Source organism: Schistocerca cancellata, chromosome 1 (assembly GCF_023864275.1).
Source record: "Schistocerca cancellata isolate TAMUIC-IGC-003103 chromosome 1, iqSchCanc2.1, whole genome shotgun sequence".
Classification (NCBI taxonomy): domain Eukaryota; kingdom Metazoa; phylum Arthropoda; class Insecta; order Orthoptera; family Acrididae; genus Schistocerca; species Schistocerca cancellata.
The window spans coordinates 19122994-19267172 of NC_064626.1; the positions used below are offsets into that span (position 1 = coordinate 19122994).

The 144179-nt window shown below is 41.7% G+C and overlaps 1 protein-coding gene across 2 annotated transcripts; it reads right to left on the reverse strand.

Moving 5' to 3' along the window:
* Positions 1 to 11636: 11636 nt before the first annotated feature.
* LOC126164622 (uncharacterized) lies at positions 11637 to 97060 on the reverse strand. 2 transcript variants are annotated; one of them, XM_049920257.1, is made up of 3 exons: positions 96955 to 97060; positions 27351 to 27475; positions 11637 to 12095 (listed from the first exon to the last, which is right to left on the reverse strand). In XM_049920257.1, the coding sequence occupies exons 2-3, from the start codon at positions 27462 to 27464 to the stop codon at positions 11883 to 11885; spliced, it is 327 nt and encodes a 108-aa protein (XP_049776214.1). In that variant the 5' UTR covers positions 27465 to 27475; positions 96955 to 97060; the 3' UTR covers positions 11637 to 11882. The 2 variants fall into 2 exon arrangements, with proteins under 2 accessions (XP_049776214.1, XP_049776213.1); XM_049920256.1 differs by having other exon boundaries at positions 96951 to 97019.
* Positions 97061 to 144179: the final 47119 nt, after the last annotated feature.

A 144179-nucleotide genomic window follows, 5' to 3' on the forward strand; every position in this document is an offset into this window, starting at 1 on the left:
AATTCTTTAGGCAGAAAGACAGTAATTTTATTTTAAGTATTCAACATTGTAATACCGAGAACATGTTAGGGCTGTTAGAAGTAGTACAACTCAAAAGTTGTTAACAAGAGTGAGAGAGAGAGGGGAAAGGGAAGGGGGGAGTGTGTTTAGGGGTTGAGGGGGGAGTGAGACAGCATTGTTGCCTTTCCATGATGTTATTCATCTGTACATTGAGCAAGCAGTAAAGGAAGCCAAAGAATTTTTTTGAGTAGGAACTAATGCTCAGGTAGAAGAACTAAAAACTTTGAGGTTTGCTAGTGACATTGTAATTCAGTCAGAGACAGCAATGGATTTGAACATGCTGGCTAATGGAATGGACAGTATTTTCAAAGGAGAATATAAGATTAACTTTAACGAAAGCAAAACAAGGATAATGGAAAGTAGGCAAATTAAATCAGTCGATGCTGATGAAATTAGATTAGGAAATGAGAGAATAAAAGTAGTAGATTAGTTTTGCTGTTTGAGCAGCAAAATAACATGATGGCCGAAGAAGAGAGGATGTAAAATATAGACTGGCAATGGCAAGAAGAGTGTTTCTAAATAAGAGAAATTGATTAACATCAAATATAGATTTAAGTGTTAGGAAGTCTTTTCTGAAGGTATTTGCCTGTGTGGAAGACGTGAGGCCCTAGCAAACAGTCACTAATAATGTCGACTCAAATGCTGATAAAAATTCTTTGTTGATGGTGTAATTATACAATTATATGAGGATTCTTGACAGCCCACAGGTGCATATTGTGAAAGTTTACAGTCTGATCACACAGAAATGAAGCCTCATCATGAACAGAATTTTTGGACTAAAATGAGGGTTTACAAATTGTTGAATAAATTATTTACAGAAATGTACCCATGCAGGAAAATCAATTGGTAGTAGTGCCTGCACACACTGTACATGGTACAGATGCAGCAGGTTTTCATGTAGCACTGTCCAGGCAGTAATGTAGTCAGCATTACTCTTTGCAGCTGTTTGATTTATGACACCAGAGTTGTCATCAACTGTGCAAAGAAATTCCTCCTCCCGTTAAGGATCCCCATCTTTCTAGGTCTCCCACAGCCAGGGGTGGTAAGCTTAAATGTTCCATTCCCCATAAACTGATGATCTATTGTTTCAAGCATCCTCCTGTTCTGTAAGTATCTCCCTATGCAAATGCTGAGCACCACAGCCATTACCATTTTCTAGTACATACAGAAAATGGGCATCTGCGAACTCAGCACTTGCATACACTACCATTGCACTGTACCAAAAACCAGACACTAAACAGCTGTGCTACATGTTTGCCTAGTCCATGATGAACAAACAGTTGAGGCTACATGATTGTTGGTAGTAGAGCAGTGAATTAGTGTCAACACAGGAGTAAAACAAGTCACATGTCAACATTGCCTTCATTCAATAAGAACAACAAACTGGTTGTGAACCTAAGAATTACAACTTACTGTACATTATAATCAGATGCAACCAGATGGGTATTTCGAACACCTCATGTAATGCTGGTATGCTCCATTTCTGTGTGTTTCCCATGATTGATATGATTATGAAGGAAAGTGCAAAATGAGCTTAGCCTTCCCCATAACATTTCTATGTGTTCCTTCCAATTTAAATTGTTCATAATTGTAATTCCTAGGTATTTAGTTGAATTTATGGTCTTTAGATTTGACTGATTTATCATGTAACTGAAGTTTAAGAGATTCCTTTTAGCACTCACATTTTTTTGTTATTAAGGGTCAATACAGATATCTTTTCTAAATAATATTGCAATTTGTTTTGATCTTCATATGACTTTACTAGTTGATAAATGACAGCACCATCTGCAAACAAATGCAAATAACATGCTGTTATTCTTTTCTTGGCTTCCATAGAACAAACACCCACAGTCATCCAAAAGAGAATGAAGGCTGTGTATGGGGCAGCACGTCTAGGGACTCATGTCCATATAACACATTTTATTTCCCTATGTGTGAGAAATGTTTTCTGAAAGTTTGGCCATACCTGTTTGTTACATCCTGTATACAATGTTGGACATCTTCCATATCAGTCAGTGATTTGTTCTGAAAACATCATGAAAAACCGAGCTTGCATTTTTCTTGGAGGATACACAGTACTGAAAGCTATGGATCAGGTAAATGTGGTATTGGCTTCCGAAAACATTTTACTTGGTATCACACCAACACCTATTACAGAAGGTACAATCATATGGGGTATTAAATAAAACTTGTGTCTGGCCTGAGGACTTACTGGTAGTGAGGATGCAGCATGTTATCTTGGATGGAGAATCATTGATGGATGTAGAAGTAACTTAATATGTGCTCCATGGGAGTAATTTGAATCCATGCTGTTAATACTGTATATTAATTATCTAGCAGACAATATTAGTAATAACCTCAGATTTTTGTAATGATGCGGTTATCAGGAATGAAATACTCTCTGAGAAAATCTGCACATATACCCAGTCAGATCTTGATAAAATTTGTAAGTGATTCATAGATCAGCATTTTGTTTTAAATGTTCAGAAATGTGAACATAGTATTCTATGACTACAATACCAGTGAGTCACAAATGGAATCAGTAAAGTCATACAAATACCTGGGTGTACCAATTTAGGCTGATATGTAATGGAATGATCACATAGGCTCAATTGTCAGTAAAGCAGGTGTCAGACTTTGATTCATTGGCAGGATAGAGCACGAAAGATCTACAAAGGAGATTGCTTACAAAACACTCATGTTGTATGTCCTAGAATATTGTTCAAGTGGGGGGGGGGGGGGGGGCACCAGCATTAAATAGAGGTGTCCTGGAATATTGAACATATAGAAATATGGTGTCATGTTTGTTTAATCCAGAAACAGCATCAGGAATATGTGCTGTAGAGCCTGAAGAGGCAGGTGCTAGAAGATAGATGTCAACTATCCTGCAAAAACCTACATATTCCTTTCTGAGAACCAGCATTAAGAGAGGTCTACAGGAATATATGTTGTATAACAATGATCTACACATCACATATGTATAGTAGAAACAATGTCAGGCTACTTACAGTATACACAAAGGCATCAAAGGCATTTGAAGACTTTCTTCCCATGCTGCATCTGCTAATGGAACAGCAAGAAGCCCTAATAAGTAGTACAAACAGAAGCATCACCTCTCATGCACTGTACAGTGGTCAGTGGTTTGAAGGGTATAGATGTAGGTTCATGAGGTATTCTCTCTCTCTCTCTCTCTCTCTCTCTCTCTCTGATATAAGAGGCAATCAGAAAGTTTCCATTTGAGGAAGTTTCTGCAATGAATATGCTGTGTACCATGACTCTGATGACTCTGATATGGTTACATGATCACCGTCATGTAGGCAAGACATTAGTGTGGCATTTGTATCTTTCCAATGTGTGTGTGTTAAATGTAGAAACATGAACTATTGCAATGTTATTACCAAATGCATCCAAACTGGACCATGGATATTCTGCAAATCACATTTAAGGCTTGACAGAGCAATAATTCTCTGTTATTCCATTCTCGAACAGTGCGCAGAAAAAAGGAACACCTATATCTTTCTGTGCAAGCTATGATTTCCCTTATTTTATTATGATGATCATTTCTCCCTCTGTAGGTTGGTGTCAACAATATATTTTCACATTCATAGGAGAAAATTGGTGATTGAAATTTTGGGAGAAGATTCAGCCGCAATGAAAAATGCCTTTGTTTTAATTATGTCCAGCCCAAATACTGTATCATTTCAGTGATACTCTCTCCCCTATTTCCCAATAATACAAACCTGCTGCCCTTCTTTGAACTTTCTCAACATTCTCCATCAATCTGGTAAGGCTCTCACACTGCACAGCAGTATTCTCAAAGAGGATTGACAAGCATAGGTTTGGCATTCTCTTTAGTAGATCTGTTACATTTTCTAGGCGTCCTGCCAATAAAATGCAGTCTTCAGTTAGCCTTCCCCACAGCATTTTCTCTGCGTTCCTTCCAATTTAAATTGTTTGTAAATGATATTCTGAGGTATTTAGTTAAATTTGTGGTCTTTAGATTTGACTGATTTATCATGTAACTGAAGTTTAATGGACTCCTTTTAGCACTCATGTGGATGACCTTACACTGTTTGTTATTTAGGGTCAATTGCCAATTTTTGCACTATGCAGATAGGAAGTTCTGAAATATTTAGTGAGGGGTGGTGGAATGAGTATCGGAAAGACAGATTAGACACCATAGGAGGCGGTGTCTTCATTGCAGTCGACAAAAATATTGTGTCTATGAGGTCAAAGTAGAGTGTGATTCTGAAGTTATCTGGACACATTTAACAGGGCTAGGGGAAATAAAGTTAATTGTGGGGTGTTATTACTGGCCACCAGGTTCCACCGTGACAGTTCTAGAATCATTCGAAGGGAGTCTACATTCTGTATTGCAGAAGTACGTGGATCATGCTATATTAGCCGGAGGCGACTTCAACCTACCTAGTATAGACTGGGATGTGTATGAATTCATTACAGGTGGTACAGACAAGCCATCGTGTGAATTACTTTTGAACACATTATCCCAAAACTGTCTTGAGCAGCTAAATCAACAGCCAAAGCATAATGGAAATATTTTAGATCTGGTAGCCACGAACAGACCAGACCTCATCGACGGTGTCAGTGTTGAGACAGGGACTAGTGATCATGATGTTGTCATTAAGACTATGGTTACGAAAGTTAAAAAGTCAGTCAAGAAGGCTAGGAGAGTATTCTTACTAGAAAGAACAGATAAGCAGTTGTTAGCATCCCACTTAGTAAATGAATCAACTTAATTTACTTCCAGTACGATGGACGTGGAAGAATTATGGGCAAATTTTAAACACATTGTAAATCACGCATTGGACAAGTATGTGCCGAAAAATTGGGTTACGGGCGGAAAAGACCCACTGTGGTTTAACAGCGCAATTCGGAGAATGCTCAGGAAGCAAAGGCAGTTGCACTCGTGGTACAAGAAAGATCGGGAGAATGAGGACAGGCAAAAGTTAGTAGAGATTCATGGTGTTGTAAAAAGAGCAATGCGTGAAGCATTCAACTGCTACCACCATCATACCTTAGCAAAAGATCTTGCTGAAAACCCAAGGAAATTCTGGTCTTATGTAAAATCGGTAAGCGGGTCGAAGGCTTCCACCCAGTCACTCACTGATCAGTCTGGCCTGGCAACGGAAGACAGCAAAACGAAAGCTGAAATTTTAAATTTAGCATTTGAGAAATCTTTCACACAGGAGGATCATACAAACAAACCGCCGTTTGAGTCTCGTACAGATTCCCGTATGGAGGACATATTGATAGACATCCCTGGGGTTGTGAAGCAGCTGAATAGGTTGAAAATAAATAAATCCTGATGGGATTCCAATTTGGTTTTATACAGAGTACTCTACTGCATTGGCTCCTTACTTAGCTTACATTTATCGTGAATCTCTTTCCCAATGTAAAGTCCCGAGCGACTGGAAAAAAGTGCAGGTGACGCCTGTATATAAGAATGGTAGAATGACAGATCCTCAAAATTACAGACCAATATCCTTAACATTGGTTTGTTGCAGGATTCTCGAACATATTCTCAGTTCGAATATAATGAATTTCCTTGAGACAGAGAAGTTGCTGTCCATGCATCAGCACGGCTTTAGAAAACATTGCTCCTGCGAAATGCAACTTGCCCTTTTTTCACATGATATCTTGCGAACCTTGGATGAAGGGTATCAGGCGGATGCCATATTCCTTGACTTCCGGAAAGTGTTTGACTCGGTGCCCCACTGCAGACTCCTAACTAAGGTACGAGCATATGGGATTGGTTCCCAAGTATATGAGTGGCTTGACGACTTCTTAAGTAATAGAACCCAGTATGTTATCCTCGATGGTAAGTGTTCATTGGAGGTGAGGGTATCATCTGGAGTGCCCCAGGGAAATGTGATAGGTCCGCTGTTGTTTTCTATCTACATAAATGATCTTTTGGATATGGTGGATAGCAATGTGTGGCTGTTTGCTGATGATGCTGTGGTGTACGGGAAGGTGTTGTCGTTGAGTGACTGTAGGAGGATACAAGACGACTTGGACAGGATTTGTGATTGGTGTAAAGAATGGCAGCTAACTCTAAATATAGATAAATGGAAATTAATGCAGATGAATAGTAAAAAAAATCCTGTAATGTTTGAATACTCCATTAGTAGTGTAGTGCTTGACACAGTCACATCGATTAAATATTTGGGCGTAACATTGCAGAGCGATATGAAGTTGGACAAGCATGTAATGGCAGTTGTGGGGAAGGTGGATAGTCGTCTTTGGTTCATTGGTAGAATTTTAGGAAGATGTGTTCATCTGTAAAGGAGACCACTTATAAAACACTAATACGACCTATTCTTGAGTACTGCTTGAGCGTTTGGGGTCCCTATCAGGGATTGAGGGATGACATAGAAGCAATTCAGAGGTGGGCTGCTAGATTTGTTACTGGTAGGTTTGATCATCACGTGAGTGTTACGGAAATGCTTCAGGAACTCAGGTGGGACTCTCTAGAGGAAAGGAGGTGTTCTTTTCATGAATTGCTACTGAGGAAATTTAGAGAACCAGCATTTGAGGTTGATTGCAGTACAATTTTACTGCCGCCAACTTACATTCTGCGGAAAGACCACAAAGATAAGATAAGAGAGATTAGGGCTCGTACAGAGGCGTATAGGCAGTCATTTTTCCCTCTTTCTGTTTGGGATTGGAACAGGGAGGGAAGATGCTAGTTGTGGTACGAGGTACCCTCCGCCACGCACCGTATGGTGGATTGCGGTGTATGTATGTACAGGGTTATTACAAATGATTGAAGCAATTTCACAGCTCTACAATAACTTTATTATTTGAGATATTTTCACAATGCTTTGCACACACATACAAAAACTCAAAAAGTTTTTTTTAGGCATTCACAAATGTTCGATATGTGCCCCTTTAGTGATTTGGCAGACATCAAGCCGATAATCAAGTTTCTCCCACACTCGGCACAGCATGTCCCCATCAATGAGTTCGAAAGCATCGTTGATGCGAGCTCGCAGTTCTGGCACGTTTCTTGGTAGAGGAGGTTTAAACACTGAATCTTTCACATAACCCCACAGAAAGAAACCACATGGGGTTAAGTCGGGAGAGCGTGGAGGCCATGACATGAATTGCTGATCATAATCTCCACCACGACCGATCCATTGGTTTTCCAATCTCCTGTTTAAGAAATGCCAAACATCATGATGGAAGTGCGGTGGAGCACCATCCTGTTGAAAGATGAAGTCAGCGCTGTCGGTCTCCAGTTGTGGCATGAGCCAATTTTCCAGCATGTCCAGATACACGTGTCCTGTAACATTTTTTTTGCAGAAGAAAAAGGTGCCGTAAACTTTAAACCATGAGATTGCACAAAACACGTTAACTTCTGGTGAATTGCGAATTTGCTGCACGAATGTGTGAGGATTCTCTACCGCCCAGATTCGCACATTGTGTGTGTTCTCTTCACCATTAAGAAAAAATGTTGCTTCATCACTGAAAACAAGTTTCGCACTGAACGCATCCTCTTCCATGAGCTGTTGCAACCGCGCCGAAAATTCAAAGCGTTTGACTTTGTCATCGGGTGTCAGGGCTTGTAGCAATTGTAAACGGTAAGGCTTCTGCTTTAGCCTTTTCCGTAAGATTTTCCAAACCGTCGGCTGTGGTACATTTAGCTCCCTGCTTGCTTTATTCGTCGACTTCCGCTGGCTACGCGTGAAACTTGACCGCACGCGTTCAACCGTTTCTTCTCTCACTGCAGGCCGACCCGTTGATTTCTCCTTACAGAGGCATCCAGAAGCTTTAAACTGCGCATACCATTGCCGAATGGAGTTAGCAGTTGGTGGATCTTTGTTGAACTTCGTCCTGAAGTGTCGTTGCACTGTTATGACTGACTGATGTGAGTGCATTTCAAGCACGACATACACTTTCTCGGCTCCTGTCGCCATTTTGTCTCACTGCGCTCTCGAGCGCTCTGGCGGCAGAAACTTGAAGTGCGGCTTCAGCCGGACAAAACTTTATGAGTTTTTCTACGTATCTGTAGTGTGTCGTGACCATATGTCAATGAATGGAGCTACAGTGAATTTATGAAATCGCTTCAATCATTTGTAATAGCCCTGTAGATGTAGATCTTTTCTAAATCATTTTGCAATTTGTTTTGATCTTCATATTACTTTACTGGTTGATAAATGACATCATCATCTGCAAACAACTGCAAATAATGTGCTGTTAGTCTTTTATTGGCTGCCGTAGAACAAACACCCGTAGTCATTCAAAAAATGTAGACTGTGTATGGGGCAGCATGTCTGTCAAAAACTACCATTGTGGAATGGTGTGCCGTGTTGCAATGGGTGCCGCTACTTCATGATAACACACACCTCCATATCATAAATGTTATAGTGCTGAAGTTATGCCAAGTCATTTGGAAGACATTCAGCATCCACCATATAATCATCTCTCCCCATGCGATATCGTGCTGTCAGTCCCTTAAAAAAGGTCTTGTCAGGTCAACAATTCATGTCTGATGGCGATGTGCAGCAGGCAGTTATGGACTTCTTCACACAGCAGGACATGGTGTTTTACCAAACAGGTATCTTCAATCCAGTGCATCAGTGGGATAATTGCCTCAATGCTCACGATGATTTTCCCCGATTTGCCTACTGATTCTGGATTGTACATTCTTTGAGCAGAGACTTTTTGATTGCCCCATATATTTTAAAAGGCTTTGTAAGGAGCCTCACACTTGTCTAACCAGGGCTCCAACTGATTACACTACATTAACACAAAGCACTGTTATATTTAGTCTACAAGACACATCATCTGATAATGGATGTTTAAATCATCTATAGAATTTACTGAAGAATATCTCAATGAACTACCAACTATAAGATTTTTGTCCTTAATGCTCCAATGAAATGTGTATCCAGGTAGTGGTATTTGTTTAGATGTGCTCCATCTGCAAGTGGGGGGGGGGGGGGGGGGGCAGGCTTGTGACATTTTCTCCCCCATGGCATCTGGCATACGTATGTTTTATTGTTTTATTCGATACAAAATTCTTACTCATTTCTAGAACTGATTATTTGTGTTTCTGTTTAGCCTCAGTTCTCAGCTTTAACACTCTCAAGAGCAGCAGGAAATACTGTGGCTTTACTAATCCCTTCAGAACTTGTGTTTGTTTGTCTGACAGCTTGTTCATATGAAATTATGCCATTACCTTGAGCTTGTGATGCTTTCCTGCAGTAAAGGTGAATGTGAATCTTCCCAGGGCATCATCCTCAAACAAAATTTACTGAGCTACAGAAAAGGGTTCACCAGTGCCCTGGCGTGCAGGTTCTGGTGCCAATTCCAAGCATGATATAAATACAGCTGCAGTATACCTGCTCAACATTGGACTCCAGTTCACCCAAGGACTCCCTCTCTACCTGCTGCACAACAAAATCACAAAAGTGGTTCACCATTTGTCCTTTGATGAACATCTGCCATGAGCATCTGAGACTACATTCACTTTTCCACAATAGGACAGCTCTGAAAAAAAATGGCCATGCTATACTATAAATGTATTCATCTACACTTCAGCTAGATATGAAAATGCATTAATCATATTAAGAAAATTTTAGGATTGAAAAGATATACTGTTCAAGAGTTCCTATCTTCTCAGCTCCTATGTGGCACAACACAGTGCAACATGCAGTAATAGGATTACAAATTGCAGTCCTGACTATCTTGTTACAATTTTAGACTGTTAAGAGATGGTGTAATATCCAATTTGAAGGTTGTTTTGTAAGGAAATGCAGAAAGACTTGGACAATATTTCCTCTGAGTGTAATGTCTGGAAGCTCACATTAATCTGTATAAGTGTAAGATAATGGTTATAACAAAGAGGAATAACCTGATAGTGTTTGATCACAAGATTATTGGTGGTCATCTTGAGCACGTCACATTAGAGTAATATTACGAGGTGACTTGAAATGGGATGATCATATAAAGGTAGTATTAGGCAGGCTGAATGGGACACTTAAGATTTATTGGAAGAATTATGGGAAAATCTAATGCGCTTGAAAATCAACTTGCACATAAGACACTAGTGTGACCAATTCTACAGTACTGTTCCACTGTTTGAAGTCCTTATCAAGTTAACATGACAACAGACATTGAATGGATTCAGTGTAACCTGTATGAAAGTGTAACAGAAATTCTCAGCGAATAAAATGTGAATCTTTCAAAGAAAGGTGACACATTTTTCACAAATAATCATCTTGTGGTGTTGCAGTTATTCTTGTTATGTCTGTGCTTGGTACATTTCTCACAAAGTTCTCTTGGATAAATTTAGAGAACCTGTATTCTCAATTTTGACATGCTACAAAACCCCTAGAGTCCTATATTTTGTGTGCTATTTCAGCCCAACTTCCACCCAATCCCTCTTAGACAGTCCCAATTTGAATTCTTCTGTGAATTCTGTTGCTGCACAAATGCATCAGGAGAACAAACAGGAATATTAAAAGAGTGTTTATCATGGGATTAATCATCAAGAATGCACAAAAGCAACTGGGTGACAATGGCCAGTCTTTGAGAGTAACGGCGAAGAAGACACTGATTCAGATGTGCTACATTTGTGACATAAACACATTTGCTGATTGTTTAGTGTGATAAATTTTCAAGTTTCACTTCAGGATGGCAAGATAAAATTTTTTTAGGTTGTTTGATTAACATTGTTTTTATGAGTTGACAAGCAGTTGTTAATTTAATCCATTTTAGCCTGTGCTACACACACACACACACACACAGAGGGGGAGAGAGAGAGAGAGAGAGAGAGAGAGAGAGAGAGAAGCAGATAAGGAGAAAGGACAGAGCGAATGCACAGGAGCGATAATAGGCACGTGTGAGGCTGGAGTGGGAGCAGGGGAGGGAATGGAGGCAGGTGGAGAACAGGGACCAGCAAAGACTGAGGCCAAGGGGATTACAGGACACTGTAGAATTTGTATCGCTGGTTGGCTGTATCATTGTCTACTACTCAATGACTCTACGTAGTTCACATTGAGCTATTTACACTGAACATTGGTTGTTATCTCTTGAATACTCTGCAACTTTTGTCACTGTAGGCGTTAAACAGTCATGATAACACCCTTGAGGTTACTGTGGACAAGATTTGGATTTATTCCCAATGACCTGGATATTCTCAAGAACTTCATATTTATGTGTGTACTTTTTTGTATTAATAACCTGTATTTTATACACCTTAAGCAGTATATACCAAAATTTCTACAATATTTTCATAGGAAAATATTAGGAGTCAGTAAGTTTTGTACTGCAACAAACAATCATATTTTTTTCTGAATATAAAATTTTGTTGATAATTAGAATATGGAGAAATGTGTATGAAATCTTTGTGTGAAAGTCTAAAGAACACAGTGGAACTCTAACTTCAAAAATGGTACAGGGTATTTTAACACTGTCACTTCTAACCTGTCTGCTCATGTTAGCTCTCTTGTTATTGAAGAAGGGATCTGTTACTTTGGAGATACGAAATTCAGTGTTATTTATTAGTATTGTATTTCAGCAATGTCACAATAAACAACATTTTTGCAGGAAATTAGCTTTATTATGGTATGACTACATTTTCATGCATTTTTATTGAAGTGCAGGACATACAGTTTTTATTAAAAAAGAAAATAGAAAAACAGCATTATGCCTTAATTTCATCCACAGGTAGATGTCTTTCTGGGTTGAGAATTTTTGTTGTCTTTTTTAGCATTGCATGCCAGATGATAACATCACTCTATGTTGAATGGATGAGGGCTGTCTCATAGTAACCAGTCAGAATTTCCTTGTTCTGTTTATTTTACTCCAAGAGGATTTGCGTTCTGCTCATAGGAGATCTGAATCCTGAAGCCACTATCACCCTCTACATAGTATGTGACTGTCTGCAGTCTCTTGTCAGGCAGCAATACATAATATTTCCCTTCCACTCGCCCTGCTTCATTTCCACTTTCTTGTTGTCCATAGTAATTGTTTGTAGGTGGGTCTTCAACTTTCCATTCAAAATTGTACTGAAATATAAAAAGAGAATTATTTACAGACACAGTATAATTTCTGTATGGGAAAAATGATAATTCAATGTACAATACATTATTTACATTATATATGTATACATATATTTTTAATAATTTTTAAAAAACTCCAGAAAAAATTATCAACTAAAGACATCTGAGCACTGAAATCAATGTTGATGTGCGTTGTAAAATCTTTTAGGTTGGTACACCACATCATTTCCCTCTTCAAACTTCTTCTTTCACAATCAGTGTTGCAACTCTTCAGCTGGAATCTTCTGCTGTCCTGAGTTACCTGAACACTGTTTGAAACATTAACTTTGTAAGAAGAAACTTGAAGAAGAACATGACATGCCCTGACAGCCCATAAGGTTTCACCCTGAATGTCAATGGCCACAAAAGCCTTCAGACTTACATGATACTGATGTTGAAGGTTTACCTACTTTACTCAGAAATATATTTGATCAATGTAGAGGGTGTTTTGTTTCTCCTTACAAACCTAATTGACATTTAGGGGGTGGAGGAGGGGCAGTAATATGAATAAGTATGCATGTCCAGAAAATGTGTAATTTTGTATTGCAGTCACAAACATATGGCACAATGTAATTTGTCTAATGGACAAAGAAGAAAGAGTACTTCAATGTAAATCTTGTAATTATTACATCTATAACTAACTACCTAATTTAATGTAACTTGATAGATAAAAAATCTACTCACCAAGTGGCAGCAGGAAAATACACACTTGTAAAGGTTAAGAAAATTTGCAAGCTTTTGGAGACAGTGGCTGCTTATTCTGACAGAAGATTTGTAAGAGAAGGAAGAGGGATAAAGAAAAAGGACTGGTGAGGTTTAGATCATGCCAAGAGAGAAAGGTATGAAGTATTAGAGATGGTGGGAAGAGCAAAAAACAAGCAGAAGGGGGAAAAGGAGAGAAAAAAGCAAGACAAACAAGGGAAAATTGGAAAAACATAGAAAAATTTGTACAAAAATCTGCTTTATTCTGCCAGAAGAAGGAGCCACTGGCTCTGACAGCTTGCAAGTTTCTTTAACCTTTAAATGTTCATGTTCTTCTATCACTGCTTGGTGAGTGATTTTGTATCATCCAATTACATTGTTTTCAAAAACAAATAACTTTCATTGATATATTAACTACCTAACTTGATGACTATGCCCATATGTAATCATTGTTCTAAAAACAGAGTGGGAAGTGGGCTGTCAATTTTTATTTATTTATTTATTGTTAATGGAAGAAGAGAAGGTGTAATGTTACATGTCAGTACTGCAAAATTCATGTATATACCAGCATTTTACTACATTAGTTACCTGGTTATAAATGTCATAGTTACTAGAGCACAGGAAATTACAAACGCTCTTGCATCCATCAGACACAGGAAATTGGAACACATTATAGTATGTGATAGCATGGAAATGATTCATCTTTGGGCATTGGGTGTTACTGAAATCATTGTTAACCAGCACATCATACACATCCATTGACGTAGAAGGAATAGTCTGAAACATATCCTCATGCTCTGCATGTCTGATTTAGCATATGAGGGTCATCTCAAAAGCTCTGCACACAGTTAGATAGAACCAAAGAAAACTATGGATTTTACAAAATACCTTCACAGACCTTCAACATAATTTCCATTCTCCCTTATGATAGCTTCCCAATGTTTTGGCAACTTCTGTATTCTGGATAGGGCACCTTCATCGTTGAGCTGTCTGATTACTCAGACTACCTCACTGGAAGCTTCACCAATTGTAACAAAACATTTTTCACAGACTTGTTCTTTCAATTTGGAAAACAAATTAGAATCTGTATGTTGGGTGGGGAGGTGCTTCTCATCCACATTTGTCAAGCATTTCTTTCACAGGTAAGGCAATATGCAGTCTTGCATTATCACACAAAATGTGGACACCAGCTGTTAGCATGTCAGGCCTTCTTTGACGAATTTAGGGTGCAAAACATTTTGTAGAAACTGCTTGCAGTATGTGTCTGTTAGTGACATCCATTGGAGTACTCTATATGTAGCTATGACTCCATTCATGTCATATGCAAAAATCATCATCAGTTTCACCTTCAACTGTTTGCAGTGAAATGGAGAGTTGGAGCTTTTCCATTGAGATGACTGAGGTTTCAGTTCTAGCACACAGACGATTCTGCGGAGATCTGGGGTGCAAATTTCTCGACCTCCGCTATTGGGTGGAGAAATGTAGGGTCCCCCTGAATAGGTAAGGTGTGCACAACATGCAGGAAGTGGCTACAAGGGTAGCGGAGTACATGTTGAGTGCATATGTGGGCTTTTTAGGTTAGAGAATTCCCTTCCTAAGCCTGACAAGACACCTCCTGACACGCGACAAAGTAGTAGTAGGCAAAACATAACAGGAAATAACAATATTAATATGGCAATAGTAAACTGCAGGAGCGTCTATAGAAAGGTCCGAGAACTGCTCTCATTATAAATGGTCACAATGCCCACATAGTACTAGGGACGGAAAGTTGGCTGAAACCAGATGAAATCAGTAATGAAATTATAAACTCGGATTGGAATGTATACCGCAGAGACAGGCTGAAGGGGGAGTCATGTTTATAGCGATAAAAAGTGCAATAGTATCGAAGGAAATTGACGGAGATCCAAAATGTGAAATAATTTGGGCGAAGATCATGGTTGAAGCAGGCTCAAAGATGGTAATTAGATGTCTCTGTAGGCCTCCTGGCTCAGCAGCTGTTGTGGCAGAGCACCTGAAGGAAAATTTGGAAAATATTTCGAGTAGATTTCCCGTCCATGTTATAGTTCTGGGTGGAGCTTTTAATTTACCAGATATAGACTGGGAGACTAAAACGTTTATAATGGGTGGCATGGACAAAGAATCCAGTGAAATTTTTTTTAAGTTCATTATGTGAAAACTACTTTGAGCAGTTGAACAGAGAACCGACTCGTGGCGATAACATATTAGACCTTCTACATCTACATCTACATCCATACTCCGCAAGCGGTGACAAACAGACCTGAACCATTCGTACCATTCGAAACAGTTAATGCAGAACAGGGAAACAGCGATCATAAAGTGGTTACTGCATCGATGATTTCAGCTGTTTTTGAAAAAAATGTTTGCTTGTGCCTGTGTATGTGCAGATGGATATGAGTGTGTGTGCGAGTGTATACCTGTCCTTTTTTCCCCCTAAGGTAAGTCTTCCCGCTCCCGGGATTGGAATGACTCCTTACCCTCTCCCTTAAAACCCACATCCTTTCGTCTGTCCCTCTCCTTCCCTCTTTCCTGATGAAGCAACTGTTGGTTGCGAAAGCTTGAATTTTGTGTGTATGTTTGTGTTTGTTTGTGTGTCTATCGACCTGCCAGTGCTTTCGTTTGGTAAGTCACATCATCTTTGTTTTTAGATATATTTTTCCCATGTGGAATGTTTCTCTCTATTATATTCATATCAGAAATTTTAAAAAACGCAGAAAGATTTTTCTGTTTAGCAAAAGTGACAAAAAGCAGATTTCAGAGTACTTGATGGCTCAACACAAAAGTTTTATCTCAAGTACAGACAGTGTTGAAGATCAGTGGACAAAGTTCATAACCATCGTACAATATGCATTAGGTGAGTATGTGCCAAGCAAGATCGTAAGAGATGGAAAAGAGCCACCGTGGTACAACAATCAAGTTAGAAAACTGCTACGGAAGCAAAGGGAACTTCACAGCAAACACAAACATAGCCAAAACCTTGCAGACAAACAAAAATTACACGAAGCGAAATGTAGTGTGAGGAGGGCTATGCGAAAGGCGTTCAATGAATTCGAAAGTAAAGTTCTATGTACTGACTTGGCAGAAAATCCTAAGAAATTTTGGTCTTATGTCAAAGTGGTAGGTGGATCAAAACAAAATATCCAGACACTCTGTGACCAAAATGGTACTGAAACAGAGGATGACAGACTAAAGGTCGAAATACTAAATGTCTTTTTCCAAAGCTGTTTCACAGAGGAAGACTGCACTGTAGTTCCTTCTCTAGATTGTCACACAGATGACAAAATGGTAGATATAGAAATAGATGACAGAGGGATAGAAAAACAATTAAAATCACTCAAAAGAGGAAAGGCCACTGGACCTGACAGGATACTAGTTCGATTTTACACAGAGTACACGAAGAAACTTGCTCCCCTTCTTGCAGCGGTGTACCGAAGGTCTCTAGTAGAGTGTAGCATTCCAAAAGATTGGAAAAGGGCACAGGTCATCCCCGTTTTCAAGAAGGGACGTTGAACAGATGTGCAGAACTATAGACCTATATCTCTAACATCGATCAGTTGTAGAATTTTGGAACACATATCATGTTTGACTATAATGACTTTTCTGGAGACTAGAAATCTACTCTGTAGGAATCAGCATGGGTTCTGAAAAAGAAGATTGTGTGAAACCCAGCTCACGCTATTCGTCCACGAGGCTCAGGGGGCCATAAACTCGGGTTCCCAGGTAGATGCCGTGTTTCTTGATTTCCGCAAGGCGTTTGATACAGTTCCCCATAGTCGTTAAATGAACAAAGTAAGAGCATATGGACTATCAGACCAATTGTGTGATTGGATTGAAGAGTTCTTAGATAACAGAATGCAGCATGTCATTCTCAATGGAGAGAAGTCTTCCGAAGTAAGAGTGATTTCAGGTGTGCCACAGGGGAGTATTGTAGGACCGTTGCTATTCACAATATATATAAATGACCTTGTAGATAACATCGGAAGTTCACTGAGGCTTTTTGCGGATGATGCTGTAGTATATAGAGAGGTTGTAACAGTGGAAAATTGTACTGAAATGTAGGAGCTGCAACAAATTGACGCATGGTGCAGGGAATGCCAATTGAATCTCAATGTAGACAAGTGTAATGTGCTGTGAATACATAGAAGGGAAGATCCTTTATCATTTAGCTGCAATATAGCAGGTCAGCAACTGGAAGCAGCTAACTCCATAAATTATCTGGGAGTAGGCATTAGGAGTGATTTAAAATGGAATAACCATATAAAGTTAATCATCGGTAAAGCAGATGCCAGACTGAGATTCATTGGAAGAATCCTAAGGAAATGCAGTCCAAAAACAAAGGAAGTAGGTTACAGTACACTTGTTCACCCACTGCTTGAATACTGCTCACCAGTGTGGGACCCATATCAGATATGGTTGATAGAAGAGATAGAGAAGATCCAATGGAGAGCACCACGCTTCGTTACAGGATCATTTAGTAATCGTGAAAGCGTTACGGAGATAATAGACAAACTCCAGTAGAAGGCTCTGCAAGAGAGACACTCAGTAGCTCGGTACAGGCTTTTGTTGGAGTTTCAAGAACATACCTTCACCGAGGAGTCAAGTAGTTTATTGCTCCCTCCTACGTATATCTCGTGAAGAGACCATGAGGATAAAATCAGAGAGATCAGAGCCCACATAGAGGCATACTGACGATCTTTCTTTCCGCAAACAATATGAGACTGGAATAAATGGGAGAACTGCTAGAGGTACCCAAGGTGCCCTCTGCCACACACCGTCGGGTGGCTTACAGAGTATGGATGTAGATGTAGATGTAGATGGCTCAAAACCTCCTATCCAGGATTCGTCAGTGCAACAATCCTTTTCAGATACTGTTCTCCTTTTGTTCGATGATGCAGAAGGAATTCTTTCATGATTCTTCTCTTCACTCAGATCATGCAGAACCAACCTGGCAGCAATTTTTCTCATTTGGAACTTTTTACTTAATATTCTTTAAACTGAAGTGACAGACATTCTGGCCTCATATGCAATTTCCTCATGTGTTCTTTGTGTATCCTCTCTCAAAATGTCATTAACAATAACCTGATAGGTGCAGTCTGTTGCAGCTGATGGCCTTCCACTTCTTACCACTTCCTGTTTTGTCGTTAGTGCTTATATGATCTTTACAGAAACATGCATACTATGATAATACTTTGCTATGCTCCACTACATAATTCCCACATATCTCTCTCAAAGCACTGTAAATTTCCATATGGTTCTTTCCATGTAGGTATTCGATTTGGATATTGGAACACTGGTCACTACAGGAAAGCCAACCTGACTCAGTTTAAACTTCCTTTTTAATACTGAATTACTCATGACACAGCCATGCAAACTAGCAATCACATCTGCGAATGCAACACCTAAGGATTGGGAATTTGTACAGGCACTGATAACTGTACAGTTGAGTGTCCCACAAACCAAATATCATCGTCATCAGCGTCATCATCATCTAAAGTCTCACTCACAACTTACATCACTTTCAGTCTTATTATGCCACCATAACGATTGTGCATGTGTAGTGTGCAGGACTTTTGAAATGACCCTCATATAACAGGACTGTCCTTTGAATAATACTAATGAATTTAAGCCATGAACTGTAGATCACTGCAGCATGTTTGTTAGGTTTTTTACAAAATTAATTGCTAGGTAGCACCACCAGGAACTTACAGGAATACAAAGAAACATGAAATCCCTGTATTTGCTGTCATTAAATTACTGTGCATAACTAACTAAATAATCTGACCACTCTTCTCACCCTCATAAATTTGTATAGACTGAAATGAAATGAAGCAATGAAGCCCTATGGAGAATAAGGATATATGTGTTGTGTGTGTGTATGTTTGCAGGGTGGGGGGATAGAAACTAACAGTTACAGATATACAAAATAGATCAGCTACTGTAATTTAGCATTCTACAATTTGACATGCTCTGTGAAAATTACAGCCTTAAAAAGAATGTAGACACCCATCCTGGATGCACAAATGAAAATTCATTCGTTTATTCACACATTGTGCTCCAGAAATCTCATAATGAATGAGTGCCTTCTGATAGATGGATGGAGTGAAGGTATACATTCACAACTGCTACTGCACATTGCTTCTGTAAAGTATACTAACAAGAAATATGACTACTGCTATGTTACTCACATTGACAGTTAAGGACAGTTGGGACACCTGATAAATTATGGAACAGAATGAGTGACAGTATACATTCACAAATAAAAACAGCTACTGCATGTCACTTCTGTTAAGTATACTAATAAGAAATTATGACTACTGCTATGTTAATCACATTGACAGTGAAGGGAATCAGTTGGGACACCTGCTGAATTACGGTACAGAATTGCTATCCAGCACCTGATTTCACAAAATGGATGTGTAGTACTGTCAATAGATGAACTAATAGTTCCTTCCCCAGGGATGACACTGGGATGGGGTTGGGAAGGTTAAAAGACTCAGACTCCTGGGCCATTGTCAGATGTGGTGATGTGAGGCACTTCCTCTATGGCAAAGATTGTAGCTACTGAAGTTGTTGATGACATTTGGGCAACATACGGTAATTTAGAGAGAACCTGTTCAACAAGTAGCCATATATCTCTCTTGAACAAAATGGCTCTTACTTATCAAATTTGTGATTAGAAAACGATAGCAATTTTGACAGAGTGTTTGCATTGGTATGTGAAGTGGTGAGCATGTAGTTGATGAATTTTTCTTAAAGCACCCACTGCTTTAATAATTGCATTCTATTATCTGTTAGGCTTTCCATGGTACTGAATGTGTCAAAATTAGCAACTTGTGGTCTGCAACCAGTTGGAATTTTATACTACATAAAAAAAATGAAATTCCTTTTTACTATTTGGCTATCATTCACACCTGCCACTCTTATGTTGCATGCAGTTGTTTTGTGTCATGAACAGAGTTATATGACAGAACAGTGCCTATCCAGAACTGCTGAGCATCTGTCACAAGGACAAAATGTCTTCCTAGTGCAAATACAGTCAGGCAGGAAGCAGACTTCCAACACTTCCATATCTTCAAGAATGCTGCCTGCCAAGTGATGGACCACAAGAATTTTTCTCCCTTTTTTAATTTGATTGTGAGGGTATGACACTGCTCAGCATTCAGTCTAGATTTAACATGGTAAGTTGCCTTGTACAAGAATGACAAGAGTTCTTTCAAATTTTAGGATGCAGGAAGATTATCAATCATATTGATGAGGGCCTGAGAGGACTTTTACTCAGATCTGGCTTAGGTACTGAATGATCAGTTTGGAAAATGATTATACTTACTTAATATACACTTAAACCTAATAGCTCTCAAGTCTGTAAAATATCCATTATAGGTTTCAGACTCAGGGACTGTAATATCATCAAAACAGTTCACAGTTTGTGATGCCTCTCCATAATCTGCTCTCAGCATTTTTTAAATATTGTAGACGTGCTCACAACACTGAAAGGCAACATATTACACTGATCTTGCTCAGAGGCCAGAGTGGCTGAAGGTAGTGGCCAGGTGTGCTTTCTTGTGTGAATGTGTGTGTGTGTGTGTGTGTGTGTGTGTGTGTGTGTGTGTGTGTGTGTGTATGTGTATGTGTGTGTGTGTGTGTTCCTCTTTACTGAAGAAGGCTTTGTCCAAAAGCTTTATGTAACAGACTTTTCATCGTGCCTGTCTGTAACTCATTGTGTTATCTTTACAGCGAGTAGCAATCTATTCTTTTCATAATATTGTTGATATTCCAGCCTGGACTTTCCATTGTTAGGAAGTAGGCAGGTAGTACACTACATTCCTGTCTTCCAATCTGTCTTATCCAAACACTCCATTCTAGGTCCTTCATTCTAACTTTCCCCTCTTGGTTCTTGTACATATTGTATGCTACCCATCTTTCCCTATACCTTATACCTATTTTCCTGAGAATTTCAAACATTTTGCTTCATTTTCTATTCCAAATGCTTCCCCCCCCCCCCCCCCCCCCCTTCCTCTCCAGTAGAGAAATCCTATGAACATGTTCTTTATTTTATTCAGTCTTTTTTCCATTATCAAGTGCAAAGTCAGAACTGCCTCTCTTGTGACTTTTCTAAAGCCAAACTGATCATCATCTAGCAGACACTCAGTTTTCCTCTCGGTTCTTCTATTATTCTTGGCAGCAGTTCAGATGCATGAGCAGTGATAGTCGATGGTGCAGTAGTCCTCACAATTATCTATGCTGGCTATCTGCAGGACTGCATGGGTACTATTTTGCTGAAAGCCTGGTGATACATCTCCATTCGTAGAGTCTACAAACCATCTAGAATAGTCATTGGTTGCTACTTCCGAAAGTGATACTAGAAACCGTTAAAGAATGTTAGCTATGCTTTATACTTTATGTGATTGCAAATCTTCCAAAGCTCTGTTGAACTCTGACTCTAATACTTGCTCCCCTATGTCTTCCACATTTACTTGCATTTCCTCTTCTATTACACTGTTAGACTGTTTCTTCCTCTTTTAAAAGACTTCAATGTACTCTTTTCACATATCTGCTCTCCCCTCTGCATTTAACAGTGGAATTCCCCTTGCACTCTTAACGTTGGTTTCTTTGCTTTGAATTTTACTGAAGATGGTTTTGACATTTCTGTGTGCTGAATCAGATCATTTGATCACCATCTCTTTTTCAAATTCTTCATTTTTCCCTGCAGCCATTTTCCCTTGGCTCCCCTGTACTCCCTGTCTTTGCCTGGACTTTTTTTATTTTGTTCTTTTGTTGATCAGCTGCAGTTACCTTTCTCATATCTGTATTTGTCTGTCTGCCCAACTTCTGCAATTGCCCTTTTTAGAAATGTCCATTTCTCTTCAACTGAACTGCCTATTGTGGTATTCATTATTGCTGTATACACGACATTATGGAAATTAAAATGCACCCCATCATTCCTCAGAAGTTCAGTATACCGTTGCTTTACACCGCGATTCTTCTCATCAATTCTCTTAAACTCTGGTATACTCTTTATCATTACTAATTTATGATCTGAGCCCATATCTGCTCCTGTGTATGCCTTACAATCCTATGTGTGATTGTACTATCTCTGTTTGACCATGATGTAATTCAGCTGGTATCTTTCCATGTCTCCAGGTTTTTTTTTCAAGTATAGCTATTCCCTGTGATTTTTGAACAGTGTATTTGCTTCTCTTCTCTCATTCCTACTGCTGAGACCATGTTTTCTTGTTAATCTGTCTCCTACTCCTTGCCCTGATTAAGTGTTCCAATGAGACATACTTATTAAATTTTCATTTCCCATTACATATTGAAATACATGTTTAGTATTTTCACATATTTTCTCTACCTCTTCATCTTCTGTTTGTGACGATGGTTACAGGCAGTTTTCTACCCAAGAGAAATAAGACATCATGAATCTCTGCCTGCTCCTGCATCTTCTTTGAGAAGGCTGTTGGAAAAAAAGAGTAATTCCTTATGTCATAAATCTTCAGCCACCACTGATGATTTTTATTCAAAATGTAAGCAGTGGTTGTTACTGAACCCAGATCCAAGCATTCTGATTACTGATCAAAGATGCTACACCTAGACCATGGTGCCCATTAGAAGATACAGGGTGTTTCAAAAATGACCGATATATTTGAAACGGCAATAAAAACTAAACGAGCAGCGATAGAAATACACCGTTTGTTGCAATATGCTTGGGACAACAGTACATTTTCAGGCAGACAAACTTTCGAAATTACAGTAGTTACAATTTTCAACAACAGATGGCGCTGCGGTGTGGGAAACTCTATAGTATGATATTTTCCACATATCCACCATGCGTAGCAATAATATGGCGTACTCTCTGAATGAAATTACCCGAAACCTTTGATAACGTGTCTGGCGGAATGGCTTCACATGCAGATGAGATGTACTGCTTCAGCTGTTCAATTGTTTCTGGATTCTGGCGGTACACCTGGTCTTTCAAGTGTCCCCACAGAAAGAAGTCACAGGGGTTCATGTCTGGCGAATAGGGAGGCCAATCCACGCCACCTCCTGTATGTTTCGGATAGCCCAAAGCAATCACACGATCATCGAAATATTCATTCAGGAAATTAAAGACGTCGGCCGTGCGATGTGGCCGGGCACCATCTTGCATAAACCACGAGGTGTTCGCAGTGTCGTCTAAGGCAATTTGTACCGCCACAAATTCACGAAGAATGTCCAGATAGCGTGATGCAGTAATCGTTTCGGATCTGAAAAATGGGCCAATGATTCCTTTGGAAGAAATGGCGGCCCAGACCAGTACTTTTTGAGGATGCAGGGACGATGGGACTGCAACATGGGGCTTTTCGGTTCCTCATATGCGCCAGTTCTGTTTATTGACGAAGCCGTCCAGGTAAAAATAAGCTTCGTCAGTAAACCAAATGCTGCCCACGTGCATATTGCCGTCATCAATCCTGTGCACTATATCGTTAGCGAATGTCTCTCGTGCAGCAATGGTAGCGGCGCTCAGGGGTTGCCGCGTTTGAATTTTGTATGGACAGAGGTGTAAACTCTGGCGCATGAGACGATACGTGGACGTTGGCGTCATTTGGACCGCAGCTGCAACATGGCGAACGGAAACCCGAGGCCGCTGTCGGATCACCTGCTGCACTAGCTGCGCGTTGCCCTCTGTGGTTGCCGTACACGGTCGCCCTACCTTTCCAGCATGTTCATCCGTCACGTTCCCAGTCCGTTGAAATTTTTCAAACAGATCCTTTATTGTATCGCTTTTCGGTCCTTTGGTTACATTAAACCTCCGTTGAAAACTTCGTCTTGTTGCAACAACACTGTGTTCTAGGCGGTGGAATTCCAACACCAGAAAAGTCCTCTGTTCTAAGGAATAAACCATGTTGTCTACAGCACACTTGCACATTGTGAACAGCACACGCTTACAGCAGAAAGACGACGTACAGAATGGCGCACCCACAGACTGCGTTGTCGTCTATATCTTTCACATCACTTGCAGCGCCATCTGTTGTTGAAAATTGTAACTACTGTAATTTCGAAAGTTTGTCCACCTGAAAATGTACTGTTGTCCCAAGCATATTGCAACAAACGGTGTATTTCTATCGCTGCTCGTTTAGTTTTTATTGCCGTTTCAAATATACCGGTCATTTTTGAAACACCCTGTAATTGCAAAGGAGGCTGAATATGAGTAACAGAAATGTTACTAGCCTTGCAAACTAACAGAAATAATTGAAGATACCTATTACAAATTTCCTCTGAATCATCATATGCCAGCAGCATAGGTGCTAATAATGCTGTTGTACATATCACTGGTGTTTGAGCTGTTGGGGGGAGATAATCCTGTACTGCTGTGCATTTTAGCAACTCATTCTGCTAGCAGTTCCTATAGTATATTCAAATGTGTCGTGTCTGAATTTTCTGTTGTTGTTGCTGTTGTGCAACATCAGCTGCTTCAGGCACAATTCAGTGAAATCTGTGTCCATGGTGCAATATTAATGCACAGGTGTTTGAGGTCTTCATCACAACTTTTGTTTTGTAGTCTGACGCAGCCTTGGTAGGTTGCTGTTATGGAAATCAAGACTGAAGTTAAATAAATAGCCAAAACTGCACTACAGGACACACATTAAAACTGCAAGTAACTTCTACTCCAGTTAGTTCTAGTTAACAGAGCCAGAGTCATCATAAATAGCAATGTACTATTATGTTGAGCTCTAAGTCAAAGTCCAGGCCCACAAAGTAGGGTAACAATTTGTATATGATAACCCGCAAACAGAGGCTTTCGTAATGATATGCACAGTGCTGGTTTATGTGGGTACTTGTGTGGAAGGTCAATGGCCATTTAGTCATAATAGAAAAAATGGACTTGTGAACAGACAAATATTAGTGCCACCACTTTTTGAGCTTGTCTCCATCTCACTGCAGCAGTTAAATATTAGAGACCCTCTTCCTCCACTTGTTTTCACTAAAGTTTGTCATTTTTCAATTGAAAGTTAATGGTGAACTGTAAGAAATATGATAGTTCCAAAGCAATGCAGATAGTTGACCCATCTCTTCTAATAAGTCTATTTCCTGAACAAACCATTCAAATCATATTCCTAGAAGACCTTCCTGAAGCTAATGTTAACTACTATTTACAATATAAATATACAGTGTGATTCTTTGATGGTGTTATGATCTTTGAGGATGATGGAAAAGAGTGAATGTATCAATTTGGGGTAAGGGACCTTGGTCTTGAAGTGACAGAGTCAAAAGTTATAAGCAAATTTTTTCCTGGTAGTTCTGGCAATGGGATACATGCACCAGTACTGTTGTTGCTAAAACTGTAGGGTAGACAACATACAGAGGTGTTAGTATGGCCCAAAACAAGAAAAAATGTACAATAAACATGGGTTCTAAAATGCATACCTTAAGAGCTGTGGACAATTGTTCAATGGAAGATATGTGTTCCACAGCTTTTAATGTATACATTTAAAGCCCTTGTTTATTGGATATTTTTTTCTTATTTTGGTTCATGCTGCCACCTCTGAAAGTTGCCTACTCTACAGTTTTAGCAACAATGCTACCAATACACATATTCCACTTTCAGAGGTATCGGAAAGATTTGCTGATAACTTCTGACTCAGTTGTTTCCAAATCAGGGTCCTCACCCCAAACTGATATCTTTAGCCTTCTACATCAACCCTGAAGGTTTGTAACATCATCACAGAATCACCCTGTCATCTCACTGACAATAAACATTTATTTGACCAGCTTCCTGAGACCCTTCCAGTTTGTGGAGGGAAATTACAGTGGTTTCCTACCAATCACCTAGTCATTTCTATACAGTCAAGTGTACCCAAAATAATGTAGTGAGGTAGAGCACAACCTTTGAGTCAGCCTCTAGATTAAATTAGATATATCGATCATACCATTGACCCATATTGAGCATATGCTCCTTGCTGTGGAACATGTCAGAAAAAATAATACAAAATATATGTTGCAACAGTAATTAATAAGCTTAAATCTGATGTTCACTCCACAGAACCATAATAATGAAGATCTAATTGGTGCGGGACATGTAAAAAAAAGATGAAGATAATTTTAATTTACAAAGTCACAGAATGTATGTGTATGTGTTTTTGTGCTAAGAAACCGAAGCAGTTAGGAGTCAATAAGTTGTTCAAGCTTTTCTTAAATTTTACTTTATTGGTAGCTGAATGTTTTGTGATTGTTGCAGTTTACTGGAAATATGTGTTCTTCTATATTGGGCATCATTTTTCTGAGCCAAAGTAAGTGTCTTTATGTTCTTTAGCAGGTTATCATTTTAGCTTTGAATTTTTGAACTAAGACATTGTTAAAAAAGAGATATACTGTTTTTGTGGTCGTCTTCAGAATGAAGACATTACCAGCATCTGACAGAGTTTGAAAGAGGTCTCATTGTGTGTCTCAATCTGGTTGGCTGACCAAGTTGTACAGTATCCAGATTTGTGGGGCATTCGGATGTGACAGTGGCCTGATGATGGGCTGCACAGAAATGTGAGGGTGTGCACGCTCACTGTAAAGGTGCCAGTCAGTCACATCTGACCTCCACCAAGGACACTGTTACCCCCTCACATCTATGTCTGCCATCTGAGAACAATTAATGGAGCCCCCTGCACCATTCTGTGTCATCCTGCATCATCGGTGCCGGAGACTGCCTGCAGACAGACTGGGGAATTAGCATACCCTAGGCTGCCACCAACACCACAACACAAATGACTGTCCTTGGAGTGATGCCATGATTTGGAAGCTAGAAGTGCTGATGAATAATGTTGCATTGCGTTCAGCAATGAATCATGGTTCTGCACTACCCTGGACGACAGTCATTAGCGAAGATGGTGGCAAACTGGTAAAGGTCCCTTACTTCCTATGCACAGTGGTGTTACCACTGGTGTTATGGTGTGGGGACCCATTTGGTGAGACTTCAGATCACAACTGTACATCATGGACATCCTGGATCCTCATGTGTTATCTCTGATGTGACAGTATTGTGGTACCATATTTCAACAGAACAATAGTCATCCACTCGTGTCTCTACGAACTGTCTGTGTGATGTTGAGGTACTTCTGTGGCCAGCAAGGTCCCCGATCTGATCCCAGCAGAACATGTGTGGGACCAGCCAGACATCAACTCTCTTCCAGAGCCAATATTTAAGATATTAAGGATAAGTTACAACAGTTGCGGGCCACTTGCCTCAAAGCAGGGACAACAGCTTTGTGACACCTTTCACAATTGAATCAGTGCATACATCCAGGCCAGAGAGGGTGCAAAGTCATTCTAATAAGTGCACCCATGGTGCAAAGTTCTTTGTAAATATGACTCAGTTTTGTAATCACTGCAATAACATCACATACCCTTTCAACCCTTGAAGTTTCATTTAATTTTCTTCTCCCCTCATGAGCACTTTACTTTTTCTCTGAGACAATGAGTGTTGAATTTGGTTCTGAGACTATAACGAATTTATCTGCAGTGAATTTTACTCACAGGCATTGGTGGGCCTTCAGTAGTGGCATCAGGTCCTCCTTGAGGCATAGCACTTGCACATAAGATGAGACCGCTGATGAGCAGTGCAATCACATTAACCTGTTTTGCATCCATCTCTAGTCCTCCTGCAATTAATTTTCAGTGGTGTGTATTCAACAGTATAATACACAATTTATTTTTAAAATAGTTACCCTTATTTGACACATTTTAGGTGTATATCTTATAATAATTAAAACATATATAAAACTATTGACAGGAAAGGTACCCACTCACCATATAATTGACAGATTTAGTAGTAGATAGGTACATAAACAAAACTGAACTTGTAGCTAAGCTTTTGTGCAATGTCTTTTCTCAGAATTAACAAATAAAACAAAACAACACACACCCACATACAGAAATGTTGCTCCGATCCCACTGCTCGACTGGGACAAGGGAATGTGTCAGTTAGAGCAAAGGAGAGGAACAAGCAGTGGGGAGATAAGTGGAGAGGTGAAGGGAAGGTAGGCCGAGGCCTATGGGATGGATAGGCAATAATGAAATAGGATAGGAGGACTGCTATATGAGTCAGGTTATCTTGTTACAGGCAAAAGATGTTGCTTATTAGCTCAGTTAATGAAGACCAAAGAAGACTGATCAGGGGAATAGTTGCAAATTTATGTACTGGGTAGGGGGCTGCCATGAACAATGCACTAAATATTGTGAATGGTGGGGTGTGAGCACTGGGTTGGGTGGTATTGAAGGATAACTGTTTTATGTTCTAGAATAACTTAAAAACTGTGGCTTCTAATGAAAATATTTCCCATTACAAAATTAAACTACATTAAATCTATAACCAAAAAAATGCTATTAATTTTTTCTCTAGGGCTAATAGTTTCCATGCTACAGGGGGTGGAAAATCACAGATGACTAAACACAGTGTTTTAATGGTATAAAATAAATGTTTGTTGTCAACTGTCATTCATTCACTTGGACAGCTGATTGCTCATTATGCACGTATAAAAAGTTTTGCAGAAGTTACAGAAAAGTTGGTAAATGACATGACTACTTTCACAGGTGACTGCCTGTCAAATGGGTAGAATACGTGTATGATAGAACTAGACAGGACAGGTCTTGGCACAAGGAATTTGTAGGAGGAATAGCATAACGATGGTCTAGGATGTTCAGTTGATTGTGTAGACAGAAAAATTCCATTTTGAGAGAGATGAGGTGGATATTACTTATTTCAAGGTTGTAGTTGAATAGTAGTAGTATTATTTTCAGGGCTGTGAGAAGTTAGACTCTATGGGAGAGACTTTTTAGTGGGGAGGGATGCCTTTTGTATGAATGGAGATTGTTAAGAGATGAACGACAACATCCAGGAAAGTGATACATGAAGAGGGCCAAGTGAAGGGATGTGAGAAAAGGTATGAAGGCAATTAAGGACTGAGGATATAGCATGTTTTGGTCTAGGGCCCAGAACTATGAGTATATAAGCAGTGTTGGATCTTGTGCGGCAGGAAACTATTCCCCTCGGTGGCCCATAAACAGGTTGGCATATGAGAGTGAAGCTATCAGTCAGTCTAGATGGCAGTCATTAGAATAATACTAGCTGACAAAGACAGATGTTTCGATATGAGTCCTAGTTTGACTCAAAGTTTTACATGCTATATTTTAAATGAATAACATCTTTTGGCACAGAAGAATAAAATTTCACTTCTGTTCTTTTTTTCCACACTGGGGTTGTCTCTGCATTGTGGGCTTGAGGTTGAAATAAGGACTCAGTTTGGAATCAGGATGAAATGTAATGTAGAATTGCATAAAAACCACACCATGATTGACCAGTAAAATAGATTTAAAGATTCACTCCAGATTTTTCTCATCACAGGTTATCACAATTTATTGCTCTTTATGTTTTGTTAAATGAGAAAGTTGTGACACATATATGCCTGATTAAATGCAAGGATTATTGCTGCAAATTCCAGAACTTAAATTGCAAACAATATGTACATGATAGGGGTCCCTAAGTTCAGTAAGTACCTAAAACAAGGATATAAATGACTCACAGAAAAGCCACTAGTGTGATTAACAATGAGGTAGGTGGCATGTCAGTCAGCATGGATGTGATTTTAAGTCAATATTCCTCAGCAACAAATGAGAATTGAACTTATTTCCTTTATCTACTTCAACAGTCATTCCTCAGTCTAAATTATGCTAGAAAGAATTATATAAGCAACATAATTAAATAATGGGAAGAAATCAGACAGCAAAATAGACACATGGACACTCCTATAAAGATAAATGACATTTGTTACATATCACACACATGGAAATCTGACAGTAAGCATTAACACATTGACTGCTGTGTGGCCACCGCCAACCATTCCAGAACTGCACACTTGATGCCATGTGCCCAGCGTTAGTCACAGCTAAGTTGCACATCAATTCCATGTGCCTGGTCTGGCAGTGGAACATCCATCATAATGCATGTGGCAGTCAATGTGTTAAAGAGGAAGATTTGTATGTTAAACTTATCATCCATGGGTAAATGAACCCAGTACCGAATGTACAAAAACTCATTTACATGGGTACACCAACTGTGACAAGTCATGGTATTTTTCTACCAAGTATGAACTGTATTATGCTTGTGAAGTATTTGGTTTGATTTTGTGTGTCTGAATCATCACTTTTACTTGAAAAAAATCCTCTGCAGTGGTAAAACTTCTGGTTATGATACACTAAGTCACTCAAACGAAACATTTTTAATGTGTAGCTTGTCATTATAAATTAGGAAAGGAATAGTATGAAGAATAGTCCAGTCACAGCATATGAGTTGTTATCAGAATGAATCTTTCACTTAGAACAGAATATATGCTGTAAGAAAATTTCCTGAGAAATTAAAATTTTTTGCCAACCAGATGTGGAATGAACTCTGGAGTCCCACTGTTCATGAGAAATGTTCTTATCAACTGAGCTACATTGGCACACTTTATGGCCTACTCTTTAAATGTTACTGACATTATCAGACATGTTTTAATTGTTGTTGTTGTTGTTGTTGTATTCAGTCCAAAGACATGTTTGACGCAGCTCTAAAAGCATCTCTATCTCGTACAACCCTCTTCATCTCCAAATAACTACTGCAACCTACATTCTTTTTAATTTGCTTGCTTTATTCATTTATTTGTCTCCAACAACATTTTTTAACACCTATACTCCCCTCCAATACTGAATTGATGCACCCTCGATGTCTCAGAATATGTCCTATAAACAGATCCCCTCTTTTAGTCAAGCTGTGCCACAGTTTCCTTTTTTCTCCAATTCTATTCAGTACCACCTCTTCAATTACATGCTCTACTATCTAATCTTCAGCATTCATCTGTAGCACAACAATTCAAAATCTTCTATTTCTGTTTATTGTTCATGTTTCATTTAGATACATGGATAGGCTCCAGTCCAGACAAACTCCTTCAGAAAAAAACTTCCTAATGCTTAAATCTATATTTGATGTTAACAAATTTCTCTTCTTCAGAAACCTTTTTTTGCCATAGCCAGTCTACATTTTCTATCCTCTCTACAACTGCCATCATCAGTTATTTTGGTGTCCAAATAGAAAAAGTAATCTAATTCCATTAACATCGTCTGATTTAATATGACTACATTCCATTATTCTTATTATGCTTTTGTTGATGTTCAGCTTCTATCCTCCTTTCAAGATAATATCCATTCCATTCAACTACTCATCCAAGTCCTTTGTTGTCTCTGACAGAATTGCAATGTCACCGGCAAACTTAAAAGTTTTTATTTTCTTCTCCCTGAACTTTAATTTACACTCCAAATTTTTCTTTGGTTTCCTTTACTGTTTGTTCAATGTGCAGGTTGTATAACATTGGGGATAGGCTACAGCTCTGTGTCATCTCCTTCTCGACGAGTGCTTCCCTTTCACGCCCTTCTACCCTTATAACCACCGTCTGGTTTCTGTAAAAGTTGAAATAGCCTTTTGCCCCTGTATTTTACCAATTCTAGCTTCAGAATTTCAATGATTGTATTCCAGTCAATGTTATCAAAATTTATGAAAAAGATAGATTGCTACTCACCAGAAAGACAACACCCTTAGTTGCAGGTGGGCATAAAGAAAAGACTGCTTCACACTAAGCTTTTGGCAAAGGTCTTCTTCAGAAAAGAAATGAAAGCACACCCATTTTCACACAAACAGGGACATCCCAGGCACACCGGATTGGTATATCTGGTGGATTTAGCTCAACTGCCACTGTTACATTGAACAAAAGCAGCAATTGAGAGGCACGGTGGGAAAGGAGGTGGGAGGTGTGACGGCAGAGTACGGATGGATGCGGGGAGGGGCAGGGGGGAAGAAGAGCATTTTGTGGCAGAGCATGTAGGGACTACTGTAGAATGTGACAGGACAAGACTTGGGCAGCATCATGAGGCTGTGGGAAAGGGTGGGGGTGGGGGGGTGGGATAGTGGAAAAGGAGAGGAGCAGAGCAGAGCAGAGAGGAGAGAATACTGGTGGGTGCATTGCCAGAGAGTGAGTGCAATGAGAGTGAGAGGATGTGAATTTGGTGGAAGTTGTAGGACAGAGGGGGCAGAAACTGTTGGGTGGAGGGTCTGGAGACAGTAGGTTATCGTTGGTTGTGGCTGTTCAGGCTGGGATAATGTCAAGAGCGGGGAATGTGTTGTAAGAATAACTCCCATCTGTGCAGGTCAGAAAAGGTGGTGGTGAATGGGAGGATCCAGATGGTCTGGGTTGTGAAACAGCCATTAAAACTGAGTATGATCTGCTCAGCTGCCAGCTGCATGTTGTGCCACAGGTTAGTCCACTTTGCCCTTGGCCAGAGTTTGGCATAGGACATTCATCTTGGTGAACAGCAGAGTGGTAGTTATACCACTATAAAAAGCTGTGCAATGATTGCAGCAGCCTGGTATACAACATGGCTGCCTTCACAGGTGGCCTGGACTGTAATGGGATAGGACAAGCCTGAGACAGGACTGGAATAGGAAGTGCCAGTTGGGTGGATTGGGCAGGTCTTGCACCTACGGATTGGTAGTGGTATGGGGATGGATTCGGATGTTGTGGAGGTTGGGTGGCTGATGGAACACCATTTTAGAAGGGGTGGGACCATGGGTAAAATGTCCCTCCTTTTCTCGGCATGACGACAGATAATCAGTGCCCTAACATAGAACGTGGTTCAGTTGCTCCAATCTGGGGCGGCATTGGGTGATGAAGGGAGAGCTCCTTTCATAATTGTTAATATTCCAACCTGTCATTCCACTGTTTAATATTATCAAAAGCCTTCTCTAAGCCTACAAATGCTATAAACATAGATTTGCCTGTCCTTAACCTATCTTCTATGAGAAGGTATAGGGTTAGTATTGCCTCATATGTTTGTGTATTTCTTCGGATTCCAAACTGATCTTCCCTGAGGTTGGCTTCTACCAGTTTTTCCACTCTTCTGTAAAGAATTCATGTTAGTTTTTTGCAACCATGACATATCAAACTGATAATTCAGTAATATTCACACCTGTCAGCACCTTTTTTTCTTTGGAATTGGAATTATTGCATTCTTCTTGAATTCGGAGCATATTTAGCATCTTTCAAACATCTTGCACAACTGATGGTATAGTTTTGTCATGACTGACTCTCCTAAAGCTATCAGTAGTTTTTACAATATGGTGAAAACTCGAGGGGCTATTATCAACTTAGGTCTTTCAGTGCTCTGTCAGATTTTTCTTATAGTATCATTTCTCCTAGCCCATCTTCATCTACAACCTCTTCCCTTTCTATAACATTGTCTTCATGTTTATCTCCCTTGTATAGACCCTCTATAATGTTCAGTCTTTTTATCTTTGAGGTCTTCCTTCTTTGCTTAGTACTGGATTTCCATATGAGCTCTTCATATTCATACAGCTGCCTCTATTTTCTGCAAACACCTCTTTAATTTTCCTGTAGGTGGTATCTATCTTTTGCCTTGTGAAATGTGCTTCTAAATCCTTACATTTATCCTTGAGACATTCTTGCTTAGCCAACTTGTGCTTCATGCCAATCTCATTTTTTAAACATTTGTATTCCCTTTTGCCTACTTCATTTATTGCATTTTTATATTATCTCCTTTCATCATTCCAATTTAGTATCTTCTGTGATACCCAGGGCTTTCTACTAGGTGTTGTCATTTTACCTAATTGATTCTCTGCTGCCTTCACTACTTCTTCTCTCAAGGCTACACATTCGTCTTCTACTGTATGCCTTTCCTCTGTTCTTGTCAGATGTTGCCTAATGCTCCCTCTGAAACCCTAATCAACCTCCTGTTCTTATAAATTATTCAGGTCCTTTCACCTTTATTTCCTACCTATGCAATTTTAGTCTTCAGATCACAACCAATAAATTGTGGTCAAGAGTCCACATCTGCCTCTGAAAATATCTTACAGTCTAAAAATCCAGTTCCAAAATCTCTGTCTCACAATTATATAATCAATATTAAAGCTTCCAGTGTCTCCAGGTCTCTTCCACATATACAACCTTCTTTCATGATTCTTAAACCAAATGTTAGCAATGCTAAAATTATGCTCTGTGCAAAATTCTATCAGATGGCTTTCTCTTTCATTCTTTTCACTCAGTCCACATTCACTTACTATTTTTCCTTGTCTTCCTTTTACTATTACTGAATTCCAGCCCCCCATCACAGTTAAATTTTTGTATCCCTTAACTATCCAAATAATTTGTTTAACCTCATCATACATTTCTTCAATCTCTTCATCATCTGGGGAGCTAGTGGGCATATAAACTTGTTCTTCTGTGATATGTATGGGATTAGTATCTATCTTTGCTATGATAATGTATTACTATGCTGTTCATAATAGGTTACCCACATTCCTACTTTCTTATTCATTATTCATGCATTAGCCTTGTTTGATTTTTTATTTATAACTCTGTATTCACCCAACTAGAAGATCTCTTCCTCCTTGCACCTGACTTCACCAATTCCCATGATATCTGTGTTAATCCACCTGACTATCATCTAGGCATTGGGCACTGACTGATATCTCCAATGGTGGCTGCTACTAAAAGACATGGTGGCTGAGAAACTGCACATGATGATTGCACAGGAACATTCAGTTCCACCTGCCTCATGCATAAGTGAGTGATGGCCACCTAGCACTCACCCTAACTGCTCTGGCTCCGCATGTAATTCACTTTGTTATTAAACTGTTTGTGACTGTCTAGCCATGTGGCACCCTGAACATTGTACTCATTGTTAAACCTCATATTTGTGATCACAAGCTATACTTGTTCTAGAAGTGATGGTGTTGTGTGTTACAACAATGTCTAATTTCAGCCTATCCATTTCCCTTTTAAAATTTTCTAACCTACCTGCCCAATTAAGAGATCTAACATTTCACACTCCAATCCATAGGACATCAGCTTTGTTTCTCCAGATGATGCTGTTCTCCTGAGTAGGGGACTATCTTACCTTGAGAATATTTTACCCAAGAGGATGTCATAATCATTTAACTAAACCTTTACTTTAAGCTGACTGTTGCACAAGAACAGCAAGTCCATATTGGTTGATGATACATGGTCAGATCATTGAGTCATCCAGACTGTTGATCCTGCAACAACTAAAAAGGCTGTTTCTCCTCTTCAGGAACCACATCTCTATCTAGACTCTCAGCAGATACCCATCCATTGTGGTTGCACCTACAGTATGGCTGCCTGTGTCACTGAGGCATTTAAGCCACCCCACCAATAGCATGGTCCATGAGTAATGGAGAGGGGTTAATTCAGAGTCAAAGATTCATTCTCAACTTTACTAAATGCAATGCAAATAAATCACCTTTAGCAGTTTTTTTTCCTTGTAAATTTTCATGCACTGTTTTTCCCTTGTTCTCAATTGCACTATTAATTTCTTTTCCTCTGTCTTTACTGCTCACTTTATTATCATATCTGGACTGAAGGTGGTACAGTGGTTATCAGTGTGCTATTTTTGACCTATTTCTGATCACATTCCCTCCTCTAACTTTGTCTTCTCTTGCCCTCACTACAGGTGGGTCACTCAAATATCATCATCATTTTGGGTTCTGAGTGAGTTGTCCCTCTCTCCTCCTCAAGGAAGAAAATATTTTTTAAAAAAATCCCAAGAATTTCCTAATCAAGACAATTGTTTTGGTAGACTCCATATTGCGTCAATAATGTCTGTGTCATTCTCCTGAAAGATGGAGGGATTGTTGTGACCAGACCAAAAGTCCAATAAAAACAACTGATTACTTCCTGCAGCTGGTAAGATGTTGAGAACTATTATTTCCCATTTTTCCAGATTTTGATACATCAATTATAACATTATTAATTTTATTTTTAAAAATGTTTGATTTTAATTTGCCTCAGGGGTTTCTGGATTTGTGATTTCCTATCAGGAAGGTTGCAGTTCTTAGTAAGAGACGGCAAATCATCGAGTAAAACTGAAGTGATATGGGGTGTTCCCCAGGGAAGCGTCCTGGGACCTCTGCTGTTCCTGATCTATATAAATGACCTGGGTGACAATCTGAGCAGTTCTCTTAGGTTGTTTGCAGATGATGTTGTAATTTACCATCTAGTAAGGTCATCCGAAGACCAGTATCAGTTGCAAAGTGATTTAGAAAAGATTGCTGTATGGTGTGGCAGGTGGCAGTTGACGCTAAATAACGAAAAGTGTGAGGTGATCCACATGAGTTCCAAAAGAAATCCATTGGAATTTGATTACTCGATAAATAGTACAATTCTCAAGGCTGTCAATTCAACTAAGTACCTGGGTGTTAAAATTACAAACAACTTCAGTTGGAAAGACCACATAGATAATATTGTGGGGAATGTGAGCCAAATGTTGTGTTTCATTGGCAGGACACTTAGAAGATGCAACAAGTCCACTAAAGAGACAGCTTACACTACACTCGTTCGTCCTCTGTTAGAATATTGCTGCGCAGTGTGGGATCCTTACCAGGTGGGATTGACGGAGGACATCGAAAGGGTGCAAAAAAGGGCTGCTCATTTTGTATTATCACATAATAGGGGAGAGAGTGTGGCAGATATGATACGCAAGTTGGGATGTAAGTCATTAAAGCAAAGACGTTTTTTGTCACGGCAAGATCTATTTATGAAATTTCAGTCATCAACTTTCTCTTCCGAATGCGAAAATAATATTCCTACATGGGTAGGAATGATCATCAAAATAAAATAAGAGAAATCAGAGCTCGAACAGAAAGGTTTAGGTGTTTGTTTTTCCCGCACACTGTTGGGAGTGGAATGGTAGAGAGATAGTATGATTGTGGTTCGATGAACCCTCTGCCAAGCACTTAAATGTGAATTGCAGAGTAATCATGCAGATGTAGATGTAGATGTAGATGTATATATAAATATAATAGAGGGAAAAATTCCACGTGGGAAAAATATATCTAAAAAGAAAGATGATGAGACTTACCAAACAAAAGCGCTGGCAGGTCGATAGACACACAAACAAACACAAACATACACACGTGTGTATGTTTGTGTTTGTTTGTGTGTCTATCGACCTGACAGCGCTTTTGTTTGGTAAGTCACATCATCTTTCTTTTTAGATGTATATATAAATATGTGGATATAGTAATCTACTCATACATACTACTGAAAGTGTTGCGTAAAAACATGCCATAACAATCTTCTGTAATGTAAAACTTCCTGGCAGATTAAAACTGTGTGCCCGACCGAGACTCGAACTCGGGACCTTTGCCTTTCACGGGAAAGTGCTCTACCATCTGAGCTACCGAAGCACGACTCACGCCCGGTCCTCACAGCTTTACTTCTGCCAGTATCTCATCTCCTACCTTCCAAACTTTACAGAAGCTCTCCTGCAAACCTTGCAGAACTAGCACTCCTGAAAGAAAGGATATGTATTTTCATAGAGACCAATAATGACGTGATTGCACAACTGACTGTCTTTTATTTTTTCACCATGAAATGATAAAAGGTAGTTGTTTCATAAAACCTGACAGGTCAGCAGTTGCAGGTAAAACAGCAAGTTTCAACTTCATGTCAGCAGCAAATTTCTCTACAGAGTTAAAGATTAAAGGAATCTCATGTACTCCTTTACTTAAAGTTAACTTTGTAACTTCTCAATTTCCTGTTCTATATGATTTCTTGAATCTGCTTAATGAGCACAAAGAAGCTTGGTAACCACAAATGTCCATTTCACTTGTGATTTAAATAGCCAGTCTTATACATCTCCATTGACAACAGCACATTGTCCTTCAAGTGCAGTTCTAAATCTTTCGAATAATTTCTCTTGCATATTTTTCTGAATTTCATTTCAGCACAGATTACTTTCTTTGTGTAATTCTTTCTTCTATTTTTACAATTTGCATTCTGATTTAAAAACATAACTAGATTTGCATGGTGAATATATTTAGGTGTTTCTTCCCCCACACTGCTTAACTAAAAATACAGTCTTTTCCTCATCATTAAAAGTATCTCTGCATGGTTTCATTTTACTAAAAAGGCATTGATGTTCTGAATTCTTATTGGCTCAGTTATCATCCCTCAAACCACAATTTCCAGTACTAGAAAAAACTGAACATCATTTGAAAGAAGATATCTCAAATAGAATTACATCCTCCATGTCAACTAGCATGGATTCTGAAAACATCAGTCATATGAAATTCAGCTCACACTGCTCTCACACACCATGGATCAAGGCAGTCCGGTAGATGCTGTTTTTTGTAATGTCTGAAATGTTTTTGACTCTGCATGCCATCTATTCTTATTATCAAGAGTATGATTGTATCAGCTACAAAGAGAATTTTATGAAAGGATTGAGGATTTCTTGCAAGGGAGGACACAGCATGTTATCTTGGATGAAAAGTCATCAGCAGATGTAAAAGTAATTTCATGTGTGCCTCCAGGGAACTGTACTGGAACCATTTCTGTTCATATTGTCATCAGCAGATGTAAAAGTAACTTGATGTGTGCCCCAAGGAACTGTATTGGAACCATTTCTGTTCATATTGTATATTAATGATGTCACAGACAATATAATAATAACCTCAGACCATTCATTGATGATGCAATTACCTGTAATGAAGAACCATCTGAAAAAAAATGCCAAATATTCAGTTGGATCTTGATATGATTACAAAGTTGTGCAAAGATTGACAACTTGCTTTAAATATTCAGAAATTTAAATTTGTGCTCCTTACAAAACGAAATGATGTATCGTGTGACTTCAGTATCAACAAGTCACAGTTGTAATTGGCAAACTCATACAAATACCTCAACATAACACTTGTGGGGATATGAAATGGAACAATTACATAGATCCTATTGTAAGTAAAGCAAGTGGAAGATTTTTGTTCATTGCTAGAATATTAGGGAAATGCAATCAGTCTACAAAGTAGATAACTTGCAAGTCAAGTGTGTGGCCCATCCTAGAATACTGCTTAAATTTGAGGTGGGAGGGGGTGGGGGATTGACATGACCCATACCAAATAGGTTTTAACAGGTGACGTTGGATGTATACAGAGAAGGGCAGCATGAATGGTCAAAGGTTTGCCTCATGCTGCATGCATCATGGTCACAATGATGCTGAAGAAACTGAACTGGCAGACACTTGAAGATAGACACAAACTATTCCAAGAAAAGCCTGCTTATAAGGTTTCAAGAACCAGTTTTAAATGATGAATCTAGGGATATACTACAACCCTCTATGTGTCACTGCCATAGGGATATGAGAGCAAGATTAGATTAATTACAGCACATGTGGAAGCATTTAAACAGTCATTCCTCCCATGCTCCATACACGAATGGAACAGCAAGAAGCCCTTATAACTGATATAGTGGGAAAATGCCCTCTGCCATGGGGACATCTGCAGAAATATATCTGGGAGGGGGGGGGGGGGGGGCAAAACTCTAAAATTATATATTTTTATACAAATAAGTTGTTCAGGTTTGAGATGTGTCATACCACAAGAACTAAATTTGTTTGATGACACAAAACATGAATTAATCCAAAGAAAAGATGGGTATGCCCTCACTTCTAAAAGTGCATAAGAATTCTGCAGTGAATAACAACTCTGAACTCTAGATACCAGATGAGAGGGCAAATGCTGCCCCCCTCACCACCACTCCGACCCCAACCCCTACTTCTGCAGATGCTTATGATTTGCCATGCACCTCATAGTGCTATATACATGTGGATGTGATACAAATGTAGGAATTACCTAGCAAATGACACAATCACATGTATGTCACCAGGAGAATGAGATGTACACTGTGTTCTTCCTATTTCATATTTGAAGATTTGGAAGGTTAATTGGATCTACATTACTGTGAAACTCAGGACCCAGCGTGAAGACAGATTCCATTAGCAGACATATGTGAAGAAAATATAATTCAGTTTTATCTCCACTGTTAATAGTTAGAGCACCGATACCTCAGAAGAAACTGGTAGCTATTGTTCTTTACTTATACAACACCTATATGATGCAACTACTGTGAAGTGCACGGCCAAGAGTGCTTCCCATTGTACTATATTTTACATTTTCATTCTGTTCTGTTCACATATTAAGTGCGGGAAGAATGACTGCTTAAATGCCTTTGTACATACTGATCTAAGCTTGTCTTCAAGGCCCAAATGGAACTAGATAATGAGTGTGTTGCAAATTCAATTATGTTGAATGATCTGCTTATGGAGGCACCACCAGCCAAAGCTGTGTGCCAATCGTGTTATGTGTGCGCTATCTGTTCCTGCTCTGCTAGGGGTGTACATTTCTTCAGCTGCCTTGTGGGCAATGATAGTGGTAATTTTCAACATGTTTTAAAAATACTTGCAGTGTGCCTTAGCATACAAAAGTTTCACAGTGCATTTTTTTTCTATCTTTGGTATGATGGATCAGTAGAGAAACAAAGAAAGAAATAACACTTGCTATGAAGTGTAGTTGGCTCTTTAATCTAGTCAGATATAGGTTTAGGTCTGTTCTTCTAGAAGTTGAAGAATTTATACTCTGTGGTGTTCTTCTTGGATCAATAGCTGTGGAGACGTGTGCCACCTACTACAGACCTGAATTCTATATATTGTAAGAATGTGCACATTGTAACATGAGCCAGTTCTAGTTTTAAGTCATGTTCCAGCGTCCATTTTCAAGCCTGGCAGTTGATAAAAAATGAGAATGATGCAGGAGGCACTATGAGCCAGTTATTGTGATGATTACAGGTCCCCTTAACAGAGTTATGTGTCAGGATAGTTCTCAAGGTAGGTTTATACTCTTCCTCTGAAACACTCCTGTCAATGTGTCGCAGAAGTCAATGCTCAATGGCATAATATTCAGAATGATTATGTGTTCTTCATAGCACAGAAAGATATGCATCTCTCAAGTTCTGTACATTTACCAGGTCATATGGCTTTAATCACATGATAATTTGGTAAGTATCAAGAAATTATGAATACAAGTAAAAGCAGTTTTTTTGACAATATTCATCAAAATGCTCTGTGATTCAATGTTACAGCTTCTTTTTTGTCATCAGCCTTCTGGCAGATTGATGTGATCAATGATGATTTCATGTTCTGTGCCAATCTCTTCCTTTATTTTTTTTTCTTCTAGTATCATAAAAGCAGTTCCCTGATGTCATAACACATGCTGTGTAATCCAACCGCTTCTTATAGCTTGTGTTTTCCATACATTCATTTCTCCACTGGTTCCATGAAGAACCTCATTCCTTTTCTTACAACTAAGCCCTCCCTCCCCTCGACACATGCACATCCTGTTCTTTAAGTAATCAAATTCCCATGCAAAAAAGCTTCAAATGTCTGGTTACTTTCCCAATACGTTGATGTATTTAATATTTGATGTTAAGCATCTCAATGTTTATGGTGTCATATCTTTTCAACTCTATGTCATAAATGATATAATTTAGTGGATATATTCAGTGGTACATATGGATACTTTCTACAAAATGTGTTGCCAATAGAATTAGTAGTAAAGAAAAGATAATTTAAAATGTCATGCCTGATGCTGAAGTTTTACTGTATAAACAGCAAAAAGTAGTAAGTGATAATTTTTTTTCTTTTCATTATTTTCTGAGGGTAGGGGAGGTATCAGTTTGCTTTGAACAGGTTTGAAATTATGTGTAAAGTTTGCTAGAAGTTGCAAAGTACTCTCATTCGCAAATACTGGATGAATAAAGTCAAGGGCGATTTGCATGCTATGAGGTTCACTGTTACAAGACTTATATGTAGTTTGCAACTTTAATACTTGACTTACTGTTTTAAAATTTTAACATAAGATTATTTCTCCTAATGAGTAGACCATCAAAGCATTTAAAATTACATCAATAATTATATGAAATACTGAGAATCAAATTGTTGTTGCTTTTGGAGGCTGTTAGATAGGCAACCTGCAACTAGGGCTTGGTGGCTGTCCTAGACATTTAATAATACATATCAATCCTCTTACTTTTCAGCAACTTTATGTAACACTACATATCAAAAACTTTATTCTATTCTTTTTCAGTTTTTCCATTTCCATACTTCACTTTCATACAATACTGTGCTTAAAACATACATTCTCAGATATTTATTCCTCATATTGAGGACAATGAGTGATGCATTCACCAAGTTCTGTATCGGTTCTTCACTTTCACAGAGGTCAGCAATGTCATCAGTGAATCTTATCATAGATAATCTATTACCCCAAATTTTAATCCCACTCATGAGCTTTCCTTTTATTTCCTTCATTGCTTTTTTGATATATACATTGAACAGTAGAATAGAAACACCGCATCCCCACTTTAGTCCCCTTTTAGTCAGAGCACTCCTCTCTTGGTCTTCCATTCTTATTGTTCCATCTTGGTTCTTCTACAGTTGTATATTACCCACCATTCCCTGAGGATTCAAACATGTTGCATCACTTCAAATTGTCACATGCTTTTTCTGCATCAAAAAATTCAATGAAATTGTCTTGATTTTCTGAAGTCTTACTTCTATTGTCAGTGATACTATCAGAGCTGCCTCTCTAGTGCCTTTAATTTTCCCTAAAACCAAGCTGAATGTCATCTAACAGATACTCAATTTCCTTTTCCATTCATCTGTATATTTCTCTGGTCATGCATGTGCTGTCAATCTCACTGTGTGATAGTTCTCACATTCATTTGACTTGGCTGCCTTTGGGACTGTGCGGATGATATTCTTCCAAGCATCTGATGTTACGTCTTTTGTAAACCCTTGTCACCAGTTTTGTAAAGGCCTTGTTGCTACTGCTGTTGAGGCTGAGTTGGTGGGTTTGTGAAACAGCTTCTGGTGCAGTACACTGCTAAGACACTTTCTCCCTTCCACTATCACACAGCTGTGCCCCACAGTCAGGAGAACAAAGGTTCTAAGACACTCCAACAAATTAGTAATAAAGTCACACAAATGAGTTAAAAAGGTTTACTTATCTTTGTGACTAGTAGCAATATGAAGTCTGCAACACTGCTTGTAATATAACACAAAAAAGGCCCTTGATGACTAAGTGCAAATAATCGTAGATAAACTTCACAGTACATAGCAAATGTGACTTACAACTGTCTGTTCACTTATAAGAGATCACTAAATGACGTTGGCTGTCTAAGTCAGCCCTGGACAATGATGTGTAAGCAAGTGGGTAAGAGCTGCTGTTCCATCTTCCGGTTAGGCTTCTGTCAGTTGTCGTCCAGTCATTGGTGGATTGTATTTGGCTGGAAATTGGCCAAGGCGAAATCGATATCTCGATCCCCAGCACTGCCCTTGGCCCTGGTGGAATTCACACATGTGGCTAGTCTCTATGGCACTGGCACCAGCTCATGTCTTTGGGCCTGTAGTGCTTTTGATCTGGCTGTGTCTTGTTCGGATGACACACCAATGTCTCTAGGCTGTTAGACTCTACTTTCTATCTTGCTACCTCTTCCCCAAATGGCTTAAGAAATTGAGAAGGGATATTTTCAATCCCTTCTACCTTATTTAGTCAATAGTCTAGCATATCTCTGTCAAACTCTGGTTCTAATAATGTTTCCCATGTGTCCTCCAAATCAATAACTGTTTCTTCTTTTACCATGTTAGCAGTCACTTCTTCCCATTTTAGAGGCCATCAATGGACTATTTTCACCTGTCTGCTCTCTCCTATGTAGAAATACTACTGTACTCTTAAGGTTGACCCTTTGCTTTTAACTTTTATGCCAGATCTGTTTTTCCAATAGCTATTTTTTTTATGATTTCATCAATTTTTCCCATAGCCATTTCATTTCCTCCTGATTTCATCCCCAAGTGACTTAAATTGCTATATCTCTTTCTTGTTCTGAATATTTTTGTATTTTATGTGTGTGCAGGATGGGCGTGTGTTATGAGAAGACTAAAGTTGTGGCCGTCTATCGGAGCTAACAAGTGGTGGCTGCACATGCCTTGGAAGGCATATGTCCAGTTCAAGGAGTAATCAAGGGCTACTCTTTGGCAGTGAAATAGTAGTGACTGTTGGGAAAAAATGAAATATATGTTATCTAGAGACTCATATACTCTGACTTGCTAGGAGCAAGAACTGTTTTGACAAAGGTTATTAAAACAAAAAAAAAAGACTGTAATGGTATATGTTAAGTACTAATGTTTTCTAGACAAGGTTGATTTACGAGACTTCAAAGGGCATGTGAAACTTGTGTAGTTGTATTATTGTGAAGAAGAAAATATAGCAGAGTTGATATAAAAGTATTCTGAGAGTAATGAATCATTTCAAAAGTAGAGAAGTTGTTCAGCATCGTTTCCCTAACCAGCGCAAAATCTTTGGAGAAGAAGCAGTGTGAAGACTGATATAGCCATCTGTCCTGAGAACAATATTGGCTGTACACAATACGTAAATCATCCACGAGAGACGTGTGAGTCTTGCACCCCAGTACCACACAGTCTCTGGTCATCAGGAAAATGCTAGAACATTTGTATGTGGCACCCGAATATGATAAACGATGTATGTCTCTGATAGGCTTTACAATTCAGATCACTGATTGTGCACCAAGACAGAGCCAAAGATGCTGCTTCTGGTCTGAGAGTGCAGTGTTGGAGTAAGAGAGTGTTGGATGCACAGTGGTAGGTAGCTGTCTGTGAGTGAAAGACGATGGAGTAGGCAGTTTTTGTGGTGTGCTGTGTGAAACCACCAAGTGTTAGATTAATGTAGGTATGTCAGTATTGTTGAACATGGAAGCAGAAGTCTCCATGTAAGCAAGGTAAAGATGTTAAATAATTATGATTCTTGTTTTTGCCAGCGCATTAGTATAGATGAGTTGGCTGATAATTTGTAACTGTTGAGTAACACCAGAATGCACATAAACTGAATTTCACTTTTGTAATGTTTATATGATTTGTTAACAAAGCTATATGTAATTTGGTGATTTGCATTTATGCTGGTTTATTGATGGTATATAATAATTGCTGTATAAATCTCATTGTTTGTGGATCAATTAGTAAATATGATATATTATTCTAAACAATGTAACTTCAGTTGTAGTTGTTTTTGAAAAGCCAAACTTAACTTGCAATATAATTTTGCTAAAAAACACTCAGTACCGCCTGCCTGTCCAGGTCATATGATTTTCAATGTCACCAATGTTCTCAATTGATTGATTGTATAAAAACATGTTATGTGACAATAAAGTATCTTATCTTATCAAATAAGTTTGATTTTTCATAAATGTTCTCATTTATCAGCCAAAAGAATTTTATATGCATTTAAAAGTATTACTGCCAGCATTGCACATTGCTGAGCCTGTAGTTAGCATATTTATAATTTTTTTATGAGAGACCAGAATATATTGTGTTCCACCATTGCTGTTTCAGAAGTAAGACAGTTTAATTTATTTGTTATGTGCACAAGGACCAAAGTTATTGATTTTTAACTGGGACAGGGGATTCAATGCCTAAGGAGCTGAATGTGTTTCTGCAGTTACTGAATTTCTTTATTGGCATTGGGAGTTACATTCCCCAATCAATACATATTAAGTTTTTGCTAACAGTAACACAGAGTAAGCACACCACTTGCAGTTACAATATGCTATATGATAACTTGAGTCCTGTATCCATCCTGCAGTTCAGACATTCATTCAGTGTAATCTTCAAGTTTATTTCTTTTAAAGGACATTACAAGTTTGAAAAAGCAATTAAAAACTTGCTTGATACCTTTTTAAGAGACAGTCTCAACTTCCTCTGATCCAAATATGTAAGAATAAACCAAATGTGGTTTGAATTCAAAGAAATAATATCAATAACAATTACGAGATATATAGCAAAAAAAATTAATATATGATGGTTCTGACCTCTGTGGTTCACAAAGCAGGTAAGAATACTGTCGCAGAAGCAATGAAAAAGACCCTACTAAATTAAAAAGAATGCAAAATCCCAAGATTGGTTGAGTTTTATGGAAGCTTGAAATTTAATGCAGACTTCAATGCAAGATGATTTCAATAGTTTCCACAGTAAAACTTTTTCTTGAAATCTTGCAGGAAACCCTAAGAGATTCTGGCCATGCAAAAAGTACTGTACATTGACAGCAAGATGAAATCAGTACCTTCACTGTGTGATAACACTGGTGATGTCACTGATGACAGGGCACTAAGGCAGAGTGAGTGAACACTAAACAAATGCCTTCATCAAGGACAATGAAGGAAATATTCCAGAATTCAAGTCAAATGTAAATGGACAGATAAAAAATCTATTCACCAAGCAGCGGAACACACACAAAAAAGGATTTAACTTTCACAAGCTTTTGGAGCCAGCAGCTCCTTCTGGCAGAAGAACTGAAGAGGGAGGAAGAGGGGTGAAGGAAAAGAACTGGAGGTGTTTAGGGAAAGGGGTACAGTTTAGAAAAATCACACAGAACCCACACACTGCCAGCCCCACAATAAGTGTTTCCTTCTGACCTTTCTAAACTGTGCCCCTTTACCTAAATCTCTCCAGTCTTTTTCCTTCACCCCTGTTCCTTCCTCTTCAGCTCTTCCCCCAGAAGGAGCCACTGCCTCCGAAAGCTAGTTAACATTAAATCTTAGATTTTTTTTATCTGTCCATTTATATTATATTATCAATAATTGATTATTTTCACTGTTATATTAGCCCTTGGGGCCAGAATTCAAATCAAGAACAACTGCCAACATGAGTTACATAGAAGTGGAGCCTTGGAGTAGTGCAGCAGCTTAAACATGGCAAGGCAAGGCACATGGCCCAGATTGTATTCCAGTCAGGCCCCTCTGCGAAATTACAGACCCATATCAATATTGTGTCAATTTGGAGTAGGATTTTGGAACATATACTTTATTGAAACACAGTACAAAAAGTGTCAATTGACTAAATAACGAAAAGTGTGAAGCCATGCACACGAGTACTAAAAGAAATCCACTAAATTTCAGTTACACAATAAATTACACTAATCTGAAGGCTGCAAATTCAACTTAATACTTAGAGATTACAATTACAAATAACTTTAATTACAATGATCAAATAGATAATGTTGTGGGGGAAAGAAAATCAAAGACTGTGATTTTTGGCAGAACACTTAAAAAATGTAGCAGGTCTACTAAAGAGACTGAGGGCTCATTTTGTATTATCGCAAAATAGGAGACATGAGTTGGATGGGCAACCATTAAAACAAAGGCATTTTTCGTCCAGCAGGAATTTTCAATGAAATTATGGTCATCTACTTTCGCCTCTGATTGTCAAAATGTTCTATTGGCGCCCACCTACATAGAGAAATCAGATCTTGCACAATAAAATCAAAGTGCTCATTTTTCCTGTGCAACATTCAAGAGTGGCATGATGAACTCCCTGCCAGGCTCTTAGTTGTGAACTACAGAGTAATCATCTAGATGAAGATGTAGTGATTGCACTTGTTCAATTCCAGCTTTTACCACTGTACATTTGTTGCCATAATTTTTTATGAATTAATGACAACACTGAGTAAATTGGATAATTCGTGATAAATTTCAAGATGGTGCCTGCATGTGTAAATAGGTTATTTCCAATGTAGGTAAACAAAATGGTTCCATGAACTTTTACACTTTATCAGTCAACCACATGTCCTGTAAACCAAATTGCTATTGTAACAAATAGCTCAACCAAATTAACAAAAGTTAACCTACTAATCTTTCAAACCATTACATACTTTGTGAAATTACAATGTGTTCATATGTCAATCTTAATACAGCAACTGCACCCCAAAATCTTCAATTTGCCCTCTGCTCTTAACATAATAGCATCTTCTCACCACACACACTAGTACAACAATCTGTGACCATAAGATCGTGTAGAAGGTCACACAGTACAGTCCTCGTAAGCTGTCACCATGCCCACATCTCTGCAAGAGTTAGTGCCAGATTAGCATACAAGTAATACCTCTGTGAAATGTTGGAGACTGTGATTATCCTGTAGAATATAAAAATTGGTTCTGAATGTGCTCCCAAGTGGTACAAGCAAAATACCGCATAAGGATGTTTGTTGTCATCCCTCATACTCTCAGTGTATCTGTGTGATTCAATTAAAATGTGAACTTCCACCACTGATTAATGCTGTCTCTCATGCACTTCATTTTGAGTCAATTTGTGACTTACTTTGTGTATTTAGACACTGAATATGTGCTCGTACTCAGTGGTTATAATTAAAGTACAGCTATTCACTGAGATCCAATGTTGGCTGTAATTATCGTATGGCATCAAAACTTGGTAGATATTCTAATGTGTTAATGCCAAACTGATTCGTGCTGAAAAAAATTAGTCCCAATATTGGCCACCTGGTGCAGATCTAATGCTGTGAATGCAAGAAATATAAAAATGTTTTCCTATGTACTGGATTAGGAACAGGACATGGTCAGATAAGGTCAAACAAGTGAGAAAAGCATAACATTGGTTTTATTATTAACCACCTCTTACACAATCTGCACAATATGAGCATGTGAGAAGTCAATGTGCGACAGATTTGTACCTGGTGGCCAAAGTTGGAACTAATTTTTTCTCTGCATGTTTCACGGATTATATTCCAATAAGTAAAACACAATGTGAGGACCGGTGTCACTGTTCATGGTAATTCATCAGTTGGGGACATTAAGCCAGGCAACCATCTTGCATGCCTGCACTGGGTTTTTACACTTTCCCTTCTTTCACCATCATATAAAACAAACACATCACACTACATGCACACACATTCCAGTCACCTACACTCAAGAGGCACATTTTAAGAAACAACTGTTATAAACTGCAGAGAAAGAGATCAACGAGTGTAGGTGATGAAAATCTTTTCCTGTTAGGAGGCTGAATAATCCCAGGCCCCCCAACCGACAGTACCATTCCAATCTTTCTTTCTGTTGTGGCGTAGCAAGACAGCCACGCCACTCGGAGGTAGCCGAAAGGCACGCGTACACACACGCCGGCTGGCGTGAGTTCTGGAACAGGATAAGTAATTGAATGCTAATAAGAAAAGTACGTATCTAAGTTAATACTCAACTTTAATGCATCCTTGTGGTACATCGCTATTGACGATACAAATGAGACTATCTCCAGATACGGTTAATTACAATCACTGTAAGGCTAATGGCGCCTTGCTAGGTCGTAGCCATGGACTTAGCTGAAGGCTATTCTAACTATCTGCTCGGCTAATGAGCGATGCTTCGTCAGTGTAGTCACTAGCAAAGTCGTCGTACAACTGGGGCGAGTGCTAGTCCGTCTTTCTAGACCTGCCATGTGGTGGCGCTAGGTCTGCAAGTACTGACAGTGGCAACACGCGGGTCCGACATGTACTAATGGACCGCGGCCGATTTAAGCTACCACCTAGCAAGTGTGGTGTCTGGCGGTGACACCACACTTTCGTTTCATCCCTTAAACTGAAAACTACCAACAATCCAGAGCAAATAACAAAGATGTAGTAGCTGTTTGTCTGTTTCCTACAGTCGTAAAGCAAACAACAGAGTAGCTTAAATTTCTCTAATTACAGATAACACTTAACTAAAAGAAACAGCCTTTGATGCTGCAGTACAAGTAGACGGTCCTACTATCCTTCATCGTCTGCATTGAGAGCCATTGGACGACAGAACAGGAGAGCTGTCATTAGCATACTGATCTGCTCCTTAATGCTTACGAAGGCTGCATTAAGTCTCTTCCAGTCACAGTGGTGGCACAACTGAGTGTTTTCAGCAACCAATTTTTCGTTTAGTCATTTTTTTTTTCAGTCGAATGAATCAATCAAACTACAACTTATATAGGTGAAGTAAGTACCACCGTTTTTTTGAACTGCTAGGTTCGAGTTGATGTGAGACTACTGACTGACATGGATATGTATATCAGTTACATGAAAGTTTTCATTCAGTCTCTGCGTTTGAGACTGCCAGGGAGGTCGTTCGTTCGTTCGCTTTACACACAACTAAGTAGAAAAGTCACAAAATGGTTACTGTAGTAGCACACTTTTCGTATTTGCATTCTGTTTTATTGAAACGGGTGTGAGTGATCACTTCGAGTAATTAAAAACCAAAATACTGCTGCTTGCTTGTCCCGCTCGCTCTACGTCAGCGTCCTGCTGCTGCCAGGGCCAGGGTGGCAGCCGGTGCGAGGAGGTGGCACGGTGACGATCGTCGAAGTGCCACCTCCTCGCGCCGGCTGTCTTCCTGACCCTGGCAGCAGCAGGTGGCGAGCGCGTGGCTCCGCCGCACGTAGCCGCCTCGTGCTGCTTTCGGGCCAGGGTGGCAGCCGGTGCGAGGAGGTGGCACTTCGGCGATCGTCACCGCGCCACCTCTTCGCACCGGCTGCCGCCCTGGCCTTGGCAGCAGCAGGACGCTGACGTAGAGCGAGCGGTATTCTGGTTTTTAATTAGTCGAAGTGATCGATCACTATTTCAGTAAAACGGAATGCAAAGAGTCACAAAATTTTGGCAATATTCTTTTCTAGTTCACATAACCCAAGAGAACTTTTATGCTTGCCCAACTTCGTATTCCCAGTGAAGCTTCTTCCTTTATTACGTGTTAATTGCACCTAAAACTATTTAATGCGCACAAGCTATTTACCAGTTTTAAATGGTAAAAAGAATAGCTAGTCTTTCAGTACGTAATTAAACGAAAATGTATATTGCTTATTTTAACTTTGGTGCACCCACTGAGATGTCTTCATGTGGTGCCTAATGTAAGTATTACAGCTTGTTTTCACTCAGAAGAATAACTGGATGATGACTCAGTCACTTAAAACAGTAAACAGTGCTGAATGAACGAATGATTGATCACATGCTTCAATCGACAGAGAAGCTAAAGTATGATTGGTTTCAAGTGTAAAGAACGAATGAATAACTCTGTCAGTATGCAAAACACCGCAGGATTGTGTCGACTGTTACAAGTCTTTCTTATTTGACACCACTTTGGCGGCTTGTACGTCGATGAAGATGAGATAAGATTGTTAGGACGACTCAAACAGCCTGTGCCTCAGCTAATAAAATCTCCCCCCTGACCTGGAATTGAACCCAGAACTCTGCACTTGAGATACAGTAATGCTAACCACTAGACCATGGGCTTTCAACATGATGTTGAATTTAGATAGGCCTACATAATTGGAATAACCCATTTGTTCGTGTACATTTGAAGTTATAGTACGAAAGTTCGTCGTGAATGAGCCATCGGAGCCTAAGTGGCATGGGAGTTTTAGAAGACAGATTTTTGCGAGTGCTCACTTACTGCAAGTCACAGAGTGTGCGGATACATTATCATTAGACAGTCTCATCCACTGCTACACCGCGTAGGACAAAATACAGTAACAAAATGTAGTGACAAGCAATGACAACAGAGTTTATTAATGACCACAACAGAATTCATACGTTGACACCGTACAGATGAGGTGATCATACGCAGCTTTACACACAAGTAATAATAATAATGAACGTATGACATTGGTGGCCGGGAGACCCCCCGCGGGGCGGTTCGGTCGACGCTCCACTTCTTTAACGACGACTTGTGAGTGAATGAGGATGAAGTGATGATAAAAGATACAGAAGACCCCGTCATCACGAGGTAGAGAAAAAAAATCCCTAACCCCGCCGGGAATCGAACCCGGGACCCTATCGCGAGAAGCGAGAATGCTACCGCAAGACTACGAGTCGCGTACACAGTTGGTTGCAAAAAGTCATAAAACTGTTACTATAGTCACAAAAATAGTAAAACACTTTTCGTTGTCTGTTTATTGTTCATAACTATAAAACATGTTCTCTCAGCCTGAATTAAAAGAGCAGGGGGCAGCATGAACAATTTCCGATGCTGGGATAAAAAAAAGGCTAGCTATACCAGCCAAAGACTAAGAACGAAATGAACAGAATGATAAAAACGTAATTAACAGCAGACTTAGAACAGACTAGGGCAAGACTAAAAGCAGACTGGCTGAAAACGGCGCGAGCTTTTCGCCTTATAAGGATTGTCTCCAAGATATTACTGAACTGGTTCACACATTCTATCGGTCAGAAAGTTCCATTTTTTATTGACTGTTGATTTTGTTCTTATATTTTATTTGTATATTATTTCTCACGAGCAGTATCTATTAAGGGGCTCCGGAAAGGCTCAAAATCATGAAAAGTTCAATTTTTACTTTTTTGCGTTTTCTGAATCTGCAGACTATTACCTTTTAATAGATATATAATTTATTCTCCGAAGACTACAACTATTTTTAAAATTTTTTTGAAATGTGTTCTACATGGGCGTGACCCACTGTGGCGCTGTGCGATATGTTAATTACCTTGGTGACGGTGATTCTAAAAGTTTCAAACATGTTCAAGGACTGAAGCCCTATGATGATGATGTTGTAGTGCAGAAATCTGAGTGTATTGGATACGTACAGAAGCGAATGGGAGCAAGACTTCGGCGACTGAAAGCTTCGTACAAAAAACAAAAACTCAGTGATGGTAAAGGGTTGGATGGGAAGGGAAGGTTAACTGACAGTGTAATTGACAAAATACAGAACTATTATGGAATGGCTATTAGGCAAAATACACAAAGTGTCGACGAAATGAAGAAGGCTGTTTGGGCTCTTTTTTTTCATACTTCTTCAACCGATGAAAATCCCCAACATAGCTTGTGTCCCAAAGAAGAAGACAGTTGGTGTAAATATAACAAAGGATTGCTAACTAGTGAAGTGTACACTCATAAGCATAGTCTGCCTCATGCAATAATGGAGGTGATAAAACCTATTTTCAGAGACTTAGAAGCACCTGAACTGTTGAAAAAGTGTATTCACGGAAAAACTCAAAACCCCAATGATGGTGTAAATAGTGTTATATGGTCGAGAATCCCCAAGACTGTATTTGTTGGAATAGAAACACTTCACTTTGGTGTGTATGATGCTGTTGCGACTTTCAATGATGGCAACATTGTAAGGTGCAAGGTACTTAGAAATATGGGAATGAAGATAGGTTCTAACATGGTACAAGCGATGCTTGCTTTAGACAAGGAACGCCTTCGGGCTGCACACAGGGCTGTAAAGAGTCTAGAAATACAAGCAAGAGTAAACAGGAGGAGGAACAAGAAGAAGCTGGAGGAGGAGTTTGCAGAGGATGAAGATAATCCATCCTATGGACCTGGAATGCACTAAAAAGTTAATCCAATCTTTGGCGCTCGATTCCCAAAACTTTTATTTTCTCATGCTAATTACATGTTTTCTAAGGATCTTCCAAACATATTTGTTTCATACTTTCAGTAAATGTTACACAGTACCTTCTCCATAATTTAACACAGCCTTTTTCCAAAAAACTGTATATTTTTGAATATATAAATAAAAAATTGCAAAAAAATGTTGTGAATTTTCATTACAACTGAAAAAATCATCTTTAATAACTGAACTAAAATTTTGTAAAATCCCTGTGTTAAGTTGTAGCCCATATTCCAATAAATAATCTGTAAAAAGTTCAACTTCCTACCTCAAATACTTTGTGAGGAAAGATGTAATTTATAAGCGTAATTTTAACATTGCAAGTATAGGGCGTTCCGGAGCCCCTTAAACTACTAATTTAGACCTGTGCAGTGGGAATCCCATGTGTATGACCATGGAATTCATCATGTACGTTTTAAATTTAGCTACGTAAAATTTAGCAACTTTTAATTAAGGAGCCTTTCTCATTAGTATGTCTGGGTTCTTGGCAAACTGCATGACAGCTGCAGCATATGCACATTTCCTGACAGAAGACCTACCTGCACTTTTGGAAGATGTGACATTAGAGGAACGACGGCAGATGTGCCTACAACATCATGGATCACCGATTTACTGTACCAGACAAATATCCCAGTATCTGAATAACACATTTCCTCAACGGTGGACCCAGTAAATGGCCTGCCAGATCACCCGACCTAACGCGGTTAGTCTTCTGTTTATGGAGCACGTTAAAGGGGGACGTGTACGCTACGAAGGTGGATACACGTGAAGGACTTGTCGCTCGCATCACCGATGCTGTTGGCCGCATTAAAGTCCACCATGATAATGATCGTTGTCCTGCGCAACACACCCTCCACTGCTTTGACAAGTGCTCTGAGTTAGGCAGGGGACTTTTTGAACACCTCTTGCAGGATGGATCAGTCATCTGCCCCACCATTAGCCTGCCAACCACAGCGCATACACAGCATTTCGATAAGTAATATTCACATTTGTCTTCATAATCATCAGGATTGGGGAGAAGAGGAGTTTGTGGCACAACTTGACAAGAAGAAGGGATCCGTTGGTAGGACATGTTCTGAGGCATCAAGGGATCACAAATTTAGTATTGGAGGGCAACGTGGAGGGTAAAAATCGTAGAGGGAGACCAAGAGATGAATACACTAAACAGACTAAACAGATTCAGAAGGATATAGGCTGCAGTATTGGGAGATGAAGAAGATTGCACAGGATAGAGTAGCATGGAGAGCTGCATCAAACCAGTCACAGGACTGAAGACCACAACAACAACAATCATTCATGGATGTGTGTAGTCTTCAACCCGTTCCAGTTCTGTAGCGATCGGAAATCGGACATAGTCCATAGGACTTTTTCGGTTTATTTTAACATCAGAATCACCACACGAATTATGTGACATGCCATATGAATCACCCCGTACATGAAATGTCTTTACAAGACGTTTATTACCCTGCAGGTTCTGCTGTTGTAGTCTTGTCCAGAGACTGGTTTGATGCAGCTCTCCATGCTACTCTATCCTGTGCAAGCTTCTTCATCTCCCAGTACCTACTGCAACCTACATCCTTCTGAATCTGTTTAGTGCATTTGTCTCTTGGTCTCCCTCTACGATTCTTACCCTCCACGCTGCCCTCCAATACTAAATTGGTGATTCCTTGGTGCCTCAGATTATGTCCCATCAACCGATCCCTTCTTCTAGTCAAGTTGTGCCACAAATTTCTCTTCTTCCCAATTCTATGCAATACCTCATCATTAGTTATATGATCAACCCATCTAATCTTCAGCATTCTTCTGTAGCAACACATTTCGAAAGCTTCAATTTTCTTCTTGTCTAAACTATTTATCGTCCACGTTTCAATTCCATACATGGCTACACTCCATACAAATACTTCCAGAAACGACTTCCTGACACTTAAATCTACATTCGATGTTAACAAATTTCTCTTCTTCAGAAACGCTTTCCTTGCCATTGCCAGTCTACATTTTATATCCTGCAGGTTCTGAGGAATATAAAATAATTGAGTCAATATAAACAATTTACTAAAAAGAAGAAAAATAACTCTTTAATTTGGAAGTGATCTTTCCTTCCGAATTCACCTATTACCTCATCAGATTTTCACTATGGCCAGATGTACGAAATTTTATAATTGAGATAACTTTTGACTGCTATCGTTTCTGACGAAACTGATTAGCTCATTGCAACCAGGACGACAAACTGAATGATCAGAATAATAAAGTTCTCTTGTAGGAATTTGTTTCTACCATTTTGATAACGTTTATTTTGTGCTAAATGTAGCAATTTTAAAATCGAAATTTTGGAAAAAAGAACTAGCGAAAATTTTAGGTTTGGTGGCTGGCGTCAAACTGCTTTGTCACCAAGTGCTCTCCTTGTATTTCGCTGTCTCGACGAAAGTGCAGATTTCACTAAATCTGCCCGTTTAGCTGTGTTGTTCGATATTGTGTTGGAAATGACACCAAACAAGAATTGATGCCAATAATGTCGTTGACAGTAACTACTAAGGGCTGTTAAAAATGCGCTTAATGAAAAAGAAATATATCAAGAAAAATTGTTTCCATAACGACCACAATTCCTGGACGTCTATGCACGGAAATTCCTTTGCGACACCTGGTACTGAACCTAGCTCCTTGGTGTGCCAATCAGGCGTGCTACTCGCTAGTCACGGCGACGGGAGAATGTAGCAACTGATACACAAGACAGAGTTGCAGGATTAGAAAACCTACGGCCTTGTGCAATCAATCATTATTACGGAACATATCAGTAATTTTCTTCTAGTGTAGAGGAGCCCTGTTCAGACGTGTGTGTGCTGTCGATCCTAGTTAGAACCACTTTCCACTACAGTATATGGCGTTTGTTAGCGATGCAGCGCTAGTTGCGCTTCTCTGTTTAATTACAGTGGCGTTCATGGCCACGGAAGTAACTACCAGAAATTACGTATTACACTCATGCCCTTGAAATGATGCATACTCTGCTCGCACGTGTATGCATAACTCCGTCACTGTGTGTTTTTTTCAGTCTCTCTCTCTTCCCCTTACCCCCCTCTCATCATCCTTCCCTCCCTCGTTCCCTCTCACTCTTTCTCTCTCTTTCCTGTGTGTGTGTGTGTGTGTGTGTGTCGCTTCAGTGGTAACTGTCCGTGTTGAAGCTGATATTAATTGGTGCACTTCTGTTTTTTTTTCCACACAGAAAACAGATATATTTTTTGCAAAATTGTTAAGTCTCCTCGTAGAAGACCAACTACAAAGGGGGCCGCGTAGAAGACCGACTACAAATGTGGACGTCGGGGACATGCAAGACCCGGGGGAGTTTTAGCACCGCAAGATATTGTCCTAGGAACAAGATTGTAAAACGAAAATTCACGTTATTTATTGTAAAATGTTTTTTTTTTTTTTTTTTTTGCTAGAGGCACAAACCACTCTTCTCAAAATAGTGATATAAATTGATCCCTGTCTTTTCTTTAGAGATCTATTTCAAAATTATTTTTTTTTCTTCTATAGGCTTTCCTATCTTCTATGTACCGTAGGCTGGGGGTCTAGGCTTAAGAGGTTTTCCAAGGTTTCCCTGCTTAAGAAAGTTCCCGAATGGGTAGACCCTGATAACAGTCTCATGAAAGATCATCTTCCTTGGTTGTGCACAGCAAACATAACACCTAGATGCACATAAAAGCAATACAGCCGCGGTACCTGTTTCTTCATTTTTTTCTGTTTTCAACATTTCTTTTCTTCGTCTGTCTTAAACATAATATTCTCTTTTTCAGTCGGAGGACTGACAATCATCACTTCCGGGTTATCCACACTAATAGATAGCTCGCGAAGTGTGTTCGGTAAATCAAAATTGAGCTCACAAACTTCGCTCGCTGCGAGGGGCATTGTAATCTCCCCACGGAAATTTACCCTCTACCACGCAATAATTAATAATGGTCAACCAAATCATCCACATTTATTCACTTTTGGAAAGTATCTGATCGGATTTCTAGTAATATATGCGCCGACAGCTCGTCGACGCCAAGGTATATTTCTAGTAAGATTATTCTTTGGAATAACAGAGATACATAGATGTATTCTCCATGGTTATTATAGAGGGAGAAGGAGTACAGCTTCGGAAGTATCTGTTGGAAGATTGTCGGGTTGCTAAAAGAGACATATTTGCTCTTCTTCTCGCTAAAGCGAGCTATTAAAGTTTGTGCCACTAGCGGATTATTGGTGGATAGAGAAAAACGGTAAACGAAAATTAAGTAAGACTTGGAATCAACAGAAAACGGAACATGTAATGGAGATGGATTGAATATACTATTTTCCTCAGAAATAAGGTTTGTGACCCTTTTATTCTAGAGTGAATGACGAATGAGTTCTCTGTCTGAATCATTGATGATTGCCTTGGCCCTGTAATTAGTGGGGAAGTTTCAGCTGTGATGAAGAGAGCCTGCAGTCACCGAGTTTTGATAAAATCGTCCAAAAAGGCTTCGTCCACATCTGAAATTCTAAATCTGTCGTAAAAATGAACGAATTGTTCAAACGATCGATTTTTCCCAACTGAATGCAGCGCTTAACAATAATAACAAATGTAAAGATCTTTTCCAGCAAACCAGCCGCTGAATATTAAGACGAAGATTCTATTGGGCTGATTCCACGTAAATGAAATAATATATTTAAAACTGTACACAGATAAAGGACAGAGAGAGAGAGAGAGAGAGAGAGAGAGAGAGAGAGAGAGCGAATGAAATTCGAGAAAATACTCAGAATCCTCCATTAGCATAATTGTTTGCCTGTCTTATCACGGATCAGCCTCAAGATAAAACAGGAGGCCCTAACTGTATTGTACCGATTTGTGTGTGAGAGTGAAGGGGTAATAAAGGCGACAGATACACCTCTGTACAGACAAAACATTACACCAAGTTAGCGGCAAGCTGCATTCACATACTTTCATCAATTACAGTAGAATTCATTATATCCTGACCCCGCTTGCTAAGAGATACAAATGAATAGGCTTAGATCACGCACACGCACGTGGAAACAGTCAAGAATATAACATGAAATGCAAAATTGGCACTAAGAGTTTTTCGCAGACACATGTAGGACGGAATGCTGCTGAACCAGAGATTCTTGTGTTGAAACTATTCTGTTATGCAGATAACTCACATCGACCAAGAGAGAGAAATAGTTTCTCTTTGTGCCCGTGTGATTGTCTTAGCGACTTTTTTCTCTACTTTGGTTACAACTTTACAGACACTTGGTAGATAGATGGAGAGAAAAGACTCATTGTCGATGAGAAATGGCAAAGGAATGGGCCGTGACCTTTCATACATAGGGAATGTAGAAAGTAAGTGAAACTGTCAAAAGAGTGTACACGTTCTGGGATTCCGACAGACACAGTTCTGCCATAGTCGAACAAATACACATTCACTGGTGTGAAAAGTTATTACAGTTTGACAGCTAGAGCAGCACCACCGCTCCAAGCGGTGAGAAAGTAGACAGTAACATGTGTCGAAGGATAATGTATTAATGTATTAAAGATAATGTATTAACAAAAATACTGTTATATTTTTGCGTTCCGTGCATTAATAAATTACCAAGGGACATGAATTATCGTGAAATAAATAAAAAAACAGTCGAATTTCAGTGATTCAGTGACGTAGGCTACAACTTGTTCGTGAAGAAACAACTTTGAATTTGTGAGTAACCACAGCTTACTTCGCTGATAGCAAGAGAATATAAACACATACTTAATGCTCAAGAAGCATATATTTCTGTTGCTGTACGTTCTTTTTTTTATTGTGAAAGGCACTTCCCTTGACGCATAATTTTTTTTTGTAATATGGAGTCCAATTATTCGCTTATTATTAGACTTCATCCGACTTTCTGACATACGAATACTTTTGTAAATATAATTACTTTTGCTTCAAACGCGAATATGTTGAAGATTCTTGCCGTTTGTGTCTCAGATGTAGTAACAATTGTGGAACTGGTTTCTTCCCTGCTTTCTGTAAAAGGTCGGGTCTTCCAGTGTTTAATGGGAATTTTTTGTTATTAAAGGAGAATGGCTTTCTTCAATAAGTATCCATACGTTACAAAAGAATCGTAGAGGAACAGTCCTGTAATCTACAGTTTCATACCTCCCAGGGTCCTTAAGAAACTAAAGAATGAGAAACGTAGTGTCGTTTTTGAGTTACTGTCGATTCTTATGGCACTACATACGCTCTCTACTGTAAAAGCAATGTCACAAATCAATATAAATCATAGTATTCGCACTCACCCGAAATCGTACTCAGAAGTGTCACTTGACAGCCGACAGCAGTGCGAAAAAAATACTATGTTAGACTGTGGTTGTGCTGCAGTACGGACAACAGGTGCATCAGAGTGTGGGCATGAAATGGCGCGACAGCTGGCAACGGACCCCAAGGCTGATTGAAGTATGCGGGGCAGTGCGAGTCTTGTGGGCAAAACGTCTAAACTGACACAGACTCACAATGAAATAGTTCCGATATGTGGACCAAATACAATGTCGTGTCCAGCGGTAGTGAAATGGTGTCAACAATTTGACCATCGTCGCACAGACATGTGTGATGGTGGTCAGGGTGTCCAGATCTTACACCTTGCGATTTCCATCTCTTTGGAAAGCTGAGAGGACATAGGGGGACAAGTAGATTTCCAACCATAAGGACGTTCAAATAGCAGGCTGCTCCGACTGTTGTTCACACAGACTTAGTGACGGTGTTGAAGAGTACTGCCACGTATCTGCGTTGTACAGCGTTCACTAAAACGTACTTGGCCTGCCAATACACCTGGAAGTCCCTTCGTAAGCAAACCAAGCAAGAACAGCCAGAGCGTGAGACTTGAACCTACATCATTTCCAAATCATCATGTCAAAATTAAACAGACTGTGGAGGAGCCTTACAGAATATTTTGAGATCAGGAGACAAAGGTCGCGAAATGAATATTTCTGGTGGTGGCTGCTCTTGTACGATGTTGTCTCTAACAGGAGGCAAGATTCTGAAACTGCCATTTTCGATGTAATTAGCTTAACTCATACGACTAGTCTGAGACCGTGTCGAACACAGAACTAAATCTGACAGAAAGTACACAACGACTGATAATTTAAACTCAGTATTTTTTAAGGTAGATTATTTGGATACCTAAGGGTTAAACGTACTTCATTAGTAGACTTCGGACCTTTAGGTTAAAACTTATTCTTTTTCTGAGTTCCTTGTTGCAAATAAACTTGTACTTACCCCTTTCACCACTAATTAACCTAAAACGTATTGATTTTATAACGCCTGAAACAGGCTATTTCGACGTTAACGCCTATTTTAGCTTTAAAATGCTAAAAGGTACCTATTTCTTCATTGTAACGTAAAATTCTTGTAATTTCAAAAGATTAGAATTGCTCACAAGAATCGAAGGCAGGTGGACTGAAGTCGATATTTGGAAGGGAAAAAAAATCTGTAGCTCATAGAATGCTGGCCAATTGCCTGTTTGCACAAAGATAGTCAGATAGTGATAGGCCTTGAACTGAGTCCTGATTGGCGGGTGGGGGGTGGGATGAGGGGGAGACATCTACTCAAGTTGACAGTTGAAGCTGCCTCGTCACCGAAGTAGAAGAATACCTCACTTGTCTCTTTTGTTATACATGTACCCTCGTTGTAGGTAAGCGAGGCCACTGTCGAATTTTTGCCGCCCACCCGCCAAAATAAACGGGTGCCTAGTGTACCGATGGACGTATAGACTGTAACATGTTCATTGTTCAAAATGTATTTTAGTTTAAGTGCGCGAATCGTTCTGTCGAAGGAAATACCGAAAAAAGAGCTTGCGTGCAGCAGCATGTATACGGAAAATCGATCTTCCCTGAATACAGCAGTCATGTCCAACATCTGCCGTAAGTGAAGTACGCCTCTGTCACACTTGTTGGTATTTGACACAGGTAGTCAATCTTTTTTACCTGTCGCTAGTAAAATTTTCTAAACGCTCACCGTCACCACAGTAATGGTGATTTCTAAGTAGGGCGGTGACATTAGTTTCTAAAAATTACAAAGCAGAGTTACAGGAAGTTAAAGCATGTAGTATTACACTGAAGCGAGACCAGTTACCGCTGCTGCAGTGGTAGGTTATCAAGATTTAAGTGAGTTTGGACATGGTGTTATAGTCGGCGCAAGTGTGATGGGACACAGCAACTCCGAGGTAGCGATGAAGTTAGGATTTTCCCTTACAACCATTTCACGAGTCTACCACGAATATCAGGAATGCGGTAAAACATCAAATCTTCGACATCGATGTGGCTGGAAAACGATCATGCAAGAACGGGACCAACGACGACTGAAGAGAATCGTTGACTGTGACAGAAGTGCAACCCTTCCGCAAGTTGACGCAGAATTCAATGCTGGGCCATCAACAAGTGTTAGCATGCGAACCACTCAATGAAACATCATCGATGTGGGCTTTCGGAGCCGAAGGCCCACTTTTGTACCCTTGATGACAGCACGACACAAAACTTTACGCCTCCCCTGACTGTCAACACCGACATTCGACAGTTGATGACTCGAGACATGTTGCCTGGTCGGACGAGTCTCGTTTCAAATTGAATCGAGCGGATGGACGTGTAGGTTATGGAGACATCCTCATGAATCCATGGACCATATATGTCAGCTGGGGACTGTTCAAGCTGGTGGAGGCTCTATAATGGTGTGGGGCATGCGTAGTTGGAATGATATAGGACCTCTCACACATCTAGATACGACTCTGAGAGGTGACACGTACGTAAGCATCCTGCCTCATGACCTGCATCCATTCATGTCCATTGTGCATTCGGACCGACTTGGGCAATTTCAGGAATACAATGTGACACCCCACACGTCCATGAATATTACTGAGCATATCTGTAATGCCCAGAAACGTACTTTTCAGAAGAGATCTCCACCCTCTCGTGCTCTTACTGATTTATGGACAGCCCTGCAGGATTCATTGTGTCAGTTCCCTCTAGCACTACTTCAGATATTAGTCGAGTCCATGCCACGTCGTGTTACGGCAATTCTGCGTTCTCGCGGTGGGCAAACTACATTAGGGAGGTGGACCAGTTTCCTTGGGTCTTCACTGTAGTTACTTACCAAATACTTTGTCGCATTCTTATGAAAAACTTAGTGAAAATGTTTTTTAAAACCCCTGCCGCCCACCATCAAAGCTGGAACGTCCATTAGTGGGCGGTATGGACCACGTTGACTACTATTGATGTGTAAATCAATACGCACTGACAGGGGCTATATTTTTTCTGTGGAAAACCTACAGAAGGTTTTAGTTATTTACTGTGATGCCAACTATGATCTGAATGTTTGGAACCGCCGCTTTATCCAGCATTTATTAAATTAATATTACACCATTTACACATACGGCTATATGTGTTTTATATTTTTTTATGTAGCAGAAATTAAAAAGATGTGGAATCATTTCGAACATTAAAGTAGTATAAGGTTTTCTGTGTTCTGAAACTGTGCATTGTTCCATATATCATGAATACGATATTTCGTAATGATGGGAAACGTGTCAGTTTAACATAAGATTTCTTTACACGATATAATAATTTTGTTTTTTACAATTACTACTTCATATCTAAAAATTCATGTACTCAGTAGAAGGAATTGTCTTTTAGAAGTTCTCTGGATATTTTTGAAAGTGCTGGTTGGCTATCTGTCAGACTTTTAATGCTATTTGGTGAATGATCGAAGACTTTTGTGGCAGCATAATTCACCACTTTCTCTTCAAAGTCACATTTAACCAAGAATAGAGAAGATCATCCTTTCTTCTAGTGTTGCAGCTATGCACTTTGCTATTATTTGTGATTTGGGATGGGTTATTAATAACAAATTTCAAGCCGGCCGCGGTGGTCTAGCGGTTCTGGCGCTGCAGTCCGGAACCGCGGGACTGCTACGGTCGCAGGTTTGAATCCTGCCTCGGTCATGGGTGTGTGTGATGTCCTTAGGTTAGTTAGGTTTAAGTAGTTCTAAGTTCTAGGGGACTTATGACCTAAGATGTTGAGTCCCATAGTGCTCAGAGCCATTTTTTGAACAAATTTCAAAAGTGAATATATGTGTTGTGAAGGTACTGTGAGTATCCTTAGTTGCTTAAATGTCTGCAAGGCGAGTCCAGCTGTTATAATGATTACACGCTTTTGTGCAATGAATATTATTTCTGTTAATAATGGATTACCCCAAAACATGATGCCATATGAAAGAAGTGCATGAAAACTGGCATAGTGGGCTAAGTTACTTGTATCACCAAAATTTGCAATAACCGTAATAGTGCAAGTATCTGAACTCAAACGTTTCAGCAGATCATCAACGTGTTTCTTCCAATGCAACTTCTCTTTAGTGCATACACACAGAAATTTTAAATTGCCTTAGCAACAGACTTCTGTTGAAAGCCTATATTTATCAATGGTATTACGACATTTACTGTACAAAATCGTATTTATTGTGTTTTCTCAAACTTTAGTGAGAGTCCATTTGCAGAGAACCGCTTGATAATTTTATGAAAGACATTATTTACAATTTTCTCAGCTAATTCCTGTTTCTTGGGTGTGATTACTATACTAGTATTATTAGCAAAAAGAACTAGCTCTGCATATTCACAACTATTGAGTGGCAAGTCATTATTATACACTCCTGTCAGCCCCCGGTAGCTGAATGGTCAGCGTGACGGATTGTCAATCCTCTGGGCCAGGGTTCGATTCCCTGGTGGGTCGGGGAATTTTCTCCGCCCAGGGACTGGGTGTTGTGCTGTTCTCATCATCATCCTATCATCCTCATCGACTGCAGGTCGCTGAAGTGGCGTCAAATTGAAAGACCGGCACCCGGCGAACGGCCTGCCCGACGGGACGGACGATTAAATAATTAAAAATATACACTGCTCAACAAATGTTGGGAATACTGTTGTAAAATGTAGTCTACGATACTAGAGTTCTCTTTGACCTAGGCACTTCATTAATTATCCAGTTAGAGCCCACATACTTGGCGGTGTTTTGGCATGCTTTCTGGCCGATTCCCAGTCATGTAAACATTACGCTACCACAGCGGCACATCGCGAGCAGTCTAGCTTCAACAACAGCTTCTTTCAGTTTGTGTTCAGCACTGCAGCTACATGCCACGTAGAGACATACAACAGTTCGATAAGAGTCAGGACTGTGGATTTACTTTCAGTAGATCATACACAGCAAGATGTTGCCGATCAGTTGCAATCACTCAAAGTGGTGTTCTAAGATGTGGAGAATATACAGAGAGAAGGGAAATGTGAACGAAAGACCTCGCAGTGGTCGTTCTCGTATGACAACACCAATGCAGATCGTTTTCTCCAACTGTCGGCTCGCAGATGCCCAATATCAACTGCCAAAAATATTAGAAATGTTTTCTCCCAGGGAACAAGGGCTTCGTATATCAGACCAAACAGTGCACAGAAAATTGCGTCAGGGCGGTCTTCATTCCAGACGACCAATGAGTAGTTTTGCACTGAAACAACGGAAACGACGCAGTCGAAGGATTTGGACTGTTGCACAACAACATTGGACCATAGCAGACTGGAGCAATGTCATGTTTGATAACGAGACCAGGACTGGTTTGCGACCGGACACTAGACGTGTTAGGGTTCGGAGAAGCGCTAGACGACATCAGGAACGGCGGTAGTCCATCCGTTTGCAGGGTTAAGTGCAGTGTTTGGGCCGAAAATGACGAGGGAACAGCGGACCCATATGATTCCCATCTACGGTAATCTAAGTGGTCCCTGATACCTCTAAACGATTGGAAGACCCTACAGACGCGAAGACGACGACAATTTCGAACCTAATCGATCACAGTGCCAGATTGCACCGTACTCTAGCAATGTCTTGGTATCTTCAGAGATGCTACATCAACCGAATACATTGGCCAGCACAGTCCCCTGACATGTATGCAACTGAGCATGCTTGGGATCTGTTGGAGGTGGCCATTGCACACATGCGAATCTACCTGACAGTCTTCAGGATCTCACTGAAGCTGCCATTGAGGAGTGAGATCTCAGTGAGTAAGTCATTGTAGTAAACATTATGATATTTCAAACTTTTATTGAGGTATGTATATTAAGAACAGTTAGGGACACGAGACTAAACCCTGCGGGACACCCATTATTGATGTCGCTCCAGTTAGAGGACTCTGCTGATTTTCAGAAGCTAACTGTACTATTAATTTCGACTTTCTACAGTCTTTCAGTTAATGTGCTCTTATGTCAATACTGTGTATTTTACAATATGTTTAGTTTTTCTGCATAATACTTTTAGGGCCTATTTTATTTTTTATGTAGTCCAAATGAGGTAATGAATGAGCATATTTTGGGCACCTAAAATGCACTTTTTATGACCTAAAAATCGGCGGTCTGTTCATTAGTAGGGGAGAGTTTTAAATCTTGGAAAACTTTTCAGGCTTTCCTGTAATAGAAGTTTAACATTTTTCTTCTTCGATTTTGAAATGACAGCTTTCACTTTATGTGTGCTGCAACCTTTTTCTGAAATTACCAAAATTAGGCCAGAAAAGTAAGTGTTTTTTTCCAAATGCGAAAAACTGTTTCAAGGTAAAACATGGTCATGAGCCTAGGAACAAACATTCTGTTCAAATTTAAAAGTGTTGCAATCGAAAAGATCTTGTTTAACACTGTGTTACATTTTTACTGTACTACTCATCAATAATCATTAAGTGAAACCAAATTAAGAAGAAATAGTTATATGAAAACACACTTCCAAGTTTAAAATGTTTGGAAACGGATGGTGTCCGGCGGACGAAGTTGGCTTAACTGTCCACACATTATGTAATTTACCCATCATAAAACACTGTAAATAAAGAACTAAGAGTACCCACCAAATTGCTCTAATTTATTATACACTGAGGTGAAAAAAGTGATGGAATACATCGTAATATCGTGTTGGACCTCCTTTTGCCGGCGTAGTGCAACAACTCGACGTCGCATGGACTCAGCAAGTTGTTGGAAGACCCCTGTAGAAATACTAAGCAATTCTGCCGCTGTAGCCGCTTGTAATTGCAAAAATGTTGCTAGTGTAGGATTTTGTGCACGAACTGACTTCTCGATTATGTCCCATAAATGTTCGACAGCGTTTATGTCTGGCGATCTGGATGGCCAAGTCATTCACTCGAGCTGTCCAGAATGTTCTTCAAACCACGAACAGCGGCGGCCAAATGCATGGCGCAGTATCTTCCGTAGATATTTCATCGTTGTTTGGGAGCGTGAAGTCCACGAATAAATATTTCCAGTCAATTATCGGTTCAGCTGGATCAGAGGACACTGTTCCATGCAAATAGAGCCCACACGATTACGAAGCCACCATCAGCTGCACAGTGCCTTGTTGACAATCTGAGTCCACGGTTTCATGGGGTCTGCGCCACACTCGAAACCTACCATCAGCTCTCTCACCAACTGAAATCAAGAATCATCTGACTGGGCCCCAGTTTTCCAGTAGTCTAGGGTCCAAGCGATTTGGTCACAAGCCCAGGAGAGGCGCTGCAAGGTACAGGGTGTTTCAAAAATGACCGGTATATTTGAAACGGCAATAAAAACTAAACGAGCAGCGATAGAAATAAACCGTTTGTTGCAATATGCTTGGGACAACAGTACATTTTCAGGCGGACAAACTTTAGAAATTACAGTAGTTACAATTGTCAACAACAGATGGCGCTGCGGTCTGGGAAACACTATAGTACGATATTTTCCACATATCCACCATGCGTAGCAATAATATGGCGTAGTCTCTGAATGAAATTACCCGAAACCTTTGACAACGTGTCTGGCGGAATGGCTTCACATGCAGATGAGATGTACTGCTTCAGCTGTTCAATTGTTTCTGGATTCTGGCGGTACACCTGGTCTTTCAAGTGTCCCCACAGAAGGAAGTCACAGGGGTTCGTGTCTGGCGAATAGGGAGGCCAATCCACGCCGCCTCCTGTATGTTTCGGATAGCCCAAAGCAATCACACGATCATCGAAATATTCATTCAGGAAATTAAAGACGTCGGCCGTGCGATGTGGCCGGGCACCATCTTGCATAAACCACGAGGTGTTCGCAGTGTCGCCTATGGCAGTTTGTACCGCCACAAATTCACGAAGAATGTCCAGATAGCGTGATGCAGTAATCGTTTCGGATCTGAAAAATGGGCCAATGATTCCTTTGGAAGAAATGGCGGCGCATACCAGTACTTTTTGAGGATGCAGGGACGATGGGACTGCAACATGGGGCTTTTCGGTTCCCCATATGCGCCAGTTCTGTTTATTGACGAAGCCGTCCAGGTAAAAATAAGCTTCGTCAGTAAACCAAATGCTGCCCACATGCATATCGCCGTCATCAATCCTGTGCACTATATCGTTAGCGAATGTCTCTCGTGCAGCAATGGTAGCGGCACTGAGGGGTTGCCGCGTTTGAATTTTGTACGGATAGAGGTGTAAACTCCCTCCCAGGGGACACCGCCTTATAGTAGGCACCTTCAGTGCCGGGCGGGAGGGTTTGCGTGCTTCGGTGAAGTCGAGAGCTATGCCGGCGGTAGCATAGCTACTGGCAGGGTCTCCCAAGCCGGACTGGTCTCGACAGAGGAGCCACACAAAGTGTGTCCCACAACATAGAGCAGGGAGGGCTCTAGAGGCGTAGTGAAGCCAGCTTCCCTAGAGGAGTAAACCTCATACAAATCCTGGTCCTCCAGGTTGGGGGTTGGGCATGGGGCTAATAACCCCATACTGTAAAAAAAAGAATATTACGGAAATTCAACATAAGCCTCGGAAACTGGATGGAAAGCATGTATCACGACCCCGGCAAAGAAAACGGATAAAGGATCTAACACTAGCATCGTGGAATGTGAGGACAATGCTTCAGCCTGGAAAAATGAAAGAAATAGCCAATGAAATTTTAAAATTCAAATATGGTATTGTAGGGCTACAGGAAATAAGATGGCAGGGGAATGGGCAGATAGATAAACCTGAGTACTCATTGGTATATAGTGGACCAGAAGAAAGAACAGGCCAACTTGGAACAGGGTTTATAATAACTAGGGAAATTAGGAAAAGCCTTCTAGAATTTGAACCTATAAATGAAAGGATGTGCAGACTCAGACTAAAAGGTAAATTTAGGAATATATCAATAGTTAATGCACATGCACCAACAGAGGAAAAAGAGGATATAATTAAAGAACAATTCTACGAAGACTTGGAAAAAGTATGTTGTGCAGTACCTAAATATGACCTGATGCTAGTAATAGGAGATTTTAATGCAAAAATAGGGAGGAATGAACATCCGTATGGAGTTTCTGGAAAATATTCACTACATGAAGAAAACAATGAGAATGGAGACTTACTATGCCAATTCGCAGCAAGGAATAATATGATTATTAAAAGTACCTGCTTTCCACATAAAAGGATCCATCTGGGTACTTGGAAGTCTGCAGCCAATGGAGTAGTCAATCAGATTGACCATATTTTAGTGATTGCACGCCACTCCACGTCAGTTACGGATGTACGGAGCTGCAGAGGACCAAACTGTGATTCAGACCACTTTTTGATAAAATCAGTCTCGAGAGAGAAACTGTCACTAACAAAGGGCAACAGAATGGGAAAGATGATGAAATGGAATACAGCCAAACTGAACATCCCTGATGAAGTAAAAAAATACCAAGTAACACTAAGCAGAAAGCTGAGCAATGAAGAGACCACAGTAGGAGTAGATGAAAGGTGGAACAGGTTTGAAAATGCCATTAAGGATTCTGCAGAGGAAATAATAGGCATAAGAAGGAACAGAAGAACCCAGGAGTGGTTTGATGAAGATTGCAGGACAGCAATAGAGGAAAAGAACAGGGCAAGAACAAAAGTGCTACAGAGAGAAACCAGAAATAATGTGGAACAATATAGAGAATTAAGGAGAAGAGCTAACAGACTGTGCAAGAGAAAGAAAAGAGAGTGGAATAAGAAGAAATTTCAAGAACTAGAAGAACTAAAGGAACAGAGAGAAATAAGAAAGTTCTATCATGCCATAGGAAAAATGAAGAATAGATTCCAACCAAAAATAACGGCCTGTTCCAGTAAAGATGGGAAAATGATAAGGGAGGAAGAACAGATAGTGGGAAGATGGGCAGAGTATTTCAAAGATACACTAAGCACCAGCCTAGAAGATGAAGAGACAGGTGCACAGGAGGGAAGAGTGGAGCTGGAAGTAGACAATGAAACCAATGAGGCAAGAAAGCCAACACTACAAGAGGTCTCCCAGGCTGTGCACAAGTCAAAAAACAATCGAGCCCCTGGGGAAGACAGCATAATTGCTGAATTAATAAAAACTGGTGGTGAGGCTGTAATAAAGGAACTGCACACATTAACATCAGATATATGGGAAACAGAAACTATGCCAGATAATTGGAAAATTGGAATAATAGTCCCCATTTATAAGAAAGGGGACAGAACAGCATGTGAAAACTATAGAGGTGTAACACTCCTAAGTACAGCTTATAAGATCTTCACAAGTATATTAAACGAAAGGATACAGAAGTGTGCAGAAGGCATACTAGGGGAATATCAGTGTGGCTTTCGACCAGGCAGAGGAACAACTGATCAAATATTTGTGATAAGGCAAATGATGGAAAAGTTCTATGAATACGATATAGATCTGTATTTCTTATTCATCGATTTCAAACAAGCCTTTGACAGCATAAATCGGCAAGAACTATATAGAGTACTGAAAGAAGTTGGTATATGTGCTAAATTAATGAGACTAATCAGAATGACAATGACAGAGACAAGAGCAAAAGTAAAGGTCCTTAGCAGAACAAGTGATAGCTTTGACTTTAATAAAGGTGTGAAGCAAGGGGATAGTCTCTCCACTGTCCTATTGAACATAGCCCTGCATAGTGCAGTAAATAAAATCAACAAAAGAGGCACCATATTTATGAAAACTAGCCAGATATGTGCATACGCTGATGACATTGCTATAGTAGGAAGAAATACCAATACACTCCTAGAAACATACCGGGCAATGGAAACAGAAGCCTTAAAAATTGGCCTCATAGTAAATGAAAACAAAACAAAATATATGGTAATGTCACAATCTGAGGCCAGAAGAACCCCTAAAAACCTAAACATCAATGGGAAATGCTTCAATGGAGTGTCCTCTTTTAACTACTTGGGAGCCCTAATAACAAATGATAACAGTATTGGAAAGGCTATAAGGGAAAGAGTACAAGCAGGAAACAGAGCTTACTTTGCAAATATGCAGCTCTTCAAAAATAGCCTTGTTACAAGAAAAACTAAACTGCTAATATATAATTCCCTAGTCCGCCCAGTTATCACATACGGCTCAGAGGTATGGACGTTGACAGAACACGATAAAAATGCTCTAAGAAGCATTGAGCGGAAAATACAACGCAAAATCTATGGGCCAATAAGGGAGGAAGAAGGCTGGAGAATACGCTACAATGCCGAATTACAAGAGTTAATACAAGGCAGGGACATAGTAAAATTTGTGAAATCACAGCGAATACGATGGCTAGGACACTCGGAGAGAATGGCAGAGGATAGAATTCCAAAGAAAATTATGAAAGGTATGATCCATTCAGTTAGGCGAAAAGGGAGACCTAGAAGAAGATGGATCGATGAGGTAATAATGGATATCAGCAATATGGGAGTCCGGGGGTGGAAAAGAGCAGCAAATAACCGAGAAGTGTGGAGGAAGATTGTTGAAGAAGCCAAGGCTCACCAAGGGCTGTAGAGCTACTGAAGAAGAAGAAGAAGAAGAGGTGTAAACTCTGGCGCACGAGACGATACGTGGACGTTGGCGTCATTTGGACGGCAGCTGCAACACGGCGAACGGAAACCCGAGGCCACTGTCGGATCACCTGCTGTACTAGCTGCGCGTTGCCCTCTGTGGTTGCCGTACGCGGTCGCCCTACCTTTCCAGCACGTTCATCCGTCTCGTTCCCAGTCCGTTGAAATTTTTCAAACAGATCCTTTATTGTATCGCTTTTCGGTCCTTTGGTTACATTAAACCTCCGTTGAAAACTTTGTCTTGTTGCAACAACACTGTGTCCTAGGCGGTGGAATTCCAATACCAGAAAAATCCTCTGTTCTAAGGAATAAACCATGTTGTCTACAGCACACTTGCACGTTGTGAACAGCACACGCTTACAGCAGAAAGACGACGTACAGAATGGCGCACCCACAGACTGCGTTGTCTTCTATATCTTTCACATCACTTGCAGCGCCATCTGTTGTTGAAAATTGTAACTACTGTAATTTCGAAAGTTTGTCCGCCTGAAAATGTACTGTTGTCCCAAGCATATTGCAACAAACGGTGTATTTCTATCGCTGCTCGTTTAGTTTTTATTGCCGTTTCAAATATACCGGTCATTTTTGAAACACCCTGTATGTCGTGCTGTTAGCAAAGACACTCGCGTGTCTCCTACTGACATCGTCCATTAACGCCAGATTTCGGCGGACTGTGCTGACGGATACGTCCGTCGTAAGTCAGATGTTGATTTCTGCCGTTACTTCACGCAGCGCTGCTCGTCTGTTCGCACTGACAACTCCGTGCAAACGCCACTGCTCTCGGTCGTTAAGTGAGAGCCGTCGGTCACTGCGTCGTCCTCGGTGAAAGGTAATGCCTGAAATTTGGTATTCTCGGGACACCCTTGACACTGTGCATCCCGAAATTTTAAATTCCCTAACGATTTCCGAAATGGAACGTCTCATGCGTGTAGCTCCAACTATCACTCCGCGTCCAAAGGCGTGCGGCCATTGTCACGTCGGTCACGTTTTCATGTGAATCACCTGAGTAGAAATGACAACTCCGCCAATGCACTGCTCTTTTATACCTTTGTCACCTCACTGTGCAGCATTTAAATGTGCTGAACTCGTAACATTTACTAACGGTGCACAAAACACAACCCCATGCCTCACAGTAACAAGAACAGTAGGATACTCCAGAAACTGCTTATGAGGGTGTCTAGCGTGCTTTTCTTCGTGTGATTTTAAAATAAGTCACTTGACTGAAAGACCGACCATCATGTCTTTCTAGATACGCTATCCTTCAGGTACAATTTGTGCAGTGGTACGAACCCTTGGCATGACTTTGTAAATGGGACAGATCAGCTTTCGTCTCTCATTCCGTAAGCCATTAAAAACAGAAGATGACAGTAGTAAGTGCGAAGTACACAGAGTCTTCCCAGCGCTGTGTGCGTGACTAACGCCCGAGTATTACGAACAGCAAGCGGCCTCGACTGACCGCTGCCTCTGAACAAGAATGGCGACTCTGACATTGACCAAGGGGTGTGCAACTCCTTAAGCATCCTCAAGTGACATCATAATGCCATTGATAATATAAGATTTTAACTCAGGATAAAGTTTTGTATTGATATGCATCTTCAATATCTTCCGTAGACATTTTACATTAGCTAAACCAGACGGAGACGGTCTAAATTACATTTTCTCGCTCTCTGCAATTCTGTTTCCTCAGTTTCACTACCAGCTGGATATAATGGTTAATTACAAAAAAAGCAGATAAAATAATGATGAGAGTTACAGCACTGGAAACAATAAATCTGAGATACACTTAAGTTCAGTGGTTCCAGTCTACACAAATGGTTAATTAACGGAAAAAAGATGGAAATGCTTGCCTAAGAATATGCAGCAAAATTTTCTCTTTCTACCAAGCCTTAAGACTGCACCGTTCAAACTTCGAAGGTGAAATTGAAGCCATCAGAACTGCAACAAGTCAGCTAAACAACTGTGTACGCACATTCTACAAAGATTTTGTGATTCCAGATCAGTCATATCGGCAGTTATCAGCACACAAGACCCAAAAAATCATTCACGTTAAAGGAGCCCAATAAGTAATTAAACGTCTACGACAGAAGAACAAGACAACTGTAGTTCAGTGGGTACCACTTCACTGAGGCTTAAATTGTAATAAAAATTCAGATTTTCTGGCCAAAAAAGACAAAAAATTAAACAGATTGGGGAAACTAACGCTTTATTAGTAACACATTTTTAATGCTGGGATGGTTCCTTTGAAAGGGCACGGCCGACTTCCTTTTCTAATCTGATGGGACCGATGACCTCAGTGTGTGGTTGCCTCTCCCCAACCAACCAACCAACAACATGTTTCAACAAGAATTAAAATGATCCAATAAAACTTCACGTGAGGGAAAGATCTGGAAAAAACTAACGGAGAGCCGGTAGTAATCTTTTCGCAGGCTCCTTCTTATGCTTCATCCGCACGGGATCTCGCTTGCTACTTGATAATTTTTCTGAATTTTTTACATTAATGGTACGACTTTCTCGTACGCAATCAAGGTATAATCTGATCTTCACGTTTGTATGGGCCATTTTAAAGCTAATTAATTTTATGAAGAATCAGTCTTAGATTTCTTTGTTTTTTTGGGGCTCCGCAAGATGGGATTTGGATCCTGAAAACTGGGTCATGTGTTCGATTTTTTTAATCCAAATAAAGGATTTGTCAAGTACAACTGGAGCGGATTTATTCATTATGAAAAATTTAGAAACAGTTGAGAATAGCCCACGAAAAGATTACTACCGGCTCTCCGTTAGTTTTTTCCAGATCTTTCCCTCACGTGAAGTTTTATTGGATCATTTTAATTCTTCTTGAAACATGTTGTTGGTTGGTTGGTTGGAGAGAGGCAACCACACACTGAGGTCATCGGTCCCATCAGATTAGAAAAGGAAGTCGGCCGTGCCCTTTCAAAGGAACCATCCCAGCATTAAAAAAGCGTTAGTTTCCCCAATCTGTTTAATTTCTTGTCTTTTTTGGCCAGAAAATCTGAATTTTTATTACAATTTAAGCCTCAGTGAAGTGGTACCCACTGAACTACAGTTGTCTTGTTCTTCTGTCGTAGACGTTTAATTACTTATTGGGCTCCTTTAACGTGAATGATTTTTTGGGTCTTGTGTGCTGATAACTGCCGATATGACTGATCTGGAATCACAAAACCTTCTTATGCCTCACACGCACCTGACTCAGTAGTGCCTGATGGACCGAGAAGAGAAGCTGGAGCCATATTCTGCTTGTGAGGACGGGTCGTGAGTCGTGCTTGGGTATTGTTGTGGCGTAGCAAGAGCCACGCCACTCTGAGGTAGCCGAAAGGCACGCGATGTAATGCAGACGGGCGTGAATTCTGGAACAGGATAACTATTGAATGGTAGCAAGAAAAGTACGTAGCTTATAATATACTTAACTTTAATGTATCCTTTGGTATACAGCAATCTTCATGATACAAGTGAGACTCATTAAGATACATGCAATGTTACAAATGGCGCCTTGCTAAGTCGTAGCCATTAACTGAGCTGAAGGCTATTCTAACTGTCTCTCGGCAAATGAGAGGAAGGCTTCGTACGTCTAGTCGCTAGCAATGTCGTCCATACAACTGGGGCGAGTGCTAGTCCGTCTTTCTAGACCTGCCATGTGGTGGCGCTAGGTCTGCAAGTACTGATGGCGGCGACACGCGGGTCCGACATGTACTAATGGACCGCGGCCGATTTAAGCTACCACCTAGCAAGTGTGGTGTCTGGCGGTGACACCACAGGTATCCCAGTTGGTAGAGCACTTGCCCGCGAAAGGCAAAGGTCCCGAGTTCGAGTGTCGGTCCGGTGCACAGTTTTGATCTGCGAGGAAGTTTCATATTCTGCTTCACTGCTGGACACGGCTCTTTGGCAGCCCACCTGCATATGATCTCCAGACTGCAGTCTCCAGAATTTGTTCTTTGTCATAAGATTGGTTCGACCACGAACAACAAACATTTAAAAGAGTGTAGAAAATTACATGAGTGTAATTCAGATTTGACAAAATTGTATTGGGAATAAAGGCGGCGAATGACAATAAGTCGAGTGCCAGAACATTGAAATAATAATAATAATTTACGTAATACATTCTTTTAATAAAAGTTGCTGGTCTCGAAGTGAGCACTTACGTGCCATGAATATGTTGAGTGAATAAATGCTTTAACTGTAAATGATTTAATGATGTGTAATTACATACTCATATAATTAAGACAAATGTATCGTACGAATTGGGGAACCAAGCTACAAAATATTCACAAAGATATTTTTTTTATCTTTCTAGATCTGCAGATCTTGTCTTTCTTTCGTGTCTGCAGTTTAATTATTGGATATAGCTTCCGGCTTTTATGCGAAAGCACTGTTTTTTCTTGTTACCCAAACATGTTTCGTCACCTCTGTGCCATCATCAGCGAGTTTTTTAAATTGAAAACTGTATGAGTTGCTACCTATAATATGTTCACTTTATACAGTTTTCAATAAACAAAATCCACTGATGATGGCACAGAGGTGCCGAAACTCATTTGGGAGACAAGAAAAAGCAATGTTTTTGCGTAAAAGGAGGAACCTATATCCAATGGAGTTATTTTTGTTCACATCAAAAACCAAAGTAGTTCCATACTAATGACGTGATCGCCGCTCTTGGCAAGGTCCTTGCGAAGGTGGTTTGCCGTTGCCTTCCTCCGATGTGGCAGGTGTGTGTGGATGTCTGTGGCGAGTGCTTGGTGCAGTGTAGTGCTGGGTTTTGTGTTGTGGACGAAGAGAGAAGGAAGAGTGCGAAATGCAGTGCCGGCACTCTGCCTGCTTCTCTCGAATTGCCGCTCAGGGGGTCGCCGTGAATAACGTTAACGTCACTATCTGACGGACGCATCACCATCAAGAGTGTCACACGCCTTCACTTCACGAGACACTGAGGAGACGTCTGCACTTTAATCCAGCACACTGGCGTAAAGGAACTTTACACCACCACCTCTCCTTCTCTTTCCGGCCAAATACTTGCAGATAAAATTTGCTACCATCGGGATTCGAACCAGCTCACCTCCGAATCGAGGTGCCATCGCAATGGGGCACTTTAGCGCCTGTTCATTTGTTAATATATCTCCATGACAGTAAAAAATCGGAAACAGGAAAACAAAACAAACACCTAATAATGTCCTGTCGGTTACAAAAATAAAATATAAATAAAAACAAAAGAAACCCACTGATTAAAACTCCACAAATTCTAGAAACAGGACGTAAATTTTGAAAACGTTTATTCAGTTCAGTTCTGATGCCATCTCTAACACTTTGTTTGCTTCCGAAACAGTTCACATCTCCTAATGTAAGGAATTTATTGCGTTGTTAAAGCCGGGCGGCATAAGCACAGTTAAAAAAAAAGATTCGAAACCTACATTTTCTGAAAAACAACAATAAGGGAATTTTGGGTCCGTCTTGATGCAAAACACTTTTGTTATTTATTTATTTATTTTCGAAATAAAAATATCACCATCAACAGTGGGTACTTTACTTCTCATTTATCGTACATCACAGCTGTTGTTGCCGTTTTTGCAAATAGCGATAATAATCTTAAAGCCATGCTGTGACATGCAGTAAATACGAATTAAAGAATCCACTGATGATAGTGATATTTTAATTGGAAAATAAATAAATAAATGAATAACAAAAGTGTTTTGCTTCAAGAAGGACCCAAAATTCCCTTATTGTTGTTTTTTGTACGCAAACAGGAACCAATGGAAGAGTTCCACGATAAAATTATTGTACTACATTTTCTGGGTTGCTTGGGTAAAGTGTATTTGGCGAGTGAATGTGGACAACTCCCCCACCCTCAAGACAACCTAAGTATGACAGGTACAACCGATTCTTAACACACAAGGACTAGGAGTGGCGGTTATTGCTGAAACAACCGGTTGTCTGTTTAACCTGACACTTAAAAGCGCTCAAAGTACCGGTAACAAGTTTCTGAAATAATCGACTTTCGGTTTTTTCATTCCTATTATTTCCTATAATTAACATGACTGAAAAAATTTGACTCACTCAGTTTCAAGATACACAGAATCTAAGTATTAAATTAAATAGGCGAATAAAAGAAAACTTATTCCGCCAACTGTTCGCTGCGTTTCTTGAAATTCACCAGTATTATCCTATTTATTCTAATGTTTTGAAGCTCTGTTCAAAAACAGGGCGTTACGAATTGTCAGTGCCTTAGGGCGACAACTGAGGTTGAAGAAATCTATTTTTCGTGTTAATTCGTCCGTTTTCAAGGCCTACAAGCAGATAAAGACATGTTATATAGGTACACGCAGCGGATCTTCTACTTTCTATTTTTAATTCATACTACGAATGAATTGTTATTAAGTTTTTAATTTACTACTTTTACCGTAATTTCCTTTCTCTTTTTTTATTTCATAGAAATGGCGGACAAGTTTTTAATCTTTTAAAGCAAATGCAGCACTGTACTTCACTGCTAAGTCACTTTGTAAAAATATTTCCTAATTAGCGTTTGTGTCATTCTGCAGAATAACCGATGTCCGGCGACAACAGCCCAAAGACCACTTCAGAGACCAGGTTGGGGCAAGCCTTGCACACCATACGCACACGCGTAGAAAACTTGTAGACACGAAACAAGGCGATGGGGACGTTATCGTTCTCAGTAGTGCTGTACTAGTCCTTACGACATGTGTGTGTTGTCCGTTTCCGTCCGCATTATTATTAAAATAGCACTGATTGCTTTTCTTGTTTTCTATAATAACGCAATATTTCAAACCAATGCATATTTTACGAGTAAAAACTACTCCTTTTCTTAAAGAAAGGTTTATTTAAAAATGAAAGAATTTAGGACGTCTGCTACGTCTAATTGATATTCCGATTTTTATTCGATTATTAACAACCAATAGAAAACACTTGTTATAAACGAGGCCAAAAAAATACCGCAAAAGGGAGGTTATTCAGAATTGATATATCTGTATCGGTTTTTCCCATCCGAACCAAGGACTGAAACAAGACGACCCTTGTCGCCCCGGTTTGACGCACTATTGTGCACTCTTGCTAGCTGGACCCCTGAATTCGTAATCATATGGCTGCTTGTTCCACTGCGTTGTTACCATGGGGTTGGTGAAACTGACAACGTGAGTAAAGATGTTTTCGACCTCGAAATTTCACTCTTTGTTCCCTCTCTTCTAGAGCAGAAAGTCTTATATTACCTTTCCGACTTACCCATTTGAGTCCATGGGAGAAGTACAGATGAACACACCAACGGTACAGCAAGACCGTGTTCTTGAGAGTGTACTGCTAGCGCTCTACGATTATGAAACTGAATGTGGCCTCAGAAAGCCGTTGCAAGTTTTTTTTTTTTTTCTACAGAGAAATGGTGAAGTGTTGTCGTGATGAAGTTGCGCCTTGATGTGGGAGGGCGCCCGTGACGTGAGGACACTGGGGACCGACTCTGCGCGGCTGTGCTGCTGCCGTATTTACGACGTGCTTGGAACAGATAGCAGAAGTCGGACGCCAGGGCTTTGCAAAGGCCAGTCTTTCTGCAGCTCGTTAAGGCCCTTTTACGCGATTGCCTTTCTGGTTCCAGTATACTCGAGACAAGTGAGTCTAGCGCAGCGTCCCAGGCGTTTTTTTTTTTTTTTTTTTTCCCTGTACTGAGTCTCGTCTGTTTCGAGTGGTCGTTTCCGTTTACACGCCAGCGCCAAAACTGCGTGTGTTGTCAGAGGTGTTTGCTGTGCAGTCTGGCATCTTAGCGATGAAAAGTGAGTTTATGAGAGACTAACATTGTAACGAAAAACTAGAAATATAGTAGCAAAATATTGAAATAAGCTATGATAACAGAGTTCATCAATGTCCAGTATTCGTAGTAGAAGTTATAGAGTTATTACAAATGATTAAAGCGATTTCACAGCTCTATAATAACTTTATTATTTGAGATATTTTCACAATGCTTTGCACACACATACAAAAACTCAAAAAGTTTTTTTAGGCATTCACAAATGTTCGATATGTGCTCCTTTAGTGATTCGGCACACATCAAGCCGATAATCAAGTTCCTCACACACATGGCGCAGCATGTCCCCATCAATGAGTTCGAAAACTTCGTTGATGCGAGCTCGCAGTTCTGGCACGTTTCTTGGTAGAGGAGGTTTAAACACTGAATCTTTCACATAACCCCACAGAAAGAAATCGCATGGGGTTAAGTCGGGAGAGCGTGGAGGCCATGACATGAATTGCTGATCATGATCTCCACCACGACCGATCCATCGGTTTTCCAATCTCCTGTTTAAGAAATGCCGAACATCATGATGGAAGTACGGTGGAGCACCATCCTGTTGAAAGATGAAGTCGGCGCTGTCGGTCTCCAGTTCTGGCATGAGCCAATTTTCCGCGGGCTACGCGTGAAATTTTCCCGCCACGTTCAAACGTTTCTTCACTCACTGCAGGCCGACCCGTTGATTTCCCCTTACAGAGGCATCCAGAAGCTTTAAACTGTGCATACCATCGCCGAATGGAGTTAGCAGTTGGTGGATCTTTGTTGAACTTCGTCCTGAAGTGTCGTTGCACTGTTATGACTGACTGATGTGAGTGCATTTCAACACGACATACGCTTTCTCGCCTCCTGTCGCAATTTTGTCTCACTGCGCTCTCGAGCGGTCTGGCGGCAGAAACCTGAAGTGCGGCTTCAGCCGAACAAAACTTTATGAGTTTTTCTACGTATCTGTAGTGTGTCGTGACCATATGTCAATGAATGGAGCTACAGTGAATTTATGAAATCGCTTAAATCATTTGTAATAGCCCTGTATTGTTATTGTGTCTCACTGTTTAGAGGCACAAAGCGCGTGGGTGTTTTCAGCTAATTAGTTATGTGATCTACCCATCTAATCTTCAGCATTCATCTGTAGCACCACATTTCGAAAGCTTCTATTCTCTTCCTGTCCAAGCTATTTATCGTCCCTGTTTCACTTCCATACATGGCTACACTCCATACAAATACTTTCTGAGGCATCAAGGGATCACAAATTTAGCATTGGAGGGCAGCATGGAGGGTAAAAATCGTAGAGGGAGACCAAGAGATGAATACACTAAGCAGATTCAGAAGGATGTAGGCTGCAGTAGGTATTGGGAGATGAAGAAACTTGCACAGGATAGGGTAGCATGGAGAGCTGCATCAAACGAGTCTCAGGACTGAAGACCACAACAACAACAACAACTAAATGCAAATAAGTAGGAGGCCGAGTTGATAGGAGCTGGAGGAGTCCAGGTTGTAGTAATATGCGGTACGGCACACTGTCAGAGAGAAGGATTATTATTCAAGAAACGCATAGTACAATGAAAATTACTTATCTTCAGTAATTTGTAGTACTGCAGCTACGGCTATAACTAACACAACATAGTCTCGGGGACTAACCCTGATGGGCCCTCCTCAGAAAATCAGTGCAAACAGAAGTGGCTGAGGGCCGATTATGAAAGTGCGTCTGCCTAGGTTGAAATCTAGCTAACGTAAGAAGTGAGCGAGGCACACTCCAGTTCCGTCGAGCTGCGCAGCCCGCTAGAGTGCTCTGTGCTCGGCAGGCGACGGGCTGCCAACCTTGCGTTGGCGCGGCGTCGTAGTAGTATCTGTGGCAACGATACTACACTTGTCAAAGGTCGTGTGGAAAATTCTCTACACTCCTGAGAACTGAAAGAACAGGAAAAGTGTTATCCAGTTTTAGAAAGTACCGGTATATATTTATCTGTCCGAAAAAGTATATACCAACAAACACATCAAATTATATCTAGAACACAGAAAACAGCGTCCTTTTGCTTTATCCTTCAAATCTTGTTTTCGAACTAAGTGCCAAATAACGCCGAAAATTATATTTCTCTTCAGCCTTTTCTCTTCGACCTTTTCACGGTTGAAATATTTTTTACAAAAATACTTTATCTATTTACGTTCTTATTTCTGCATAGTATAGGACTTTTCCTCGTAATACGTAAATATCTTTTAGATCTCTGACATTCGTCTATCTTGTAAGAGAACAGTAGCAGGAAAGAATATCAGGACCCCGTGAAAGTTTTTAGTTTGTCCCGAAAACAAAGGAAACAACAGAATAAATATTAAGGAGACGAGAAAGCACGAAAGACATTACCATAACAGTGTTCAGTTCGGCCAGAATAGGTTAACTTTCGACTTTACAGATGCCGCCCAAGTCTGTTGATTCTGCACATGCGTACTGCCCAGCATACTCGGAAACATAGAACTTCACACTCTGCAAAATCTATAGATAATTGACGTCATAAGCACACTTCCGTCGTGGTTGGCTGCTGATTTATACGCAGATAAAAAAAAAGTGCACGCACTTTGAGTAGTCGACTTTCACCAGGAAGTAGTTCCTTTAAAACGGGTTGACAAGGAACGGTCAGAGGATAGACTGGGTACTATTTTGTCAGCCTTCTGTAAGTCAGCATATCCACCTCGAGTCCACGACAGCATCAACACCACCACTGCACAAAAGCAACGGAGTAATTTTTGCTGGGAACAGTCTGACAACCAAACAAACCCACGCTGTACAGTGATCGCTAAAGCCGTAATAGCATCTCTCACACTTGGCAACGTTAGATCTACAGTTTGGGACAATAACACATAACCATGTATGAAAATGTGTGAAAATTCTACAGTGAATGGAAAGACTGTACGTCACATTCCAGAAGGAGCAAATGTCCTCTTTTGTGGTCGCCAACGATTGCAAGGTGGGGGGGGGGGGGGGGAGGTAAAGTTGTAGGGGAAGACCAGGCTTTGACTACAGTAAGTAAATTCAAGAGGCAGTACCTTGCAGTACGTAGTTATGCAAAGATGCTTACACAGGATACGGTAGTGTGGAGAGCTGCATCAAACCAGTCTTCAGACTAAAGACACCAATAAGAACAACAACGACAACAACAACAACACAGCAAAAGAAATGAAAGAAGAAGAAAGCCCAAGGATGAAGATTATAAAGACAAATAGCTGTTTTGACATTTACTGGATGAGTGTGTGTTCAAGTTGCACGTAACTGAATGAAATAATACTGTAACATACCATAACAGACAAAAGAAATTGGATTTATTACTTTCGATATGTCACGGGAACTAAACTGCAGTGTTTGATGATAAGAGTCTGTATTTTTAGCACTGAACTTCGGACCGAAGACCAGAAGAATAACAAGTACAACAGCATGTTTGGAGACATTAACTGGATGTTTGATAAAAAAGGACGTGACGCACGGAAAGGTGTACAGAGAAAAGTTCTGTAAACTGGCATCATTCTAAGTGGAAGAAATTGACCAGCGTGAAGAGAAACTAACGGAAAACGGAACTGGATCATTCAAGCTAGAGAGAGTGTGGGCTGAGATTCTCGATGCAATTTGAGGAGACGAAGTTTGACTGTGTGGGAGGAGGTCCATTAACAATCCTGCGTCAACCTACCCTTCAAATGATCATTGCAGGGAAGACAGTTGACGAAACAATAATTGTCACATCAAAATCATAATCAAAGTGTACAAGCAATGTGACCAAATGATTTTGAACTCAGGATTGAGTTCGATCAGTGGACTACATTGTAACACGCTGAGGGAGACGGTCCCCAGTGTGAACAGTTGCTACGTACTTAAATCTGTAATTTGTTGATATGTAAATTGAAGGTGGAGGGGAGTGGGACTAAGGAAAGGAAAGGGTAGGGATTATCGATTATTGATGTCAGTTGCATGGGGACATCATGCGGAATCAGCAGTGACGAGTGAAAATGTATAACGGACCAGAATTCGAACCCAGGAACTCCTACTTGCTAGGCAGATTCGTTAATACTGTGCCGGCTGGGTCTCAGTGTTAGCGCAACTGCGCGGACTATCTCAGCATGCCTCGCAGTCGATCCACATTCCCACAGAGCGGCACATGTCTGCAGACCCTAGCCGTTTCCTCCATGCTCGCTGCTCTGAGATTTCCTCAAGAGGTTGGACACACTTGGGCGTCTGCACTGAAGAAGGTGGATCCATTACCGATGTAGGCAAATCATTTATGTGAAAGAACATGCACCACGCACCATTAAGACGTATAAGTACATATGACTTCCTGCGGTAATCTCATAGTAGTGAGCATTTAGGAAATTGACAGGGACCTCGGATAGGTGGAGCTCTGTGGGAATGTGGGTCGACTGTGAGGCATGCTGAGATAGTCCGCGTAGGTGCCATAACGGTGTGTCCCAGAGGGAGCAGTGGTTTACACAGCTGCCTAGAAAGCAGCAGATCCCAGTCCGATACATATTTTCACTCGCCACTGATGATCAATGGATCCGCGTAATGTCCCTATGGAGCTGACATAAGTAATCCACTTCCTTTCTGCCCCCTCCACCTTCAGTTTACGTATAATATAAAATGGTTCAAATGGCTCTGAGCACCATGGGACTTAACATCTGAGGTCATCAGTCCCCTAGAACTTAGAACTACTTAAACCTAACTAACCTAAGGACATCACACACATCCATGCCCGAGGCAGGATTCGAACCTGCGACCGTTACGTATAATATATCACAGATACAGACACCACGCATTCATACAGGGTGTTACAAAAAGGTACGGCCAAACTTTCAGGAAACATTCCTCACACAGAAAGAAAGAAAATATGTTATATGGACATGTGTCCGGAAACGCTTACTTTCCATGTTAGAGCTCGTTTTATTACTTCTCTTCAAATCACATTAATCTTAGAATGGAAAAACACAGCAACAAAACATACCAGCGTGACTTCAATCACTTTGTTACAGGAAATGTTCAAAATGTCCTCCGTTAGCGAGGATACATGCATTCATCCTCCGTCGCATGGAATCCCTGATGCGCTGATGCAGACCTGGAGAATGGCGTATTGTATCACAGCCGTCCACAATACGAGCAGGAAGAGTCTCTACATTTGGTACCGGGGTTGCGTAGACAAGAGCTTTCAAATGCCCCCATCAATGAAAGTCAAGAGGGTTGAGGTCAGGAGAGCGCGGAGGTAATGGAATTGGTCCGCCTCTACCAATCCCATCGGTCACCGAATCTGTTGTTGAGAAGCGTACGAACACTTCGACTGAAATGTGCAGGAGCTCCATCGTGCATGAACCACATGTTGTGTCGTACTTGTAAAGGCACATGTTCTAGCAGCACAAGTAGAGTATCCCGTGTGAAATCATGATAAAGTGCTCCATTGAGCGTAGGTGGACGAAACTAAAATGTGCTCTAACACGGAAATTAAGCGTTTCCGGACACATGTCCACATAACATCTTTTCTTTATTTGTGTGTGAGGAATGTTTCCTGAAAGTTTGGCCGTACCTTTTTGTAACACCCTGTATAATGTAATTTGTTTAGTCCAATAAAAAAGTAAGTTAGTTCTCCATCTCAAAGCAATCATTTTATTATCCTCTACTATTACCTAATTTTCACCATAAATGTTTGGAACACCTTGTCTACGTCCACGACTGGAATCTAGTGCGTGTGTGAGCCAATCAAAACGAATGTTGCGAACTGCATTACGCAGTATACAGTTGTATTAGTTATTTTACTTTTGACAATCGATTTCACACCAGCAGGGGTCATGAAATATTTTCAACTGCGTATTCTACAACGTAATACTTACTCATTCTGAAAAGTTCTGCTACAATATAACATTTACATTGCAAGAAAGAGGACATGTTTGGTATATTACATGTTCGATTTTAGTAAATCTTTTCAGAATGAGTAACCATTGCACTTGCGTAACACACATTTGAATCGGTTTTACGATCTGTGAGTAGTCTGAATTCGACTGAAATAGATCGTCAAAAATAGAATAACTAGTAAAGCTGTGAGTTCCGGATTGCAGTTTTTAGCATATCAATAAAATATCTAACACCGCCAACACCAAATATTTCAAAAGCAGCAACTGCTCCGAAGACCAGCACTCGAATCTGGGGCCGTACTTAAAGCGGGTACCGCTGCCGCCGACCAGGGTATACCAGCACAACACGCGGCCTGCTTCACAATCTGGAACTACACTACTGGCCATTAAAATTGCTACACCACGATGACGTGCTACTGACGAGAAATTCAACCGGCAGGAATAAGATGCTGTGATATGCAAATGGTTAGCTTTTCAGAGCACTCACACAAGGTTGGCGCCGGTGGCGACACCTACGACGTGCTGACACGAGGAAAGTTTCCAACCGATTTCTCATACACAAACAGCAGTTGACTGGCGTTGCCTGGTCAAACGTTGTTGTGATGCCTCGTGTAACGAGGAGAAATGCGCACCATCACGTTTCCGACTTTGATAAAGGTCGGATTGTAGCCTATCGTGATTGGGGTTTATCGTATCGCTACATTGCTGCTCGCGTTGGTCGAGATCCAATGACTGTTAGCAGAATATGGAATCGGTGGGATCAGGAGGGTAATACGGAACGCCGTGCTGGATCCCAACGGCCTCGTATCACTAGCAGTCGAGATGACAGGCATCTTATCCGCACGGCTGTAACGGATCGTGCAGCCACGTCTCGATCCCTGCGTCAACAGATTGCGTCAACGTTTGCAAGACAACAATCATCTGCACGAACAGTTCGACGACTTTTGCAGCAGCATGGACTATCAGCTCGCAGATCACGGCTGCGGTTACCCTTGACTCTGCATCACAGACAGGAGCGCCTATGACGGTGTACTCAACGACGAACCTGGGTGCACGAATGGCAAAACGTCATTTTTTAGGATGAATCCACGTTCTGTTTACAGCTTCATGATGGCCGCATCCGTGTTTGGCGACATCGCGGAGAACGCACATTGGAACCATGTATTCGTCACCGGCGTGATGGTACGGGGTGCCATTGGTTACACGTCTCGGTCACCTCTTGTTCGCATTGACTGCACTTTGAACAGTGGACGTTAGATTTCAGATGTGTTACGACCCGTGGCTCTAGCCTTCATTCGATCCCTGCGAAACTCTACATTTCAGCAGCATAATGCACGACCGCATGTTGCAGCTCCTGTACGGGCCTTTCTGGATACAGAAAATGTTCGACTGCTGCCCTGGCCAGCACATTCTCCAGATCTCTTACCAATTGAAAACGTCTGGCTCGTCACAGTACGCCAGTTACTACTCTTGATGAACTGTGGTATCGTGTTGAAGCAGCATGGGTAGCTGTACCTGTACACGCTACCAAGCTCTGTTTGACTCAATGCCCAGGCGCATCAATGCTGTTATTACGGCCACAGGTGGTTGTTCTAGGTACTGATTTCTCAGGATGTATGCACCAAAATTGCGTGAAAATGTAATCACATGTCAGTTATAGTATAATGTATTTGTCCATCGAATATCCGTTTATCATCTGCATTTCTTCTTGGTGTAGCAATTGTAATGACCAGTAGTGTATTTTTCAGACTCCAGGGAAGCTAAAGTGCATGGCTGGTTGGTCTAACGATCATGGGAGAAAAGATATAGCGGAGAATCGTAGAAATACTATTTGTAACATAAGAAGCTACTGTATGAATTATGTTTTTTTTTACTGTATGATTACTTTCGGTAAGGTCCCATTATTGCAATACAATTTTTTGTTAATACGAATAGCAGTAGTTACGAATTCAGAGTGGTCCATTGATAGTGACCGGGCCAAATATCTCACGAGATAAGCGTCAAACGAAAAAACTACAAAGAACGAAACTTGTCTAGCTTGAAGGAGGAAACCAGATGGCGCTATGGTTGGCTCGCTAGATGGCGCTGCCATAGGTCAAACGGATATCAACTGCGTTTTTTAAAAATAGGAACCTTCATTTTTGATTACATATTCGTGCAGTACGTAAAGAAATATGAATGCTTTAGTTGGACCACTTTTTTCGCTTTGTGATAGATGGCGCTGTAATGGTCACAAACATATGACACACAATTTTAGACGAGCAGTTGGTAACAGGTAGGTTTTTTTAAATTAAAATACAGAACGTAGGTACGTTTGAACATTTTATTTCAGTTGTTCGAATGTGATACATGTACCTTTGTGAACTTATCATATCTGAGAACGCGTACTGTTACAGCGTGATTACTTGTAAATACCACATTAATGCAATAAATGCTCAAAATGATGTCCGTCAACCTCAATGCAATTGTCAGTACGCGTAACGACATTCCTCTCAACAGCGAGTAGTTCGCCTTCCGTAATGTTCGCACATGCATTGACAGTGCGCTGACGCACGTTGTCAGGCGTTGTCGGTTGATCACGACAGCAAATATCCTTCAACTTTCCCCACAGAAAGAAATCCGGGGACGTCAGATCCAGTGAACGTGCTTCGACGACCAATCCACCTGTCATGAAATATGCTATTCAATACCGCTACAACCGCATGCGAGCTATGAGCCGGACATCCATCATGCTGGAAGTACAGCGCCATTCTGTCATGCAGTGAAACATCTTGTAGTAACATCGGTAGAACATTACGTAGGAAATGAGCATACATTGCACCATTTAGATTGCCATCGATAAAATGGGAGCCAATTATACTTCCTCCCATAATGCCGCACCATACATTAACCCGCCAAGTTCGCTGATGTTCCACTTGTCGCAGCCATCGTGGATTTTCCGTTGCCCAGTAGGGCATATTATGCCGGTTTACGTTACCACTGTTGGTCAATGACGCTTCGTCGCTAAATAGAACGCTTACAAAAGATCTGTCATCGTCCCGGAATTTCTCTTGTGCCCAGTGGCAGAACTGTACGCGACCTTCAATGTCGTCGCCATGCAATTCCTGGTGCATGGAAATAAGGTACGGGTGCAATCCAAGTTGATGTTGCATTCTCTACACCGACGTTTTTGAGACTCCCGATTCTCGCGCAATTTGTCTGCTACTGATGTGCGGATTAGCCACGACAGCAGCTAAAACACCTACTTGGGCATCATCATTTGTTGCAGGTCGTGGTTGACGTTTCACATGTGGCTGAACACTTCCTGTTTCCTTAAATAACGCAACTGTCCGGCGAACGGTCTGGAAACTTGGATGATGTTGTCCAGGATACCGAGCAGCATACATAGCACACGCCCGTTGGGCATTTTGATCACAATAGCCATACATCAACACTATATCGACAATGTTCACAATTGGTAAACGGTCCATTTTAACACAGATAATGTATCACGAAGCAAATACCATCCGCACTGCCGGAATGTTACGTGATACCACGTGCTTATACGTTTGTGACTATTACAGCGCCATCTATCACAAAGCGAAAAAAGTGGGCCAACTAAAACATTCATATTTCTTTACGTACTACACGAACATGTAATAAAAATGGGGGTTCCTATTAAAAAAACAGTTGATATCCCTTTCACCTGTGGCAGCCCCATCTAGCGGGCCAACCACAGCGCCATCTGGTTTCCCCCTTCAAGCTAGACGAGTTTCGTTCTTTGTAGTTTTTTCGTTTGATGCTTATTTCGTGAGATATTTGGCCTGGTCACTATCAATGGACACTCTGTATACTGAAGTCCCTCGTAAGAGTAGTCAGTTGCATTTTGTCGTATGTTTCGGCAGATATTTGCAATTTCGATTTTGCAATGTGCAGCTGGATTGAGCCCAGACAAATAGCGCTCATCGCGTCTTTCATGCCACGGCCAATGCCGACGGAAAGCATTGGTTTGTATCCTGCTACAAACAAAATTATTTTGAAAGCGTAATTTTACTTGCCCTTTCGGTAGAGCGGTCCCAAATTGGTCTAGTGCGATACGTGTTTTATCAATGTGTACTATTAACAGGGACAATAATACACTATGAATAAAATCAGCGACAACACTGTGTTGGCCCGCGGTGACTGCTTCTGCCATGCAGCACCGCGGCTCGGTCGCTGCTGCAGTAGTGTATTATTGCCCCTGTTAATAGAACAAATTGATAAAACACATATCGCACTAGACCAACTTAGGAACGTAACATTCCGCTTTAAAAATAGTTTTGTTTGTGACAGGAAAGAAACTGACACTTTCCATTGACACTGGAGGTCGCATGAAAGACGCGATGAGCGCTATTTATTTGTGCTGACTCCAGCTGCACATTGCAAAAACGATATTGGAAATATCTGCTGAAACATGAGAGAAAACTCGCGGGACAACTCTTAGGAGCAGCACCCTATGTGTATCATAAAACAAATGTCCCTATATAATATTTTGAATAGTGTTTTATCATGCAAAGGTAGATACAGTACGTATAAAGCGTGGCAATTGTTGAACTATACGAAAAAAACGCAAATTAGTTGCAAACAACGGCGTACACACACTTTATTCAACATGTAAACGTCACTACAGATATTCGAAAAAATGTGTGTGAAATCTTATGGGACTTAACTGCTAAGATCACCAGTCCCTAAACTTACACACTACTTAACCTAAATTATCCTAAGGACAAATACACACACCCATGCCCGATGGAGGACTCGAACCTCCGCCGGGACCAGCCGCACAGTCCATGACTGCAGCGCCTAAGACCGCTCGGCTAATCCCGCGCGGCACAGGCATTCGAATTTAGGTTGTGACATGTTCGATGTGCCTGCCGTCATTGGCGATGATGTGGCGCAGACGAATAGCGAAATTCTGTATGACCCGCTGAAATGTCGCAACATCGGTACTGTCGATGACCTTCTGAATGGCTGTTTTCAGTTCAGCAGTGGTTTTGGGGTCATTGCTGTACACCTTGTCTTTAATACAGCCCCACAAAAAGGAGTCGCATGTGTTCAGATCCGGAGAATATTGTGACCATTCGAGGCCCATGCTAGTGGTTAGCCGGCCATGGTGGCCGAGCGGTTCTAGGCGCTACAGTCTGGAACTGCGCGACCGCTACGGTCGCTGGTTCGAATCCTGACACGGACATGGATGTGTGTGCTGTCCTTAGGTTAGTTAGGTTTAAGTAGTTCAAAGTTCTAGGGGACTGATGACCTCAGAAGTTAAGTCCCATAGTGCTCAGAGCCACTTGAACAATTTTTTTTTTTTTTTTTTTTTTGAGCCAGTGGCCTCTGGGTACCCCAGAGCCAGAATGCGGTCCCCTAGCTGCACCTCCAGGACATCAAACACCCTCCTGCTTCTGTGGGGTCGAGTTACGCCTTGCATGAACCACTTGTCGAAATCAGGGTCACTCTGGATAATGGGGACGAAATTATCTTGCAAAACCTTCACGTGCCGTTCGGTAGTCACCGTGCCGTCAAGGAATATCGCACCGATTATTCTGTAACCGGAGATTGCACACATTGAGGGTGAACAGATTCTCGATCGCGAGATGCGGATTCTCAGTCCACCAGTTCGCTAGTTTTGCTTACTGACGAAACCATTCCCCATCCAAATGAACGTGAGCTAAATCGAACTATGCGCATATTAATTCCCGTCATGCCCGCGGCCAACCGAGCAGTTTGAACGTCCAAATGCAAATCGTTCAGACGTTATGACGATTTTATTTTACATAGTTCAGTAACTGTCACCCTGTATATAACTGCTGCTATTGACAAAAAATTGTGCTGCAAAATGGTCTCTGACCTTAAGCCGGTCGTACAGTTAAAAAACTGGACTTTACGTATTTTGTGTCATTTCTGCGATTCATGAAAGCTATGGAAGACAGTCAGCAAGAACTATGGCGGAGCATGGTTTACTTGTACACAAAGAGTTGTTCCTAAAATCATTTACACGCTTTTCAACGTTATGGAACTCTCTGAGGGAGTAAAAACGAGGCACACGAGGAAAAACGCGTCACGCAGCCCATCGTAAACAATGCTGTTACTAACTGGGCTGCTCTGGGACGACACGAAACTTCCCGTTTTCTAATAAGAGGAAAAACACGGGCATGCAGGGTAGTGAAGAAATTTCCACTTTACAATTGATTAACAATATCGACTGCTTTTCATGCGACTTGTTAATATACAGAGTAGAACAACTGAGTTACAGAGAAAACAGCCACAAACCGCACACAATTTCATTTTATAATCTGTTTCTCTCATGAGATGCGACGAGCATCGGATCTGTAGAAAGTGCAACACTTAGCTACAACATCAGATGAAGTTAATCACTAAATGTCAGCTAACGACGTCGTAACTAAGCATTGTCCTGGTCGTAAGACGTTAGTGTGTTAAAAGTAGCGTTCGGCATCACAGTCAAGCACAAAGCGGTGTGCGCTACGTCTAATATGTAATTTACGCTCATTGATCGCATGTATGAGCAAAGCCGAACTATGGCCGCTACAACATCTGAGTGCGCTGCTGGGATGTCTTAACACTGAACTATTTGAAATCTACTGCCAGATTGCCTTCAAACAGGATACATCACGTTTCTTTTGCATGAGTCGAATAAATGTTTTTGAGAATTTCTGGAGAAGTACAGGACAGAATCCTCCCTTAGGCCTATATATCATACACACGTTACAGCCGTCCTTAATACGCTACTGGCCATTAAAATTGCTACACCAAGAAGAAATGCAGATGATAAACGGCTATTCATTGGACAAATATACTAGAACTGACATGTGATTACATTTTCACGCAATTTGGGTGCATACATCCTGAGAAATCAGTACACAGAACACCTCTGGCCGTAATAACGGCTTTGATACGCCTGGGCATTGAGTCAAACAGAGCTTGGATGGCGTGTACAGGTACAGCTACCCATGCACGATACCACAGTTCATCAAGAGTAGTGACTGGCGTATTGTGACGAGCCAGTTTCTCGGCCTCCATTGACCAGACGTTTCCAATTGGTGAGAGATCTGGAGAATGTGCTGGCCAGAGCAGCAGTCAAACATTTTCTGTATCCAGAAAGGTACGTACAGGAGCTGCAACATGCGGTCGTGCATTATCCTGCTAAAATGTAGGGTTTCGCAGGGATCGAATGAAGGGTAGAGCCACGGGTCGTAACACATCTGAAATGTAACGTCCACTGTTCAAAGTGCCGTCAATTCGAACAAGAGGAGACCGAGACGTGTAACCAATGGCAGCCCATACCATCACGCCAGTATGGCGATGACGAATAGACGCTTACAATGTGCGTTCACCGCGATGTCGCCAAACACGGATGCGACCATCATGGTGCTGTAAACAGAACGTGGATTCATCCGAAAAAATATCGTTTTGCCACTCGTGCACCCAGGTTCGTCGTTGAGTACACCGTCACAGGCGCTGCTGTCTGTGATGTAGCGTCAAGGGTAACCGCAGCCGTGATCTCCGAGCTGATGGTCCATGGTGCTGCAAACGTCGTCGAACTGTTCGTGCAGATGGTTGTTGTCTTACAAACGTCCCCATCTGTTGACGCAGGGATAGAGACGTGGCTGCACGTTCCGTTACAGCCGTGCGGATAAGATGCCTGTCATCACGACTGCTAGTGATACGTGGCCGTTGGGATCCAGCACGGCGTTCCGTATTACCCTCATAAACCCACCGATTCCATATTCTGCTAACAGTCACTGGATCTCGACCAACGCGAGCAGCAATGTCGCGATACGATAAACCCCAATCGCGATAGGCTACAATCCGACCTTTATCAAAGTCGGAAACGTGATGGTAGCGCATTTCTCCTCCTTACACGAGGCATCAAAACAACGTTTGACCAGACAGCGCCGGTCAACTGCTGTTTGTGTATGAGAAATCGGTTGGAGACTTTCCTCATGTCAACACGTTGTAGGTGTCGCCACCGGCGCCAACCTTGTGTGAATGCTCTGAAAAGCTAATCATTTGCATATCACAGCATCTTCTTTCTTTCGGTTAAATTTCGCGTCTGTAGCGCGTCATCTTCGTGGTGTAGCAATTTTAATGGCCAGTAGTGTACATACTGCCCCTTCCACCTATCGACCATTCTTTGGACCGCAACAGCGCATGGAGACAGAGAGACCTTTTAACTAACATGACACTGTTGATTTTTCACTTGAATGATTCTGATGTGATAATTTGAATTATCTGTTGCATTGTGGAACATGCTCGCCGAAACAATTTAAACAACTATTTTTGTTTTATCGGCAGTAACTTCCATCCAGAAATGTATCCAAAAAAGATGCTTGAAAGTTTTAGAACCCAATAACACGATACGCACCGGTCACGAAAACGGACGACGGTCCGGAGAGCGGTGTGCTGGCCAAATGCCCCTCCGTATCCACATCCGCATCCGGTGACATCTAAGGGTGAGGATGACACGGCGGCCTGTCGGTATCGGTACCGTTGGGCCTATAAGGCCTGTTCGGATGGTGTTTGTTTTCAAACATAATAAGTAACCAAATGTAGAAGAAATGTGGCCAATCCAATGCAAGAACACAGAAAAATAGTGTGTGTGTGTGTGTGTGTGTGTGTGTGTGTGTGAGTGTGTGTTTATGTGTATATAGGCGCACCCTGTGAACGGCAGAAGCGGGCAGTTGTCCCGCCTCCACCCCTTGCCCCATCCCTCCCACCCTTCTGGCAATAAATAATTAAATAAATAAATAAAATAAAATTCTTATGATCTTCGCAAAACGAACTCTTGCCCTTGCCCACTATACAGGCCGACTTATCAATTAATTAAGAGCTCGAAAAAGGCCAGAGTATTTAATGGATAATGAGCAGCAGAAGGTGTTCCCAGAGTCATTTGTCGTGAAATTTCAAAACCATTTCGCCGTCCGCGTATATTCTCCTTTCAGCTGGCTCTGGATTCCCAAAGCTCCCAGTAGCGTTGTACATTTAATTCATCAGGTTTTTCTTCCTCTTGTTACTCAGATAATCTTAAAAAAAAAACTACTGAAAACGTGAATACTGAAAAACTTCGCATAATCTGAACGTTAGTTTGCCGACAGCAAAATAATATGTGTAGACCTCAGGCAAACAATCTCTCTGAGTCACGTACGCTGTAGGTGGCAGGTAGGTCTTATAAAGTGGTCACATTTGTATGGTGATTTAATACTTTCCAAACGAATATAGTTTTGCAAACAGTATTAGGTTAAGAAATTTCTGAATGTGTGAACAATATACTGGGGTCACATCAGACGTATATGTAGCAAGAGCGTATCCATGATCTTGGCCGGAGGAAGAGAAGGAAGGGATCAGGGGGAGGGGTGGGGGGATATAGGGGGCATCGATTAACTAGTTTTGAGACGAATAGTGAAGCAGTCCGGATGGACTCGCTACTTTTGCTGCTAGTAAGTGTCCATTGCACGTTCTGCCTATTTTCAGACTTATGCTGAACTAATACGCCTGCCTTTGTGGCAGACAGGATGGAAGTTAGCTTTGGGAAGACTGTTTTACTGACGAGGAGGAGGTGGGGTGGGGTGAGTGCTACACCTGCCCCGCAGGGCACCATGACAGGTAGAAAGTAGCTACAGTACTCGAAATAGAAGAACAGTCAGTACGATTGGCTACACACACTGCGGTACCGATTAGCATAGAACAAGTAACGAAGGCGTCGAATGCATACGAATGGTATTTCCTTTCTCACTCAGGAAGTCTGTCCAAAAAGCCTTATAGGAATGACGGATCCATCATACGATACTCATATCCGATGCAGTTGCAGCAACCAGTTAAACCACACGGTAGTCCCAAATGCACGCTATTTGCCATAGAGTACTGTGGAGTGTGCATTCAGGTGCCCAGAAACATATTCTGTGTTGTCAAGATACATTGCCACCCTAGCCATATGACCTCAGGATGCCTACGGTTCATGTGTAAAGCAGCCTGTACGTTTAGAATCTGATTACACAGGTGGTAAGACAGATTGCCCTCGTATAGGCCGTGGTTTTGGTGTTGGCGTTTCGTAGGCCCACTTGGATTACGCTCTTAGCTTTGAGGAGGAAAAACAGGTGGCATTTAGCTTCTTTGCTACAAGTACTACAGCACATATGTTCTAATTTTCAGGTTTCTGGGGCAGCCATCATTATTTTTAGATTTTATACGTCATGTTCTAGTACGTTTTTGCCGTTGTTGCATTGCGACTCGAGTTACAGCAGGTCAGTGCGTCTGAAAGTGTCCCGAAAGAAAACAACCTCTTTTTCATTATTTTATTTCCATTTTTTGTATTTATTTTTCTTCTTTTTTCAGGGTAGCTCTAAATTTTGCTTCGACGTATTTATTTAAAGCAGTCGATGTACAAGCGCCCATGAAATTACAGAATAATCAACATGTGAATCAAACAACTTGATAAATGTACTACAAAGCCAGATATGCCCCAAATATTAAAAATATGTACAGAGTATCCCAGGACGAATGCTCAGTAGACCAGGATACGACAGGGACGATCATTCGAAGCAAAAATGTCTAGTGCACACGTTATCTAAAGAGCATAGCTCAACAGCTATGAGCACTTCCTCATCTTCTAAACTGTGAAACAAACCTATGCTACTGCAAACTCCTTACTTCATTTTCAGAGGTGGTAGTCCGGAACAAAACAAAAAAAGTCCAGTAAACATTGATACGTTGGGAGCTATGAGCAGTTGTTCATCTTCGCTACTGTGAAACACATTTCTTCCACTGAGCAGATGCTTATAGCTCTTTCAGGTATGCATTTTAGACAATTTTTTCTTGTTTTGGTCCATACTGTCTCCTCGCAAAATGTTGAAAGCGAAGAGCTTGCAGTAGATTAAGATTTGTTTCACAGCATATAAGATGAAGAAGCGCTCATACCTGTTAAGGCATGCACTGTAGAGCCCATATACAATAAAATACAGGACTATTTCTTCACGTTCTATATACCAGTTTATAACAATACAAGCTACCACAGATGAAGTAGATTTAAGCTATCAGAAACACATCAAAATGAAGAACGTCCTACTCCTATACATTCTCTTTTGAGGTTCAGCAGGTCAAAATAAATGAACATTTTTTAAGCTATGGGTTTCAGTTGCCTATTGTATTAACACTGGGATCAACTTCCAGTAATGACTGTTGCAGATGGGCAAAGACTTGATGATCATACACATTTTACGCATATAATAACAGGTTTAAAACTGTTATTCAAAAGACAGCTAAAATAACATAACATCTCGAAGGATTCATGAAAGATAAACGTACTGTGTGCGCCACATCAAAAGAAATGCTATTTGTTCCCAATGCTCAAATACCAGCAATTTATTATGCCTTTTATGAATAAACAAATGGTAAAAACGAAGTAAACACACGTCATATTAAAAATTCAAACTTTGCAGAACACGTAAACAAATAGCGCTATCTCAAGTCACGTGACATGCACAGTTGAAACGCGTAGAACTGAGTGTTCACTCCAGAGATATTTCCCCTGTATGCTATTTGACAAAGAGATTATTTCACGATTGGAAGGGGATAAACTCTTCCTAACGAAACTTGTTTTTCCCTTCACACATTGTCCAGATCCAAGCCTCAAGAAGATCGAGTACTGCATGACCGCCAAATTTACTGCTGGTGTTGCCTCATGATTGTAAGTAGCTGAAACTTTATTTTGGGTAACGGTGCAAATTACCTTCCGTTGTTGTAACGGTATCCAATATCTTAACTAGCTAATATTTTCAGCTACACAGTGGGCAACTGCATTCGTTCGTTGATGAGAGATGAATTCTGTACAGTATCTTTGGATTGTTAGAGGATGTTTGATTTCCTGGCCTATCATATGCCTTGACGTTAGGACTTAGCATGTTTTTATCTGGTATTATTTCAAAGACCGTCGTCTTTACCAAACTCGTAGTAAAACTGCAGAAAATAAGAAGGACCTGATCAACAAAGTAATCTTCTCTTTTGCTAAAGATATATTACACAAGATCAGTCGTTACCCGTGCTGAAAGAAGGATACATATTGTCCCAAACAGAGAGATGAAAGCGATTGCTGCTTATAACTTCACACCAGTTGCAAGTATTCCAGCGATTTCGAGAACTTTTAAGTTAATAAAAAGCACGAATTTCAGAGATATACTAGTCTTATTATTTAATGATTGTTTCCGATCCCTGGCACAGGCATCCATAATTAACTATAGATGAAAAATTGTTAATTATCAGTCAGCTGGAATCAACGATACCCTTTGTCATCTATGCTATGAAAGAAACAACCTTCGGAATGTCACGTTGCTTCACAACATGGTGAAGCAATTTCGCACTTGGAACATACTACCTTACGTCTGCGTCCAACAATAAAGCCAGTAACACTACCGAAGAAGTGTCAACTTACTCACCAGAGCTTCACCTGGTACACCTGTGATAAAGACTGAACCAGTATACATTACTGCGTGTCTTTATATAAGCTCTGCCTAGTGAAGCTACGAGCCAATGGCACGTGCGCTTCCGTGGAAAAAAGCACAAGGCCTCGACGCAACTTGGCAGCGAAAGCGAGCGCCATTGGTCGCTTCTGCGCGAGCTGCGGCGGGGAAGACGCGCCGTCATCTGTCTTCTGTTCTCCTCGTGCTCGCGCCGGCGTCGATAGCTCATGTTTTGCAATGCGTTATCGACTGCCTGGCAGCGACACACTAACTTCCCTTATTACGCACTTGCGATGACATCAACAACTGTTGGATGGATTTTTTTGTTTTCTAGAAGAATAAAGTTTTTTCGATCATTTTCTAGCATTCTAAAAACGTTCGCTCAGTATACTGTTGCATCAGGGCTTTTTACATGCTTCTCGTCTTCCTGTTTGTCGCCGTATAAATACAACCACTTAACAAATGCAACAGCTATGCAATAATTTAACTCACAACTCCTGGGAAACACTATGATAGTTATTACTTTTCTCTCACTATTATTTAAAGAAATAAGATATACGTCCGTGTAATGCGAAATTAAAACTGACACATTACAGTAATAAGACTGTTTCGTCTTCTTTAGTGCTACAGAGAGCCATTAAACACACTGTTTCTACAGAAAGCACACAAACAAGACTCATCGTGGGAATCGATGGGTATCTGGAGAAGGGAAAACGGTCTGCGATAACCAACGCGCTCTGAACTTGCGAGAGAAGAGTGCCACGTTTTATGCGTGTGTTTTTTACAGTTGCGCGCAACTTAACCTCGGCGAGCCGTCGTTTAGCAGCTACAGTGATTTGGAGTACATCCATGCTCCAGTCAGTGCTGAGTGGTTAGTGAAGGCTATGAAATCGTAGTTCTGCAGTTCCTGTCGAAATTTTAGCTGTCTCTCCATTCAGTTATGTCACCAAATATTCCTAAATTATTGTGAATGCAAAGTTGTAATTTAAGATAAAATCAGATCGTTTCTATTATTTTGTGTATCAGTAGTTAAATTAGTTTGCTGAAATGGTTATAACTATGTATTTAATACATTCCAGCATAAGAAATAAAACGATACATATCCCTCAGGAGCGCAAGATTGATTTGGCTGAAATATTATTCTTCCATTACAACCTAATCTACATCTACAATTATACACTGCGAACGACTGTGAAATGCAAGACGGAGGGCAATTCCAAATGAATCAGTTGTTAAGTCTTCATCCCATTCAAATGAACTATGCCTCGCGAGAAGACTTATTGATTGAACTTCTCTGTGAGAGCTTTAATTACTCTAAACCTATGAGTTTGTAGTTTATTCCTAGATTCTTCACTTAAAGCTGGTGAGATCACAGGTATTTTCGCTGTCCTCTAAAAGAACTTATTTAAGACCCAATAGTGTCAATTTAAAATTTCTTTGTTTTGTATACTTGCTGTAGTGTCCGTTCTTGTAACAAAACTGATTATTAGCGTCCCAGCCGATCTTTTTCTTGAAAAAACTTCGTGTCATCTGAAGTCCCGATAACCGCTACATGTTGTTGTTGTGGTCTTCAGTCCAGAGACTGGTTTGATGCAGCTCTCCATGCTACTCTATCCTGTGCAAGCTTATTCATCTCCCAGTAACTACTGCAACCTACATCCTTCTGAATCTGCTTAGGGTATTCATCTCTTGGTCTCCCTCTACGATTTTTACCCTCCACGCTGCCCTCCAATACTAAATTAGTGATCCCTTGATGTCTCAGAACATGTCCTACCAACCGATCCCTTCTTCTAGTCAAGTTGTGCCACAATTTTCTCTTCTCCCCAATCCTATTCAATACCTCCTCATTAGTTATGTGATCTACTCATCTATTCTTCAGCATTCTTCTGTAGCACCACATTCCAAAAGCTTCTATTCTCTTCTTGTCTAAACTATTTATAGTACACGTTTCACTTCCATACATGGCTACACTCCATACAAATACTTTCAGAAACGGCTTCCTGACACTTAAATCTATACTCGATGTTAACAAATTTCTCTTCTTCAGAAACGCTTTCTTTGCCATTGCCAGTCTACATTTTATATCCTCTCTACTTCGACCATCGTCAGTAATTTTGCTCCCCAAATAGCAAAACTCCTTTACTACTTTAAGTGTCTCATTTCCTAATCTAATTTCCTCAGCATCACCCGATTTAATTCGACTACATTCCATTATCCTCGTTTTGCTTTGGTTGATGTTCATCTTATATCCTCCTTTCAAGACACTATCCATTCCGTTCAACTGCTCTTCCCAGTCCTTTGCTGTCTCTGACAGAATTACAATGTCATCGGCAAACCTCAAAGTTTTTATTTCTTCTCCATGGATTTTAATACCTACTCCGAATTTTTCTTTTGTTTCCTTCACTGCTTGCTCAATATAGAGATTGAATAACGTCGGGGAGAGACTACAACCCTATCTCACTCCCTTCCCAACCACTGCTTACCTTTCGTGTCCCTCGACAATTGTAACTGCCATCTGGTTTCTGTACAAATTGTAAATAGCCATTCGCTCCCTGTATTTTACCCCTGCCACCTTCAGAATTTGAAAGACAGTATTCCACTCAACATTGTCAAAAGCTTTCTCTAAGTCTACAAATGCTAGAAACGTAGGTTTGCCTTTCCTTAATCTAGCTACTAAGATAAGTCGTAGGGACAGTATTGCCTCACGTGTTCCAATATTTCTACGGAATCCAAACTGATCTTCCCGAAGGTCGGCTTCTACTAGTTTTTCCATTCGTCTGTAAAGAATTCGCGTTAGTATTTTGCAGCCGTGACTTATTAAACTGATAGTTCGGTAATTTTCACATCTGTCAACACCTGCTTTCTTTGGGATTGGAATTATTATATTCTTCTTGAAGTCTGAGGGTATTTCGCCTGTCTCATACATCTTGCTCACCAGATGGTAGAGTTTTGCCAGGACTGGCTCTCCCAAGGCTGTCAGTAGTTCTAATGGAATGTTGTCTATTCCCGGGGCCTTGTTTCGACTCAGGTCTTTCAGTGCTCCGTCAAACTCTTCACGCAGTATCATATCTCCCATTTCATCTTCATCTACATCCTCCTCGATTTTCATAATATTGTCCTCAAGTACATCACCCTTGTATAGACCCTCTATATACTCCTTCCACCTTTCTGCTTTCCCTTCTTTGCTTAGAACTGGGTTTCCATCTGAGCTCTTGATATTCATACAAGTGGTTCTCTTTTGTCCAAAGGTCTCTAATTTTCCTGTAGGCAGTATCTACCTTACCCCTGGTGAGACAAACCTCTACATCCTTACATTTATCCTCTAGCCATCCCTGCTTAGCCATTCTGCACTTCCTGTCGATCTCATTTTTGAGACGTTTGTATTCCTTTTTGCGTGCTTCATTTACTGCATTTTTATATTTTCTCCTTTCATCAATTAAGTTCAATATTTCTTCTGTTACCCAAGGATTTCTAGCAGCCCTCGTCATTTTACTAACTTGATCCTCTGCTGCCTTCACTACTTCATCCCTCAAAGCTACCCATTCTTCTTCTACTGTATTTCTTTCCCCCATTCCTGTCAATTGTTCCCTTATGCTCTCCCTGAAACTCTGTACAATCTCTGGTTCTTTCAGTTTATCCAGGTCCCATCTCCTTAAATTCCCACCTTTTTGCAGTTTCTTCAGTTTTAATCTACAGTTAATAACCAATAGATTGTGGTCAGAGTCCACATCTGCCCCTGGAAATGTCTTACAATTTAAAACCTGGTTCCTAAATCTCTGTCTTACCATTATATAATGTATCTGAAACCTGTCAGTATCTCCAGGCTTCTTCCATGTATACAACCTTCTTTTATGATTCTTGAACCAAGTGTTAGCTATGATTAAGTTGTGCTACATAACCGCTACATAACCAGAAATTTTGCGTGACATAAACACAAAAATTCTATTCAGGTTTTCTTGATTGTGTAAAATTCGTTTAAAACAGACAGCTTATAGTTTCATCAGTGTCTATTGTCGCGATAAAAGTGTAATTAATCGTTTCTAAATCTTATTTAACTAACACATTTCGTATTGTTTACTAGTTAGATAGACGCGATCTAGACCTAAATTTTCCGAGTTATAAAATGTTTAAAAACCAGAACAAACACGCTTGATAATGTAATTTCTCTAAAAGCAAAGTAATTACTAATTCACTTTTCTGTCAGTGTATCTCTAAATCAGCACAAAAACAACAATAACCGCACATAAGACCTTTGTGTTGTTTTTTGTTTACACACAGCCAATCTTACGTCCCTGTCAAATTTAAAACATTCTTTAAACTTAATTATTCTTCCGAAACTGACCATGAGTGGGAAATGTCGCTGTTATAGCCTAGTGAGTAGAAGGATTTGTTGCCAATCTTGTAGGAAATATTTTCTCTGGAGGGGGATGCAGTGGGGAGAATGTTGGGAGAACAGAGGAGGCTCTCTCCTGGAACTGCAGAGAATGAAGTAGGAATATTTTGATTGCGGAACAAGAAAGGAAAATCTGTACCCTTCAGACACAGTTGGAGGAAGCAAGAAAAGAACTTACAATGATCAAGGGAGATAGGGGGGAGGAGGGTGGTTGGGAACTGGCAGCTGGTATGAGGATTGGAAGAAAGAGAACGCGATCTGACAGTTTTATCATCAATACCAAAAACAGGTATCTACCACTGCCAGAGTTAAGTGGAGAAGAGCCTCAGGTAGAACGAGGAGCAGGAAATGTGCAGCGCACTTCAGCCGAGGCGAAGAAGCCTAGCAATGTACAAAGTGTTAAGAAGAAGAAAGTGCTGCTGCTAGGTAGTAGCCATGGGCGAGGTGTAGGCCCTCAGTTACAAGAAAGTTTAGGGGCAGCGTACCAGCCAACCAGTATCTTCAAACCAAATGCAAGGCTAAGTCATGTGATAGAGGACCTAGGGTCTTTATGTAAGGACATTACAAAATAGGACCATGTAGTGATAGAGGGTGGGGCGGGAAACAGTTTGGACAGGAATGGGCCATATGACATAGGTGGTGACCTGGACAAGATAGCTTCCTGACTCATGGCACCAACGTACACTTTGTTGAGCTGTTCTGGCATCATGATCTACCAAACCTTGAGGCGAATCAGTGTGGGGTTAGAGATGGCTCTGAGGACAGCCAACTTTGGTCATGTTTCTCTGGTGCCCATCGGGCCTATCAACAGATGGAGTTCCACTGGGCATGGCCTACACCTAAACAGGACTGGGAAGGGAGGATTGGTACAGCTGATTCATGAAGGAATAGGGGCTGGATCTTGGACCACACATGGCCAAATACCACTTTTACAGATGATATATTGCAATCAGTAAATCAGAAGTTATTACCACTTGGAATATTCTGTGATATGGCTAAAGCTTTTGATTGTGTTAAGCAGATATCCTTATACAAAAGTTAAAATATTATGGAATAACAGGAGTAGCAGGCTCATGGTTCTCATCATATCTTTTCAACAGAAAACAGTGTGTGTCTGTATCAGGCTTACCACATAACAATAGTCACTAGAAATATGAAACTATCAGACAAGGGGTGCCCCAGGGCTCTAGTTTAGGTCCCTTGTTGTTCCTATTATATATTAATGACTTTCCATATGCAGTGTCACAAAATGCAAATTTTGTCTTATTTGCAGATGATACAAGTATTGGAATAAAAAAAGTATCTGTGATCTGACTGAGCAATCAAATGGTTCTGAGCACTATGGGACTTAACTTATAAGGTCATCAGTCCCATAGACCTTATAACTACTTAAACCTAACGAACCTAAGGACATCACACACATCCATGCCCGACGCAGGATTCGAAGCAGCGACCGTAGCGGTCGCGCGGCTCCAGACTGTAGCGCCTAGAACCTCTCGGCCACGACGGCCGGCCACTGAGCAATCAGCTAATGAAATATTTGTAAGTATCAATGGGTGGTTCACAGCAAATGGATTGTCACTGAATTTTGACAAGACCCAGTACATACAGTTTAGTACCTGACAAAGAATACCTGACCCTGTAAGTATAATGTATTCAAACAATGAAATTAAAGTTGTAGACAGTGTCAAATTTCTAGAGCTACAAACTGAACGCAACCTAAATTGGAAAACTCACACTCTAGACCTTATGAAATGCCTTAATTCAGCTACATTTGCGGTGCGCATGATAGCAGAAATAGGTGATTTAAAAATGTAGAAGTTAGTTTATCCGGCCTACTTCCATTCGGTACTGAGTTATGGAATCATCTTTTGGGGAAACTCCTCTCACAAAGAGAACATTTTCAAAATTCAGAAAAAGGTCATTAGAATAATATCTGGTGTCAGTCCTAGATCATCATGCAGAGACCTCTTTAAGAAACTTAGTATTCTAACTACTACTTCTCAGTTCATGTACTCATTGATGTCCATTGTCATTTCCAACCTGTCTCTTTTTACACAAAATAGTGCAAAACATGATTGTAATACTAGAACCAAAAAACCTGTATAAGGACTATAAAAGCTTGACATTAATACAAGAAGGAGTCAAATACATGGGTACTCATATATTCAATAACTTACCAGAGCATTTAAAACGTCTTGTAAGTGATAAAGATCGGTTTCAGAGTGGATTAAAGAACTTCCTGTTGGCCAACTCCTTCTACTCCATCTTCACAAGGATTATAGCTCATAACTCTGTCTGCATTAGAATTGTACAATATCCACGTAACTGAGTTAAAAAAAAAACGCTTTGACTCTTTCCACATCCCAGAGAGTCCTCCAAGGGATTCGTAACGGCTTTACCGGTGCATGTAAACTTGGACGGCACTGGCCAGCCATCTGGTACAACTAAAACGCTGTCAGCAGTTGCAGTGAAGATGCAAGAAGATATGAGCAGAGAAACATTATAGGTTCGAATGTCACTTCATTTTTAAAAACAATGAAATAAAATTCGGCAAAACTCCAACACCACACGCTTATTACTGGACCAGCCGAAAAGCGCAACATGCTGTCGTTCTTAGCTAATATACACTACAGGCCATTAGAATTGCTACACCAAGAAGGAATGCAGATGATAAACGGGAATTCACTGGACAAATGTATTATACTAGAACTGACATGTGATTACGTTTTCACGCAATCCTGAGAAATCAGTACCCAGAACAACCACCTCTGGCCGTAATAACGGCTTTGATTGGCCTAATCATTGAGTCAATCAGAGCTTGGATGGCGTGTACAGGTACAGCTGCCCATGCAGCTTCAACACGATACCACAGTTCATCAAGAGTAGTGACTGGCGTATTGTAACGAGCCAGTTGCTCGGCCACCATTGACCAGACGTTTTCAATTGGTGAGAGATCTGGAGAATGTGCTGGCCAGGGTAGCAGTCGAACATTTTCTGTATCCAGAAAGGCCCGTACAGGACCTGCAACATGCGATCGTGCATTATCCTGCTGAAACGTAGGGTTTCGCAGGGATCGAATGAAGGGTAAGCCACGGGTCGTAACACATCTGAAATGTATCGTCCACTGTTCAAAGTGCCGTCAATGCGAACAACAGGTGACCGAGACGTGTAACCAATGGTACCCCATACCATCACACCGGGTGATACGCCAGTATGGCGATGACGAATACACGCTTACAATGTGCGTTCACCGCGATGTCGCCAAACACGGATGCGACTATCATAATGCTCTAAAAAGAACCTGGATTCATGCGAAAAAATGACGTTTTGCCATTCATGCACCCAGGTTCGTCGTTGAGTATACCATCGCAGGCGCTCCTGTCTGTGATGCAGCGTCAAGAGTAACCGCAGCTATGGTCTCCGAGCTGTAGTCCATGCTGCTGCAAACGTCGTCGAACTGTCCGTGCAGATGGTTATTGTCTTGCAAACGTCCCCGTCTGTTGACTCAGGGATCGAGACGTGGCTGCACGGTCCGTTACAACCATGCGGGTAAGATGCCTGTCATCCCGACTGCTAGTGATACGAGGCCGTTGGGATCCAGCACGGCGTTCCGTATTACCCTCCTGAATCCACCGATTCCATATTCTGCTTACAGTCATTGGATCTCGACCAACGCGAGCAGCAATGTCGCGATACGATAAACCGCAATCGCGATAGACTACAATCCGACCTTTATCAAAGTCGGAAACGTGATGGTGTGCATTTCTCCTCGTTACACGAGGCATCACAACAACGTTTGACCAGGCAACGCCGGTGAACTGCTGTTTGTGTATGAGAAATCGGTTGGAAACTTTCCTCGTGTCAGAACGTTGTAGGTGTCGCCACCGGCGCCAGCCTTGTGTGAATGCTGTCAAAAGCTAATCATTTGCATGTCACAGCATCTTCTTCCTGTCGGTTAAATTTCGCGTCTGTAGCGCGTCATCTTCGTGGTGTAGCAGTTTTAATGGCCAGTAGTGTAATATTGTATTTAAAAACAAGAGTGATGAAAATTGCTAACATATACACAAGGCAATGTTTCTTCGCGTGACATGTCTGACACAAAAGCATATTTCAGGGATTCCGCCGTATAGTTAAATATTGAAGCTACTAAACGTGTTATTTATAGATTCAGTAGTCTGGTGATGCCTTCCGTATCCAGATCTGAGAAATACATTTCAGTAATGGAACTGTCATCTGCTACATTGATAACGAGTCGATCGCCAACAGTATCCACGAAGCCATCCAAGTGCCACGTTTTCTCCTCTTCTTTTGGCGTGCCGTTCTGTGTCCCGGCAGCGTTCGGCAGTGACGTGTGACAAAAGCTTCGTTCGTTAGTTCCAGTACGTCTGGTAGCTTAAATGTGTTTTGTTGTTTCTCGCGACAGATCTCCCAACTTAGCTCCTGATCAGTTCTGCTCTTTGCGTGCAGTATGCTACTAAAAAGAAGAAGATGTGCATTTTTCATTAAAATTATGAATAGATCTGTGTTTATACCATATGTTTGATGAATACCATATGTTTGACGAATTTTACATTTAAAAGATTTAGGTATTCCAAATTGAACTGAGAAAGGAAGTCCAAAACACGATTTGTACCATCGAACCATGAATTGTGCTGAGTTTTCGTTCTAAATGCTACCTATCCAGCCATACATCCGATTTTCAAAGCCCCCTTGACCATCTATGATCCTGGCACGGATACTGTCACCGCATGGAACCTCTCCGCCGGCCTGGGTGGCCGAGCGGTTCTAGGCGCTACAGTGTGGAACCGCGCGACCGCTACGGTGACCTCAGAAGTTAAGTCCCATAGTGCTCAGAGCCATTTGAACCATTTTTTTTAAACCTCTCCTGCGAGTACAGAAGCTTTTAGCCGATGCACCGCTGCCGGTTTACTATGACCCTCGCACCTTCACATTGACGACGCGACACAGAAATTGATACGTGATTGCATTCTGCAGGCTCCATGCCGACTTCTCTCCAAGAGACTAATGCTCCCCTCAGGAGTTGTCTCTCCACTAGGCGGGTGCTGGGGTACTGCATAAGCCTCGAGGAAATTGTGGGAGTCATTCCCCTAGTGTACATCTATGATCGTGGTGCGCCTGTGGTCACAGCATGCAACCTCTCCCGGGAGTCCAGTAGCTTTAAATAGATGCAGCGCTGCCCGTTTACCGTAACCCTGCACTCTCACACTGACGGTGCGACACAGAAATTGCTTCGCGATTGCATACTGCAGGCTGAATGCCGACTTCTCTTCAACAGATTACGCTGCCCCCAGAAGCTGTCTCGCCATTAGGAGGGTGCTGGGCTATTGCATCAGCCTCAAGCTCATTCTGCTAATGTAGATCTATAATGCTAGCTCGGCTACCGTCACCGCACAAAGCATCTCCTGGGGGTCCAGTAGCCTTTAACCGATGCACCGCTCCCCATTTTGTGTAACCCCCGCACACCGAAATTGACGATGCACCACAGAAAATACAAAGCGATTTGAGACCTGAGTTTCTCCTGGCGTATACAACTTTCAAATAACTTCCGGGAATTCAGCCAGGTAACCTTTCGTGGTTCCCGTGGTCTAGGGGTAGCGTCTTTGATTCATAAGCCGGCACGGTAGCTCAGCGTGTTCGGTCAGAGGGTAAGCTGCCCTCTGTAATAAAAAAACTGAGTGAATGGATCACTAACGAACTTCAACGGGCGTCAGGTGACGTCCGTCACGAACAATTGAAACGAACAATAACGAACAAAATGAGATTAAAAAAATAATCAAAACGTCTTCGGTCCCGGGTTCGATCCCCGCCACTGCCTAAATTTTGATAAATAATCGGCATTGGCGGCCGAAGACTTCCGGCATAAGAAGTCAGCCTCATTCTGCCAACGGCCTTGTCAAAGAGGGCGGAGGAGCGGATAGAGGTTCAGGGCACTCTCTTGTCCTAGGGGTGGGAAATTGCCCCTAAAGGCGGAAGAATCAGCAATGATCAACGACATGAGGATGCAGAAGGCAATGGAAACCACTGCATTAAAGACACGTAACGTGTATCCACAGGACATGTGGCCTGTAATTGAAGAAGTGTCATGATGATCTCTCCATTGGCAAAAGATTCCGGAATAGTCCCCCATTCGGATCTCCGGGAGGGGACTGCCAAGGGGGAGGTTACCATGAGAAAAAGATTGAATAATCTACGAAAGGATAACGTTCTACGAGTCGGGGCCTGGAATGTCAGAAGCTTGAACGTGTTAGGGAAACTAGAAACTCTGAAAATGGAAATGCAAAGGCTCAATCTAGATATAGTAGGGGTCAGTGAAGTGAAGTGGAAGGAAGACAAGGATTTCTGGTCAGATGAGTATCGGGTAATATCAACAGCAGCAGAAAATGGTATAACAGGTGTAGGATTCGTTATGAGTAGGAAGGTAGGGCAGAGGGTGTGTTACTGTGAACAGTTCAGTGACCGGGTTGTTCTAATCAGAATCGACAGCAGACCAACACCGACAACGATAGTTCAGGTATACATGCCGACGTCGCAAGCTGAAGATGAACACATAGCGAAAGTGTATGAGGATATTGAAAGGGCAATGCAGTATGTAAAGGGGGACGAAAATCTAATAGTCATGGGCGACTGGAATGCAGTTGTAGGGGAAGGAGTAGAAGAAAAGGTTACAGGAGAATATGGGCTTGGGACAAGGAATGAAAGAGGAGAAAGACTAATTGAGTTCTATAACAAGTTTCAGCTAGTCATAGCGAATACCCTGTTCAACAATCACAAGAGGAGGAGGTATACTTGGAAAAGGCCGGGAGATACGGGAAGATTTCAATTAGTTTACATCATGCTCAGACAGAGATTCCGAAATCAGATACTGGATTGTAAGGCGTACCCAGGAGCAGATGTAGACTCAGATCACAATATAGTAGTGATGAAGATTAGGCTGAAGTTCAAGACATTAGTCAGGAAGAATCAATACGCAAAGAAGTGGGATACGGAAGTACTAAGGAATGACGAGATACGTTTGAAGTTCTCTAACGCTATAGATACAGCAATAAGGAATAGCGCAGTAGGCAGTACAGTTGAAGAGGAATGGACGTCTCTAAAAAGGGCCATCACAGAAGTTGGGAAGGAAAACATAGGCACAAAGAAGGTAGCTGCGAAGAAACCATGGGTAACAGAAAAAATACTTCAGTTGATTGATGAAAGGAGGAAGTACAGAAATACAAGTCGCTGAGGAATGAAATAAATAGGAAGTGCAGGGAAGCTAAGACAAAATGGCTGCAGGAAAAATGTGAAGACATCGAAAAAGATATGATTGTCGGAAGGACAGACTCAGCATACAGGAAAGTCAAAACAACCTTTGGTGACATTAAAAGCAACGGTGGTAACATTAAGAGTGCAACGGGAATTCCACTGTTAAATGCAGAGGAGAGAGCAGATAGGTGGAAAGAATACATTGAAAGCATCTATGAGGGTGAAGATTTGTCTGGTGTGATAGAAGAAGAAACAGGAGTCGATTTAGAAGAGATAGGGGATCCAGTACTAGAATCGGAATTTAAAAGAGCTTTGGAGGACTTACGGTCAAATAAGGCAGAAGGGATACATAACATTCCATCAGAATTTCTAAAATCATTGGGGGAAGTGGCAACAAAACGACTATTCACGTCTGTGTGTAGAATATATGAGTCTGGCGATATACCATCTGACTTTCGGAAAAGCATCATCCACACAATTCCGAAGACGGCAAGAGCTGACAAGTGCGAGAATTATCGCACAATCAGCTTAACAGCTCATGCATCGAAGCTGCTTACAACAATACTATACAGAAGAATGGAAAAGAAAATTGAGAATTCGCTAGGTGACGATCAGTTTGGCTTTAGGAAAAGTAAAGGGACGAGAGAGGCAATTCTGACGTTACGGCTAATAATGGAAGCAAGCCTAAAGAAAAATCAAGACACTTTCATAGGATTTGTGGACCTCGAAAGAGCGTTCGACAGTATAAAATGGTGCAAGCTGTTCGAGATTCTGAAAAAAGTAGGGGTAAGCTATAGGGAGAGACGGGTCATATACAATATGTACAACAACCAAGAGGGAATAATAAGAGTGGACGATCAAGAACGAAGTGCTCGTATTAAGAAGGGTGTAATACAAGGCTGTAGCCTTTCGCCCCTACTCTTCAATCTGTACACCGAGGAAGCAATGATGGAAATAAAAGAAAGGTTCAGGAGTGGAATTAAAATACAAGGTGAAAGGATATCAATGATACGATTCGCTGATGACATTGCTATCCTGAGTGAAAGTGAAGAAGAATTAAATGATCTGCTGAACGGAATGAACAGTCTAATGAGTACACAGTATGGTTTGAGAGTAAATCGGAGAAAGACGAAGGTAATGAGAAGTAGTAGAAATGAGAACAGCGAGAAACTTAACATCAGGATTGATGGTCACGAAGTCAATGAAGTTAAGGAATTCTTCTACCTAGGCAGTAAAATAACCAATGATTGACGGAGCAAGGAGGACATCAAAAGCAGACTCTCTATGGCAAAAAAGGCATTTCTGGCCAAGAGAAGTCTACTAATATCAAATACCGGCCTTAATTTGAGGAAGAAATTTCTGAGGATGTACGTCTAGAGTACAGCATTGTATGGTAGTGAAACATGGACTGTGGGAAAACCTGAACAGAAGAGAATCGAAGCATTTGAGATGTGGTGCTACAGACGAATGTTGAAAATTAGGTGGACTGATAAGGTAAGGAATGAGGAGGTTCTACGCAGAATCGGAGAGGAAAGGAACAGATAGAAAACACTGATAAGGAGAAGGGACAGGATGATAGGACATCTGCTAAGACATGAGGGAATGACTTCCATGGTACTAGAGGGAGCTGTAGAGGGCAAAAACTGTAGAGGAAGACAGAAATTGGAATATGTCAAGCAAATAATTGAGGACGTAGGTTGCAAGTGCTACTCTGAGATGAAGAGGTTAGCACAGGAAGGAAAGGAATTCGTGGCGGGCCGCATCAAATCAGTCAGTAGACAGATGGCAAAAAAAAAAAAAAAAAAAAAAAACACTTTCAGCAACCGCCGGTACTGTGAATTTGAATGTCTTTTTAGAACATCTGAACTTGATCCACCCGAACATTCGTTTTACAATGGAGGTGGAAGAGGATGGTTGGCTTCCCTTTCTTGACGTGTTGGTTAGGAGGAAGGATGATGGATCATTGGGACATGCAGTCTACAGGAAACGTACTCACACCGACTTGTACTTACAGGCTAATAGTTGTCACCATTCAGCTCAGCGTGAAGGGGTTCAAATGGCTCTGAGCACTATGCGACTTAACTTCTGAGGTCATCAGTCACCTAGAACTTAGAACTACTTAAACCTAACTAACGTAAGGACATCACACACATCCATGCCCGAGGCAGGATTCGAACCGGCGACCGTAGCGGTCACGCGGTTCCAGACTGAAGCGCCTTTAACCGCACGGCCACACCGGTCGGCGTGAAGGGGTACTTCGTACCTTGGTACACAGGGCACATGTCGTTTCTGATGCTGAGACTTTGCCAGCTGAGCTGTCCCAAGTTACATTTCGTCAAAATGGTTATAGTGAAAGACAGATTGAACGTGCGTTGCGCTACCGACCAACTGTACATCGGGTCATTGATGATAATTCTGAGTCAACACCTAAGTCTACTGCCTTTTTGCCTTACGTAGGAAACACGTCCAACAATATCGGTCGTATTTTACGGAAATACGATGTGAAATGTGTTTCCCGACCTCCATCTAAAATTAGAACACTTTTGAGTTCCGTTAAGGATGATCTTGAACTGCGTAAGGCGGGTGTATATCGTATTCCTTGTAGCTGCGGCATGGCATATATTGGTCAAACTATCAGGACCGTGGAGGACGGATGTACTGAGCATAAACGGCACACACGATTACAGCAGCCAAGTAGATCTGCTGTTGCCGAACATTGCTTGGATACTGGTCACCCCATGCTATATAATAACACCAAGATAATGGCATGCATGTCCAGCTATTGGGACAGTGTTATTAAGGAGGCAGTTGAGATTAAATTAGCGAGCAACCTCGTTAACTAGGATGGAGGTTTTTTTTTAAACTCTGTTTGGAATCCGGCTCTCTCCCTTGTCAAAAAACAGAGGGACAGAGTCAATGCTACCTCACCTGCGAGTTCATAGTCTCACTGTCGATATTTCTGACTTTGGTCATCTTTGGTGGCGCTAGTGTTCAGTGTGTGTGTTATCTTTCCTGCTTCTGTACGAGAACTGAAGTTTTAAATTTGCATGTACGCCGCCTGTCCGTTGCAGTTTGCCTTGAAAATGGCGGGGTGTTCTTCCGCCGAAATATCGGCGGTCGCTGAAAGTGTTACCTGGCTGAATTCTCGGTAGTTATTTGAAATAGTAAGCGATTGCATACTGCAGGGACCATGCTGACTTCTCTCCAAGAGACTAATGCCCCCTCAGGAGCTGTCCAGGCATTAGGCGGGTAAATAACTCTCAGGGAAATGGCTGGTGTCATTTTGATAGTGTACATTTATCATACTACTGCGGTTAGGGTCACCACATGGAACCTCTCCTGGGATTAAAGGATGGGGCCCCTCCACGCCCACACCAACATGGTGACCAAACCAAAAGTTCTACTGTCACCTCCGTATAACATGTTAGTTTTTGAAACAGGAGTCACAGGATGCGGGCTGTGATGTTATCCATGCGTCTGGTTCAAAATGGTTCAAATGCCTCTGAGAACTATGGGACTTAAGTTCTGAGGTCATCAGTCCCGTGTAACTTATAGCTAACCTAAGGACATCACACACATCCATGCCTGAGGCAGGATTCGAACCTGCGACCGTAGCGGGACCAATCGAGTTTCCTGCACGCTCTCCAGACCTCACGCCGCTGGATTTCTTCTTATGCGGCACAGTAAAAGATGAGTTGTACAAACGTAAACCACATAACCTGGACACACTTTGGAATGAGATCCAGGTGGTGTGCGCAGAAATCTCATTGGACACTTTGGTACGATGTATGAAATCAGTGATGACTCGTACGCAGAAATGCATTGATGCTGAAGGCCACCAGTTTGAACGTTAATCACATTTGCAAAGAACATTTATTTTTCCAATTGGACTTTAAGCTTTCCATTTCCAGAAATTTAACATTGTAGAACGGGATATAAATTTTCTACGACGCTTCAAAGTGTGTATACATTTTTTTTGACGCACCCTGTATTGTAATTTCACAGTATGTTCGCTCTGAAGATGGCCCCTGCGATGAGCTGAAACCGGTCGGCACTAAATAAATAAAAACGGGAGAAGACTGTTTTCTTAATACTAAGTTAATTTACGAGGGTGAGTCAAATGAAAACCTTAAATATTTTTTTAAATATTATTAATTGTGCAGAAGTGGTACAAAGTTATATCACTTTTGAACATAATCTCCCCCACGCTCAATGCAAATCCTCCAGCGCTTGCAAAGTGCATAAATTCCTTTAGAAAAAAATTCTTTGGTAGTCCCTCTTCATCAGAATGGAACTTCGTTCCTCCCATTGCGTCTTTGAGTGGCCCAAACATATGAAAATCACTTGGGGCAAGGTCTGGTGAGCGTGGTGGATGAGGAAGACACTCAAAATGCAGGTGTGTGATTGTTGCAGGTGTTGTAGGGGCAGTGTGGGGCCTTGCATTGTCATGTTGCAAAAGGACACCTGCTGACAGCAATCAACGTCACTCTGATTTGATTGCAGGCCACAGATCATTTTTAGGAGCTCTGTGTATGATGCACTGGTGACAGTGGTCCCTCTAGGCATGTAATGCTCCAAAATGACGCCCTTTTCGTCCCAAAAGAGAGTCAGCATAACGTTCCCTGCTCATGGTTCTGTTCGAAACTTCTTTGGTTTTGGTGATGAGGAATGGCGTCATTCCTTGCTCGCTCTCTTCGTTTCTGGTTGGTGGAAGTGAACCCAGGTTTCGTCCCCAGTAACGATTCTCGTTCAAAGCGCCGAAGAAGTTCTTCACAAGCATCAACATGTCGTTCTCTCATTTCAGGAGTCAGCTGCCGTGGCACCCATCTCGCAGACACTTTGTGAAACTGGAGCACATCATGCACAATGTGGTATGCAGACCCATGACTAATCTGTAAACATGCTGCAATGTTGTTCAGTGTCACTCGGCGGTTTTCCTTCACTATGGCTTCAACTGCTGCAATGTTCTGTGGAGTCACAACTCGTTGTGCCTGATCTGGACTAGGAGCATATTCCACTGAAGTCACACCATTTCCGAACTTCTTACTCCATTCGTAGACTTGCTGTTGTGACAAACACGCAACACAATACTGAACTTTCATTCGTCGATGAATTTCAGTAGGTTTCACACCTTCACTACGCAAAAACCGAATAACAAAACGCTGTTCTTCCCTGGTGCAAGTCGCGAGTGGGGTGGCCATCTTTATACTGATACTGCCACGGTATATGTGCATCTGCACTATGCTGCCACCTACAGGTCATTCTGCACGCGGTTTGTAGCACGCTTACCAACTTACAGGGTGTTGTTGTTGTTGTTGTGGTCTTCAGTCCTGAGACTGCTTTGATGCAGCTCTCCATGCTACTCTATCTTCTGCAAGCTTCTTCATCTCCCAGTACCTACTGCAACCTATATCCTTCTGTATCTGTTTGGTGTATTCATCTCTCGGTCTCCCTCTACGATTTTTACCCTCCACGCTGCCCTCCAATACCAAATTGGTGATCCCTTGATGCCTCAGAACATGTCCTACCAACCGATCCCTCCTTCTAGTCAAGTTGTGCCACAAACTCCTCTTCTCCCCAATCCTATTCAGTACCTCCTCATTAGTTATGTGATCTACCCATCTAATCTTCAGCATTCTTCTGTAGCACCACATTTCGAAAGCTTCTATTCTCTTCTTGTCTAAGCTATTTATCGTCCACCTTTCACTTCCATACATGGCTACACTCCATAAAAATACTTCCAGAAACGACTTCCTGACACTTAAATCTATACTCGATGTTAACAAATTTCTCTTCTTCAGAAACGCTTTCCTTGCCATAGCCAGTCTACATTTTATATCCTCTCTAATTCGACCATCATCAGTTATTTTGCTCCCAAAATAGCAAAACTCCTTTACTACCTTAAGCGTCTCATTTCCTAATCTAATTCCCTCAGCATCACCCGACTTAATTCGACTACATTCCATTATCCTCATTTTGCTTTTGTTGATTCTCATCTTATACCCTCCTCTCAAGACACTGTCCATTCCGTTCAACTGCTCTTCCAAGTCCTTTGCTGTCTCTGACAGAATTACAATGTCATCGGCGAACCTCAAAGTTTTTATTTCTTCTCAATGGATTTTAATACCTACTCCGAATTTTTCTTTTGATTCCTTCACTGCTTGCTCAATATAGAGATTGAATAACATCGGGGAGAGGCTACAACCCTGTCTCACTCCCTTCCCAACCACTGTTTCCCTTTGATGTCCCTCGACTGTTATAACTGCCGTCTGGTTTCTGTACAAATTGTAAATAGCTTTTCGCTCCCTGTATTTTACCCCTGCCACCTTCAGAAATTGAAAGAGAGTATTCCAGTCAACATTGTCAAAAGCTTTCTCTAAGTCTACAAATGCTAGAAACGTAGGTTTGCCTTTCCTTAATCTAACTTCTAAGATAAGTAGTAGGGTCAGTATTGTCTCACGTGTTCCGATATTTCTACGGAATCCAAACTGATCTTCCCCAAGGTCGCCTTCAACTAGTTTTTCCATTCGTCTGTAAAGAATTCGCGTTAGTATTTTGCAGTCGTGACTTATTAAACTGATAGTTCGGTAATTTTCACATGTGTCAACACCTGCTTTCTTTGGGATTGGAATTATTATATTCTTCTTGAAGTCTGAGGGTATTTCGCCTGTCTCATACATCTTGCTCACCAGATGGTAGAGTTTTGTCAGGACTGGCTCTCCCAAGGCTGTCAGTAGTTCTAATGGAATGTTGTCTACTCCCGGGGCCTTGTTTCGACTCAGGTCTTTCAGTGCTCTGTCAAACTCTTCACGCAGTATCATATCTCCCATTTCATCTTCATCTACATTTATTCTGTTTTGTTGCTCATACTTTCTGGATACAGAAAATGTTCGACTGCTGCTCTGGCCAGCACATTCTCCAGATATCTCACCAATTGGAAACGTCTGGTGAATGGAGGCCGAGCAACTGGCTCGTCACAATACGCCAGTCACTACTCTTGATGAACTGTGGTATCGTGTTGAAGCTGCATGGGTAGCTGTACCTGTACACGCCATCCAAGCTCTGTTTGACTCAATGCCCAGGCGTATCAAAGCCGTTATTACGGCCAGAGGTATTTTGTGTACTGATTTCTCAGGATGTATGCACCCAAATTGCGTGAAAATGTAATCACATGTCAGTTCTAGTATAATATACACTCCTGGAAATTGAAATAAGAACACCGTGAATTCATTGTCCCAGGAAGGGGAACTTTATTGACACATTCCTGGGGTCAGATACATCACATGATCACACTGACAGAACCACAGGCACATAGACACAGGCAACAGAGCATGCACAATGTCGGCAATAGTACAGTGTATATCCACCTTTCGCAGCAATGCAAGCTGCTATTCTCCCATGGAGACGATCGTAGAGATGCTGGATGTAGTCCTGTGGAACGGCTTGCCATGCCATTTCCACCTGGCGCCTCAGTTGGACCAGCGTTCGTGCTGGACGTGCAGACGGCGTGAGACGACGCTTCATCCAGTCCCAAACATGCTCAATGGGGGACAGATCCGGAGATCTTGCTGGCCAGGGTAGTTGACTTACACCTTCTAGAGCACGTTGGGTGGCACGGGATACATGCGGACGTGCATTGTCCTGTTGGAACAGCAAGTTCCCTTGCCGGTCTAGGAATGGTAGAACGATGGGTTCGATGACGGTTTGGATGTACCGTGCACTATTCAGTGTCCCCTCGACGATCACCAGTAGTGTACGGCCAGTGTAGGAGATCGCTCCCCACACCATGATGCCGGGTGTTGGCCCTGTGTGCCTCGGTCGTATGCAGTCCTGATTGTGGCGCTCACCTGCACGGCGCCAAACACGCATACGACCATCATTGGCACCAAGGCAGAAGCGACTCTCATCGCTGAAGACGACACGTCTCCATTCGTCCCTCCATTCACGCCTGTCGCGACACCACTGGAGGCGGGCTGCACGATGTTGGGGCGTGAGCGGAAGACGGCCTAACGGTGTGCGGGACCGTAGCCCAGCTTCATGGAGACGGTTGCGAATGGTCCTCGCCGATACCCCAGGAGCAACAGTGTCCCTAATTTGCTGGGAAGTGGCGGTGCGGTCCCCTACGGCACTGCGTAGGATCCTACGGTCTTGGCGTGCATCCGTGCGTCGCTGCGGTCCGGTCCCAGGTCGACGGGCACGTGCACCTTCCGCCGACCACTGGCGACAACATCGATGTACTGTGGGGACCTCACGCCCCACGTGTTGAGCAATTCGGCGGTACGTCCACCCGGCCTCCCGCATGCCCACTATACGCCCTCGCTCAAAGTCCGTCAACTGCACATACGGTTCACGTCCACGCTGTCGCGGCATGCTACCAGTGTTAAAGACTGCGATGAAGCTCCGTATGCCACGGCAAACTGGCTGACACTGACGGCGGCGGTGCACAAATGCTGCGCAGCTAGCGCCATTCGACGGCCAACACCGCGGTTCCTGGTGTGTCCGCTGTGCCGTGCGTGTGATCATTGCTTGTACAGCCCTCTCGCAGTGTCCGGAGCAAGTATGGTGCGTCTGACACACCGGTGTCAATGTGTTCTTCTTTCCATTTCCAGGAGTGTAGTTTTTCCATACGTCTGTAAAGAATTCGCGTTAGTGTTTTCTAGCCGAGACTTATTAAACTGATAGTTCGGTAATTTTCACATCTGTCAACACCTGCTTTCTTTGAGATTGGAATTATTATATTCTTCTTGAAGTCTGAGGGTATTTCGCCTGTCTCATACATCTTGCTCACCAGATGGTAGAGTTTTGTCAGGACTGGCTCTCCCAAGGCTGTCAGTAGTTCTAATGGAATGTTGTCTACTCCCGGGGCCTTGTTTCGACTCAGGTCTTTCAGTGCTCTGTCAAACTCTTCACGCAGTATCATATCTCCCATTTCATCTTCATCTACATCTTCTTCCATTTCCATAATATTGTCCTCAAGTACATCGCCTTTGTATACACCCTCTATATACTCCTTCCACCTTTCTACTTTCCCTTCTTTGCTTAGAACTGGGTTTCCATCTGAGCTCTTGATATTCATACAAGTGGTTCTCTTTTCTCCAAAGGTCTCTTTAATTTTCTGTAGGCAGTATCTATCTTACCTCTAGTGAGATAAGCCTCTACATCCTTACATTTGTCCTCTAGCCATCCCTGCCTAGCCATTTTGCACTTCCTGTCTATCTCATTTTTGAGACGTTTGTATTCCTTTTTTCCTGCTTCATTTACTGCATTTTTATATTTCCTCCTTTCGTCAATCAAATTCAATCTTTCTTCTGTTTCCCAAGGATTTCTACTAGCCCACGTCTTTTTACCTACTTTGCTGCCTTCACTACTTCATCCCTCAAAGCTACCCATTCTTCTTCTACTGTATTTCTTTCCCCCATTCTTGTCAATTGTTCCCTTATGGTCTCCCTGAAACTCTGTACAACCTCTGGTTCTTTCAGTTTATCCAGGTCCCATCTCCTTAAATTCCAACCTTTTTGCAGTTTCTTCAGTTTTAATCTACAGTTCATAACCAACAGATTGTGGTCAGAGTCCACATCTGGCCCTGGAAATGTCTTAGAATTTAAAACCTGGTCCCTAAATCTCTGTCTTACCGTATTATATAATCTATCTGAAACCTGTCAGAATAACGGCATGAAATGTAGATTTGTTATTACAAATTTGAGGTTTACATTTGATTCACCCTCGTATGTTAATCGCTGTTCACCAATGGGCATGTTGCCCAAACATCACGAGGACAATTTTGGAGTCATTCTGCTAATGTACATCTATGATTCTGGTGTGGTTACGGTCATGGCATGGAACCACTCCTGGGAGTCCAGTAGCTTCTATCCAATGCACCATTGCCCATTTTCTGTAAGCCTCGCACCCTCACATTGATGATGCGGCACAGATATTGTTTCGCAATTGCGTACTACAGCCTGCATGCCAACTTCTCTCCAAGAGACGGATGCTGCCTTCAGGACTCGTCCCGCTATTAGGTGGGTGCTGGGTTATTGTATAAGCATCTACGACATTGTTGGAGTCAGTCTGCCGGTGTACATCTATGATACTGGCGCGGCTAGGATCACTGCTTGGATCCAGTCCTGGGAGTCCAGTAGGTAGTAACTGATGCACCGCTGCCCATTTACTGTAACCCTTGCACCCTCCCATTGACGATGCAACACAGAAATTGCTTCGAGATTGCATACTGCAACATAATGCTGACTTCTCTCCAAGAGACTAATGCCGCCCTCAGAAATTTCCTCACCATTACGCAGGTGCTGGGCTATTGCGTAAGTCTCAAGGACATTGTCAGAGTCATTCTGATAGTGTACATATATGATTCGGCGCAGCTACGGTCATTGCTTGGAATGTCTTATGGTAGTCCAGTAGCTTCTATACAATGCACAGTTGCCCGTTTACTGTAACCTTCGCACCCTCACATTGACGATGCGGCACAGAAATTCCTTTGCGACTGCATAGTACAGGCTCCATGCTGACTTCTTTTCAAGAGACTAATGCCTCCCTCAGTAGTTGTCTCGCCATGAGATAGGTGCTAGGCTATTGCACAAGCCTCACGGACATTGTAGTAGTAACTCTGCTAGTGTACGTCTATTGATTCTGGCATGGCTGCAGTCGCTGCTTGGAACCTCTCGTGGGAGTCCAGTACCTTTTAACTGATGCACCGCTGCCTGTATTCTTAACCCTGCACCCTTACATTGAGGATGCAACAAAGATATTGCTTCACGATTACATACTGTAGGCTCGATGCTGACTTCTCTCCAAGAGACTATGGTGCCCTCATGGGTTGTCTCGCCATTTTATGGGTGCTGCGCTACTGCATAAACCTCTATGGCATTGTCAGAAACATTCTGCTAGTGTACGTCTATGGTCCTCGCGCGTTTACGCGCACTGTTTGGAACCTCTCCTTGTCGTCCAGTAGGTGGTAACTGATGCACTGCTGCCCATTCACTGTAACCTTCATACGTTCGTATTAATTACACGACACAGAAATTACATCCCTATTGCATACTACAGGCTCCATGCCAACTTCACTCCTAGAGACTAATGCTGCCCTCAGGAGTTGTGTCACCATTAGGTGGGTGCTGCGCTGTTGAATAAGTCTCGAGGACATTTCCGTTGTCATTCTGCCTGTGTACATCTGTGATACTGGCGCGGCTATGATCACTCTTGTGTTAATCCAGTATCTTGCAACTGATACGCCGCTGCCACTTTACTGTAACCCACGCACATTCAGATTGACGATGCGTCACAGAGATTGCTTAGCGATTGCATACTACAGCTCCATGCCAACTTCTCCCCAAGAGGCCAACGCCACCTTCAGGAGTGTTCTCACAATGAGGCGTGTGCCACGCTATTGTATAAGCCTCGTGGACATTGTCGGAGTCATTCTCCTAGTGTACATTCATGATCCCTGTGCGACTACGGTCACCACATGGAACCTGAGATATGAGTCCATTAGCTTTTAACCGATGCAGCACTGCCTATTTATTGTAACCCTGCACTCTCACACTGACGATGCGACAGGCAAAATGCAACAGGGAATAACAATATTAATGTGCTAATAGTAAACTGCAGGAGCGTCTACAGAAAGGTCCCAGAACTGCTCTCATTAATAAACGGTCACAACGCCCATATAGTACTAGGGACAGAAAGTTGGCTGAAACCAGACGTAAACAATAATGAAATCCTAAACTCAGATTGGAATGTATACCGCAGAGACAGGCTGGACAGTAAAGGGGGAGGCGTGTTTATAGCGATAAGAAGTGCAATAGTATCGAAGGAAATTGACGGAGATCCGAAACGTGAAATGATTTGGGTGAAGGTCACGGTTAAAGCAGGCTCAGACATGGTAACTGGATGTCTCTATAGGCCCCCTGGCTCAGCAGCTGTTGTGGCTGAGCACCTGAAAATATTTCGAGTAGATTTCCCCACCATGTTATAGTTCTGGGTGGAGATTTTAATTTGCCGGATATAGACTGGGAGACTCAGACGTTCATAACGGGTGGCAGGGACAAAGAATCCAGTGAAATTTTTTTAAGTGCTTTATCTGAAAACTACCTTGAGCAGTTAAACAGACTCGTGGCGATAACATATTAGACCTTCTGGTGACAAACAGACCCGAACTATTTGAAAAAGTTAACGCAGAACAAGGAATCAGCGATCATAAAGCAGTTACGGCATCGATGATTTCAGCCGTAAATAGGAATATTAAAAAGGGTAGGAAGATTTTTCTGTTTAGAAAAAGTGACAAAAAGCAGATTTCAGAGTACCTGTTGGCTCAACACAAAAGTTTTGTCTCAAGTACAGATAGTGTTGAGGATCAGTGGAGAAAGTTCAAAACCGTCGTACATTATGCGTTAGATGATTATGTGCCAAGCAAGATCGTAAGAGTTGAAAAAGAGCCACCGTGGTACAACAACCGAGTTAGAAAACTGCTGCGGAAGCAAAGGGAACTTCACAGCAAACATAAACATAGCCAAAGCCTTGCAGACAAAACAAAAATTACGCGAAGCGAAATGTAGTGTGAGGAGGGCTATGCGAGAGGCGTTCAATGAACTCGAAAGTTAAGTTCTATGTACTGACTTGGCAGAAAATCCTAAGAAATTTTGGTCTTATGTCAAAGCGGTAGGTGGATCAAAACAAAATGTCCAGACACTCTGTGACCAAAATAGTACTGAAACAGAGGATGACAGACTAAAGGCCGAAATACTAAATGTCTTTTTCCAAAGTTGTTTCACAGAGGAAGATTGCACTGTAGTTCCTTCTCTAGATTGTCGCACAGATGACAAAATGGTAGATATCGAAATAAACGACAGAAGCATAGAGAAACAATTAAAATCGCTCAAAAGAGGAAAGGCCTCTGGACCTGATGGGATACCAGTTCAACTTTACACAGAGTACGCGAAGGAACTTGCCCCCCTTCTTGCAGCGGTGTACCGTAGGTCTCTAGAAGAGCGTAGCGTTCCAAAGGATTAAAAGGGCACAGGTCATCCCCGTTTTCAAGAACGGATGTCGAACAGATGTGCAGAACTATAGACCTATATCTCTAACGTCGATCAATTGTAGAATTTTGGAACACGTATTGCGTTCGAGTATAATGACTTTTCTGGAGACTAGAAATCTACTCTGTAGGAATCAGCATGGGTTTCGAAAAAGACGGTCATGTGAAACGCAGCTCGCGCTATTCGTCCACGAGACTCAGAGGGCCATAGACACGGGTTCACAGGTAGATGCCGTGTTTCTTGACTTCCGCAAGGCGTTCGATACAGTTTCCCATAGTCGTTTAATCAACAAAGTAAGAACATATGGACTATCAGACCAATTGTGTGATTGGATTGAGGAGTTCCTAGATTAGAGGACGCAGCATGTCATTCTCAATGGAGAGAGGTCTTCCGAGGTAAGAGTGATTTCAGGTGTGCCGCAGGGGAGTGTCAATAGGACCGTTGCTGTTCACAATATACATAGATGACCTGGTGGATGACATCGGAAGTTCACTGAGGCTTTTTGCGGATGATGCTGTGGTGTATCGAGAGGTAACAATGGAAAGTTGTACTGAGATGCAGGAGCATCTGCAGCGAATTGACGCATGGTGCAGGGAATGGCAATTGAATCTCAATGTAGACAAGTGTAATGTGCTTCGAATACACAGAAAGAAAGATCCCTTATCATTTAGCTACAAAATAGCAGGTCAGCAACTGGAAGCAGTTAATACCATAAATTATCTGGGAGTACGCATTAGGAGTGATTTAAAATGGAATGATCATATAATGTTGATCGTCGGTAAAGCAGATACCAGACTGAGATTCATTGGAAGAATCCTAAGGAAATGCAATCCGAAAACAAAGGAAGTAGATTACAGTACGCTTGTTCGCCCACTGCTTGAATACTGCTCAGCAGTGTGGGACCCATACCAGATAGGGTTGATAGAAGATATAGAGAAGATCCAACGGAGAGCAGCGCGCTTCGTTACAGGATTATTTAGTAATCGCGAAAGCGTTATGGAGATGATAGATAAACTCCAGTGGAAGACTCTGCAGGAGAGACGATCAGTAGCTCGGTACGGGCTTTTGTCAAAGTTTCGAGAACATACCTTCACCGAAGAGTCAAGCAGTATATTGCTCCCTCCTACGTATATCTCGCGAAGAGACCATGAAGATAAAATCAGAGAGATTACAGCCCACACAGAGGCATACCGACAATCCTTCTTTCCACGAACAATACGAGACTGGAATAGAAGGGAGAACCGATAGAGGTACTCAAGGTACCCTCCGCCACACACCGTCAGGTGGCTTGCAGAGTATGGATGTAGATGTAGATGTAGATGTAGATGTAGAAATTGCCACGCTATTGCATGCTACAGGCTCCAGGCCGACTTCTCTCCAAGAGACCAATGCCGCCCTCAGAAGTTTTCTCGCCATTAGGCGGGTGCTCCACTATTGCATAAGCCTCGAGGACAATGTCTGAGTCATTCTGCTAGTGTAGATCTATGATCCTGGGGGGCTACGGTTGACAAGTGGAACCTATCCTGTGTGTCCAGTAGCTTCTATCCAACGCACGGTTGCCCTTTTACTGTAACCCTCGCACATTCTCATTGATGATGCAGCACAGAAATTGCTTCACGATTGCATGCTACAGCCTCTATGCCAATTTTTCTCCAAAGGACTCATGCCGCCCTCAGGAGCTGACTCGCCATTAGGCTATTGCATAAGCATCTAGGGCATTGTCAGAATCAGTTTTCTAGTGTACATCTATGATTCTGGCGCAGCTACTGTATGGAACCTTTCCTTGGAGTCCAGTAGATTGTAAATGATGCACCGATGCCCGTTTATTGTAACCTTCATACCCTCACTTTAATGACGCGACACACAAATTCCATCGCTATTGCATACTAAAGGCTCCAAGCTGACTTATTTCCAAGAGACTAATGGCTGCCCTTAGGAGCTTTCTCGCCATAAGTTGGGTGCTGGGCTATTGCACAAGCAGCGATTGCATTGTCACAGTCATTCATCTAGTGTACATCTATGAGTCTGGCGCAGCTAAAGTCAAAGCATGGCACTTCTGGGAGTCCAGTAGCTTGTAACAGATACACAGCTGCCCATTTACTGTAACCCTCACACTCTCACATTGACGATAGGACACAGAAATTCCTTCGGGATTGCATACTACAATCCCTATCTTGATTTCTCTCAAAGAGACTAAAGCCGCCCTCAAAAACGTTCTCACCATTAGGTGGGTTCTACGCTATTGCATAAGCCTCGAGGACATCGTCAGCGTCGTTCTGCTGGTGTACATCTATGATCCTAGTATAGCTTCGGTCACCACATGGAACCTCCCCTGATGGTTCAGTAGCTTTTAACCGATGCACCGCTGCGCGTTTACCTAAACACTCGCTCCCGACAGTTACGATACGACACGGAGACTGATAAGCGATTGCATACTGCAGGCTCCATGCCGGCTTCTCTCCAACAGACTAATGCCTCCCTCAGGAGTTGTTTCGTCATTAGGCGGATGCTGGGCTATTGCATAAGTCTCGAGGAAATTTTTGGAGTCATCTGATAATGTACGTCCATGATAGTGCTGCGGTTATGGTCACATCATAGCACTTGTCCTGGAAGTCCAGTAACATCTATCCAATGCACCGTTGCCCATTTACTGTAACCCTCACATTGACGATGCAACACAGAAATTGCTTCGTGATTGCATACTACAACCCCCATGCTGACTTCTCTCCAAGAGACTATGCCGCCCTCAGAACTTTTCTAGCCATTAGGCGGGTGCTGCACTACTGCGTAAGAATCAACGACATTGTCGTAATGATTGTGCTACTGTATATGTATGACTCGACGCTCCTATGGTACTGCATCGGACTTGTCTTGGGAGTCCAGTAGGTTTTAACCAATGGACCGTTCCCAGTTTACTGTAACCTTTGGAGCCTCACATTAATGATGCGACACAGAAACTGCGTAGCTATTGCATGCCAGAGGCTCCATTTCAACTTCTGTCCAAGAGAGTTGTCTCTGCAATAGGCGGGAGATGGGCTATTGCATAATCGTCGAGGTTTTTGTCAGACTCTTCCTGCTAGTGTATATCTGTGATGCTGGCGTCACTAATGTCATATCATGGATACTCATTTGGAAGTCCAGTAGCTTGAAAGTGATGCACCGCTGGCCATTTACATTTACCATCGGACTGTCCCATTCACAATGCGTTACAGAATGTGCCTCGCGCCTAAATACTACAATCTCCATGACGTCTTCTCGCGAGGGACTAACAGAGCTGCCATTGGCTCATGGAACCTCTTCTGGGACTCAAGTAGTTTGTATCTGATGCACCACTGCCAGTTTTCTGTAACCGTGGCACCCTCCCATTGTCGATGTGTTACAGAATTTGCATCACGGCTAAATACTAAAGGCTCCATGTCGACTTCAGTCGAGGAGACTAACAGATCTGCCGTCGGCTCATGGAACCTCTTCTGGGAGTCCAGTACTTTATATCCGATGCACCACTGCCAGTTTTCTGTGAATGTCGCACCCTTCCATTGACGATGCGTCACAGTCTTTGTGTCACATTAAGTAGCACAGGCTCCATGACGACTTCTCTCGTGGAGACTAACAGGGCTGCAGTCAGCTGATGGTACCTCTTCTGGGAGTCCAGTAGCCACTATCCGATGCACCGCAGCCTGTTCACTGTAACCCATGCACACTCCCGTCGACGATGCGACACAGACATTACGTCGCGATTGAAACCTGCAAACATCGTGCCGACTTCTCGAGAAGAGACCAGCCTGCTACCCGTCGTTGCTTGGAAGCTCTTCTGGGAGTCCGGTAGTTTGTATCCGACGCACCACTTGCTGTTTCCCGTAACCGTCACACCCTACCATTGAATATGCGTTACAGAATTTGCTTCGTGGTTAAATACAGCAGGTTCCATGACGACTTCTCTCGAAAAGAGTAACAGGGCTGCAATCGCCTCGTTTGACCCCTTCTCGGCCTGCAGTAGCTTGTATGCGATATACCACTGCTTGGTTTCTGTAACCGTCGCACCCTCCCACTGACAATGCGTTACAGAATTTACGTCGCGGTTAAATACTACAGGCTCCATGGCGACATATCTGGAAGGGACTAACAGAGTTTCCGTCGGCTCATGGAGCCTCTTCTATGACTCCAGTAGTTTGTATCCGATGCTTCACAGCCTGTTTTCTGTAACCTTTGCACCCTCCCATCGATGATGCGTTACAGAATTGCAGTCACGGTTAAATTCTAATGGTTCCATGACGACTTCTATTGAGGCGGCTAACAGGGCTGCCGCCGGCTTACGGAATCTCTTCTGGGAGTCCAGCAGCCACTATCTGATGGAGCACAGCCTGTTCTCAGTAATCCTCCCACTCTGCCATCGACGATGCGACACAGAAATTGCGTCGCGTTTGAAAACTGTAAGCGTCAGGAGGACTTCTCTCCAAGAGACTAGCCCGGTAGCGGACGCCGCATGGAACCCCTTCTGTGAGTGAACTAGTTCGAATCGGATGCACCACTGCCTGTTTCATGTAACGGTCACACCCTCCCATTGACAATGCGTCAGAGAATTTGCGTCGTGATTGAATACCACAGGCTCCATGACGACTTCTCTCGAGCAGACTAACTGAGCTGCTGTCAGGTCATGGGACCTCTTCTGGGACTCCAGTAGTTTGTATCCGATTCACCACTGCCTGATTACTGGAACCGTTGCAAATGACTCTAACCACTAGGGGACAGCATATGATGGCATCAGTCCCGTAGACTTAGAACTATTTAAACCTAAAGAACATAAGGACATCACACACATTCATGCCCGGGGCAGGATTCGAACCTGCGACCATAGCAGCAGCGCTGTTCTGTACTCAAGCGCCTAAAACAGCGTCCGGCATAACCGTTGCTCCCTCCCATTGACCAAGTGTTACAAATTTTGCGTCGCTGTAAAATACTGGAGGCATCATGACTAACAGTGCTGCCGACGGCTCATGGGACCGCTTCTGGGATTCCAGTAGCCACTATTCGATGCACTGCAGCCTCTTACTGTAACCCTCACACTGTCCCATTGACGATGCGTCACAGAAATTTCTTCGTGATTGAGAACTGCAGTCCTCATGGTGACTACTCTCCAAGAGTATAGTCGCTGAATGGGACCTCTAATGGGAGACGAGTAGCTTGTAACCGATGCTTCACTGCCTGTTTCCTGTAACCATTGCATCCTCCAATTGACGATGCATTACAAATTTGCATCGGAGTTAAATAGTACAGGCTCAATGACGACTTCCCTCGAGCAGACTAACTGAGCCACTATCGGCTCATAGGACCTCTCCTGGGACTCCAGTAGTTTTTACCCTACGCACCACAGCCTTTTTGTATATACGTCGCACCATGACATTGTCGACCCGTTACAGAATTTGCTTTGCATTTAAATACTACAGGCACCATGATGGGTTCTCTCGAGGAGCCTAACAGGTCTGCCGTCAGTTAATGGAACCTCATTTCTGGGTCCAGAAACCACTATCTGATACACCGTAGTCTGTCTACTGTAACCCCCGCACCATCCCATTGATGATGCGACACATAAATTGCGTCGAGATTGAGAACAACAAGCGCGTTTGTGGGCGCCGCAGGGAACCTCTCCTGGGGCTCCAGTAGTTTGTATCCGATAAACTATTGCCTGTTTTCTGTAACTGTCACACCCTCCTACTGACGATATCTTACAGAATTTGCGTTGTGTTTAAATACTACAAGCTCCATGACGACTTCCGTCGAGGAGACTAACAGCGCTGACATCTGCTCATGGAACCTCTACTGGGCCACTATCAGATGCACCGCAGCATATTTACTGTAACCCACGCACCACCTGAGTCTCTCATTGACGATGCGACACAAAATTGCGTCGAGATTGAAAACCGCAGAACTTATGACGACTTCTCTTCGAGAGACTAGCCAGACTGCGGTCGCCCCCTGGCACCTCTCCTATTACTCCTATAGTTTGTATCCAATGCACCACATTCTGTTTTCTGTATCCGTCACATCCTCCTATTGACTATGATTTCAGAACTTCAGTCGCCATTAAGGAGTGAAGGCTCCCTAACGACTGGTCTCAAGCAGACAAACAGGGCTACCGTCAGCTCATTGATCCTCTTCTGGGAGTCCAGTAGCATTTGTCTGAGTCTGTTTACTGTAACCCTCGCACCCTACCATTGATGATGCAAAACTGAAATTTCATTGGGATTGAAAACCGAAAGACTTTATGACGACTTCTCTGTAAGAGCCTAGCCTGGCTGCGGTGGCTGTATGGTACCTCTTCTGGGACTCCAGTAGTTTTAATCCGATGCACCTCTTCCTATCTTCTGTAATCGTCGCAACCTCCTATTGACTACGCATTACAGAATTGTCGCAGCAATTATATACTACAGGCTCCATAACGACTTCTCTTGAGGAGCCGGCCGGAGTGGCCGAGCGGTTCTAGGATCTTCAGTTTGGAACCTGCCTCGGGCATGGATGTGTGTAGTGTCCTTAGGTTAGTTAGGTTTTAGTTGTTCTAAGTTCTAGGGGACTGATGACCTCAGATGTTAAGTCCCATAGTGCTCAGAGCCATTTTGAAGAATCTCTTGAGGAGAATAACAAAGCTGCCGTCGGCACATTTAATCTCTTCTGGGAGTCCAGCAGCTTGTTTCGGATGTACCACAGCCTATTTCCTGTAATCCTCGCACCCTCCCATTGACGATGCGACAGAGAAATTTCGTCGCGATTGAAAACTGTAGACCTCATGCCGACTGCTCTCCAAGAGACTAGCTCGGATGTGGTGTCAACATGGAACCTCGCTTGGGAATCCTGTAGTTTGTATCCGATGCACCACTGCCTCTTTCCTGTAACCATAGCAAAACGTCAATTTCATGAACATGTGATGAACGCGAGCAAACGTTAACGTATTACGATTTCACAAACACACAATCCAAAGGGTGAACTTATACTCAGCTTTGGGCAGTAGGAAATCTTCTGCCTAAAACAAGCCTCTCGTTGAGTGGAATAGAGAAATCGCGCGTTAACGGGGTCTGGATGGCCCTGAGTTCAAATCCTGAGATTTCCGTCACACTGAAAGCTCGCGTGGCGAGGGTTGCTCGCGTATACCACTATACACGTTTCTGAAAACAGGAAAACATGAGCGGCAGACACACTGTAGTATATACAATTTACCCAAATATATAGTATATAGAAAAGCAATAACTTAATGTAACATATTAAAAGTTAACCAATGAACAGAATTAACGAATTAAAGAGTTTAGTTTCCTTTGATTAAAAAAAACATGAAAAATAAAAAAATAAAAGAAATTGGCAATCAACCTTCAGATAGGTATTTGAAATTTCAATAAAAAACTAATGTCACTTCAATCGGTCGCTAATGCAATAAGCAACGCCCCTAAGGCCACAGAGGAAAATACACATCGCCTCTATCCGACCATAAAACACAATGAGACCTGTATTTATCATGGCCACTTGCCTTCCATACACACGAGAAACAACAACTAACACTAATTCGTAAAACCAGAAAATTCTAAATCTGTAACTAAATTAAGAAATGACGTTAAAGTGAACCAGCTACCTTCAGCGTGCCATTAAGCACCAAATCCAAACTTACAAAAGCGAGGCGGTATTTCTAGCCACTTTAGTAACGTAATTTCATAGACGTTTCGGAACATAACTCGCCTCGCCACCACTGCAGTGAATGTTTTGCTGGCCACCAGCACGAGCAACTGCAACAGTCAGCAGTCCTTAAGTACACAATAACATTCACTGTAAATAGAAGGAGAAACCCACCACGAAAGCTTGGCGATTATTTTTTTCTTCTTCATGTGAAATTCACACCCCATCGATCCACATAGCTCTCGAGGTCTTAGCAAATGTCGCCGCTGTCCAGCCATGTCAATACAACTTTAATACTTTGGGGCAGCGTCCAATGCTTCTTCGTTGCTCCAACTCAGCTGGTCCTCACGGCATACGGCCGTGCCACGTGACACGGTGTCGCCAACTCCCAGCAACGACAACATCGAAAGCGCGTCACGTGACAGACTCACTCGGCTCATGCGCGGACCCGATCTCCCCGACTTGCGCATGCGCACCACCATGAATAGCCTGCGTCAAAGACGCAAAGAGAACAAGGCACAGGGACAACGATCAAAGATGGAAGTAAGAATCGATATCGCCTGGCGCCAGAAACCCACCGGCTCAACTTCCCCCCCCCCCCCCCTCCACAAAGATGACCTTCGGGGGGGGGGGGGGGGTTGTTAGGAACGACCACAGCAGACTATGGGGTACCCCAGTTCCCGAGTTTAACCTGATTGAGATGCACCCTGGAATTACGGCCAGAAGAGAGATCCTTGACTACAAGGTTGACCAGACTAAGGATTTTCACTATCCGGCACGGGCATAAGCTTGCCTTTGGGACCAAACGCGGTACCGCCAGCAACCTCCCTGACGAACACGAGATGTCCGACCTTACGCTGGAAGGGGCGCCTACCTTTGTTATACCGAGCGGCTTGGCGCCGGTGGGCCTGATCGATATTATTTTTAGCCCGTTTCGAATTTTCCCGCAAACTCGCCGGAGAAACCTGGCGTGGAAGAAGGTCGTTAATGTCCCATAAATTGGAGAGAGGCGAGTTCGGGACATAAGCAAACACTAAACGGCTAGGCGCAGTGCGCGTGGACTCATGCCTGGCAGAGTTGAAGGCTTGGTTTAGCCAAGGTAAGGCACCAGAAGAAATACTTCAGTTGATTGATGAAAGGAGGAAGTACAAACATGTTCCGGGAAAATCAGGAATACAGAAATACAAGTCGCTGAGGAATGAAATAAATAGGAAGTGCAGGAAAGCTAAGACGAAATGGCTGCAGGAAAAATGTGAAGACATCGAAAAAGATATGACTGTCGGAAGGACGGACTCAGCATACAGGAAAGTCAAAACAACCTTTGGTGACATTAAAAGCAACGCTAGTAACATTAAGAATGCAACGGGAACTCCACTGTTAAATGCAGAGGAGAGAGCAGATAGGTGGAAAGAATACATTGAAAGCCTCTATGAGGGTGAAGATTTGTCTGGTGTGATAGAAGAAGAAACAGGAGTCGATTTAGAAGAGATAGGGGATCCAGTACTAGAATCGGAATTTAAAAGAGCTTTGGAGGACTTACGGTCAAATAAGGCAGAAGGGATACATAACATTCCATCAGAATTTCTAAAATCATTGGGGGAAGTGGCAACAAAACGACTATTCACGTCTGTGTGTAGAATATATGAGTCTGGCGATATACCATCTGACTTTCGGAAAAGCATCATCCTCACAATTCCGAAGACGGCAAGAGCTGACAAGTGCGAGAATTATCGCACAATCAGCTTAACAGCTCATGCATCGAAGCTGCTTACAACAATACTATACAGAAGAATGGAAAAGAAAATTGAGAATGCGCTAGGTGACGATCAGTTTGGCTTTAGGAAAAGTAAAGGGACGAGAGAGGCAATTCTGACGTTACGGCTAATAATGGAAGCAAAACTAAAGAAAAATCAAGACACTTTCATAGGATTTGTGGACCTGGAAAAAGCGTTCGACAATATAAAATGGTGCAAGCTGTTCGAGATTCTGAAAAAAGTAGGGGTAAGCTATCGGGAGAGACGGGTCATATACAATATGTACATCAACCAAGAGGGAATAATAGAGTGGACGATCAAGAACGAAGTGCTCGTATTAAGAAGGGTGTAAGACAAGGCTGTAGCCTTTCGCCCCCTACTCTTCAATCTGTACATCGAGGAAGCAATGATGGAAATAAAAGAAAGGTTCAGGAGTGAAATTAAAATACAAGGCGAAAGGATATCAATGATACGATTCGCTGATGACATTGCTATCCTGAGTGAAAGTGAAGAAGAATTAAATGATGTGCTGAACGGAATGAATAGTTTAATGAGTACACAATATGGTTTGAGGGTAAATCGGAGAAAGACGAAGGTAATGAGAAGTAGTAGAAATGAGAACAGCGAGAAACTTAAGATCAGGATTGATGGGCACGAAGTCAATGAAGTTAAGGAATTCTGCTACCTAGGCAGTAAAATAACCAATGACGGACGGAGCAAGGAGGACATCAAAAGCAGACTCGCTATGGCAAAAAAGGCATTTCTGGCCAAGAGAAGTCTACTAATATCAAATACCGGCCTTAATTTGAGGAAGAAATTTCTGAGGATGTACGTCTGGAGTACAGCATTGTATGGTAGTGAAACATGGACTGTGGGAAAACCGGAACAGAAGAGAATCGAAGCATTTAAGATGTGGTGCTATAGACGAATGTTGAAAATTAGGTGGACTGATAAGGTAAGGAATGAGGAGGTTCTACGCAGAATCGGAGAGGAAAGGAACATGTGGAAAACACTGATAAGGAGAAGGGACAGGATGATAGGACATCTGCTAAGACATGAGGGAATGACTTCCATGGTACTAGAGGGAGCTGTAGAGGGCAAAAACTGTAGAGGAAGACAGAGATTGGAATACGTCAAGCAAATAATTGAGGACGTAGGTTGCAAGTGCTACTCTGAGATGAAGAGGTTAGCACAGGAAAGGAATTCTACATCTACATCTGCATCCATACTCCGCAAGCCACTTGACGTTGTGTGGCGGAGGGTACCCTGAGTACGGTCTGCATCAAACCAGTCAGTAGACTGATGACAAAAAAAAAAATGGTAGCATCCCAACGCATAGGTGTTCGTGAATGATAAATGCAGAGAGCGGCCTTCAAATTCCGATTGCCACGCTCAGCGAAGGATGCCTTCAGATAATAGGGAATTGTTGTGATGTGTTTGATCCCATTAGCGAAGCAAAACCCCTTGAACACCTTAGATAAGAAGGCGGGAGCGCATTGTCACTGACTTAGCTTTTCGTAGGCCCAAACCAGGAGATGATCCTAGACAGCTGTTGCACCGTAATTTCGGCAGCAACGCCACGAGTGGGCAGAAACCACGTGCAACGGTGAAGGCATCAATAGCAACCAGTATACACCTGTTTCCTCATTTAGTACAGGGCAGAGGGCCGATGTAATCTATAAAAATCCGGTCCAGGGGGTACTCTTCCCTACCTGACTGTAACAACACCTTGCACGGACCCGCATCCGGTTTGGCACGCTTACTTTGAACACAGTCCCGGTAGGGCTTGGGCCAAAACATACGTTCGCGAACCCAGTTCAGAGTTTTATAGAATCCTAAATGTCCCCCAACGGCTGAATCGTGAAAGTACCTGAGCAACATGCCAATTAACTCACATACCTCAACTTGATCATGATCTTCCTGTCTACAGAGAAGCCCCTTTCGAAAACAATAACCCGGGACAACCTCCGCATCAGCCAGTTGTTGCCTGATGGATCCCCGGTGGGGATCTTGGGCCTGTTTGGCGGTTAGGTCACAGAATAGGTCTCAAGGCTAGGTTCTATTGATTCCTCATCTTCCGGGGAATGGCCTGAAAACATGCGACTCAGAGCGTTGGCTACTTCGTTCTCACTCCCTGTAATATTGCGAACCTTAAGACGGAATGTAGAGATGCGAACGGCCCAGCGCGCGATGCGCACGGTCTTCCGTGGGCGAGCCAGTACCCAACTAAGGGCCTGATTATCTGTCTCCAAAACAAATTCACGGTGCTCCTAATAGAGAGTGAATTTTTCCAAAGCAAAGATGACCGCCAATGCCCCGCACTCATAGACGGAGTAGTTCCGCTCTGCGTCATTAGGGCGCCAAGACGCACAGGCGAGCGCGTGCCTTCCGCCCTGTTGTTCTTGCAATAACACTGCAGCAGTGCCGGCATGGGGTGCGTCCGACTGGACAGTAAAAGGTTGGTTAAAATGCGGTACCGCCAAGACCGGCGGGTTAGCCATTGCCTCCTTGAGGGCATCAGAGGCCCCCTGTTGTTAACCACCCGACGCGAAGGCAGTATTCTTTCTTCGCAATTGGTTCAAAGGGACCGCAATCTGGGCAAAACTGGGGATAAATTTCCTGGTGAAATTAGTCATACCGATGAAACGCGCAATTGCAAAAAAATGTGTGTGAAATCTTATGGGACTTAACTGCTAAGTACATCAGTCCCTAAGCTTACACACTACTTAACCTAAATTATCCTAAGGACAAACAGGCACACCCATGCCCAAGGGAGGACTCGAACCTCCGCCGGGATCAGCCGCACACCCCAGACATTAGAGCAACGACGGACGGCAGATGTTCCTATATCATGGATCACCGACTTACTGTACCAGACAAATATCCCAGTATCTGAATGACACATTTCCTCAACGGTGGACCCAGTAAATGGCCTGCCAGATCACCCGACCTAACGCGGTTAGTCTTCTGTTTATGGAGCTCGTTAAAGGGGGACGTGTACGCTACGAAGGTGTCGCTCACATCACCGATGCTGTTGGCCGTATTAAAGTCCACCATGATAATGATCGTTGACCTGCGCAACACACCCTCGAATGCTTTGACAAGTAAATAAATTATACTCAACTGCAACCAGTCACTTTTTCATTAATAATGCTTTATTACATTAACCGGTTTTCGAACCCTTTCAGGTTCATCTTCAGATGATTTCGGCAGAATCCGGCAAGTTACATCATTACTGGTAGTAGCATAATGCTGGGTGCTGGTTCTATGGCAGAAAGATGGGTCACACTTCAATTTATCGCCATGACTATATCTTATCTTTCAATATCGATGTAAATTTAGTTTTTACTTACTGCGTCAGTATAGGCGGCTTTTTTTGTATCTGTCTGTCTCCATTTTGATGTCCAGAACACTTTTACACGAACTATATTAGTTCACACTTTAATAGTGATACTTTACCAGCATCCAGCATGCGCTTTACAACTGTTGCTTATAACAAAGATCTTGACAGAGAGATATGGCATAAGCCTACTTTGTAGAGAGATGTAATTTGTTGTTCTTTACATGTGTTAAAGTCGATATAAGAGCAAGTTTTTTCATTAGAATGTTGATATAACATGAGAGCACTAGAGAAAATAATAATAAACTACTACAAGAATAAATTTCAGGTGATCTGTTATGTTATTTCTATTTGTATGTTACACGCAGTTTTTTTTTTTAATACATGAATCCCTAGGAAACAATAATACAGAGTTATTGGTTCTGCAGTGAGGTGCAGTTGTCTGTATGACTAGGACCTGTATATTTAAATTAATAACAAATCTTCAGATGAAATGTTGGCTTATTTCTGTTGTTACGTTAACGTGATCTGGAGTATTATCAAGAGCAGATTTTGTTTATTTTACCTAAAGGTATATGTATAAGAGTTAAAGTGTTTGTAATGGATTAAAGCTGTTTGAATGGCTGCACATTTAATATTTTAAAAATCATGAACAAAAGATTCTTTAACTGTTGACTTATTTTTATTCTAACATTAGAGTGATCTGGGATATTGGTAAAGGCAGCTTATGTTTATTCCAGCTAGAATTAATATGTATAAAGTACTGATTTATGTTAGCAATGGAGGGTCTTTAACATTTAGAGATATGGTACATGTCTTATTCTGTGGTAGTATATTACATTGAGACCAGTGTGGTTAGGAGGTAAGGAGAAGGCGGGGTGAGTCATTGTGAGGGGGGGGGGGGTTTGGGGAGCTGGTGTAGGGTTTATTGGATGGTTACTTGTTTTGAACTAGTAGATCTTCAAAGTTCTGAAGGAAGAATTTGTTTCTCAGTTCAGTTTGATCATTGAGTAGGTTGTCAGGTGCTGTATTTGTGTAGACAAATATTTCAATTTCTTCAAGAAGGTCAAGTATTGTGCCTTTGTTGGCAAAGTGTAGTATTCGGAGATCCTAGAACTCATATTGTCACACAACTACTTCCTGTTCAACAACAAGTTTTACATTCAGGAAGATGGACTGGCAATGGGTAGTAGTCTTGCAGGCCTGCTAGCAGACATATATATCAATAACCTTGAAAATAACTTTTTCAGGTCCCAAACACAACTAAAAGATAAGCTGCTATATTACAAACGCTATGTTGATGACACACTCATTCTGTTCAATGGAGCAACAGAAGAAATAGATAATCTAGCCAAAGAACTTAATAAAATACACAATAAAATCCAATTCACAGTAGAACATGAAACACCAGAAGGCATTAACTATCTTGATCTAACAATCTCAAATAAAAATCAGAAGCATAAATTTCAAATTTTCAGAAAGCCAACAACCACCAATGTTACCATACACAAATCCTCTTGCCATCCAGACCAACATAAAAAAGCATTCTTCAGAACAATGGTTAATCGCATGCTGAAAATCCCAATGGACACAAATGAAAGACAAAAAGAAACAGAAATTATTAAATCAATTGCCTCCACCAATGGGTACAACCCTGCAATAATAGATAAACTAATCCATACACCAAAACTAAATCAACCAACTGCTGAACAACCACCCACAGACAAGAAAACCACATTTGTTAGCCTGCCTTTCCTAGGGAAGATTTCTCACCAAATTGCCAACCTCTTCAAGACATACAACATAAAAATAAGTTTCTTCACCAACAACAAAGTACAAAATAAAATCATACACAGCACCAAAACCACTATACAAAAATATCAAAAGTCAGGTGTGTACAAGCTCACTTGCAACTCATGTCCAAGCTTCTACATTGGACAAACTGGTAGAAGCTTCACAACAAGATTTAAAGAACACATGGATGCACTCCGTCTTAACAACCTGAACAAGTCCAGCTTTGCCTCACATCTTGCCCAACACAATCATTCTGCAAACAACATAGAACAGAATCTCCAAATACTACACTTTGCCAACAAAGGCACAATACTTGACCTTCTTGAAGAAATTGAAATATTTGTCTACACAAATACAGCACCTGACAACCTACTCAATGATCAAACTGAACTGAGAAACAAATTCTTCCTTCAGAACTTTGAAGATCTACTAGTTCAAAACAAGTAACCACCCAATAAACCCTACACCGGCTCCCCAACCCCCCCCCCCCTCACAATGACTCACCCCCCCTCTCCTTACCTCCTAACCACACTGGTCTCAATGTAATATACTACCACAGAATAAGACATGTACCATATCTCTAAATGTTAAAGCCCTCCATTGCTAACATAAATCAGTACTTTATACATATTAATTCTAGCTGGAATAAACATAAGCTGCCTTTACCAATATCCCAGATCACTCTAATGTTAGAATAAAAATAAGTCAATAGTTAAAGAATCTTTTGTTCATGATTTTTAAAATATTAAATGTGCAGCCATTCAAACAGCTTTAATCCATTACAAACACTTTAACTCTTATACATATACCTTTAGGTAAAATAAACAAAATCTGCTCTTGATAATACTCCAGATCACGTTAACGTAACAACAGAAATAAGCCAACATTTCATCTGAAGATTTGTTATTAATTTAAATATACAGGTCCTAGTCATACAGACAACTGCACCTCACTGCAGAACCAATAACTCTGTATTATTGTTTCCTAGGGATTCATGTATTAAAAAAAAAACTGCGTGTAACATACAAATAGAAATAACATAACAGATCACCTGAAATTTATTCTTGTAGTAGTTTATTATTATTTTCTCTAGTGCTCTCATGTTATATCAACATTCTAATGAAAAAACTTGCTCTTATATCGACTTTAACACATGTAAAGAACAACAAATTACATCTCTGTACAAAGTAGGCTTATGCCATATCTCTCTGTCAAGATCTTTGTTATAAGCAACAGTTGTAAAGCGCATGCTGGATGCTGGTAAAGTATCACTATTAAAGTGTGAACTAATATAGTTCGTGTAAAAGTGTTCTGGACATCAAAATGGAGACAGACAGATACAAAAAAAGCCGCCTATACTGCCGCAGTAAGTAAAAACTAAATTTACATCGATATCGAAAGATAAGATATAGTCATGGCGATAAATTGAAGTGTGACCCATCTTTCTGCCATAGAACCAGCACCCAGCATTATGCTACTACCAGTAATGATGTAACTTGCCGGATTCTGCCGAAATCATCTGAAGATGAACCTGAAAGGGTTCGAAAACCGGTTAATGTAATAAAGCATTATTAATGAAAAAGTGACTGGTTGCAGTTGTGTATAATTTATTTACATTAATATACAGTCACGGTTCTAAAATATCCGTAATGGATAAGCATAATCTGCTTTGACAAGTGCACTGAGTTAGGCAGGGGACTTTTTGAACACCTCTTGCAGGATGGATCAGTCATCTGCCCCACCATTATTCTGTCCACCACAGCGCATACACACCATTTCGATAAGTAATATTCACATTTGTCTTGATAATCATTCATGGATGTGTGTAGTCTTCAACCCGCTCCAGTTCTGTAACGTTCGGAAATCGGACATAGTCCACAGGAATTTTTCGGTTTATTTCAACATTAGAATCACCACACGAATTATGTGACATGCCTTATGAATCACCCTGTATATGAAATGTCTTTACAAGATGTTCTGTTGTTGTGGTCTTCAGTCCAGAGACTGGTATGATGCAGCTCTCCATGCTACTCTATCCTGTGCAAGCTCCTTCATCTCCCAGAACCTACTCCAGCCTACATCCTTCTGAATCTGTTTAGTGTATATTAGGACTCGAACCTGTGCCGGGACCAGCCGCACAGTCCATGACTGCAGCGCCTAGATCGCTCGGGCGCAGTTGCCTCCTAGTGGCGAGGGAGCGGAAATTTCCTGATCGACTTTGTCTTTTCCTGGTCGATACCCACCCCACTTGCCGATACGAGATGTCATAAGAGGGATATACACAGACGGCAGATGTTAAATTTATAGGGCTTCACCGTTAGGCCTGCCGAATGCAATCTGTCAAAGACTAACCTCAGATGGCCGGCCAGTGTGGCCGAGCAGTTCTAGGCGCTTCAGTCTGCAACCGCGCGACCACTATGGTCGCAGGTTCGAATCCTGCCTCGGGCATGGATGTGTGTGATGTCCTTAGGTCAGTTACGTTTAAGTAGTTGTAAGTTCTAGGGGACTGATGACCTCAGATGTTAAGTCCCATAGTGCTCAGAGCCATTTGAACTAACCTCAGATGTTCGAGATGATCCTCAAATGAACCACTGAAAATGACTAAATCGTCAAGACAGTTATACACCCACTTGAATTTGAGGTCCCCGAGCACATTATCGAGAGGTCGAGACAACACTGCTGCAACAGTCGCCAATTCGAACAAATTCCAATCGGTGCAAAATGCAGTGGCTGATTAGAGTTATCGGTGAGGGGAATTTGGTAATAAGCCTGATTCAAGATGGTGAAGATGGTAGCACCTCTGAACCAGGTGAAACAATTATGGAAGTCTGGTAAAGGTACTGACTCTAGCATGACATTCTGGTTTAAGGGGCGGTAATCAACCACGGCCCAATGGTCAGCACTCTGTCCCTTAGGAACGAGAAAAAGAGGCGAAGTATAGGGAGAAGTTGAATACCTAATGACCCCATCCCGTAACATATGATCGATCTTCTCTCGTAATATTTTCATTTTGGGTGGAGAAAGACAGTAAAGCGCATGGTGCACCGGAACCCTACCGGTCAGCAGTATATTATATGTAATTCGTCATTGCCAGTCTGGTGGTCAGGACCTGGGGATAACCATCCACCAACCGCTTCACCTGCCGAGCTTGGTCGAGATCTAAGTGAGATGCCTCCACCTGCTCTGCGTCCTCTGTCACCGTGTCCACCCCACTCGCACAACTGCAACTACAAAAGCTAATTTTGCAATCAGGCTGGAACATGAAATAAAATGTCCCCTCTGGATAGTATAACACCAACTGCGTTGCCTGAATGAAATCACACCCTAGAATGAGAGGGGTGTTCAATCCGTCAGCTATCATTAACAAGATTGGCCAAGAAAATCCTTGTACAGACACCTTAACTCTCACCTCCCTCATACAGGCAACTCTGGCAAATACGACTTATGTATTTGCCAGGACGAAGGTTAGAAAATCTGCACCACAGCTCATCTACCAAAGATCGGAAACTCCCGGAAGCGAGCAGGCCACAGACCGGCTCATTTCCCAGAGTCGCACATACGTAAGGGAGGCGGGAAACGGACGATAAGCCCACGAACTGGCCGTCACCCGGCCCTTTGCTAGTCGGCCGCCGCCTCACCCCTCCCCCACTCTGACGTCACTTAGACGCACGTTCACGACGCCGCACCGGGCACTGTCGGACAAGATGGTCGGGAGCTGGACAGCGGAAACAGCGTCGGACGTTAGACACGTTCTGCATAAGGATCGTCGGCACCTGTGGCTCGACGATTCGCGGGGAGCGCGTTTCGGAGACTAAGTTTTGTCTCTGCTCATCAGCGAATGTCAAGGCATCCGTCGTATCAATCAGACCCTGGAGTTGTTGGAAACTACCCGGCCTTTCTGCCAAAACTAAGTGTATGCGGTGTTGCGTGCCGATTCCCTGCAGTATGTGGTTAACGCAATCCTGCTCCGAAACAGTTAACCCCAGAGCGATTACTGATACCCGTATGCGCTCAAAATACTCACTTAAACTTTCATTACTAGCCTGAACTCGCCAGTAAAATTTTTGCTCTACAGCCACCCTCATAAGTCTCGACAACCTACTATCAACAACCCGCTGTCACCTTGTAAGACTTCTGCCACCAAACTACTAAGCCAGCCTTTCGTCACTGGGTACAAGGCGGCCAACACAAGGGATTTGGAAACATACAAGGCATCAGCATCCGTCTGCAACTTGACAGTAATCCACAAGAACGACTGAATTTGATCTAAGTTGTCTATAGCTAATTCAGTAATCCCTTGTAACAACCCATGGAGAGGGTGGGGTAGCTTAGAGAACTGATTCGACAACTCCACCTGTGCATCCACTACAGGGTGCGTTTTGTGTGTGCTGCTGTCTGACTCTGCAGTTCGAGTACTCTGTCAGGGTAATCACCTCCACCGCCCAAAGATAACGCCCGGGCGCGTGAATGCAACGCCTGGACTTCGTCCGTGAGGTGAGCAAATGACTTAAGGACTGGCAGAGCCACGCCTACTGTGGCTAAATCGATAAGGCAAATGTAATGGGCTAGGTGGGCCTGAATGCGATACAACTGTTTAGGAGTAGGTGGATCAAGCTCAAAAAGGGAAATAGTTGCCGCTAATTCAGTGAGGGACGTAGATAGACGAGAAAGAGACTCACTGTGATCTGTGAAAACGTCCGTGGGCAACAGCGCAGGAGTGTTGGCCGCGGCAGCGTCGACCGCGGCACGAAGTCGGGCCCTCGGTTGACAGGTTGAGGATACGTAACTCATGCACTAGATTACGCCGACGCAAATACGCGATGCCGGGGCATATTCGACTGGCCATGGCGACAAGGAAGTGCTGAAAGCAACAAGTTCACAGTACTAACAAAAGAAAAAGTCAGAAAAGAGACAAAAGAAACAATATAAGGTTAAGCGTAGCAACTACAAACAGACGAAAGCCGTCAGCGGGAAGTGTGCACTGCTGCCATTGGTGCGGCGATTGCTCACCCTAACCTTGTATACCCAGTAACACAACCAATTTTGTAGTTGCAACACTTCTTTATTGATTACACACACACATGAATTCTCAGCAGTAATAATCAATTAACAGTATTTGCATATCAAGGCCCTATCCACGATTAGTATTTACAATATTAACCATTACACTTGTGACAGAGGTCCCTTTACGTGGCGGTAACAACAACCAAAATAATAGATGAAATAGAAAACCAAATGTTTTCTTTCTCACTCACTTTTACACTTACTGAAAAGGTAAAATTAATTTTACACTATCTGACCTGAGGCGTACTATTAATTGTTCTGTTTGGACTTAGCATTCTACTACATTCAATATCCCGAAGATTCTAGACATTGTCCAAGCTTAAGGCAAAATATCAATTTGATGAACATATGATGGACGCGAGCAAACGTTAATCTATTACGATTTCACAAACACACCATCCAAAGGGTGACGGTAGGAATCTTCTGTCTAAAACAAGCCTCGCGTTGAATGGAATAAAGAAATCGCGCGTTAAAGGGGTCCTGACGGCCCTGAGTTCAAATATTGAGATTTCCGTCACACTGCAAGCTCGTGTGGCGAGGTTTGTTCGCGTCGACCAGTATACACGTTTCTGGAACAGGAAAGAATGAGCAGCAGACACACTGTAGTATATACAAGTTACACAAATATGTATGTAGAGAAGCAATAACTTAGTATAAACATATTAAAAGTTAACCAATGGACAGAATTAAGAAGCTTATTTTCCTTTGATAAAAAAAAAATCTAGATACTACGTGAAAAGATGTGTCAGTCCACCCCCATGACGTAAGGTCCACCTTACAAGGTAGTCTGTCTCTGTTGAATGGCTGACACCACATAAATCAAACGTGCAGTACCTAACGTGACAGTCAACCATCAGATAGGTATTTAAAATTGCAATAGAAAACTAGTTGTATACCTGGAAGAATCCTGGAGATACTAAAAGGTATCAGATAGATTATATAATGGCAAGACAGAGATTTAGGAACCAGGTTTTAAATTGTAAGACATTTCCTGGGGCAGATGTGGATTCTGACCACAATATATTGGTTATGAACTGCAGATTGAAACTGAAGAAACTGCAAAAAGGTGGGAATTTAAGGAGATGGGACCTGGATGAACTGAAAGAACCAGAGGTTGTAGAGAGTTTCAGGGAGAGCATAAGGGAACAATTGACAGGAATGGGGGAAAGAAATACAGTAGAAGAAGAATGGGTAGCTCTGAGGGATGAAGTAGTGTAGGCAGCAGAGGATCAAGTAGGTAAAAAGGCGAGGGCTAATAGAAATCCTTGGGTAACAGAAGAAATATTGAATTTAATTGATGAAAGGAGAAAATATAAAAATGCAGTAAATGAAGCAGGCAAAAAGGAATACAAACGTCTCAAAAATGATATTGACAGGAAGTGCAAAATGGCTAAGCAGGGATGGCTAGAGGACAAATGTAAGGATTTTGAGGCTTGTCTCACTAGGGGTAAGATAGATACTGCCCACAGGAAAATTAAAGAGACCTTTGGAGAGAAGAGAACCACTTGTACGAATATCAAGAGCTCAGATGGCAACCCAGTTCTAAGCAAAGAAGGGAAGGCAGAAAGGTTTATACAAGGGCGATGTACTTAAGGACAATATTATGGAAATGGAAGAGGATGTAGATGAAGACGAAATGGGAGATAAGATACTGCGTGAAGAGTTTGACAGGCACTGAAAGACCTGAGTCGAAACAAGGCCCCGGGAGTAGACAACATTCCATTTGAACTACTGATGGCCTCGGGAGAGCCAGTCATGACAAAACTCTACCATCTGGTGAGCAAGATGTATGAAACAGGCGAAATACCCTCAGACTTCAAAAAGAATATAATACTTCCAATCCCAAAGAAAGCAGGTGTTGACAGATGTGAAAATTACCGAACAATCAGTTTAATAAGTCACAGCTGCAAAATACTAACGCGAATTCTTTACAGACGAATGGAAAAACTGGTAGAAGCCGACCTCGGGGAAGATCAGTTTGGATTCCGTAGAAATGTTGGAACACGTGAGGCAATACTGACCTTACGACTTATCTTAGAAGAAAGATTAAGGAAAGGCAAACCTACGTTTCTAGCATTTGTAGACTTAGAGAAAGCTTTTGACAATGTTAACTGGCATACTCTCTTTCAAATTCTGAAGGTGGCAGGGGTAAAATACAGGGAGCGAAAGGCTATTTACAATTTGTACAGAAACCAATGGCAGTTATAAGAGTCGAGGGGCATGAAAGGGAAGCAGTGGTTGGGAAAGGAGTAAGACAGGGTTGTAGCCTCTCCCCGATGTTATTCAATCTGTATATTGAGCAAGCAGTAAAGGAAACAAAAGAAAAATTCGGAGTAGGTATTAAAATTCATGGAGAAGAAGTAAAAACGTTGAGGTTCGCCGATGACATTGTAATTCTGTCAGAGACAGCAAAGGACTTGGAAGAGCAGTTGAACGGAATGGACAGTGTCTTGAAAGGAGGATATAAGATGAACATCAACAAAAGCAAAACGAGGATAATGGAATGTAGCCAAATTAAGTCGGGTGATGCTGAGGGAATTAGATTAGGAAATGAGACACTTAAAGTAGTAAAGGAGTTTTGCTATTTAGGGAGTAAAATAACCGATGATGCTCGAAGTAGAGAGGATATAAAATGTAGACTGGCAATGGCAAGGAAAGCGTTTCTCAAGAAGAGGAATTTGTTAACATCGAGTATTGATTTAAGTATCAGGAAATCGTTTCTGAAAGTATTTGTATGGAGTGTAGCCATGTATGGAAGTGAAACATGGACGATAACTAGTTTGGACAAGAAGAGAATAGAAGCTTTCGAAATGTGGTGCTACAGAAGAATGCTGATGATTAGATGGGTAGATCACATAACTAATGAGGTAGTACTGAATAGGATT

Bases quoted from the DNA above. Each gene is read 5' to 3' on its own strand.
- LOC126164622 (XM_049920256.1), bottom strand. From the start codon at position 97,002: ATGTATACTGGTTCAGTCTTTATCACAGGTGTACCAGGTGAAGCTCTG. The intron at 27,476-96,950 runs GTAAGTTGACAC...AATTAATTGCAG, and splicing joins ACCAGGTGAAGCTCTGGTGA to GAGGACTAGAGATGGATGCA. The intron at 12,096-27,350 runs GTGAGTAAAATT...TTTATATTTCAG, and splicing joins CTGAAGGCCCACCAATGCCT to TACAATTTTGAATGGAAAGT.